This window comes from Ambystoma mexicanum, chromosome 6q (genome assembly GCF_040938575.1).
Source record: "Ambystoma mexicanum isolate Mex_15411 chromosome 6q, UKY_AmexF1_1, whole genome shotgun sequence".
NCBI lineage: Eukaryota > Metazoa > Chordata > Amphibia > Caudata > Ambystomatidae > Ambystoma > Ambystoma mexicanum.
This window is the reverse complement of record NC_090937.1, coordinates 1,408,831,959-1,408,976,137: the sequence shown is the minus strand read 5'-3', so window position 1 is coordinate 1,408,976,137 and position 144,179 is coordinate 1,408,831,959.

Genomic DNA, 144,179 nt, shown 5'->3' with positions numbered 1-144,179 from the left:
GTTTGATGTAATCAAGGCTCCACAGTTTCAGGTTATTCTTGGAATCCCTTGGTTAGAGACACATAATCCTCGAATTGATTGGCGAGCTAAGAGAATAACCTTCCCGGATTGTACACAAACCTGCTACCTAGAAAACCTGAAGATTAATCTAGCATCTGTAACCTCTGCCTCCATGCAACTACCTCTGGAATACCAAGACTTTCAGGACGTCTTCCAAAAGGAACAGGCCAACACGTTACCTCCTCACAGATCGTACGATTGCCAAATCGATCTGGTGCCTGGTGCACAACCCCCTTGTAGCAGGATTTATGCCCTTACCGAACCTGAGAACCTGCATTTGAGACAATATTTGGATCAATACCTAGCTAATGGTTTTATTCGCCCGTCAAAGTCCCCGGCATCCTCGGCTTTGTTCTTCGTGCCCAAAAAAGAAGGCGACCTTAGAACTTGTATGGATTACCGCGCATTGAACCAGATAACGGTTAAAAACCGTTATCCTCTGCCTCTGATCCCTGAACTCCTTGACCAGGTGAAGGACGCTTACATATACACCAAGTTAGATCTCTGGGGGGCTTATCATCTGGTACGAGTTAAAGAAGGCGACGAATGGAAAACTGCCTTCCGTACTAAATACGGATTATTCGAGTACCAGGTGATGCCTTTCGGATTGTGTAACGCGCCGGCTGCCTTCCAATACTTCATGAATGATGTCCTTCGGGAACTCATCGATGTTTGTGTAGTCGTATATATCGATGACATTCTGGTGTACTCCTCTTCGGAATCTGATCACAGAAAACACGTCAGGGTAGTACTTGAAAAACTGCGCCAACACAAACTATTTGCTAAATTGGAGAAATGTGTTTTCCATACCACAGAAGTGGAGTTTCTAGGTTTCATCCTGACACCCAAAGGAGTCCGAATGGACTCAAGAAAAGTGGATGCCATCCTCAAATGGCCATCACCTAGCTCTGTAAAAGGAGTTCAAAGCATGCTCGGCTTTGCCAATTTCTATCGTAGGTTTATCCCGGAATTTTCACGCGTGGTACAACCCATTACTGCACTCTTGAGGAAAAATAAACGTTTTGAATGGTCTGAAGAAGCCGAGCAGGCCTTTCAGGAGTTAAAAGCTAAGTTTACCTCCGTACCTATATTGAAACACCCGTGTCCAGATCTCCCTTATGTCGTCGAGACTGACGCATCCAGCCTAGCCATGGGAGCTGTCCTGTCCCAAAGAGATCCCGAAACCAACCAACTGCATCCCGTAGCATTTTGGTCCAGAAAATTCTCGGCACCCAAGGTTAATTATGCAATCACTGACAAAGAACTGTTAGCCATTAAGTCCGCTTTTAAAGCCTGGCGGCATTATCTGCTTGGCGCTCGACATACCATCACAGTGATCACTGATCACCGGAATTTACATTATTTGAAAACCGCCAAGGCTCAGTCATCACGGTATCTTCGATGGGCTTTGTTTTTCGCTGAATTTGATTTCGTGATTACCTATCGACCTGGCTGCAAGAATGGCAAAGCAGACGACTTATCCCGAATAGGAATGGGAGAATCTGATACAAACTCAGAACCAGTACCAATAATTCCCGAACAGAGGATTCTAGGCATGACTTCTTTACAGACGCTTGAAGACATTCAAGCCAGAGTGAAACAACTCCTGGACCCTGCAACCTTACAGGATTGGATACAAAAGGGATCAGACTTTACCATAGATAATGGTTTACCTTATTTCCAAGGACGCTTATTCCTGCCACATAAGGAATTACACGAACTAGTTATTTCTGGTTATCATGATACATTAATAGAGGGACACCCCGGTATTGCCAAGACAGAGGAAAAGGTGAAACGACAATTTTGGTAGCCCTCTTGGCGAAAAGATGTTAAATCTTTTGTGATGTCCTGTGGTGTTTGCGCCCAAAATAAAAGTCAAAAGAAAAGACCAGCCGGTCTCTTTCTACCTCTAGACATACCGCCAGCACCCTGGCACACCCTATCAATGGATTTTATTACAGACCTGCCTCATTTTTTGGGGTACAATACTATTCTGGTAATTGTGGATTTGTTTTCCAAAATGGCCCACTTTATTCCTTTGAAAGGTTTACCTTCAGCTTCTGTCCTAGCCAAAGAATTCCTCGAAAATATTGTTCGGCTACATGGATTCCCATCTATACTAATCTCTGACCGGGGAAGCCAATTCATTTCCCACTTCTGGCGCAAATGTTGTCAAATGGCGCAGATCGACGTAAGATTATCGACCAGTCACCACCCTCAGACCGATGGTCAGACCGAGAGGACAAATCAGACCCTTGAGCAGTACTTACGGTGTATGTTACAGCAATCTGAAAGCAACTTGAAAGACATTCTTTGGATAGCCGAATACGCATATAATAATTCGGTACACTCTGGAACTGGCCACAGTCCTTTTTATACTTTGTTTGGGCATCACCCTCGAACCTCAAACCTTGACTCACCTCAGAACCTTGGAATGTCTGCAGTAGAACATCTGCACTCTACAATTACCCAAGCCTTCAAAGAGGCAACTACGTCTTTACAACAAGCCAAGAGAAAATACAAGGAGAATGCTGATCTACATCGGAGTAAAGCACCTCTGTATCAGATTGGAGATGAAGTGTGGTTAGCTGCCAGACATTTACCACTCAAAGGGCCTCGAACTTTTAACCCAAAATATCTGGGACCTTATTCTATTACGGCAATAATTAACCCAGTGGCTGTTAAATTTGATTTACCAGCTAGTATGCAAATTCACCCTGTTTTTCATGTGTCACTTCTGAAACCAGTGGTACCCAGAACCCGGCTACTCAAACCTCCAGAACCTATTCTAATAGATGGGGAGCCCGAATTCGAAGTGAAGAACATTTTAGACTCAAAAATGTTTAGGTCAAAACTATTCTACCTAATTGATTGGAAGGGGTACGGACCTCAGGAGAGGTCGTGGGAACCCAGCGACCATGTGCATGCACCTCAATTAGTCAGGAAATTCCACCGACTCTTCCCAGACAAACCAAAACCCCCGGAGGGAACAACCTTGGGAGGGGCCTTGGGGGGAGTGCTGTCATGATGCCCGCTCCCGGGGAGCCGGTTCAAGCCCTGCGTCCCCGAAAGCAGACATCCAGTCCCCAAGGAAGGACCCAGCAACCCCATATAGGGGCCCTTTGGACAGTGTCCTGGCGCCTATGGCGCCAGGCTCATAAAAGACATCAGTCCTGGCGCCATAGGCGCCAGGATCATTATGGGAGTGCTTGGGTGCACTTACCTCATGCAGACCATGCTGCAGGATCCCGGCCTCCTTGAGGCCTGAAAGGAACTACTTTACCTGTGGGACTAATTTACCATCCGAGCGTGGTCGGGGAAGGATACATACCTGATTGGAGGAAGGATACATGCCTGGAACTTCTTCCAAGGCTATTTAAACCCCACCCGAACAGCCACACGTGCTTCGCGTTGTTCTGCATCTAGCAGCTGGACGCTCACCGTGTCTGCTCCTGCATCCTGACTTCTGCCACGCCTGCCAGCATCCTGGATCACCTGCAAAGGAAGAGAAGAAGAGAACAGAAGAAGGAAAAGTCCTTACCTGCTAAATCCGCATCCCGGAGACATCTTGCAGATAATCCTGAAAAGGAAGACTTTTATTTAAAAGCTCATCGCGTTGATCGCTGCAGCGCCGCATTCCACTAACCTTTTCAGGGCGCCTCCATGTTCAGCAGCGATCATCCGGATTCGCAGTCACGCCCCAGCGCCTAGGGAGAAAAAAGACAAGAACAAAAGGTGAGAGAGAGAAGGGAATAAGGAAAGCTAAATCTCCATGTTAAGACTTACCTGTTGATTCATTCCCTCTTCATTTCGGGTCCGCGCCGCATCCTGGCATTTCCGGACCCCGGCCCCTAAGAGGAAAAAGACATTAGCGTTGATGAGCGAGTGAAAGGACATTACCAAAAAAACGCTCATTAAAGACTTACCTGATTTCTACAAGGATTTCACCTCTCATCTCGGGTCGGTGCCTGTTCCCCGGCATTCCGTACCCCAGCGTCTATGGGGAAAAAGACACTAGCATTAGTACATTAATGCATGGACACAAGGGGAACCTCTTATCAAAAAAACTTACCTGGAACCCAAGCAAGTTTGGTTCTCACCAATCCGAAAATCCAGTGAAGTAACTGGATACCAACGCGCCCCTGCATCAGAAGCAGGATGGAGAGCTCGTCCTTCCAAATCCTAAGGTGAGACGCTACGGGGAATCACAGAAAGGTTTCGAGGAGGGTGAGAGGGGAAAGTGGGAGGCCGATTGCATTACCCCGCAGACAGTTAATCCCCTATTTTCGCCTACAGAAGGATACTTCTGCGTGCCAGACAAGCCAGATTTGGGGGCCCGGTCCAGTCCGTCTTCCGAACCCTGTGCATCACCTTAGAAGAGGTCACAGCAGCGCGAACCAGACCAGTGCCTCCGTGGGAGTCAGGTGAGCGTTACAAATCCTTCGCAAGGGGGGAGGTGATTTTGGGAGGAGATCTGAATCTGGCATGGGACCCACAACTCGACAGAGGTACTGGGAGTGTACACGGCCACAGGGCACCGTCAAAACGCCTCAAGCAACAAATGGACCAGCTATCCATAAATGATGTGTGGAGAGAACTCAAGGGGGAGCAGAGTGGGTTTACATACTTTTCACATGTGCACAACTCCATGTCAAGAATTGACTACTTTTGGGGATCAGTGGGGCTCATGGGCAAGATCCAGGGGTTGGAAAAGGGGGTAATCGCACTCTCTGACCATGCACCCCTGTGGCTCGATCTGAAACATCCGGGGAAATCTAATGGTCTATGGAGGTGGAGATTACCGGAGGACATAATCCAGGACCCAGTTACGGGGGAAACCGTAAGGGAAATGATAGAAGAATACTTCACGGAAAACGACACTGGGGAAGTATCTATGAGCACAGTCTGGGAGGCGTTTAAAGCGGTGATCCGTGGGAAGATTATGGCACTGAAAATCACGAGGGAGAAACAGAGGTATATGTGGGAAAAGGAACTGCAAAGGTCAATAACAGAGCTGCAAGGGAAAATCCTGGCACAACCTACTAGAGCTCTAAAGAGGACGCTTAGACACACTCAAGGCCAACTAAAGTTGCTACGCACAAAGGTAGCGGAAAGGAGCCTGTTGTACCGAAGACAAAGGTATTACATAAAAGCAAACAAAGCAGATAGGCTACTAGCGAGACAACTCCGAGAAAAACAGAAAGATATAACGATCAAAAGCATCATAGACACGAATGGGGAACATCTGACGCGCACGCAAGACATGGGGGAAATGTTCAGGGAATACTACCAGAAACTGTACTCCACTGACCACCCGGAGGCAGACGCACAGGACACATATCTGAAATCCCTCACCCTCCCGCAAATCTCACAAGCAGACAGGCAGGCCTTAGAGGATCCTATTTCAGAAGAGGAAGTTAGAAAAGCAATAAAAGAACTTCCATTAAATAAAGCCCCAGGTCCGGACGGCTACACAGCCCCATTTTATAAAAGATATGCGGATCTGCTGATCCCTGTCCTAACAAGACCCCTAAACTCATTTAAAGAATGTGGAAATGTGACCCCCACAGTGAATGAAGCGAAGGACCTAGTATTTCACAAACCTGGGAAGGACCCTTCATACCCGGCTTCATATAGACCAATCTCCCTAATAAATATTGATGCCAAAATATACACAAAGATATTAGCAGCAAAACTTTCCCCTCTTCTCCCTAAGTTAATTCATCTTGACCAATCGGGCTTTATCCCAGGAAGACAAACACACGACAACCTCAGAAGGATCATCCACTTGGTGGAAAAGATTGGCATAAAACAAACCCCGGCAATTCTACTCGCACTGGATGCAGAGAAAGCATTCGACCGGGTTGAATGGTCCATGCTATTTAAGACCCTGCAATTCATGGGATTTGGGGAGCACTTTATTGCAAGAATAAGAGCAAACTACAACGCCCCTACTTGCAGAGTGGCCATCAATGGGGAAGTTACTGAAAAGGTATGCATATTCCGAGGAACAAAACAGGGATGCCCGCTCTCCCCATTATTATACGCTATCTTTCTAGAACCCCTACTAATGAAATTAAGAGAAGCCACATATATTAAAGGGATAGACATGGCAGGCATGCAACACAAGGTAACACATACGCGGATGATATGTTGTTAACGCTAGAGGAGCCGGGCCGAACGTTGGCGGCAGTGGTTGGGGAGCTGTAAGTCTTCGGGGCCATATCCGGTCTAAAAACTAATAGGAACAAATCGGAAATCCTAATACTGGCGGGAGACAGGGGGGAGATAGAGAGAGAAGCAAAAGCACTCAATCTCAAGATAGCAGCGGAGGGCATTAAATACCTGGGAATAACACTAACATACAGTGTGGAACAGCTATATAGTAAAAACTATCCGCAGCTCCTTACGAGGGTCCGCAGAGATTTGGAAAGATGGATTCCCCTGGTGATATCCTGGTGGGGCAGGATTCAAGCGGTAAAGATGACCATCCTCCCAAGGCTACTATATTATTTCCAAGCCCTCCCGGTGGGGGTACCCCGTTCATTTTTTAAAACACTGTCGAAGGTAATATCAACCTTTGTGTGGAATGGGAAAACGCCAAGACTGGCCAGGGCTATCTTAACCACATTAACCAGGGAGGGTGGGATGGCGCTCCCTCACTTCCAGAAATACTACCAAGCGGCCCAGTTAAAAGTGTTTCGGGAGTGGCTGGGCGACGATCCACAACCGATCTGGGCTGCACAAGACAGAGCAGTGGCAAGAACCCCGCTAGTGGAACTACTATGGAAACAGAAACAACATAGACACCCCAACATAGGGATTAGCGAAATAATGAGAACAACGATGGAGGCGTGGGACATCCAAACACGAAAGGGTTTAATGACCACCACGCTAGGCCCTTTTACTCCCATTTGCAGGAATCCGCAGTTTCCACCGGGGATGGAGCAGGGGTCATATGATAGCTGGGAGGAGGCAGGAATAAAGAAAATTGGGGAAATGTTCATCAATGAGGAACTTAGATCATATGAATCCTGCCTCCCATTTCCTACACGCTCCACTAGGGATAAATATAGATATGAACAACTCAAACACTGGTTAAAATCCCCTGATATCGCGAAGGCAGCAACGAGAACCCTCACTTCATTCGAGAAATACGTTACAACCAACTCAGGGGGCAAAGAAATGGATATTGACTCTATATTCCTTTATAAATACACAGGATGAAGAAATTAAATGGTCATACATGATTAAATGGAGCAGAACTCTGGGAGAGGAACCGACAAGAAAACAGTGGGAGGGTCTATGGACTCTGATACCCAAAACGACCAGATCAGCACAAATAAGAGAAATGTGGATTAAAATTATGACACAGTGGCACTACACTCCTGAGAGACTCCACACAATGTTCCCAAAAACGTCAAACCTATGCTGGAGGGAATGCGGAGAGGTGGGGACGTGGAAACACATCTGGTGGGCCTGCAAGGGAATAGTGCCGTTTTGGGAAGAAGTTAAGGGAGAACTGGGCAAAATATTTCCAGAGGTGGGACAACTGGGTGAGGGCGTATGGTTGTGTGGAATAAGAGATGACACAGCAAGAAGATATAAAAAAGCACAATGGAGAAGCTTTATGGGGCTCCTCATCGCGGCATGGACAACAATAGCACAGAATTGGAAAAAGAAAGACACACCTCTGATTTTCACGTGGCTTCAAAAAGTCTGGGCGCAGATAGCAATGGAAAAAGTCACACACATAATCCAAGGAACGAGGGACAGGTTTGCGAAGGAATGGGGTGAGTATTGGAGTATCTCCAGTCAGACTTTATGGAACAGTGGTGCCCACACAATATTAAAGTCACGGACATTTTTAATGCATAATGTAATCCCCGAATAAAACCTCAAGTGTCCCCGGGGAGGAGGGAGGGGCGTTTGGGGGGGGAGTTGTTTCAATGTTTGATGAATGTTGATATCTGAAAATAATAAAGACAAATATAAAAAAATATATATCTTGGGATTTGTTTTTTAACGCAATTAAGACATCTGTTATCCATTCCTACTGCTGACTTCAACTTTTTCAACAAATTAGTCAATTTGTGCCTTGATGCACTCCACCATTTCTCAAACAATATCCTTTCACCTGATGTCTCTAGACTTTTGCAGATAACCATGGTCTCCGATATCAGAGCCTCTATATTTTATAATTTTGGTAGCGCTATATATAAATGCTAAATTATTATTATTTTTTTAAAACAATTTTTTATTGGTTTTTACAATTTATCAACAACAAAACACACCCGACAGTGCAAATTACAAGCTTCTGAGCATCATATACATTTACATGCATTTGTCACTGCCTCTACTAACCCTCCCCCCTTAACTTGAGCCTACTGCCCGGCCCCTTCAATTGTCATTCCTCCGGAGGCTCTCCTTCACTGCTCTCAGAGGTATTGTGCTCGCTTGGACTGGCCTGGGTGGACCCAGATAGTGTGGCCACTAGTTGTCTCCAGGCTACCAGTGATCCCGCTTCATCATCCTCCCCACTGTTGGCTGCTTCATACCATACTACTGTTTCCGCTTCAGCCCATTTTTGAAGATCGTGCCACCAGACCTCTGTCCTGGGTCTGTGGCATGCTTTCCAGCCCATAGCTATTCTGCGTTTGGCCAGACTGTAGGCCAGATCCTTAAGTTTGCTCACATGTTTCAGGTTACGCGGCCAGTGAATCCACCTATTTTGCATGCCCACACGGATCCCACATCTAGCTTGATTCCTTTCTTGGTTAAGCAATGTTTCACCTCACCCCAGAATTTCCTGACCTCCAGGCATGCCCAGAACATGTGTATCATCCCTGCATTCACTTCCCCACATTTAGGGCAGGTTTGTGTCCCTCTGCTCTTGAATCAGGCGATCCTCTGAGGGGTCATGTATGCCCTGTGGGTTACGTATAGCTGGATCTGTTGTAGTGTCGCGTTTCTGGAGACATTTTTGTGGTATCTCTGCTCTCTCCCATTGCCTGTCTTGCATGGGTTCCCTCGCATCCTCCTCCCACTGCTGTCTCACTTCCTTCCCCACCCTGGACATTACCAGTTCATAGATCCGGGATATCTCATGCCCCCTTCCGAGATATCATACATTGTTTCTATGGCCGTATCTGGTTGGTCTTCTAGTTCGATTTCGGACCAGGTCTTCCTTACTTGCCTTACCATTCTGGTGTAGGTGATATATTGCCCTGGGTGCACTCCGGTTTCTTCAACTAGCGTTTGGAATTCTAGTGCTTTCCCATCTCGCCACACACATCCCAGTGTTGCTATGCCCACCGGTTCCCAGTGTCTACGTATCATCTTTCTTAGTTTCCCATCCACTCTTCGCAATGCCACTAGCGGCACTTGTGGGGAGCACGGACTCGGGTTCTCCATAACCTGACACGCCTTGCGCCATGTCTTCCAAACCAGTTCCAGCAGCTTCGATTGCCCTTTTAACTCAGATTTGGGCAGCAATATTAGATCTTTCGGGGAAATCGGGGCGCATTCATCCTTCAACAGTCTGGATTCTGCTGTAGTGTCTTCCATTAGCCACTTAGCCGCGTACTGTAGCTGCCCGGCCAAATGGTATATCTCGAAGTTAGGCAATTTTACACCCCCTCTATCATACGCGTTTTGTAATTTCCATAGGGCAATCCTATTTCTGGCGTTATGCCAGATAAAGCCTCTACATAAGCTCTGAAGTTTTCCAAAGAATCGTCTGGGCAGCACATATGGGATATTTACGAACAAATGCAGCAACCTAGGCAATACAACCATCTTCAATAATGCTACCCTCCCCACCATGGCTAAGGTGAGTTTAGCCCAAAATCTCATGCTGTTTTCGATTTTTGCTATTGCCTTCTCTGTGTTATATTTGTGTTCATCTTCTAAATAAATATCGATCCCCAAGTATCTAAATGTTTTGGTCTCCCAGGGTATCTGTAAAACTGGTAGGTTTTCTTGTAGGATTCCTTTGTATCTCCCAAGGGGAAATATACACAACTTCTTAGGGTTCACCGCTATGCCGGAGAGTGACGCGAATCGATCCATTACTTCTAAGATATATTGCAGGTTTTCCTCTGGATACCTCAGGTACAGCAGCACATCGTCTGCGTACAATAATGTGAGATGTGGCCCTCCCTTAGTGTAGGCCCCTACCCCTTCATATTGTTGTCTTAGATAAATCGCTAGGGGTTCTAGCGTGAGGATGTACAGCATCATAGACCATGGCAGCCTTGTCTGGTTCCTCTGCTGAGTTGCCATTTATCCGAAATAGTCGCTCCCATTTTGACTCTGGCCAGTGGCGAGCTATACAATAGTTTCACCCGCCTTAAGTACCCTGGCCCCATACCATATTCTTTCAAAGCCGCCATTAACCAGGGCCATCTCACGGAATCAAAGGCTTTCACAGCGTCCAGCGAAACAATTGCTATTTCACCTGCGTCACCATCTGCTTGTTCTATGACGCGGTGGAGCCTCCTATGGTTGTCGGATATACTTCTGCTCGGAACATATACGGTCTGGTCAGGGTGTATGAGTTTGCATATAACCAGTTTAAGTCTCTTTGCCAGCACCGCCATGAGTATTTTGCTATCCTGGTTTAGCATGGATAGCAGTCTATACGGCCCACAGTCTGTGCTTGGGTTATTCGGTTTGAGGAGCGGGATGATTATTGCCTCCCTCAGGGATTCACTAGTCTCCCTGTCTGGAAAACCTCATTTAGCATAGCCAATAACGTAGTAATAATAGTATGCTTTGTAAAACTCGCTGGGGAGCATGTCCACCCCTGGGGCTTTGTTAGTGGGTGATTGTTTGACCACTGTTTCTAGCTCCTCTAGTGTAATTGGGGTATCCAGGTTCTCCCTTTCTTCTGCATTCAGTTTAGGTAACCCGATATTCTCTGGTGTCTCCCTTATCTCCTGCACATCTAACCCTCCGGTATCTTCGTATAGGTGTTGATAGAATTTAAGAAATCCCCCGTTTACGCTCTCTTGGGTGTCCCATATTTGCTTATCTTCTCCGCTTATCTCTCTTATCGCTGGTTTAGGCGTCTCGTTTTTATATAGCCATGCCAGCAGCCTCCCCGGCTTATCTCCTGCTGCATGCTGTCTCTATGTATTTCTTATAATTTAAATTGCATAGTCTCTCCCAGTGCCCACCACAGTCTTGTTGTAGTTGGCACATGGTCTCGGCGTCCTCCTGTGAGGTGTCTCCTTTACTTATGATGGCTTCTAGTTTCCTCTCTGCCTCTTGTAACTCATGTGTTATGCCCCCTTGGAGTCCCTTGGATTTAGATATAGCTGCCACCCTCACCACCATCTTAAATGCCTCCCACAGAGTACCCTCTGACGCTACACTGCCAGTGTTGTTCCCAAAATATTTTATTATTTCCTCCCTCAGGTCCTCTCTGAACACTGTGTCTTTCAGTGCTTCAGCTCCGAGCCTCCACGTTGGAATTTTAGCTCTGGGGTGCTGGTGTTGCCATGTTGGGACTAAGGGTGAATGGTCCGATAGTACCCTTGCTTTGTATTCCGACCTCACCATCTCCCTGGTGAGTTCTGGATTGGCGAACATATAATCTAGCCGTGTGTACAAGTTTTGTGGAGATGAGTAATGAGAGTAGTGTCTACCGCGTGGGTGGTGCTGCCTCTATATGTCTTCCAGCTGGAAGTCGCCCAGCAGGGTCTTCAGGGTTATGGCTGCAGGGTTGGGCTTATCTAATTTCGTATCTGATCTATCCGCTCTGGGGTCCAGCATGTAATTAAAATCCCCTCCCCAAATGACCGCGCCGCCCAAGTGTGAGCTGACTTTTCCATAAAGGGCCTTAAAATAGGCCACTGGAATCCTGATTCGGGGCGTATGTGCTAATGATGTATAACTCTGTTTTCCAGCATTCCTCGTATTACCACCATCCTCCCATCCGGCTCCACTGTGGATTGCAATAACTGAAAGGGAATGTGTGGCGCGACCCAAGTGATTACTCCCCTGGCATGCGTTGTTCCAATAGTGATCCCCTTCCACGTTCTTCCTATTGCCTCTTGTTTTTCTTACGTGAGGTGAGTTTCCTGTAATAAGGCTATGTCTATTTTTTGCGTCCTCAGGTACATCATGATCTTATTCCTCTTCAAGTAGCTGTAGAGTCCTCTGACGTTCCAGGTTGCTATTCTAAGGTCTCCCATCTTCATCCATATCCCGTCCCACCTCTGTCCTCCCTTGTCCTCTGCCTAATGTGCAGTGGCACGTGGGTATAAGTTTGCTCCCCAACAATTACCACTGAAAACTCCCCAATCCCCCATCCGCCCCCTACCCTCCCTGTCCCCAACCGTTGCACCCCTCCAAACTCCCCAACTCCCTCCCCACACTCCACCCTCTCTTTCCTCAACTGTTGCCCAGCTCCATCCTTCGATCTCAGGCTACCCCGCATCTAGTCCTTTCTCGGCTACACCGGTACTCAAATCCCAGCAGGGGGGACCACCCTATTGGTATCCCGTCTAAGAACTAACTATGGGGGATGATAATGAGTCCCATCTGTGTTCCTGCATTGATATTACATTTGTTGCACTTGTATTCAGTGAAATTTTGTATGCACCCACCCCAATTTAACTATATTCCAGTCCAAAGGTAATGTCCTTGCTATAAAAGCCCACCTCCCCCCCCCCCGTACTGCCCCGGGTACTTCTCTGAGGAGCCAAGTTCACTTGTCCGGTCTGCCTTCAGTCTGATCGTCTGTTCCTGCTGGGCAGTTACGTGCATCCAACCATTCTGTCGCTTCTTGTGGGGTTTCAAAAAAGTGCAACTTGATGTGTATCACTTTCAGCTTTGCAGGGTATAACAACATATATTTGTACCCCGCCTCCCGCATCCTCCTCTTGATGGCCACCTAGTTCAGCCGCTGCCTCTGTACTAAAAAGGTGTAATCCGGGTACGCTGTGAGTCTAGCGGATCCTCTGCTGATGGTCCCGCCCTTGCGGAAATGCTCGAGTATTTTCTCCCTATGTTTATAGTTTAGTATCTTGGCAATGTGAACTCTCTATTGCAATGGGGAGACTTCTTTAGCATTCGCAGTACAGGCCTCCCCGTTTAACTTCACGTCCTTTTCTAGCTCTCCCGTTCGCTCTGCTAGTTTCCGCACATCCTGTAGCAGAAGGTTAACGTCAACACTGACCTCATCAAATTTCAGTTCTAATGAGGCTTTCAGTTCTGCCATAGCCCTGTCAAGTTTGCTTTTCTATGATGTGTTTAACTCTGCTATGGTGTGCAGGATGGGTTGATCATTCCACACCGTGGGTTCTCCGTCTTGCCTTTCTTGCTTCTTAGGTCTCACCACTTCATCAGCTGTAGTTGGCGTGGCGAAATCCGCCATCGTCTGTTGCTTAACCTTCTGTTTGCTCATCTTGGATGTCATCACTGGCTACGTGTGTTTGTGTCCAGTCACTGGTGCTATGATCACCAGTCTGTTTCGCTTGGATGATATCCGAGCATCTGTTTTATGGCTGCCTGTGCCTTCAGCACCACCACACTCCCCAATACAGTTTCTGTCTCAGCGTACCTCCGCTTCACTTGCTGTTGTGCCTTGTTCCTAGCCACAGCTGGTATGGTCGTGGCTTGTGTGATCCGCCACCTATTGCACCAGTGCGCCTCCTGTGTGTTCCTGCTGATGTCAGTTGCAGTGGTGCTGTTGCCGTACCCTGTTGCTGCGCTGCTTCTTTTAAGATCTCAATTTAGTCTTAGGGGCAGTTTGTCAGTCTACCTTCACTGTTTATAGGCCTCTCAGTGGCGGTGCATATTCTCATCCACAGGTCTCATGGTAACGCGGTCTGCCCGCATATGTCACCTGCTTGCTGAGTTTTCTCCCAGTATTAGGCCCGTGCTTGTCTCCTGAATGCGCACTCGTCTGTGGCTTATGTAATGTTAATAATGTCGCGTCTAAAGTCCCTCCTCCCGTCTATGTTTTGAGCCCTCTGCTTTATTACTGCAGTGCCCTCGGCTCCTGTGTCACCCACGTTCTGATCTCGATGTTGCTGCAGATTTTTCGTTACTGTCACGTTCGTGGGTCAGCTTCACTGCTAGTTTCCTCTTGGGCGTGGGTCAACTTTGTTTGGTGGAGTGCTTCCTGGTATTATTGTGTTCACCAGTTCAATTTAGGTTGTCTGTGCAGGTGCAGCACGTCTGCAGCCCTACCAAAAAAATCTGGATTGAAAGTGGATTGCTACTGGATTTTCCCAAACATTTAAATCCTCTTTAAATCCTCTTTAACTCCAGAAACTCCCATTGTACTCAGAGGATTGCTTTTGGCTTCTTTTTGGCTTCATGCACCCTTAAATATGTTAATTAGCAATCCTCAGTGGAATGCAATCCCAAAACAATCCAAGCAATCCAATACCCAAACAATCCACTAAAAATCCCAAAACAATCCAATCCCCAAACAATCCACTAAAAATCCGAAAACAATCCAATCCCCAAACAATCCACTAAAAATCCAAAAACAATCCAATCCCCAAACAATCCACTAAAAATCCAAAAACAATCCAATCCACAAGCAATCCAATCCACTAAAAATCCACTCCCCAAACAATCCTATAAAAATCCAAAAGCAATCCAATCCCCAAACAATCCACTACAAATCCTAAATCGATCCAATCCCCAAACAATCCTATAAAAATCCAAAAGCAATCCAATCCTCAAACAATCCACTACAAATCACAAAACAATGCAATCCCCAAACAATCCTATAAAAATTCAAAAGCAATCCCTAAATAAATACAAAAGCAACGGATTACATCCGGTTTCCTTTTGGCTTAATGCACCCTCGTAGAGATCCAAAAGCAATGCAATGCAATCCCCAAATAAACCTTTTGAAATCCAAAAGCAATTAATGTAGTCACCAAATAATCAAAAAAACAAAGCAACCCCAAAAATATCCTTTTACAATATAGGCATTGTTTCGGTTTATGAGCTGGAAATAAATTTAGGAGTTTTACAAAAATAATTTTTACTATAATCCTGAAAAGAAACGCTTAAAAAACACATTCGGTGCACCTTGTTGAATTGGGCTTTAAAAGCCTCACTGTGGCTTAACTGCTGCCCATTTTAGAGAGTTGCATTTTGAATTGTTTAGAACTATAGTGATGACTTATTAGGTCAGTCATTTAGGTAAAATGGCCACGAAAGTCAGGACCATGTAATGGCATATTAACTATATTTAAAAAAAAGCAACATTTTTTTTCACTACTATATTTATTAAAAAGAGGCAGAGATTCAATCGGACACTGTGTACATAGCACAAAAACACGACTGTAGCAATCCAAAACATGGGTGCTTTACAATTAAAAAATGGGTGAGAGGACCCAGAACCAGTCCAGAAAGTCACACGAGTCCGGTGGGGGCCCAGCCCAGGGACCAAGCGAGTCCGGTGGGGGCCCAGCCCAGGGACCAAGCGAGTCCGGTGGGGGCCCAGCCCAGGGACCAAGCGAGTCCGGTGGGGGCCCAGCCCAGGGACCAAGCGAGTCCGGTGGGGGCCCAGCCCAGGGACCAAGCATTTCCAGCTCATAAACCGAAACAATGCCTATATTGTTAAAGGATATTTTTGGGGTTGCTTTGTTTTTTTGATTATTTGGTGACTACATTAATTGCTTTTGGATTTCAAAAGGTTTATTTGGGGATTGCATTGCATTGCTTTTGGATCTCTACGAGGGTGCATTAAGCCAAAAGGAAACCGGATGTAATCCGTTGCTTTTGTATTTATTTAGGGATTGCTTTTGAATTTTTATAGGATTGTTTGGGGATTGCATTGTTTTGTGTTTTGTAGTGGATTGTTTGAGGATTGGATTGCTTTTGGATTTTTATAGGATTGTTTGGGGATTGGATTGATTTAGGATTTGTAGTGGATTGTTTGGGGATTGGATTGCTTTTGGATTTTTATAGGATTGTTTGGGGAGTGGATTTTTAGTGGATTGGATTGCTTGTGGATTGGATTGTTTTTGGATTTTTAGTGGATTGTTTGGGGATTGGATTGTTTTTGGATTTTTAGTGGATTGTTTGGGGATTGGATTGTTTTCGGATTTTTAGTGGATTGTTTGGGGATTGGATTGTTTTGGGATTTTTAGTGGATTGTTTGGGGATTGGATTGCTTGGATTGTTTTGGGATTGCATTCCACTGAGGATTGCTAATTAACATATTTAAGGGTGCATGAAGCCAAAAAGAAGCCAAAAGCAATCCTCTGAGTACAATGGGAGTTTCTGGAGTTAAAGAGGATTTAAAGAGGATTTAAATGTTTGGGAAAATCCAGTAGCAATCCACTTTCAATCCAGATTTTTTTGGTAGGGTACCCCCCACAAAGCAAGTCCATGATATAGACAGAGAGGACAGACTGGGTTGGGGAAGGAATGCTGGGAAATGATAGACAGAGAGGAAAGACTGGGTAGGAAAAGCAAAGCAGGGACAGAATAGGCAGAAAGGAAAGACTTGATTGAAAGGAAACCAATGTAGCCCAAAAGTTTAGCCCATGTCGTTTTTTATAACTGTGCTTGGGAGAAAAAAATTTGTTGTTGAAATATACATACTTGTCAACATTCTGTGACCGAAAAGATGTAGGATTTTTCAAGTTTCAAAAACATTATTTAGCATAATGACATCACAGGAAATTACAAAACATATATTATTAGCACCACTGGAGCATTCGAAAATTCTAACCCATCAAACAGCACAACATGGAAAGATGCTCAAATGTTTAAAATGTATAATTGTGAATGGTAAATTAACACCAAATTCAATTACCTAACTTCACAGAAAATAATCACACTGAGCTGGTAGGCAATGTTTGACACTGCTCTGTAACAGCAGCCTGGGCAGTACATATTTATTCTAGCAGTGCAGGTTGAACAACATGGAGACTGATACCCTCCTCAGTCTGATAGGCAGATACTGTGTATGTTGGTACGCTCTGCCACTGAATTAAAATCTGGTGCTGTGTCCCCATGTGCACCCAGGCCCCCGCCTGCAGCCTTGCGCCCAATCCTTTCCCCTTCCCCTCCCTCCGCCCGCCTCCCGGCCCTCCCTCCACCCGTGATTGGCCACTCGGGCCTAGACTCTTGGAGGCATGCACTAAATTTTAGCTTGCGTCACACATAGCTCCCAACCTTTTTTGTCTCGTAGGCGGGTGAAAACACCCGATTTTCTTTTTGGCGGGTGAGATGCCCATAGAAGTGAATGGGCGCCTGAGGGACTGGGCGGGTGATTCATCTGCTTTCAAGGCGGGTGACACCCGCCAAAAGCGGGTGAGTTGAGAGCTATGGTCACATCTAGGCAGGATTATGAATGTTAGCATGTACCACACTTAGATGGAACTCTCAATTTCAGCTTGCGTCACATAACAGGATTGTTAATGTTAGCATGTACCACACTTAGATGGAATTCTTGACTCTAGTCTGCGCTGCACCTAGACAGGATTATGAATGCTAGCATGCGCCACACTTAGATGAAACTGTGAATGATGACAAGTGCAACACCCGAATGGAATCATGATCACTAGCCCTCCTCACATCTAGACAGAATTTTGAAATTAGCAAGCGCCACACACTCAGAAGGAATAGTGAATGATAGCAAGCATCACACCTAGACACAATTGCAAGGACAGAAAGGCCAACTAACCAATCCACTAACGATCTCATCTCTCTGCATACCGTAAAACACCCCAAGCCCAGCCAACGGACCCACCGGGCTGAGGCTGCCAACAGCAAATCACTGCTCTCTTGCACTTTTCCAGCTTATTCCCACTAACTCACCCCCACCTCTCCCTTTTTCAGAGCCGCCAGGGGACCACTCCGGTGGTGATAGTGCGCGGTATAAATATCCTTTAACATTAACATTAACTTGCCTCCACTGGTGGTTCACCTAAGGTCTGTCCCAGCAAGAGTGCAGGGCAGAGTCATGTAGCCATACATGCCAACCCTCCCGATTTAGGCGGGAGACTCCCGATTTTTTTCATTAAAAACAGTACAATTAGTAACTGTCTGCCGCCTAAAATAACAATATCCCCAATGCATTCCTTTGGGGAAAATCTGTGGACGGTAGGACTGTTTCAAAAACAGTAGCCTACTGCCTAAATCAATAGGGTTGGCAAGTATGAATATATTGTGCAAAACTAAGAAAAAAACGAGCCTATTAGTTTAACTGGCAAAGACAAACTTTAGCTGCAAACATGGACTGTAAATCTCTTTATGAAGTATGTACAGGCAGAGTGCAGGGCTGTGCGAAGATATTGTATTGTTTATTTATATAGCACCTATACACAGAAAAGTGTTTCCAAGCGCTCAAGGAGGGTGGGCACAAGGGGGAATACCAACAGTCAGCTAGGGCCCTTGCAATACTGAGGCGATAATAGTCTGCACAGGCAGAGCAAGAGACTAGAGGCAACCTGCAAGGAGTTTTCACATATCCATCCCCAATGCTGCCTATATTTTAGTTTACATGTTTTACTTGTTTACAGCTGCAACATACTTGCCGATAAAATGACATCTGGGAATCGAAAGAAACGTGGTCCATATGGAAAAGAACTGGTAGGCATATTATTTGTTTTCTGCTTGCTTTACTTACATCTGCTTAAGAAATGTTAATTATTTAAGAGTACCATCCATAGTATTTATTGTTTGGGGGTAGAGACAGTAGGCTATTCAGGCTGCCCTCGGCCACCTCCTCTCCATCTCTCATCACCTAACTGCCATTCAAGATTGGTGTGATCGTATCTCTCCAGTGGCTCCCAGTGGATACAAGGATTACATTCAAAACCCTTGACATTGTCCACAAGGCTTTCTGGGGCCTGTGTCCAAAATACTTTCAGCTATCCCTCCTCAAATACCTCCCCTCTCAGGCTCTTCGCTCCGCTACCTCTCTGTCCCTCAGGGACAGTCGGTTTTCAAAGAAACGAGCTGGGGATAGATCTCTGTCTTCGTCTGGTACCTCCCTCTGGAACATCCTCCCTGCCACTCTGAATAAATAAACGAAATAAATACAATTGTAAATGTGGGTACATATATAGGGAGTTTTTAAAAAAAATATTGGCAGAAGTGTGCTTCTTTTAAATAGTCACACACTCCTTTTCTTTTCACATGTATTGGTCATATCATTAAAGTTCAATTACATTTTCTTTCATATACAGAGAACAACATTCATAGATGTCAACCAAAGCACATCTTGCGCGAATGACTTTGAACCCAATTCAAAAAAGACCAGAATAACAGAATCAGCAACTACAGAAGAAAGCCATTCATGTAAAATACAGCCATCATCTTGCGAGGAAGCAATTGGGACTTTTAGTTCCTGTTCAGATTCTGAATCTTTTACTTCACAATTAAATAGTGATGATGGTGGCATATCATCAAATTATGAGGGACATTGCACACCAGAGGATTTTGTGGCTATTCCGGCCACAGGGATTGATGTTGACGATGAACTCTTTGAAAAAGTCCTTATGGAATCCAAGTTACGAAATTGTGATGTGCTTGTAGATGATTGTGAAGATGACAACTTATTTAGTGAGCAAGGAGAGATTTTGGATGATATTGATTTCCCTGAAGGAGAAACCACTGAAATTGATGGCGTCCCTCAGGTAATTCCTCCAGGGACTGAACACATTCACTCTGGTACAACCACATCACTCGGGGCTGCTGTTTTGATGATTTGTTGTCTACTAATTAAGTTTAAGTTACCAGATGAGGCAATTTCAGATATTCTAACAGTAATCGGGATGCTTCTTCCTCAAGGTCACTGCATGATCAAATCTTTGTACCACCTTAGACTTTTTTTTAAGGATTTGGCTAACAATCTGATACCAACAGTTCACTATTATTGTTCTTCATGTTATACCCCAGTTAAAAAGAGTACTCAACAATGTACTAGTCACGTTTGTGGGAAAAACCTGACCGAATCTGGTGCTATGTCCTATTTTGTTCAGCTATCAATTATTGCTGAGTTGCAAAGTCTGTGGAAAATAAATGATTTTTCAGATTATGTTAGAACACATCGATTTAAACATTACTCAGAAAACATAGGAAATATTAGCGATATTTATGACGGGCTGCTCTACAAAGAGATGTATAAAAAAGGTATTCTAAGTGACAAGAATAATTTGTCATTCTCAATGAATACAGACGGGGTACCAATTTTCAAGTCTTCAAATGTAAGCATGTGGCCTGTTTATATGTTAATAAATAAGCTGCCAATAGCCATGAGGAAAAAAAGACATAATATATTGCTCTATGGGATATGGATTTCCCCGGGCAAGCCTCCAATGTGGTCATTTCTGCAACCTTTGTATGAGGAACTTGTGTTGCTCGAAAAAGGTTATGAATTTCATGACGAAAATGGACCTTTTCTTTCAAGGTGTGCCCTGTTAACATGCACATGTGACTTGCCAGCAAGGGCTTTAGTTTATAACTGTGTACAGTTTAATGGGTACTACAGCTGTTGGCATTGTCTACAAAAAGGGAAGCGTTATAAGTTTCAGAATGGAGGCTCATCACACATATTTCCTTATGATGAAAATGATCCTAAAGGGAACCAAACAATGAGAACCAAAACAACTATGAGTATAGACATTGAGTCAGCTATTGGTAAAATACAAACTGGTGATGCAAATCACGTAGTAAGGGGCCACAAGGGTCCATTTTGGTTTTTGTACTTACAATATACAGACGCAAGAAATAGCTGTGTCATTGATTATATGCACGGAGTGTGTTTGGGTGTCATGAATCTCTTGCTGCGAAATTGGTTCTCAAAAGAGAACAAGGACAAATACTTTTCATTTTTTGATAAAAAAGAATATGTCAGCAATGCTCTAAAAAAGATTAAGCCAACACTGTTTGTCACACGGGTTCCACGTACAATCGAAGACCTTGTACATTGGAAAGCATCAGAGTTCAGAAACTTTCTATTGTACTGGGGTGTACCAATATTAAAAAAGGTACTAACCGAATCTTATTTTGTACATTTCTGTTTACTATCACGAGGTATTTATCAGCTGTCAAAAGAGAGCATTAGTGAGCAGGATTTATCTGATGCTGAAAGATGTTTAATCACATTTGTTGAACTCTACGAACAGTTGTATGGTGAAAGAGGAATGACTCTTAACCTTCACAATCTGATCCATCTGACAGACTGCGTACGTTTTACAGGCCCGCTGTATATCAATAATTGTTTTATTTTTGAAGATTTGAATGGCTTTCTGTTAAAAAATATTCATGCCAAACAAGGTGTTGACATGCACATTTTGCATGTAATTGGGCTTTGGAAGGTGACACCTTTGCTGTTTGAAGTGCACAAAAAACAACTATCAGATGAAGTGATAGACCTGTATCATAGTGCAATCAATTGTACTAGATTACCAGACAAAAGTAAAGAAATTGATATGGGCATATGTGCGCTGGGGAAAATTGTTTGGAAACAATTGCCGGAAGAGCATTACAAGCTACTGCAAAACATGTATGGTTTAAAGGAAACTACAGTGAAGTGCTTCCTAAGAGTAAATATGTACAAAAGGGGTTTTAATGTTTATGGATCAGAGTACTGCAGATTGAAAAAGAGACAGCAGAGTGCTGTATCCTATAGAAAGGGAAACCAGCTTGCATTGGGAATTGCAGTTTGCTTTTTACAGTTCGGAGTGGATTCAGCAATATATAATGTTGCCTTGATCGAGAATTTCAAAATGATTGGTAGCATTGGACAGTTGTGGACTGTAGAAAAGGGTGACCTGGTTGATGCTGTGCCAATGAGTGCCATAACTAATGCCTGCAACCTGGTGCAAGTAGAGAGTGAAACATATATCATTGCACCACCAAATCGATATGACCTAGATTAAGAAGCAGAAGATTCTTTTAATTGGCTAAGGAAATCGCGGTAGCAGTAATAGCGTTGCCGCCGCATGTAAGGGTTACCGCCAAACTCGTGATGAGGCAGAAAGTGTTGTCACCATTACTTCATTGTGTATTCTACTACTGACAGCTTTTTTACATGAAAGTGAGGAGTAAAAAAACTGCTTTAAGAAGAACTGTGCTATTAATGTATCTAAGTACCCAGGATGTTAAGTAAAAGAAATGTTTACATCTGCCAAATATGTTTTATGAAAAGAAAATTACAAATATTAAATAAAAAGAACTGTAACTGTTATATGAGATTTGTATGGTCTTATGTTTTAAATCAAAACATCCTTTCAAATTTAATGCATACCAATTTTAGTCTGACTACATACTATTTGATTATTATTGAATTTATTAAGTGCAGACCAAGCTTCGAGAAACAGCAGAGCGCTTTACAGGGGTGTACAACAATACAGATGCATAACAGAGCAGTTTTCAGAAATAACAGTAGAACAGATACGCAGCTGGGTGTGGTATATAGAGGGGCACAGAGGAGGAGTACAGCTGTACCGGGTGGCAGGCAGGAGATAGGCGGCCACCCGGTACAGCGAGCCAGGTGGCGCGATGGGAGGTATGGCCGAGGTGTTAGCCATTCCTTCTACCCATTGCTGCAAATTGGTATACCCTGAATGTTAGCGACTAGGCATTATCTACTGGAGAAATTAGTTAAGTGCAGTTGGACTTGTAATTTGCACCAATAAAATGCAAAATGAATAAAACCTAATCTCTGCGAAATGTTTAATCAGATTAAAATGCTAAATAACGGCTACCTGCGTCGAAACTAGTTTGACATTATGTTGCCAACATTTAAATGCAGTAAAAATGTGTCCCTATGTTACTGGATTGTTTTTACAGAGATACAAGTTGGAAAAAATCAACAATACATCTTACAATGTATACTTGCTTGTAAAATAATCCAAAACAAATGCAGTAAAAAATGTGTAGTGTTGCTGGATTGGTTTTATTGAGAAACAAGTTAAAAAAAAAAAAGAAAATCCACCACTTTAATAGCAAGCAATCCTTGCTTCAAAAAATCCAAAATAAATCCTGTAAAAATGCTGCCTGCCAATTTGTGTTAGTGGATTGTTTTTACTGAGAAACAAGTCAGTAAAACTCCTAAATAAATCCTGTAGAAATGCCTGCCTAGCCAATTAGTGTTAGTGGATTGTTTTAACTGAGAAACAAGTCAGTAAAACTCCAAAATAAATCCAATAGAAATGCCTTCCTGCCAATTAGTGTTAGTGGATTGTTTTTACTGAGAAACAAGTCAGTAAAACTCCAAAATAAATCCAGTAGAAATGCCTGCCTGCCAATTAGTGTTAGTGGATTGTTTTTACTGAGAAACAAGTCAATAAAAATCCAAAATAAATCCTCCAACCCAAGACAAATAAATCCTTGCTTGAAAAAATCCCCAAAAAATCCAAAATAACTCCCAAAAAAATCTGCAGCTTGAAAACAATCCAGAAGCAATCCCAAAACAATCCAAAAAGTGGATTTCTTTTTTACTAGGGAGTGGCACACACAGCCGCACTGCTTCTTTGTGCTCATTTCCTTTGGGTATGTTCGAGCTCCTCCTCATAAATGTCTGGCCTTCCTCATGTGAGCGCCAGTTATGATTCCTGTCTTGTTTCCATCCAGCGGATACCTTGTATCACATCCATCTGCCTATGTATAGCAGTGACGTCAGCTGGGGGCTCTCCCTTCTTCCCAGCTGGCCCGTCTATTTCAGATAGTGGCTCAGTCTGTCCTCCGGGCTCCGCTGCTTCTAATCCTTGTGGCTTGGGGCGCACCGCTTCTCATCGCTTTCACTGCCTCCTTACGCTCTGCAACGGGCCCTGATGCTTTCAAGCATTTGGCTTCGGTCTTTCCGCATTTTCGGTCCTGTGCTGGGACGCTTCGCATCAGTTTGTTCTTTTGCCTTCTGTGCTCCGAGTCTCGATGGGAATCTGCGTGACTCTGCACTATGGTGGCACGGGGCTGCCGTGCTTGCGTTTCATTTAGCTGCCCTTAGAGCCGGGGTCCTTGCAGTGTTCACAGCGTGCTAGTCCTTGGCCTGCAAAATTGTATCCTCTGCTGAGTGAGACTGCTCCGTCCTTTGTGCAGTGGGGCCCTCTTACAGCAAGATCGGAGCGCAGTCCAGTTTCATTTTCCTTTTCTGACCATCCGCCTCACGACAGGGTCCTTTGTCCCAGGGCGGCTGCCATTTTCTGTTGGTTCGAGTCGGGGCACTCCGTAATTGCAGATTGGCACAGTGGCATTTCTGGTGCTTCAATTCTCACGGGAGTGTGCTCATGTTGTTCACAGCATATTCCGACATCCATAGTTTCATTTTTGCAGCGCGCATGCCTCTGTATTACTAGCTTTGTGCTTCAGTATGTTTAAGGATCAGCAGAGACACTCTGGAACACGTCTTATCCCATGGCTCTTACGCCACGCCCCCCCTAAATGCTAAATTATTATAATATTTTGACCTCAGAGTTTGTTGTTTGGCCTGTTTGCTTCTCATGGGAAAAGGACTTTGGATGTGCTCTTGATCGTCTCTAGTGTACTCCAAAATCAGGAGCATATCTGTGTCAGCCAACATAACACAGGATTTGTATTTTTTTACTCATCTGGTGTTTATTACACCCGTGAAGCTATCGAAAACTAAGAAAGATGCTGTTTTTTAATTGTCCTTTTGTTTTTAAATTTTGGCAAGACATTTGGAAATATCTAAAAACTCCTCCTTATGGTTGATGTTCCACTATCTTTTTTTAATGTCTTTTTGGGTAGCCTGGTGATCAAGACCAGTGATATGCAAGCCTCTGCCAGGCTATATGATGTATTTATTGCCCTCGCCTTAAAGCTGATTACAGCTAATTGTTAGGACTTGAACATCCTTTCTGTTAGGGGCTGGTGGAACAACATTTGCCACATACAGAGAATGAAAATTTGTATGGCTACTTACCAAGACTCTATACCCAAGTATAATGCCAAATGGACTTTTGTAATTCGTTATTTAGACTGCTTTAATGCATCTTCGCATGGTACCTGAGCTTATGTACTTATATTTGATTACCCCTGGCTTCTTGTTGAATAACACTTGGATCCACTTATTTGTTTTACGTGGTGCTACCATTACCACATGTTTATAATATTGAATATCATACTGCTTTATGTACCTCCCCCTTCCCCTCCCTTTCTTTCCCTTTGTTCTCGTGTCTGTATTCTGTCCGTCCCCCATGTATGTCTCAGCAAATCCAATGTATTTTTCTCGCAGATTTCACTGTTAATGAATTTGCACTGTTTATCCATCAGACTACCAATTTGTCGGCCACATACCTACACCTGCTCTAAATTATACTCTGAGTACTTTTATGTTTTTCATGAATTTCTGCACTGATACCAAGTTGTATTAATTTCTCTACAATATTAATAAAAATTATTAAACAAGGAGGACTGTGATTTTGCCAACCAAGGGCAGACTCTGGAGGTAGATAATATGCAGGAAGGGTAGGAAGGAACCCTATATCATCCATCCTGTCCTACATCCTGAGTAAATACACTGTAACTGTCATCTTGGTAATTCAGCAGAGCTACACCTCAAAGAGAGAGCAAAGAAGCTGCCTAGCAACACGTGATGAAATACATTTAGAGGCACAGAATGCAGCAACTTAAATCTACCTAGCAACTTGTGACGGGAAAGTAGCTGGTTGGATCTGCCTAACAACAAGTGACATAACAATAACTGGGGGCACAGGCAATGCATGCAGCTAGTCTCTGTCCTTTAGTTGCATGCCAAAAAGAGAACCCGTTTGATTATCGATTGAACTTGAGAAGAGACTCAAAAGCCACATAAGAAGACATTTACTAATTTTTACAGATCAGATTAAGGGAACAGAATACTGAATCTAAGTCATTTATTCATGCTGATTGTCTAACAAAATACTTTTCACCTACAATCCACCCAAATTCATTGCAGATGATGGTGAATATACCAGATCCAGCATTTTATTTATCCCAACCTGTGGAACCATTAGTGAAATGGAGAGAATGGAAGGAAGACTTCCTAAAATTTGTTTTGGAAGTGTACAGAACAAATTACACAGCACAATGGAAGGATGCACTGCTGTATCACTGTCTTGGACATGCCAGACAAGCCATTTTTAAGAGACTCCCTGAACCACCTCAACCTCAATGTAATGCTTATTATGTATTCACTGTTGCTTATGTAAAGCGCATTGGCTTAAAGCGCTATATAAAATTTAATAAATACAAACCATCAGAAGCAAGCATGTGGAATGTCTTTGACATCAGTGATGACAAGTTGCAAAAACATTAAATAATGGAGACGAACAAGTTACTTACCCCTGGTAAGCGTTCCTTCGACTGGATGTTCCTCCCACATATTCCTCATCTTTGATATGCAAGTCTGCTTGCAGCTTGCTTTGAAATTTCTTTCATAGGGTCGAGTACCGTGCAGCATCGAATCTTGATCCTCGACGACCTCTGTAGCATCTTTCGGGACGTTGACGCTGATCTATACTGGCACGCGCGCTGACATGGTTCTTAGTTTTTTCCCCTCCTTAAGTAGCATGCTTTGTTCCAGGAGGAGATAGTCTTGACATTGCAAGAAAGGTGTAAGTCACAGAAATTCTGTGCACTCCCCATCCTGAGAGGGAGGCGTCTGTCAAAACTGTAGTCTCCAGCCATGGTTGCCAAAATTGTTTTCCTCTCACATTCTCTTGGGTGGCCCACCGCAGGGGATCCTGGGTGACCTTTGCCGTGACCTGGAGAAGGTCTGTCATTCCGCCAAAGAATTGAGAACACTGGGATCTGAGAGCCCAGTGAAGGGATCTCATTCTCAGACAAGCCTCTGCCACCAGAAAAATGCAGGATGCCATGAGGCCGAGCAACCTTAGGAAGACGCAGGCCGGAAGACGTTGGGCACTCTGACATTTTTGGACCATCTACAAAAGATGTTGAACCCTTAACTCGGGTGGCAAAGCTTTTCCTGAGGCTGAATCCGGGACTATGCCAATAAATTGAAGCTTCTGAGAGGGTGTCAAATGGGACTTCCTGAAGTTCAGGGAGAAGCCCAGCTTGTGGAGGAGGCAGCAGGTCCGACTGGGATGATCCAGGCACTGTTTGGAGAAACAGCTCTGATCAGCTAGTTGTCCAAGTATGGGTAGATATGAACCCCCCCCCCTCCTTAGACTTGCTGCCACCACTGCCATAAGCTTCGTGATTGGGTGGAGGTGCGCCCGAATGGCAGAACTCTAAACTGATATTGAGAACCGCCAATCGCGAACCTCAGGTACTTGCTGTACTTTTGATGTATGGGCACATGAAAGTAAGCACCCAGAAAATCCAATGACACCAACCAATCCTGGGGTAGAAGGGCCTGAAGGATCTGCGAAAGAGTTACCATCTTGAACTTGTCAGGAATGGCAGGCAATATCCATATGCTACTGTTTGAAGGACCCTTGCTTCCGAAGTTATGCTTTGCCAACTCTGAACATGGTAAGACAGTCTGCCCTCTACCACAGTTTTGTGGTTGAATGAGTCAGATAGTGGCTCAGTCTGTCCTCCGGGTGTAACTCTGCAGGTGCTGAACGTGGAGTCCGTCCTCCTCTACCTCTTCCACGATAGGGTCTTCCTTGACCTATCGCCGCCCCCAAAGATTTTGCTGTAGCTCTAGAAGCTTGTAGTTTTTCTAGACTGCTACTGGCCTACTCCCCAAAAAGAGAAGTACCGTCAAATGGCATGTCTAGCAGACGTGCCTGGGCGTCTGCCAAAAATCCTGATTTTTCTCAGCGAGGACATGCGTCTAAGTACTGTGCAGGCAGCCGTGGCTCTACTAGTCGAGTCCACTGATCTAAACTAGATTGCAGAGATTGCCTCATGGCATCCTTGCCATCTTGTATCGGGCTTAAACACTCTTCTTTCTCTTCTCCCGCTGGTATGTGTTCTGCTGCTAAAGCAACTACACTGCAAAGGGTATGAGTGGATTTCACTAATGCACTGGTATCATCGGCAGATTGTAATGCCATACTTCCTGCAATAAAAACTCTTTTGCCCAAAGAGTCAATTCGCCTATCGTCCTTATCTGCTGGAGCAGAAGGATAGGCTGCCTTTGAAGATGCTGTTGCTGCTTGAACTACTTAACTTTCAGGCGTTAGGTGTCTGTTCAGAAATGGAGGATCTACGGAAGCAGTCTTGTACTTCTTTGTCAATAACTTATTAATAGATGGAATATAATCTGGTTTCAACCAGTTCTCCATTACCCTTACTCTCAGGGCTGCATGGAATGGTAATACAGCCTAATTGCCCACTGTCCAGGATTTCAGTGAGATCATCGGTTTCTACAGTGGCTGCTGGTCTGGACCATCACAGATATTCAGCTACTTTACCAATAACCACTCTGTATGATGGATCAGTATAACCAGCTATCTCAGCATTACCAAATTATGTTTCTGGTGGGGTTTCACAACTACTGGTTTCCATTAATGTATCCACAAGATTCTGCATCTTCAACTCATCTGAGATTAAATCTTCTGCAACCTTTGGGGTTCCATATTCATATGCAAAAGGGGGCTGGTCCTCTTCCTCCTCATCATTTTCAAATATAGAACCCATCTGCCTAAAGAAATCAGGTCTTGGAATGCGTTGGAACAATTTAAGCTCAGAAATAGATTTTATAATCTTCAGGAGCAAAGAATGCTCTGATGAGGTTGAAGGCTTCAACACTTTTGATGGTTTCTTCGAAACTGTTGATGAATGCGTCGACACCTTATGTTGCTTCAAAGGCTCAATATGAATTATATGCCTTGAAGGTTCAGGTGACCAACATTTCAATTCCTTCGAAGAAGGCTTCGATGCCGATAGTAAATCTTTCATGGTAACAGACACCATCTTTTTCTTGTGCGTCGAAGAATATTCCTTTGATTTAGATTGAGGAACCTCTCTTCTCGGGCTATTAGGTGTTTGAAAAAGGGACACACAGGACTCTCTACCGGTCTCAATAGACGTCATGGGGTGGCAACTTTTCTCAGACTCCTTTAGAGGGACACACAGAGGAGCGTGTCTTTTAAAAATGCCTACCATTTTTTAGTGGAATTTTTCTAACTCGCTGGAGTCGAGTTCTTTTTTTGGGCAACTAACTCTTTCAGAAGAGGAAAATGACAACGATGAGGACCTGCAATGCCGTTTCTTCCCCTTTTTATAGGAAGAGGATGACGAGCGTCATGAACCGGATCTCGAACGCCTATGTTTTGAATGTTTTTTAACAGGAGAGACATCTCTTGAATCAGAGGAAGATTTCCTCTTCGAAGGGGTAAGGACTGGGGATTTGGGAGAGGGTTTACCTGTGTCGAGTTTCCACTTCCTTTCCCGCAAGGCATTAACAGTCATCGGCTGACACGAGCCACAGTCATCGACCTTGTGGCCCGATCACAAGCACCGCAGACAAACACGGTGCGGGTCTGTAATCGACATCTTGGCCCCACAGTCTGAACACTGCGTGAAGCCTGTCTTCAGTGTGGAAGCCATTTCTCGAAGTAAGACGTCGTTTTATCGCTGATGCGAGTAGCTCGAAGCACGCAGCAATGCAGAAAAAATGCAACTGAGGTAACGGTTAGTGCGCTTGTCAATATATTATCAGCACTGAGGTCACAAAGGAAGCTATGCAGGCCGTCGAGGACCAAGATTCAACGCTGCACGACGCTCGATGCTATGAAGAGAAATTCCAAAGCAAACTGCAAGCAGACTTAAATATCAAAGATGAGGAATACGTGGGAGGACACAATCCATTCGTACAAGATTTTAGCAAGATACCAGTTGAGTCTGTCAAATCAAAATGGGGTATACTACCAAAACCTAATGCCTGCTCTACATCTTGTACAAAAAGTGTGCAAAGGAGGATATGTATGCAAAGGAAAATCGGTGTTCAAAATATATTGAATAAGTGGCTCAGTCAGCTCTCCTCCTCACGTTAGACAGCACGGCGTAAGGCGGTTCCCATAGGCAGGATGACACACTCTGGCTCAGATTCATAACACAAAGGAAGTTCAAAACGTGGATCAAAGCCCGTCTGGCCTTCCACGTTAATGTCTCTTTCCAGCTTTTAAAATACAGTTCAACAAAAGGTTCACGCCGGTCCCCTTTTATCGGACTCAGACCTCTTAAAGCAAAAGTTCATTTTGGTCCCCCTCAGTCAGGCTCAGACCTTTTAAAGCAAAGAGTTCAACAATACAGGGGTTCCCTTCCCCAAGTTTAATTCACATCCTTTAGGGTCTCCCTCATTCGGGCTCAACCGTTTCCTGATGTCGAAGATTTTCAAATGTGCGTGGCTTTCACAATAGACCTCCGCAGGACCACTTCGACTTTCTCTACAAGCATTCACTCTTGTTTTAATTTGCCCCAATGCTTCTTGGTCTGGGCAGTCCATTTCATAAGCACCAAAGTTCAACGTTCACCTTTTTACTTGTCCCTTCTCTCAGGGTTAATTTTGATCACTTTGCTTTTACTGTTCATTCCTTTCACTGGTCCACTCCGTTACTCAGAATTACTGGTTCCACAGCTACTAGTACTTCAAAGCTACCAGTACTTCAAAGTTCATTCACAGGTCTGCCTTTCTTCGTACGAAAAAAGGGGGTTGGTCCCAACAGGAAAACCAGTGGAATGAATCACAGTAGGCTGTCTGATTGACTGTGAACATGGGGACACGCTATACAATGTGATTATGACTTGTACTTAGTGTGGTGTCCTGGTTTTAACTCTCACAACCGGAGAGATGGCACTCTGTATTAGTAGATAACACGTAGTGTTCTGTACTCTTATTAGCTCTCATACATGAAGGAGCTAAGACACATTGCACTTAGAATTTGGCATTTTTGTACATTTAACATATTTATAACCAAACACTCCATTAGTAATGGCAAATACTGGATATACAAATTATTAGGCAATAAACAAAAATTAAGGGCTTGAAGCCAGAGTCAGGAAGTTTAAAAGGGAAGAAATCAGAAAATTCAAGATAGTTTAAGCAAACATTCAGTATAAATTAGTAGCAAGAAAAAGAAATCGTACAGCTTAATTTGCAAAAAATGTTTCAACAGCATATTCTGACCAGGACCTAATCTATACACAGCATGAGGTCTTTCTTTCAGTCTATACAGGTTTACCACATGTAAGAAAGCGAGAGACTATCCTATTGGCTACAAAAATATAGTACAATAAGGAATCTGTATTATTAGTCAAAACAATTAAAAATGATGTTATTTAGTAGGTCTCAGTATCTTATTGAATCTACTTGGGGTCACTGACTTTTCTTCATGCCTAATACGGGTGCAGCCTTCAATTGTGAGATATAAGGTTGCAACTCCAATCTTTTCTTGACATACACCAGTCTTTCATGTCGCTTGCCAACTCATCGGCTGTGTGTGTTTCTTTCTTCTCTTTACAGTTTTGCAATTAAAGAGTCAAAGCTAGTACCACAGGCTTGGCCTCATCTCCCCAACTCTGCCATTCACCCGGCAGGGTCGCTGGCGTCCTTCAAACACAATGCAGCTTTCTTGTTTGGGAGTTGACCTTTTCCACATGTCTTTCACAGGCTGTTGGAGGCAACAACCTCCTGCAGGCAACTCCTGGGGTCCTTTACCCTTATCTATCGTGCCTTGGTCCATTGCTCTGCTCCAGTGGGTTCACCTTCGCCGTGGAGGTTCTGCTCTTAATCGTGTTCCACCTTGCTCAGACTGTGTCTCTATGTTCTGCCTTTTATCTGTGTATGGAGAGCTAATTGGTATCAGGTGTATGCACTTAAAGTTCCTGACTTTGCCTGACCCGATTAGCGGGACTTGTCCAGTGAGATATGTAAGAGTTAGCCTCTTTAATCTCAGTCGCCCTCTTCCTCTGCACAGTGTTTGTGTAGAAAGGTGGAGGAGTTGGGACATTGGAGAATCCTATGAAATAGAATGGGTCATGGGTACAGGAAAAGGGGGAATACCGCATCTTACCATCGGTCGCCTCACCCTCACTCCTTGAAGATACCTCACCCAGGTGATCCTCCCGCACTGGTCCACCCCCATGGTATGAATCCAAAGGCGATGGCTGTGCCCTGGCCAACTGAGAGAGAGATCCCCAGGGACTAGTAAGTGAGGCACCCTTTGGTTTCTCACACTGCCCTAAGAGAGCTAGCAACCAAATGTCAGTTCTGCCAACATTGCTACGATGAGCACATTCAAGATCAGTTTATGATCAAGTGCTCGGACAATAAAATAAGGGAAGAGTTGTGGAAGGAGAAGGACCCTAATCTTAATCGAACAGTTGAGATAGCTAAACAAGTTGAATACACTACACTGCATTAAAGAACTCAATCAAGAATGGAACAAAGATTTCTGGGAGAAGGATACTTCCAAGGTCAATGCAGTTACTGTTACCAGGTTGCAAAGTCAGAATGATAACAAGGGACAAGTTATTCACACATTCAAAAGTTACAACGGCAGGAAAGGAGAGAACAGCAGAAGAAAACAAGGAGCTTTGAGTGTCTAGGAGGAGAACAAAAAAGGACATGTTTGAGAGGCGGGAGCACACAGCACCTGCCGAATTCAAGAGAATGCACCGCTGTTTTATGTAGAATGCTGTTTGAGTGGAGTTAGAGGACATCTTGCCAGATGTTGCAGAATGTCTGACAAGTCTGGAAGCATTCAGGTGTGTGGTGCGAGTGATTCAGAACAGGAAGGTTTTGGTGATGAGAGTGATACAAATTGTGAATGCTGTGTCAGGAAAGAGGTTAAAGAAATCTAAGGAATGTGTCACAGTCAATGGGATTGAAATATTAATGTTAATAGACAGTGGAGCAGACTATAATCTCAATGGTAAAAAAAACTTGGATAACTACGTTCAAGCGATGTGTACTGAAGGAAGCCAAGATAATGGAGAAAATATAATACACATGATTGGAGAATTAGATGTTTAAAATTTCAAGAGAAGTGTGCAAGAGGAAAGGTGTATGTGACTAATATGGGAGGTGATTTGCTTTCTTGGGGCACTGGGCAGCCTTGGGAATGAAATTATATCCCAATGCCGATCAACCTGTTTACACATCACTGGTGGATTGTTCTGGAGTAGGAGAAAGAGAAAGTGGGATGAAAAGAAATGCTCTTGTAACCAGTTTAAATGAAGGAACGGTTTCCAAGGTGATTGGTGATGTAGCAACATGGGTGCCTCAGATCTGTGTTGACAAAGTGGGATGAATGAATGAGTTTACGCATAAGATCCGTCTTAGAAAGAGAGCAATACCACTTGTGCCGAAGGTGAGGACGGTGCCTCTTGCTCTCAGAAAAGAAATAGAGCTGGAACTTGAAAGACTGACAAAGGATGGTGTTATAGAGCCTGTGGAGGCATTGGAATGGGTCAGCCCAATTGTGGTGTTGTGAAAAGAAAAATGATCTGTGAGGTTGTATATTGACGAGTAATTTTAATAGGAATGTGATATCAGAGATATTTCTGTTTGCAAAAATTGATGAGCTAATTTTTGATCTTTCAAGAGCAAAGTTGTTTTCTCTTTTGGATCTTAAATCAGTGTACCATCAGATACCTTTGCACCTCAACACTAGACAGCATTTATAACGCACATAGGGATGGTCAGATGTGAAAGAATGCCCTTTAGTCTTGTATCTGCATCCAGCATTTTTCAAAGACTTATGCACATCATCCTAGGAGATTTCCAAGGTGTCAAATGCTATCAAGATTATATTTTAGTGTGGGGAGGAAATGCAGAAGAACATAAGAGACTTTGAGTGGTACTAGAAAGGTTAGGTGACTCAGGGCTAACATTGACACTTGTAAAGTGTTGTTAAAGACAAAATTAAGTTGAGTATCTACGGCATAATTTGTCGAGTGGTGGAGTTAAAAAGTCAGTACTGTCAAGGCTATTGTGGAGATGCCTGAGCCCAGGAACAAGATGGAAGTAGCATCTTTTCTGGGGTTGGTAGAGCATTATGCAAAGTTCATGAAGGGGTTGGTGAATTGTACCCCTGCTCTCAGAAAGCTCATGAGAAAGGGGTGACATTTGTGTGGGATTCAGAGTGTGTGAAAGAGTTTCAAGACATTAAAGAGTATCTGGTGAGTGCCCCAGTAGTGAGTGGTTTTAGGAGTGATCTGAAGACTGTTCTTTACACTGATTCCAGTGATTTAGGCTTAGGAGGAGTTTTGATGCAGGTAGATGATGAAGGGAGGTAGAGGACTATAGTGTTCTCGTCCAGGACACTAAAGGATGCTGAACGGTGCTATTGTGTCATTGATCAAGAAGCTCTTGCTGTGGTATGGGCCATAATGAAATTGAAAGTTTAATTGTTTGGGATGTCATTTGTTGTCGGGACTGATAATAAATCTTTAGTCAACATTTTTAACAGAGGCGGCTTAGACAGAGTGTCTAGACGGATTGTCAAGTGGGTAACTAAAGTTCAAGGAATGGATTTCATAATGGAGCACATAGAAGGGAAAAGAAATGTGGTAGCTCATGGGTTGTCATGCTGTTGAGGAAAAATAAGGTATTGATGAGGTTGAAGAATTTGACAAAGATGTTTTGGATATTTTGGATGTAGAGGAATGATCAGACGCGTTGGTCAGAAGAATGCAACCGTGATGAGTTGTATCAGTTGATGAAGAGGTTCACAGAAGAGTTCTGACGTAATGTGGACTTTGAGAAATGTGAAGAGACGTGTCCTGGGGTTTGCAGTTTCAAGAGAGTTAAGAATTAATTGCGTTATTTTGATGGATTGGTTTATAGAGGAGATAGTTTGTTAGTTCCTGAAGGGATGAGAGAGATTGTGATTAGTCTGCGTCACAAATCCCATATGGTGATATCGAGGACCAAGTCCATTATTAGGGCAGATTTCTGGTGCCCTCGATTGGATAATAACATTGAGCAATCAGTGGCTGAGTGTAGTATGTGCAAAGAAAGTGACATGGTTTTGAAGCCATCTGTGGCTCCCATGATGATACCGAGGTGGGTACAGTCCCCTGGGAGACCGTGGTTGTTGACCACTCCATTTTTTGGGAGCTAGAGGGTGCTATGTAATTGTATCAATAGATGTCATGTCCAAGTGGCCGGAGGTCGGATTATTGAAGGAGATAACATCAAGACATGTAATTGAATTCTTGGAAGGTGCATTTCTAAGGGAAGGATTTCCTACTTATGTTCTGAGTGACAATGGTCCTCAATTTGTGTCAGTTGAATTTGAGTATTGGCGAAGATCCTTAGGGATTCGGCACAAGAAAACCTCTGTATATAATCCCCAGACCAATGAGTGTGTAGAGAGGTTCAACAGGACGATCATGGAAGGTGGGAGAATGACAGTGGCTAATGATGGGGATTGGAAGAGTGACTTGTTGCAGAGAGTACTTCAGTACAGAGTGAGACCCTATGGTGTTACTGGTGTAACTCCTTTTGAACTGTTTAGAGGGAGGAAGCCAAATGCCTTTCTCACTCCAGGGTGGCTTGGTAAAACCAAGTTAGCGAGTGTGGATGGGAAGAGATAGGATTCTGAGAAATTGAGAAGTTGTGAAATGCAGGTATGACAGGGTGCGGAGTTGTAGAGTCACTGCATGTGCGTGTGGGGACAAAGTAAGAATTTGTTTGCCAAGGAAGGGGAAGAACTTTTCAGTGGTTAAAATTGTGGTTAAAATTGTGGATAAGGATCTTGGTAATGACGTGAGAATGATGGTGTCGTGTCACACTTTGCCTGAAATCTCACCTGTTTGTCTCTCGAAGTCTTGGACTGGTTCTTTTCGTTTTTCCGGACAGCTTGGGACTTGTAAAGACTCAGTCGCGTATCCTCTGTCGCCAGCGTGTAGGTAAGTCTAACCGAAGGAGTCTGCGTTCAATTCCAGGAAGGAGCACAAGTAACTAAGATCCCGGAAGGAAGGAAGCCAGGGGGAACCAGAAGAATCAAAGTAAGGAGCGAGTACTACGGGCGGAAGGCCCTCGACAAGGGGGAGCGCTGAAGAGGACTAGGAATGAGTAGCACTAAAAATCTGGACAGAGGGTAAGAGCACAGGAAAGTACGAGCACACTTGCCGAAGTTCGGAAGTCTAGCGTTGAGACGCGAAGCGCCGCGGGGGCGTGTCCTTTTTCAAGGGACTTGCAAACTCCTGAAAATGCTAGAGCGGTACTCGCGCACTAACGTCGGCCATGTTGAGTGTGCCTTAGAGGGAATGTAGCAATGTCTTATGGACCACGTAGTCAAGAAGGGGCTCAAACAGCGAATTATGACAGATGGGTGGTGAGGTGTGGAGCAAGGAGAGAGTTGAGAAGTATGGTTGAGTTTCTAAAGGTGTTGGGTCTCTGTTGGACCATCAGGTAGGAGGGGAGGTGCATTGTGACCCTGCTAAAGTTTATTGGGGCTTCATTAGCTATTTGTTATTTATTTCATATGTTTTCTCCTGTATATATAGTCTGTACATAGTTAGGTCATTATGGAACGTTTCACTTGTAAGGTTCTTTGTGGTATTGTTTGTGGTTGGTTTACATTCTGTCAGTTGATAGACTCTGGTGAGTCTTGAAACAGCCTGTAATGTATGTTTCTGAATAAAATATAATTCCTGCATGTTAGTGTCAGGATTCATTAGCACTGATCAACTTTACAACAGACGTCCACTCGCTTATTCAGAAATTCAGTTCACAGTTTGAAGTTGTAAGATGCCTGAAGGGTGCACCTATTTGTCTACATATCGATGAAACTGTTCAGCCCATTGTCCTGAAACATTGAAGTGTACCTTCTCGTCTGAGAAGGTAGAGGACGAGCAGGACAAGCTGTGGTACTGGCCATCTTAAAAGAATTTGAGGGCAGGATACCACCGGGTACATCACCACATTCACTACCCAGTACTAGACATTCATGAAGCCCCAGGTCCACAAATGTATCGGACGTTTTCTGGGCATGGCCACATATTGTGGCAGATTTATCAAGAATCTGGTGACCTTGTCAGAGCACTTCAGGAATACGATTAAGAAAAGAGTCTCTCTAGCAGTAGAGGAAGCAAGCAGCTTTTATAGAGATTAACGCTGCTCTTGCCTCAAATCCAACAATAGCATTTTTCAGTCTGGAAAATTGTTTGAAATTGTTGGTGGATGTGAGTCCTTTCAGCCTGGATCAGTTCTATTACACAATGCCCTGAAAGATGGCATGAGGTCGGCCACATACGTGAGCACAGCCCTCTCTGCCACAGAACTCACAGATTGAGTGGGCAACGTTGGCAGTTCTACGGGGGTGTCGCCATTACCATCTATATATCTACAGACGGGCCATTGCTGTGATTACAGATCATAAGCCACTGATCCCTATTATGTCAGTTTCATCCCTGCTTGAACTACAGGGCTATCATGTATAACTTTCCTATCGCCCAGGTGGCGACAACTCGCCAGACTACCCATCGAGACTTCCTTCACCTAGCAAGTCTAATAAACAAAGGGCAGAAATCGATTACTTGTGTATGATCACGCAAGGTGCTGTTGCCAAGTTGATGTCTGTAGATGAGATGGTCGAGACATTTAAACTGGATGAATGTTTTCAGATCATCAGACAAGCCCTTGTGAACATGGTTTATTAGCAGCTCTTGAAACTGACGACCAGGAGGAACAAGAAGCTAAGCACACATTGGAAAAGTTGTGGAAGGTGAATCATGGTTTAACTCCTACACCTAATGGGTTACTACGAATTGTAATTCCTACCAAGCTTATATCAAAAGTCATTGAAATAGCGCATCATGGCCACCAAGGGGAGGCAAAAACAAAGGCCCGACTTCGACAAAAGGTCATGTTTCTGAGGCTGGGAAATGGTGGACAGCTATGTGAAAGAGTGCCTATGTCGTCAGGCAGCTTCACTGGAGGTGAGGGCACCTCCAATTCAATCCATGCCAAGGAGCTGCAAGCCATGGAAAGAGCTAAGTATTGATTTTGGATCAACAAGTACTCAAAAACATTTACTGGTATTGATTGACCAGTGGTCGTGGTACCCTGAAGTTGAATTTGTACTATCTGCTTCTGCAATGGATGTGATCCTCGTTTTGGAAAAAGTACTGTTACCCACAGCTATCCTTCTGAGATATGTCTGGACAATAGCCATCCATTTCAAGGGGAAGTATTCCACCAGTTTCTGGAAGAACTAGAAATCTATTGGGCATGGCTAAGCAGCCATGCAGTAAGGACAAGGTTCCAGGAACTCCAATTGATCCGAAATGATCTGCGCCTGAAGTGCAGGCTACAGGGTGTGTAATTGCCTGAGAGTACAACATTAAGGAAGCAGGCACAGAGTGGTGCAAGTAATAAGGGGAAGCTGCACAGATCGTTGAGAACGAGCCAACTGAGGTCAGCAGGCTAGCGAGTGCCGAAAAAGTAAGATGGCGGACGCCATGAGGAGACGACCCATCAGTGTAGAGCACCGAAGCATTTTTAAGAGAGGCTGCAGCAACCGAGACCACGGAGGCCCAACAGGACCATGTGATAGGTCTGTGACTGTCAGGACTCGACTAATGGAACTCCGGTGAAGAGGGAGCAATAAGCTGCAGATGAACAGCTAAACTGAGGTGTATGGCGATATATGATATTTTATTTATATCGCGCTCAATACACAAGTGTTTCAGAGCGTGAACATTTCAGTGTAACCCGAAATTGTGGAGAGAGGTGCAGAAGGACACCAGAGGCAGCAGAGTAAATACCAGATAGTGGCCACACACATAACAGCGGGCCGGGGAATGATACCAGGACCCCCAGATGTAAGCTGCTCTGCGAAGAAAAAGCAGAAGTTCAGGGCAGTGCATGCACTATTGGGCAAATAAATAGAGTGCTGCCTGTGGGTATACCATCCCCCCCTTGGGGATGTAACTCACACACTGACTGGTCGTCAGAGCTGGTGAAGGCAGTTGCCTGCACAAGCCACAGAGGTCAGTGATAAGTGTGCATACACACTGCACTAGTCGCTGGGGGGCACATAGTACTGGAAAAGTGCTATACATATTCAAACAATCACGGCCCCAGAGCAAGGGCCCACACAGAAGATATGTGCGTTAGTACACAGAAGGTTAATACAACGCAACGAATAAGGCCGGACACATAACAGAAACAAAAGCGTATTGACTAGCGTACCATAAACGATGCAGTGAAGCTGCATTAATGGGTGTGGACCTGGGCATGAAAGGAGGCTTGAAATTACACCCGATTTGGTGGAACATAGTGTGAAAATATACTTACATATTTCGGCGGCTGGTTGCACTGTGCAGAGACGGATCTGTTATGTGTGCGCCCGTGCCTTGGGCCGCACCTCACTCACGCTTGCATACACGCAGGCACACAAGAAGACACGGGACGCCCTGTGTGCCCTTCCGCGTCCCGGCGGCAACTGTCCGCACGGGCGTGATTTATTCAAACATGCATGCGCGCAGCCCAAACGAGGCTCGCGCATGCGTCATTCGTGACTGGCACGTCACATCCCTTTTTTTCTTTAACGAAAAACACAGCATAACATTATGCTACAACAGTGCAAACTGCGAACACAAAACGATTAACCCAACCAGTTAGAAGTCTGCTGTGACCTCGGCTCAGTCTCCCGAGTCTAGGACGTAGTCCTTGAGGTGAGCAGGCGATCTGCGGTCTCTTCGCACTGGATACCTTGAGGTACTTGGCGTTGTTCCACTGGGACTGTCTCCAGATGGGACGGCAACCCTCGGGACGTCCTCGGCTGGACCCTCTGGGATTGCTTCTGGGTAGGGGCTCTCCCCCGGATCAAGAGTCTGCGAGGAAGTATCCACTTTTTTGAAAAAAGATCTGTTGCGGGTGACAGTGCCACGTTCACAGGCCGCCGTCACCATGGTCCCTTTCACGTGCGTGACCGTCCACGGGTGAGACTCATATGGCAAAGACAGTTTGCCTTCTGGGTGACGGTTCCGGACTAACACTGAATCACCTACACACACATCTTTGTCTTGTAGACCTCTTCTCTCACTCTCTCTCTGATTACGTATGGCGCACTCCTCTCTTACTTTCTCGATGTCGATGACCCCTGGTCCACGCCCGCCAGGATGGGCAGCAAAGGCATATGGTCGGTCACGACCACAACAGGCTTACCAGGATGTAGAGGCAAAATGGCGACAGCCCCATAGAATGGCCAGAGCCTCTCTTTCAATTTGCGAGTATCACTTCTCTGTGTCCGAAAGCGCCTTGATCTTAGCCGGATCGGGCGACACACCGTTGGCGTGAAAGATGAAACCAAAAAACCCAATCCTATCTTTGAAAAACTCACATTTTTCACGGTGTAGTGTAAGTCCCAAATCATCCAACCTCTTCAGTGCGCACTCCAGTCTCTTCATGTGCTCTGTCTCAGATTCGGCAAACACTAAAATGTCATCACTCATATTCAAAACGCCTTTGAGACCTGCCAGCACCCCCCTGATGGTGTTCTGGAAGACTTCGGCAGCAGATGAAATGCCGAAGCTCAGGCACTTGAACTGATAGAGGCCCTCATGCGTTGTGAAGGTCGTGATAAATCTTGAGTCTGGGTGGAGCTCAAGCTGATGATAGCCCGCCCATACATCTAACTTCGAGAAAACTCTTGCGCCCTGCAGTTCTCCTATGATATCATCAAGAGTGGGCGTAATGTGTATCTCCCTCTTAATGGCAGCATTGGGGAGGCGCATATCTACGCAGATGCGCACCTCTCCGGGCTGTTTTGGCTTTGGGGCGACCACGATGGGTGAAACCCAGGGCGTCGGGCCTTCCACCCTTTCAATAATGTCCATCTGAACAAGTGAGCGGAGCTCCTCCTCCACCTTCGGAGGTGAAACGGGATCCGCCGATGCTTGAGAGCCGTAGGCCTGATGGTGTCGTCAATGTGCAGACGCACCGGGGGAGCCTTCAACTTTCCCACTCCTTTAAAAATACCTGAGAACCTGTCCAGCAGCTGGTCGATGTCCACTTGGTAGACCTCCCACGCAAAATGCACTAGGTCCAGGGCCTCTGATGCCGCACAGCTGAGCAGAGAGTGAGTGCTCACGTCCGTGACGAAAAATCAGGCTTTTATGGTCTTGCCGCCCTTGGACACAGGCGCAACGAAAACGCCCTTGATGGGGAGTGGTGTATCTCCACCAAACGTGAAAATGTTCACCGTCGAAGCATGCAGCGCCGGTGGTCCCGGGATTGACTGTAATGATCGGAGGCAAGCACGCACACTGAGGCCCCCGTGTCTATCAGCACTTGTGTCGGCAGCCCCTGAATATCCACGACACATTTGGGATGTCTCTTTTTCCTCGCCCCTGTGGCTATGCTCGAAATGACGAACACTTCATCTTCTTCATCTTCCTCCTCCTCAGCCATTTTAAGCTTCTGCATTTCCTGTTCTAATGCCGCAATGCTCCTCTGCACCCTTGAACCACCACCACGTGCCCTGGCCGGGCCCCTCTGTACAGACACTGGAGCGGGAGCGCGACACATCCGGGCATCGTGTCCGGGTCCGTTGCATCTGCCACAGGATCTTGATTTGGCGGGACACTGTTCAGAGTGCCACAAGTCATATCCACAGTATTGACAAATAGATGCCGCCCCTTGCAGCGGACCAGCTTCCTGGCGTTTCTGGCCCCACTTGGCTTTCGACGTCAACTGTGTTCCAACTGCAAAGGCTTCTTCTGACTTTCCCGGACGCACCGCCGCGTCCATTTTAGCACCCCTCGATTCTGACAGTTCATAGGTCCTTCCACTGTCCAAGATCTGTTGCAGAGTCCAACCAGGCTCCCTCAACACTTGCCTACGTAGCTTGCCTGAGCCACAGCCTTGGATGACCTGATTTCTGATCATCGACTCATCGTTGTCCCATCGACAAGTTGTGGCCATTTGTCGCAGGTGAGCGCAGAACATGTCAAGTGACTCCTCTTCCCGCTGTTTTTCACCACAAAACAGAAATCTCTCGTAGTCTACGTTGGACAACGGAATGAAATGATTCTCTAAGGCAGTCTTGACAGCGTCATAGGTGACTACCTGCAGGTTAAGGGACTCATAAATGCGCAGAACATCCATGCCCGCAGAGTACAGGAGAGTGGCCCTCCTTTGCGTCGTCACCGGTTTCCCTAGTTGCAGTAAAGTACATGCCCAATTTTTTTATCCACAACAACCGTCTTGGGCCCAATTTCGAGGGGGGACCCGCCGTGTGCAAATTCTTGCATGGGTAACAAAGCCCCCTGTTGTCTCCTTACTACCACTCTCGCTGTTTCTGCTTCACCGTCACTTTCCGCCATGTTCACAGGTCGCACAGGCACCTCCTGGTGGTTCAGAGGCCGCAAGCCTGACTTGGATGGACAGTAGACGTACCTTGGGTCACTGCGCAACCGTGGAACCTTCCAGTTGTTGAGGGCCTTCCCCTATGCTTGTGTTTCCTTCCAGTCACCACTTGTGTGGTGGCCACTGGTTCAGGTGCAGTCCTCTTGGATGATGAAGACTGCTGAAGTTCCAAAAATTGTTTTAGTGTAGCTTCTTTCCGGTATGAGCAGCGCACAAGCACCTTTTCAGGCCGCTACTGCCTCATACCATGTGTGAAAACACATCCGCTCTGCTCGCGCCGGGTTCATGATACGCAACGGTGTAACATTACGAAGATTGACACGCAGCGTTGTGTCAATAAACGCTCCACATGCATCCCACCTCGTCGCCAGATGTTGTGTGCGCCCGTGCCTCGGGCCGCACCTCACTCACGCTTGCATACACGCAGGCACACACGCAGGCACACAAGAAGACACGGGAAGTGCTGTGTGCCCTTCCGCGTCCCGTCGGCAACTGTCCGCACGGGCGTGATTTATTCAAACACGCATGCGCGCAGCCCAAAGGAGGCTCGCGCATGCGTCATTCGTGACTGGCACGTCACAGGATCCACGCACTTCCCAAAGTTGCTATTTTAAAGGAGAGATTAAACATGTATGCCAGCCTCCACAAGCGCAGGAAGTGCTGGGTGTGATACTAGTAGGAAACATTAGCAAACAGTCACATATACATGAAGGCGCACACTGGAAGTCTCCGGCTTGTTCAAAGTTAAGCATATTGCACATTACAAAATGCACAGCATCAGTGATACGTGAGGCCACCTCCCATTGTGGCATACAGGCGCTAGCTGGGTGGGCAGAACTGGAGGGTGCATCCAACAACAGTGCAGGCAGGAGACAGCCAAGTATCGACACTACAGCCCTTTAACATAGTAAGCAGCCTTCACCAGTCAGGTGCTGGGGACCAGATATATAGGGCCTCATTACAAGTGTGCCAGTCCAGTAACAAGTGTTGGTAAGCCTACCGGCACCATTGCTACCGGACCAGCATACTACAGGTCACCAGCGGCCACGGTAAGCAGACCTACATGGAAGCGTTGGCACCATTATTAACGGTGCCAGTGCTTCTTTGTTCCCCATTCCCATAGAGTACTATGGGAATGGGGAATACCATTTTTTTGGCGCCTGACTTTCCGGACTGGCGGGGTTAGAATCCCCCACTGTTACTGGCAAGCCAGGCGCCGGAATAATTTGCAAATCTGGCGGCAGCATGTCAGTTTTACCGGCACGGATACCGCCGGACTTGTAATGAGGCCCATAGTCACTAAGCAAGGTTGGATCAACCGGCAACAGCAAGAGTCCAAAGGGTCAGACGTAGAACAAGCGCAGTCCAGAAAAGAAGATAGAACCAGCAAAGACTTAACCAATCATGGCGTACAAGCCCCACAAAAACAAGGCTAAGCAGCCCACAATAGATACGTTTGCTAAACCCACGAGTGCACCTGAGGGTGCTACGGTGGCGACACCAACGCCACGGGAGCAACAAACCTCAACAAAAGGGGACCAACAGGTCCTGGGGGCTATAGCAGCTTTGAAGATCACATTGGAATCTAAGATAGATGCTATCAGCCTAGATGTGAACCTCCTAAGACAAGATGTTAGGTCGCTAGCAGAGCGCACAGAAGCTCTTGAGGAGGTGGCAGAAAATGCAAACAACCGTAAAAACATTTCAAGAGAAGTAACACTACAGCAGCAACAAGTGCAGAACCTCAGGGGCAGAGTTGAGGATGCAGAGGGACGGGCCAGGCCAGGTGCAACAACATGAGTCATTGGGCTACCAGAAGGAGAGGAAGGGGTGAATCCTACTAACTAAATAGAAAATATGCTGCTACAGAAAATTGGCCCTTGTACCCTCACTCAAGGTTTCACTGTTGAGAGAGCGCATAGATCCCTGTCGAGGAGACCACCGCCGGGAGCCCCACCTCGACCCATAATAGCTCGAATATTAAATTGCAAAGATAGAGAAAAGATTCTTGAACACTTTCGCACAGGAGGAAAGATTCAGCGCTGCATAATTACGGACTACACCTTGCAGGTGCAAAAACAGAGGATGCACTTCACATCGGTCAAGAGAAGACTGTGAGAAGTGAATCTTAAATATATGCTGCTATCCCCGGCCAGACTGAAAATGATACACAAAGGTCAAGCTGTCTTCTTTGATACCCCTGACGAAGCGCATAAGTGGATGTACACAGAAAACTTGCCAAGGAGAGAGGAGAACCGGATGAGTGGAGGAGGTGACGAGTGCCAACGGATCGTGAAGACACTGAGAAACAGTCGAGTACAGCCAACGGACCATATGGGGATGCGTCCTTGGAACATATAAGGCATAGGCACTGAATCTTCGTGGCATGCAGGAGCAGGCAACGCAGTGCCCGTCCAGGTACTGTTAGGAAAACCCCTAGAACTCTTTGGAAACATTGGAAGATTCACCATCATCGGCGCACACAGTGGAATACAAGATGGCGTCTGTTGGATCACGTTTCTACTACCTAACGGAGCAGGTCTAGTTTCGCACTCAGTTCCACCTGATCACTCCTACTTAAACCCAGAATCACTAAAACACTCTGCGTTGCTACTCGCTCCCGTGTATGCATTGCTTTCCAGCTGTGTTTCCCTACCTTTCACCACTCGGCTTTTGCCGTGCTAGCTGCTCGCAGCACCTTTCTCATTATAGCGTCTGCCAATCTTGGCCGTTCGCTGTTTCTGTTTCCTCGATCGGCTTTTGCCGTACTAGCTGCTCGCAGCACCTTTTTCTCCGCTCAGCGGCTGCCAACCTTGACAGTTCGCTGTTTCTTTTTTCCACACGGCTTGCCGTGCTAGCTAATCCTAGCCCTGCTCGGCATCCTTTACTCCGCTTCGGCTGCTGCCGCTTCGGTACTCACCGTTTCTGTTTCACTTACTTCTCTCAGCCTCTTTCTTCCTTCCGCCGTCGGCCTCTCGCACCGCGGCTCCTCTCCTCCTGCTGTCACTTTGTGCTTCTCCTCGTCTTCCTCTGAGTCTCGTCTCTCGAGAGTCTGCTCTCCTTCTCCTGGTATTAACAGGGTTTCCCCGGCATCTTACCTTGGATTATTCGTGCTCCGCTTCCTGACGTCAAGTGTACAGCAAGTTATTTTTCTACGTCTTCATTAATCATACGAACTTCCGTTCCAATCAATCGGGACCTGTCTGGATCTGGGTTTTCTTCCCCTCGAGGGTTTCCCAGGGGGTGGCCCCCTGGGTGCACAGAGTACTACTCACGGTCTCTGGACTCCCGGGGGGACGTCTCTCTACTCTTCAAACATCCTGATAAAGCCCGAAGATTCGTGAGTACCATTCTTGGCTTATCAAAAAGTGTGGTGTTGAAACAGATTGTAAGAGATAGCAACGCCATGGAGCAACAGATACAGCAGCTGGTAGCAGCTGTACAAAATCTCAATACCGAGATGCAAACCCTGCGCAATGAAAACACCATGCTTCGTCAAGTAGTACACTCAAGAATCGAACTGCCTCCAGGTCCCCTCCCTATGGGGAAATATGATGGCAATCCCAAGAAACTAAAAGAATTCATTGACTCTTGTACGGTACAATTCACATTAAAACCGGCCTTTTTTCCTAACGACCGGTCCAAGGTCAGCTTCATGATATCCAACCTATCAGGGAGCGCTCTGGCTTGGGCCACACCCCTGGTGACCACTAACAATCAACTCTTAGATTCTCTTGCTGGATTCTCCAATAGCATACAAGCCATGTTTGGACGCAGAGAAATAGTGGTATCTGCACAAGAAAACCTCTTAGACCTGAAACAAGGAACAATGGAAATTCTGGCGTACATCACTCAGTTCAAACAACTGGCACATGAAACAGCCTGGGCAGATGACGCTCTCATTACTATTTTTAGGAGAAACGTAAACGAAGACTTGAAGGACGAACTGTCTCGAGTACCTCGCCCGCATAACCTTGCAGAGATGATTACGCTCGTTCTACAGATGGATTATAGAATCCAAGAAAGGAATTTAGAAAGGAAGAAGGGAAAAGCCAAAGGACCTCCTCCAAATGTACGAAGCGAATTTACCAAGACCTCACGAACCCATGAGGAAGAACCCATGCAAATAGGAATCACTAGAGGTCCTCTTACCTCAGAAGAGAGAAACAGAAGACGCTCTCTGGGTCTCTGTATGTACTGTGGTTCGGACAAACATGTTTTGAAGGACTGTAATCTAGTCCCTCCCCGGCGTTCGGGAAACGCCTTCACCCGTTCATAAAGGGAACCATGAACGGGCATGGAACTCCGAGTTCCCTCAACGGAGTGGCTAATTCTACTCAAATGGTGGTTTTACCAGTAACACTCCGATTTAATGATGTTTCACTCGAAAACGTTCCAGCTCTTGTAGATTGCGGAGCAGCGGGTCTTTTTATGGATACCGAATGGGCTTACAAGAACAAGATACCCCATATGGCTAAAGAACTACCAATCCCAGTCGAAGGAGTGGATGGAGAATCCTTATCCTCTGGACCCATACGAGCCAATACCTCCGTCCTCACAATGAGGATATCTACCCATGAAGAGGAAGTGATCTTTGATCTCATTAAGGCAGCTCACTACCCGATAATCCTGGGAATACCTTGGTTGGCTAAACACAATCCCTATATCAATTGGAAAGCTGGAACCATGTTTTTGGGATCAGAATACTGTACCTCCACATGCCAGCATAACGGTACAACTGGAATACACACCTCCCAGGCACCTGAGATCCCTCAGAACTCTAATGCAGTAGTGCTAAATCTGAAATTGTTACCGGAATGTTACCACAAGTACAGTAAAGTATTCTCTAATGAGGAATTCAAGGAACTGCCTCCTCACCGGAGAGACGATTGCAGTATAGATCTCCTGCCAGACGCCCAGATCCCATTTGGAAGGATGTACACCCTATCTAATCCCGAAAAGGAGGCCCTAAAGGAATATCTACAGACAAACCTACGCAACGGACTTATCACTGAATCAAAAAGTCCAGCTGGAGCATCCTTGTTTTTCATCCCGAAAAAAGACTGCAAAGAACTGAGACCGTGCATTGATTATAGGGGATTGAATAGGGTCACCTACAAGGATCGATATCCTTTGCCTTTGATTCAGGATATATTAGAAGCGGTAAGGGGTGCCTCCATTTTCACCAAATTGGACCTGAGAGGCGCTTATCATTTAATTCGGATCAAAAGCGGAGACGAGTGGAAGACGGCATTCCGCACCCCTTTTGGGCATTACGAATATCATGTTATGCCTTTCGGCCTGGCTAATGCTCCATCAGTATTCCAAAGATTCGTAGACCACTTGTTTTCGGATTTATTACTTCATTCACTGATCGTATATCTTGACGATATATTGATCTTTTCTACCAATCTACAGGAGCACATTTCTCATGTTTCAGAGGTACTACACCGCCTACAAGACAACCACCTTTTCGCCAAATTAGAGAAATGCTCGTTTTATCAAGAAAAGATTCCTTATTTGGGCTTTATTCTTTCCAAAGAAGGGGCTTCCATGGACCCCCACAAGGTACAAGCCATTTTGCATTGGAAAGCTCCACAAGGAGTCAAAGAAATCCAAAGGTTTGTTGGCTTTGCGAATTTCTACAGGAAATATATACCCAACTTCTCCAAAGTCATCAAACCAATGACTACACTTCTACAGAAAGGAAGGAAATATGTGTGGACTAAGGAAACACAACAAGCCTTCGACGAATGAAAGTCTGCATTTTCATCTGCTCCCATCCTTAGATTGCCGGACCAAACCAAACCATTCCTTCTAGAGACAGATGCTTCTCATTCTGCAATAGGAGCAGTCTTGAAACAGACTTCTCTTAGCGGCAAAGAGCATCCTATTGCCTATATGTCGAAAACCTTGACGTCCTCAGAACAAAACTACACGGTTCTGGAAAAGGAATTACTCGCCATTAAGAAGGCATGCCAAGAATGGAGACATCTTCTAGTAGGAGCAAGACATCCAGTAACTATCAGAACTGACCACAGGAACCTTAAAGTCCTTCAGAATTTCGAATGCCAGAACAGCCGTCAAGCCCGATGGGCATATTTCTTCTCTTCTTTTGACTTTCAAATTACTCACATTCCTGGCACCTGTAACCAAATGGCTGATGCCTTGTCTCGCAGTCTACAAACAGAAGACTGTACAATTAAGGAGAAGATATTTCCGCACACAACTTTTGTTTTTGTAGTCTCTTCATTTCTCCAAGATGTCCGCAGTCAAATAAAAGACATAAAAGATAGTGATATCCAGATCCACCAGCTCCAGAAAGAAGATGGTCTATATTACTATGGCACTAGTCTGTTTGTACCTACAGGAAACCTAAGACAGCAAGTATTACACATGTGCCACGATCACAAAGTAGCAGGTCACAGAGGAATAGCCAACACTCAAGAACTAATCAGCCGTCATTTTTGGTGGCCCACCTTATCTGCAGACGTTAAAGACTACGTTTCGTCGTGCGTCATATGTCTGCAAGAAAAGACACCAAGAAGGCTCCCAGTAGGAAAACTGGTCCAACCCGCTCTACCCGACCAACCTTGGGAAAAGATTTCTACAGATTTCATTGTAGATCTACCACCTTCAAATAATAATACCACTATAATGGTGACGGTGGATTCAATGACCAAGATGGCACACTTTATACCCATGAAAAAACTTCCAACAGCAGCTCAGATGACATCCTGTTTCTTAAGGACAATATTCCGATTGCATGGACTCCCCAAAAACATCATCTCCGATAGAGGACCACAATATATATCGACATTTTGGAAGAATTTATGCCAATCCTTAGGAATACAACGAGATCTGACCTCGGGATATCATCCACAATCTAACGGTCAGACAGAGAGGTTGAACCAATCTTTGGAACAATACCTTAGATGCTTCATTTCTGCTACCCAAGACAACTGGGACGACTTCCTACCCTATGCGGAAATAGCATACAATAATTCTCAACATTCTGCTACCAAAATGTCTCCTTTCTATTGTACCTACGGATATCATCCTGTAATAATCCCTACCACTCCTCCCAGAATTACCAACTCTCCTGCAGTAGAAGAATTGGTGGCCAACATTCAGTCTGGACATGCCCTGGCTCGAACAGCTCTCAAGGAAACTCAAGAAAAGACTAAAAAACAGGCGGACAAGCGAAGATCCCAAGAACCTACTTACCATCAAGGGGATTTGGTATGGTTGTCCTCTCGATACCTCCCAAAAAGACTGATACCTAATAAACTGTCCCCCAAATATTTTGGTCCATTTACAGTTTCCGGGGCAGTAGGGAAGGTGGCCTATCGCCTGCAGTTACCTCCTTCTTGGTCTAGGATACATAATGTTTTCCACGTCTCTCAACTAAAGGCGAATGTTTCAGACAGGTTCCAAAGACAAGAAAGAAACAAACCATTGCCTATTGACTCCTCTGAAGGACAAGAATATGAAGTATCGGCCATAGCGGACTCCAGATACCATCGGGGAAGTCTTCAATATCTTATAGATTGGAAAGGTTATGGACCATCTGACAGGACTTGGGAACCAGCGTCTGCAGTTCATGCACCTACACTGGTGCGCCGATTCCACAGGTCTCAACCGTGGAAACCCGGACCTTCCACCCCACGGGAAGGGCATACTGTTAGGAAAACCCCTAGAACTCTTTGGAAACATTGGAAGATTCACCATCATCGGCGCACACAGTGGAATACAAGATGGCGTCTGTTGGATCACGTTTCTACTACCTAACGGAGCAGGTCTAGTTTCGCACTCAGTTCCACCTGATCACTCCTACTTAAACCCAGAATCACTAAAACACTCTGCGTTGCTACTCGCTCCCGTGTATGCATTGCTTTCCAGCTGTGTTTCCCTACCTTTCACCACTCGGCTTTTGCCGTGCTAGCTGCTCGCAGCACCTTTCTCATTATAGCGTCTGCCAATCTTGGCCGTTCGCTGTTTCTGTTTCCTCGATCGGCTTTTGCCGTACTAGCTGCTCGCAGCACCTTTTTCTCCGCTCAGCGGCTGCCAACCTTGACAGTTCGCTGTTTCTTTTTTCCACACGGCTTGCCGTGCTAGCTAATCCTAGCCCTGCTCGGCATCCTTTACTCCGCTTCGGCTGCTGCCACTTCGGTACTCACCGTTTCTGTTTCACTTACTTCTCTCAGCCTCTTTCTTCCTTCCGCCGTCGGCCTCTCGCACCGCGGCTCCTCTCCTCCTGCTGTCACTTTGTGCTTCTCCTCGTCTTCCTCTGAGTCTCGTCTCTCGAGAGTCTGCTCTCCTTCTCCTGGTATTAACAGGGTTTCCCCGGCATCTTACCTTGGATTATTCGTGCTCCGCTTCCTGACGTCAAGTGTACAGCAAGTTATTTTTCTACGTCTTCATTAATCATACGAACTTCCGTTCCAATCAATCGGGACCTGTCTGGATCTGGGTTTTCTTCCCCTCGAGGGTTTCCCAGGGGGTGGCCTCCTGGGTGCACAGAGTACTACTCACGGTCTCTGGACTCCCGGGGGGACGTCTCTCTACTCTTCAAACATCCTGATAAAGCCCGAAGATTCGTGAGTACCATTCTTGGCTTATCAAAAAGTGTGGTGTTGAAACAGATTGTAAGAGGTACGCACTGTGAGAGATCGTCCTTCACCTAAGACTAGAATTGTTTTTCGGATACTAGCGGTTACGTATCCGCCTGCTGCACTCCCGGCGCCACAGCAAGTAACTGGGGCGGGAGTGAGAAGTGGGGATGCCTGAGCACAAGGTAATGAGCTGGGCAATTGTTGTTGAGAGGCAGGTAGGGGAGTTGGGGTAGTTAGTTGGGAGTTAGCCTACAGATCCACAGAGGGTATGTATAATACGCGCAGCAGACTGTCGGAGCATGTCGGAAACTTCATGGGAGATGGGGAAACTTAAAATAATGTCCTGGGATGTCAGGGGTCTGAACAGTGGAGAAGCAAATGGTCCTGGCCAGAAAATGGAGTGGCGCAACACTAAGCTCGTCATACTCAGCATATGCTAGAGGGGTATTGATATGGGTGGCGCTGTCTGTCCCATTCAGAGCCCTCAAGACCTTCAAAGATAAAGATGGTAGCAATTGTAGCGATTGAGATTCATCTTAATAGTAAAATTAGACAGTTGGCAAGTCAGATGAAATCAATCCTACATAAATACTGCAAATTCACTTTGGCTCCTCCTGTTGAAATTTTATCAAGGCAAAGTAGTCCCAGTCCTAAAATATGGGATGGAACTGGAATCCTTCACGACAATAATTAACTCGACTCGACTGGAAGGTGGATTGTGGAAAAAAGTTCTAAACCTGCCACCCTCCTTATGATGATGTGGTTGTGGTTGTGGTATGAGCTGGGCATTCAATCGCTAGCTTCTCAAGCAGAATGGAAAAGAACGGCCCTATATAGGCTCATCATAATTCCAATGAAAAACTCTTTATATGTCAGACTTCGGCTCCACCTCCCCCTTCTCCTCACCTGAATCTTCTGATACTGAGTCCTTTACAGTAGTCCGGATTCGGGGACGTTCCTTCTTCTTGGTAGAGATAAGATCCTTAGGTGTTCTAACCTTCTTATCGTGCAAGTAAGGTCTGGCCCCTCCGGAGGCCACCTTGGCAGTAGTGGAAACCTGCCGTGGAGGGCCTCCAGTGGGCCAGCCTCGGTGCCCAAGGGAAAAAGCCGGAACGGCAGAAAAAACCCTTGAATGAAGATCTGCAGGCAAGGTGAGGAGTGGTTCCTAAGGCAAGGTATAAGGCAGGTTCTCCCAGGCTTAAAGATGAAGATTCAGGAATGATGGATTGAAAAGCGAGGGCTTTCTCCAAAGTCAGGACACTGTACAATGTCTGGAGTGCCAGATGCCTCGGACACAGAAGCTGATAGGAGCCGCAAGCGGTATAAGGTACAGGAAGGTAACAACGAGGAGCAGAATGAGAAGGGTTTCGCAAGCGGAGAAAAAGTAAACAGGAAGGTAAGCAAGAAGCTGAACGCGATAGGGATCGCGGGCGGAGAAAAAGGAATCAGGAAGGCAGAGCGAGGAGCAGAGTGCGAAGGGTTTCCAAGCGGAGAAAAAGTAAACAGGAAGGTAAGCAAGAAGCTGAACGCGATAGGGATCGCGGCCGGAGAAAAAGGAATCAGGAAGGCAGAGCGAGGAGCAGAGTGCGAAGGGTTTCGCAAGCGGAGAAAAAGTAAACAGGAAGGTAAGCAAGAAGCTGAACGCGATAGGGATCGCGGCCGGAGAAAAAGGAATCAGGAAGGCAGAGCGAGGAGCAGAGTGCGAAGGGTTTCGCAAGCGGAGAAAAAGTAAACAGAATGGTAAGCAAGAAGCGGAGCGTGAAAGGGGTCGCGACCGAGAAAAGCTGAACACAGATAGTCGGTTAAGAAAACCACGTAGAACAAAAAACACAAAGCGGACAGAAAGGGGAGAGGGAAAAAAACACAAGCTCACGCCGAAAACGAGAGCGAGAAGGTAAACTCGGAAAGAAAGTTACGAGCAACTCTGAGCGCTGGTAGAAGTGTAGGCAATACACAGATACAACGCGCCGAGCTGGAGGCGGGGCCTAGATTTATAGTGGAGGCAGCCATGATGGGTGAGGACTAGAGCGTCCATCGATCCCACAGTTTCCACCCTCGATTCCTGACATTATATGACGACATTAAGCGTCTTTTGGAATTAAACACAAACGACTACTTAAATGATCTAAAAAGAGATGTTATCCAACAGCATACACTTTGTAAATCAACAGAAAGGGAGTTTATTGAAAATCCAGTAAAAGTGAAGAAAAAGATTGCAGAGACTGATTGGATTGTAACAAGATCTGTTTGTGGAGAAGAAAAGTTTTGATGACATGTTACCTCTGGACACACATTAGGTGAGTTACTGAAGTATTTGTTAAAATTTTCGAATAATTAGTGTAGATCCAACGTTCAGAATAAACCTGGTGGTAACTAGAGAGACCCTTAGGATAAGAAACAAAGCTGTCGAGAATGATGGTGTATGTGACCTGTGTGACTCGGGGCTAAAATAAAGATAGAACTCCCAAAAATGGACGCAGAAGCAGCAGACAGGTTAGAGGCCCTGATAACCATCGAGGAATTGGAACACACTATAAGAGGGTTACCGACCAGCAAAGCCCCTGGGGCAGACGGATTACCCAGGAAATTTTATTAAGAATGTATGGCAGATGTTACCCGCTCCCCCGCTGCTAGCCATGTTTAATGAAGCGTTCTGTGGGATATTTTGACCCACTCAGCTGCGCTATGTTAAATCACGTTACTGCACTCGTGCAAGAAACAGCAGAAAATGGCCACGCTGACCCCTGTGTGCGCCAAGATCTCAAAACTGCGTTTGGTCACAACCAGAAAATGGCTGCACTACCCCACCAACCTCATTTCAGGCTCTGCAACGTTTTACATGAAACAAAGTAAAGAAGCAGCATTACTTGGCTGTAAACCCAAAATGCCTCTTTAAAATGTCATATTTTCAACCTCCAAAGTGCTGTTTGGCGCTAAATTCATCAATTCCCCCCGCACCACTATGATCAAGAGGCCTGCAGTGCCCAAGATCATTCTTTTTTTTTCACTTTCGTATTTATTGGCATTTCAAGATAGAAAAATAAATCAGAAACAACAAAGAACAGGAACACGACCAAAACCCCATCCCACCCCTCCCCCCATCCCCCAACTCGAGAAGACCAGAGCGAAAACGCCACCCCGTCCAAGAAGCACCCCCCCCTACTCTTATTGGATTCAGGAACTGGGATAGCCCCAGCAAGTAGGTCCTTCAATAGTCCGCTTCATCAGGCCCTTCTGCAATTATCCCCAAGTGTCTCATGCGTCGGGGGCACCAACGCTGTCTTAGCCCGTCCATCAAATACCTCAGCAGGGAAGCCCAGTCCCTTCTGAATATTAAATGCTCTCCCTGAATAGAGTACGTGAGCCACTCCATTGCCAGCAGATTCCAAAGTTTTGCCACCCATTCGTGGTCCTGCGGGGGATCCTTTGCCTTCCAACGGCGAGCTAACACCATAGCCCCAGCCATCATCATTATTACATACAGTTTGCGGCCTGCCTTAGGTTTAATGGAGTCCAGTGCACCCCCCAGTCCCAATATCTCAAGACCCTTGGTACTCCTCAGGCCCAAGCCCAGAACTTGATTTATCACTAAGCCAATACCAGCCCAGTAACTCTCAATCCGCGGGCACTCCCACCATATATGCGCCCACGTGCCCACTGCTCCACACTGCCTCCAACAAAGAGGGGAGGCTCTGGGGAACATTCTATGAAGTCTGGCAGGAGTTAAGTGCCAATGGGTAAGCAATTTAAGCCACATCTCCCTTAATTGAAGGGATTTTCTTAACATAGGAATCTGCTTCCACAGCCACGCCCAATCAGTTTCTCCAATTGGAGACCCAGAAGCCAACTCCCAATTTTTCATGTATGATCGGAGTGCGGGGTCCTCTCCAGCCTTCATATGCCTGTATAATGCTGAAATCAAGTGCTTCTCCCCGGTTTCCCTCCCGAGAAATAATTCAAAAGGGGTCAACCGTCGGATTGCCGCATGCTTAATGGAGGGGTGACTAAGCCAATGCTGAAGCTGACAATAACGGAACCTCTCTTTTTCACCCACACCAAACTCTGACTTGCACTGCTCAAATTGCTTTAGCTGTCCCCCTCCAAACATATCCCGTAACATTCTACAACCCCCCTGATGCCATGCTTGGAAGGCAGTAGAAACAAGACCCGGAGTAAACTGCGGATTGGTGAGTAGTGGAGTGTAGGGGGATGGGTGAGTCGTTAAGTGGGCCTACTGCACAGCCTCATCCCAGGTGCGGGCCACCAAGGCCAGGATTTCGCTGCAGTACATTTGATGCGGCCTGTCCTGCCTCGGCTTCCACAAGACCCCTTCAAGATCCTCCCCTACAACCGCCCTATCCATAGCCCTCTATACCTTCCACTGATCATCTTTTTGCCAGTCCCGAAGGACCCTCAGCGGGGCCGCCCTAAAATATACTCGAAAGTCCGGTAGGCCCAACCCACCCCTCTCCGTGGGGGTTCTCATCACCTTGGCTGCTACTCTAGGGGACCCGTTAGCCCATACAAATCTACTGGCATACTTATTTAAGGACCTGAAAAAAGCCGGGGGGACATACGTCGGAAGGGCAGAAAAGAAATACAGGAGCTTGGGAAGGACAGGAATTTTTAGGGTATTAATACGTCCTAGCCAGGAAACTGCCAGCGGACCCCAATCTATCATTTTACCTTTTAGTTCCTCCAGGAGAGGGGGATAGTTCACCTGGAACAATTGTTCCAGCTTTGTGGTCAGTTTTATTCCCAAATAAGTGATTGAGTGGGTTACCCACCTATAGGGAGAGGACTAGAGACGGAACTGTGAGATCGAGAATATCCGTTTTGGATGGATTTATTTTCAAGCCCGCCACGCTACCAAACTGCGCCAACTCAACCTCCACAGCTGGGCTGGCCATACTCGGGCAAGTCAAGGACAAAATCAGATCATCAGCAAATGCTGCGATCTTGTGCTCTTCGCCGGCAAAGGGGATCCCTGTTATAAGGGGGTTGGAGTGCACCGCTTCGAGGAACGGTTCTAATTGGAGGGCATACAGTATTGGGGACAGAGGGCACCCCTGTTTGCTGCCACGTTCCACCTGTACCGGATCTGAGAGCTGCCCATTATTTGCCAATCCAAGGATCGGATGCCTATAGTTGGCTCTGATCCTACCCATAAACTTGGGCCCAAAACCCATCCTGAGCATCGTAGCAAAGAGAAAACCCCACTCCACCCGATTGAACGCCTTTTCTGCGTCAATTGCCATTAGGAGGGCAGGGACCTCCCTCTTGTGAGCTTTTTCTCTATTAAGTGGACCAGCCTCCTAACATTATCGGTGGTCTGCCTCCCTCTGACAAACCCTGATTGGTCCGGGTGAATCAGAGCAGGGACAAGGTGTTTTAGTGTGCTAGCTAAAATCTTGGAGTACATTTTCAAGTCCACGTTAATTAGCGCAATAGGGCGATAGACGCGCTCAGATGGATCCTTTCCTTTTTTGTGGATCAGAACCACCTTTGCCTCCTCCATAGTCCCTGTGATTGCACTATCCTAACCCATCTGGTTAAAAAGCGTGGTTAGAATAGGAGCTAGAAAATCCTTATGGCGTTTGTAAACCTCTGCGACGTACCCATCCGGACCCGGCGATTTAAGATTAGGGAGCGCTCTAATTGCATCCCTGACCTCATCTACTGATATGGCTGCTTCCAATGCATCCCGCTCTTCCTGCGAAATACAAGGAAGAGTAACCTCGTCTAAGTATCGAGATTGGAGCAACTCGCAGGGGTGTCGTACGCGTACAGGGCAGAGAAAAAACAGGCAAAATCCCCCAAAATGTCCTCATTGTTGGTGCTAGTTGATCCGTCCCCCTTTTTAATTCGTAATATCATCTTCTCCTTCTGCTCCCGTCTCAGCATTCTCACGAGCAAACGATCAGCCTTATTGGCTTTAATATAGAATTTCTGCCTGAGCTGCAATAACCCCCGCTCCGCCGCTCGTGACTGAATTAGTTCCAGCTGGGCCCGGACCGCCCTATATTCCCTTTTAGTAGCCTGGGTCTGATGTGTCCCCATTTTAGCCAATATTCCCTTAAGAGCCTCTTCTAGACGCGCCTCCTCTATTCTCAGTTCCCTTTGTATTTGTATTTGTTTTATTTGTATAGCGCAAACCAGGCCCGGAGGCTACCGGGCGCATATCTTAACAGAAGTGGTTACAAAGTACAACGACATATCAAGTAATAATTAAATTGACATAGTAATCAGCAGCATTGATATTTTATACATATATACATAGGTGAGCAAGTATTCACAGTGCAGCATGGCCCTCAGATGTGACTAGCCAATGTTTGACTTTGTATTTGAAGAGATTCAGAGACGGAAGGTTTCTGATGGTGAGGGGGACAGAGTTCCATAATTTGGCTGCGAGAACTGGGAAGCTGGAACCACCGGCTGTTTGGAGCTTGTGTTTAGGGATCATTAGGTTCTGGTTGATGGAGGATCTTAGCGATCGAGATGGTGTATAGTGCGTGAACCTTCAGGACAGGTAGATGGGGGCCAGGCTGTTCAAGCATTTGTAGGTTAGGGCAAGTGATTTTAGAGAGATCCTTTGGGTGACTGATAGCCAGCGAAGGTTCTTCCTCATTTCCGAGATGTGGGTCGATCTCGGGATATTCAGGGCTGCTCTAATGGCGTTATTTTGTATGACCTGCAGTTTGTCTAAGTTGCCTTGATTAGTGCCTAGGTACAGTGCATTGCAGTAGTCCAATTTAGACATGACCAGAGTTCTAGCAAGGATTGTGCAGTTATGAGTGGACAGGAAAGGGCGGCATGCTGTGATCAGCTTGCAGGTATATGCAGCGGCGGCCGCAACTGCATTTGTTTGTCTGTGGAGGGAGAGCATGGAATCGAGGTAGATTCCGAGGGTTTTGGTATCTTTGGAGACTTTTATGGGGTTACCATCGATGTTGAAGGAGCTGAACAATGGGTTCAGCTTGTTAAGTCTTTGCTGTGTGCCTAGGATGAGGAGCTCTGTCTTGTCGTCATTGAGACAGAGCTCGTGTTGTGCCATCCAAGTTTGGATGACGAGGTATATATCATTTAAGGCTTTCGAGTCTACCGTGTAATCGCCCGTGATGGGGATGAGTATCTGGGTGTCATTGGCATAGTTGGTGTAGGTGACACCCAGATAGTCAAGCACATCAAACAATGGTTTAGTGAAAACATTGTAGAGAGTAGGGGACACACAAGATCCTTTGGGGACTCCGCAAGGGACTGGTGCGGGGTTGGCGGCGGCGGTGGGCGAGAATACCCTCATCTGTCTGTTATCTAAGAAGGATTGAATCCAGTTGGTGGCCTTGTCAGAGAAATGGGCGGCCGTTTTCAGGTGGTGACAGAGGATTTGGTGGTTGACCAAATCGAAGGCTGCTGATAAGTCTAATAGTAATAGTAGGGCTAGTTTGCCTTTGTCTTTATAATCCTCAATTTGGGTTTCCCTTCTCGCTTTTATCGCTATTATGGCGCCTCTAATGGTTGCTTTGAATGCGTCCCACCTAACCTGAAGGGGAGTATCTCCCGCTGGGTTCTCAGCAAAAAAATAACCCATTTCCTCCTCTAACTCGTGAACCAATGCTTCATCCATAAATAGGGCAGTGGGGTAACAGCATTTCCACAGCCCCGAGGATCTACCTATGGTTTTCAGGGATAAGGTTCATGGAGCATGGTCAGACAAAGTAGTGACACCCATCGAGATATCCACAGCCCTCCCTAGCAAAGTAGTTGACAGCCACACATAATCAATTCTGGAGTGGGACCGATGAGCATGAGAATAGAAGGTAAACCCCCCTACCTCTCCCTGTAGTTCTCGCCACACATCCACCAACGCCAAATCGCTAAATTTCTTCTTCAAGTCGTGCAAAGGTCCCCCCCAAAGAACCCACCCCTCCCGCCGATCTGTCGTTCACTGGATCCCAAGCAATGTTAAAGTCACCCGTAAGGATAATGGGAGACTTGGTGAACTTCTCTAGCATCCCCAGTGAGGCTTGTAGGAAACTCTCTTGCGCCGCATTCGGGGCATATACCGTAGCTACAGTGATTGGCAGCTCCTCCCCCGCCAGAGACACCACCAAAAACCTCCCTTGGTCGTCTACCATCTCCCCCGTGATAAATAGATCCAGCCCATCTCTAAGGGCCAACTAGACCCCCGCTCTCTTTTCGGGTTGAGTAGATTGTAGTAATCTGGAGTAGCCCCAAAACTAATCCTACCCCGATCCGCGTTGCGGATATGTGTCTCTTGGAACGTGATGATGTCCGGTCGTTGAAGCCTAATGCAGCGCTCGACTTACTTGCGTTTTATTGGGGAATTAAGGCCATTCACATTGAGGGAGAAAATCCTCAGTACCTGTTGACTCGACATATTATCCTGACAGAATGAGCCAGCTCTCCCACTCAGCCTGGTTGGCTTCCCGAAGAGCCCCACCGAATCTCCCTTTAAGGAGGCGCTGCAAAGGACTGCTACTAGCTACTGAAGCTCTGGTCTCCTCCCACCTCCCCACTGCCCCCCCTTACCTTTGACAATATGGGATGACTGGCCTCAGCACCCCTCAAATCTGAACCTCGAGAGTCGCCCCATGCATTGTCCCCCAATTGTTCCAACGCGGGATCACCCAATCCCATTCCAAGACGTGAGACCCAAACCTTCCCCCCTTAGCTGATACAAACAATGCTAATGACCAAGGACTTAACAAGACATACTTTTTGCTTCTATGCCCTCCCCAGGCTCCAATGAAGGCACCATCAGGCAAGACCCCTGCCGGACCCCGCACCTGCGTGTACCCAATCAACTCTGCAGATGATGCTGGTCCCCTGTCGATGGTCTCCCCAGTCACGATCTGTTACCATTTTTATCACTTTCTTAGAGCAGGCCGTGGACCATTACCACACTCTCCGGATGGGGGCCTGGGAAGAGGGAGGATTCAACGAAGTCGGCGTGTCCTCTTGAACCATCAGCAGGGCAAGACCCTGCTCACAGGTGGTGACCTTCTGCAACTTCCCCTCCCAGTCGAACGCCAAGTCAAAGGGATGCACCCACCTATATCGGATGCCTTGAGCTCTCAAATGAGACAGCACCAGAGCCATTTGTCGTCGTTTGAGCGCCATGTCCTGATCCAGCGCTATCTCCGTCCCATTGTATGTCAAGCGACCGGCTTTTTGCGCTGCAGCAAGAATTCACTCCTTCTCAGTGTAGCTATGGAGGGCCACAAGGACATCCCTGGGTCTCGCTCCTGGATCTGCACATTTGGGGCCCACTCTATGTATCCTATCAAAGGCGACCTCTCCGGAACCAGATTCGTCCAGTAGGACCGCAAATATGCCCTTCACAGTTTTAGAAAGGTCCAGCTCCTGAGAGCGCTCCGGGAGGGATTTAATGCGGATATTTGAGCGCCTGGACCTATTTTCCAAGTCCTCCACCTGGAGCTCCAGGTTCTGCGTCGCCATGGCGAATGTTTCCAGGAGGGAGTCCGTCTTCCTTGCATCTTCCGCTAGGTCCTGGAGCGCCCTCTCATTAGTATCCACCCTCTCTTCTATCTTACTATTGTCCCTTTTAATCTTCTGGAGGCCCTCTGCCAGGTCTTCCCTAAGACCGTCCATTTGCTTCTGACCAGCCGCGGTAATCTTCTCGAGCATGTCTGAAGGGACTGCGAGTCCTTAAGCTTATTTTTTGACATGGTGCCCGGAGGGGAGGGCGACGAGTGTGAGAGACTGAGGTCCCCGATCCCCTACACCACGGGAGCGCGATACTGTCCAAATCGCACCAATGCACTTCAATGAGGGCAGAGTGGGCTCTGTACAGAGGCTATGATGTACACTATCGCTGCGCCCGCTACAAAGCAGGGCCAAGTGAAGAGCAGGTCTCACGGAGAATGACGGCCACCAGACCAGGAGCTTATAGGCCCCTCACAACTCCCCCGCAGTGCAAGACACCAAATAAACCATCCAAGAGCCACCAGGAATGCGGAGCCCAGCTATGCAACTGGGGACCCAGGGTTGAAAGTCAGCAGGTCCGGTGCCTACACTGCGCAGATAACAAGAGTGCTTCACAGCTTGAGTATTACAGTCAGATCCGCCCCGAAATCCTATGCAACGTCATTGATAAGTCTGGGACCACTAGGTTGGCTCAGCCAATGGTATTGTGGGGGTTCTCCTCTCGCCAGTCTTGCGGTCCTCCGCTGAGGAGAACCAGCTGAAATGTCCTCCCCCGCCTCGTGCTCCTACGGTCCACAATCTGTTGGGGGGCACACAAGCAATTGGGGGCGCACAGACCCTGACGAGGCACTGTCCCTCTGCACCCCAGGCGCGCCCCCGCTGGCCGCCGGCACCAGCCACCACAGCCCACCAATGGCGCAGGGCTCCAGCCCGCGGGTCCGCCTTGCCGCACCGACTCGGCAACAGCAGATAAGGAGTGACGCCCAGGAGCAGGGGCGCACCGCTACGCAGCCTCCACTCACCACCCAAGGCACAGTCTGATGAATGACCTGGCTTCCGACGCCTCCACTGCACGTCGGGCGGCAAGGACCGCAACAGCCGAGCTCCCAGCAACAGCGATCTGGCTCCTCCAACGATCCTGAGGCCGCAGATCCCCAATTCCGCTCCGCCCTTACCACACCGCTGAGGGCTCACTGCGTTGCCGCTGAGGGCTCACAGCTGCTCCCGAGCCTTAGCCCCTCAAGAAGTCACCACCTGGGGAGGGCGAATTCGGCCTGGATACACTAAACAAAGCCCTCGGGACGGGAGCTCGGTGGCCGCGGTGTTCACCGCATCGCGGCCATCTTGGAACTCCCCCAAGATCATTGTTGAGTCTGAGAGGAACCGGGCCGCATTTGAATGACAGCCCCTATCAAAAGTATCTTTGGAAAAGCAAACCAGGGACTGTGTTTTCATTTTCCACGGGAAACGCAGCTATTTCTTTGCAAAAAGTATCAAGAATCAGCTGTCCAGAGAAAGACTATAAACAAATGCATGATACATGTATACATGCTGCAAACGTCAGCACTCAAGAAATAGAGCTACCCAAAGTGTGTATTTGCTGCAGAGGAAAACCAAATTTAAAGAAATAAGTTAAATGTGCTTTTGCGTGAATGAAGAGCAAAATCGCCTATTTCTAAAGTATATTATTGTGTAAAGGCTTGATTATTTAAGAAATATAAAAGGATTTGCTACTGTTAAAAATCCACCTATAAACTGTTTTAATTCCATAGGTTTAAAGTAAAGATTTAAAAGGAAATCAAAGCTAAAACCCAGGCTGAGTTGGCAAACTATATAAAAAAAAACCTGGTCTGCAAGTTGCTAGCCCTGAGAAAGGGTTACACCTCAAACTGCTGGCACAGAAAGGCTAACTGTTAACTTGGAGGCTTTGAATACCCAAGACAATGGGACTTCCCAGTCGGCATCAGACATTCGTCTCACCTTTCAAGTGGGAGGGGCAGGAAGCTTCAGTCAAGGGAGAGGCCCCTCATTCTGCTTCAAAGGGATTGACATTTGCTTACACTTGGAAAAGAAAAAAACTGATCAAGTGACATTTGGCTTTAAAAGGCCTATTTTGCAACTGAAATTTCAAGACATTTAACTTTGCCACAAGAATGAGGAAAAATCTGAAAGTTGGTAGTTTTAAATCTAATTTTATGCATTCATTTGAAGACTTGGTAGGACTCAGTACTGCATAAGAACAGAAGTTATAAAGAATGACCGATTGTGCGGAAAGTATTAATGTTGCATACATAACATTGTGTACACATATCCCAGGGGTAATTGGGCATCTATGTACAAAATCGGGAAATGTTAGGCCAAATCTTTCATGGTTAAAATTGCCAAAAGGGAGCAGGAAGGCAAAACCAGGTCCCACCGACTTGAGATTTGGATTGAAATGTGACCCACAAAATATGTAACCTGTGCACCTGATTTTCTTAGAGGTCATAACTACATAAATATGTATTTGTGGGAAAAGTAGATTTTGGTTCTAGGGGCTAGGGGAGGTTTCTAGGCATTGTAAAAGTAACACCATAAACATGACATCCTTTTCTGTGATCCAATCAGCGAAAAGCAAGGCAGAAACTGTGCTCCTGCCAAATCCTAGCATTAGGGGTGTGGACTTTAAGCCTGCCCCTGCCCTATACTTTAGTGATGTCATTTGGCATGATAAATAAGGGAACCTGACACCACACAAACACACTGATTCCTGACTTTCTTCCTGATTTCCTGCGTGACGTCCTTTTCCTGATTCTTCATCCTGTTTGATCCTGATTCCAGATTTTCATTGCAAAGCCAAGGCCTATGCATTGCTGAACCCCTTTTTCAGCTAGGCCTCAAACTCTAAAAATCCCCAAAACCTAAGGGAAGCATTCTGATCCAGTCTGGCTTGCTACTAAATGCATGCCTGCTGCAAACTCGCCATCCGACTGATCTCCAGTCTCCAGTAACCATAAGTGCAGTCCGGTGACCAGATTTTCCCAGCTGACCCTATTCCGCCAGATATGCTCTGCTGTCCATGGTTAGACCCGATCCGTGTAATGACCAGAATCCTTGACGGTCCAAAATCCTAAATCAAAGTGGACTGTAAGTATTAATAGGAAGCATAGAAAATCATTGCATACATTGCCTTGTTTTGTTCTATCCCAATCTCTAAACCATCCTATCCTTACCTTAAGAACTTGTAACATTGTTAGAATCCTTATTGCCACCCTACCTTTGATTCCTTGCGCTAATGATAACTTATTTAAATAATTTTGTCTTGTGAAATCCTAAACCCTTAATCCTCCTTCAGGTAATTGGACTGGGTCCGCCAGGGCAGGCGCAGAGGTGCTGGGGTTGGTTCCGCGGATCAACTCTAGAGCATACTGTGTTTCAATCTGGTAACCTAACCTGAATGCCCTAGTGTAGAGCATAACTAACCTTGTAAACATTCATTACTGTTTTCTTTTTTTGCACCATTATTTTCCAAAAACACCTCTCATTCAACATTGCATAACTCACTCAATTTAATAGCTCGAGACTTCATTTCAACTCTGGATTATACCTAAAACCTGTAGCTACATCCTAACCTAAAAACCGCACTCAAAATCAAATCAAAATCAATATTCCACCTGTTTTTCTTAAAAACCATTTGGTTAAATTTAGGACGGGAATATGCATTTTTGTTTTACACGTGTGATTTTTGTTTTAAATTATTTTCAACCTTCCATTAATATTTAAAGTGTTTCCCTTTGCTAAAACTATAGCTTAGGGTTGTTAGCATCTTTCCAATGTTGCTCCCATACAGATTTGTATTGATTTAAGGATTTTTGCATACATTCATTGTTTTATACAGCCATTTTCGAATGTCATTTTAAAGTGCAAGATTGCAAACCCGTTTTTCTCTCTTGTTTGGGGAAGGGAGGTTGTATTCAAATTCTGTTTACTGTTCTTTATTCCAGAATACCTGCTGCTTCCTTATATCTGACCAGAATTGCTTACTTGTGGGTTGAGGAATATTGCAGGGGGAAATCCTAACTTAAATGCTATTTTTCCAAACAAGCCAAAAGTGCTCTTTTCTCTGGTGTTTTCATTCTGTGTGCTAAAGAGTGAATTTTAGTGCCTTACATACCTTTTTATTTGGTATTGTTACCACATTGGTGATTGCTGCTCCCTATTCAAAAGTATATGTTTAATTTGAATTTTAAATAAATAAATAAATATTACCTTTACCAACCAGCCTGATACCTGGTCCATTGTGACCTGGGGTATTTTGAGAAGGGGTGTGATATGAGTGGTACATCACTCATAATACTGAACCTATAGACATAATAATATAAGTATTTCAGCTGCGCGCTGCATACTAGGCTGAGAACAGGATTCAAATACTTAACAGTGAGACACGGGCACTTTGCCGATGTCATTGAGAGAGTCAATTATTATCCCACTACTGAAGCCCAATAAGCCTGATACCGACTGCGTATCGTACAGACCCCTTTCATTGCTTAATCAAGATGGGAAAATTCTCACAGCTTTAATAGACTTAATCCAGCAATATCCAAGCTCATACATACAGATCAGTCAGGGTACGTTCCGGACAGAAATATAACATGTAACCTTAGGAGGCTACACCCCCATCATAGACCACACCCAAGATAGCACACGCTTTAGCTGTGGCCTCGCTAGACGCAGTCAAGGCATTTGATTCGGTCAGATGGCCATGGCTGATGGGGGTTTTGGAAAGCTTTGGTATAGGGCCCACATATATTAAATGGGTACGGCTACTATATAGCAATCCAGTAGCGAGAGTCAAGACAGGAGCCCTCATCTCAGAACAATGGCAGCTAAGCAAAGAGACACAGCAGGGCTGCCCATGGTCTCCCATGTTATTCATTCTAGCCTTGGAACCATTAGCGTTGTATACTTACAACACACAGAGACAAACCTACTGTATATCCTGGATGTGTACGAGCGTTATGTGGACCTATCTGGTATCACGATCAATGCGCAGAAGTCATTTCCCCTAGTGGGGTATATAGGGAAACTTGGAAATACATTGCTGGTGCTAGCTAGTAAATGGGAGGTGAGCATGTTCAAATACCTGGGAGTAGACATTTTTCATGATCCTAAAACAGAAAACATGCAAAATACATTAAAAGAAGTTGACCGAATTAAGAAATCCATGACCTCCTGGGCCAAATTGCCGATCTCATTAATGGGGAGAGCTGCCCTATTGAAGATGGTGTTGCTCCCATTGCTCCTTCATTACTTCACTAATGTCCCGTATGACATAACTAAAGCCTTTTTTAGGAAACGAGATATTATATGTAGGGAATTTCTATGGCATAACTCGAGAAACAGGTCAGCACAAACAAAATTGCAGAGTTGGTACCATCAAGGACGTATAAAAACGCCAAATTTCAAAGAATATTTTGTGGCAAGCCAACTCCAATTCGTCACGCACTGGCTGTCTGATGAACAGACCTAGGAAACCCAACTGCTACAGGCAGCATGTGCTCCATACTTTCTAAAAGAGGTGATATGGACAGCAGCGCCGCGGGACCCACAACCTCCGTTGCTGCTGAAGTTGGGCAGGACAACATGGCATAGAGCTTGTCGTTTTTAGGAAAAGGAACACCCTATTCCCCCCAGATTCCATTGGTGGCACTGAAGCCAGAGGATACGTAACTTAGATGGAACGTGAGGAAGTATTGGGAGCCCAAGGGGGTGGTGATGGTCGAAGACATGCTAAGGGAAGGGAGACCGATTGATTATAGTGCACTTACCCTAGAAACAGGCATACAGGTAGGCCAACACCTAATTTACACTACACTTCTAATGCGACAAGCAGAAATGGCTGGGTGCAGTTAGGGTACTGCAGGAGGATGAAACAATAGAAACGTTTCATGATATTTCAGAGGGAGGGCACGCAGTATTAAGAATATATGAGGTATTAAAGTCGAGACCGGGGATATGTTGGTGCAGATCAGGCGTAATTGGGAAGCAGATTTGCAGGAGCAATTGACCGATGAAAGCTGGGGCAGAGCGATGGCCTATCATAAGAAAGTGTCCAGAAATGCTAAGCTTCAGCTAATCCAATTGTACAAAACTCATGGTGCATATCGGACCCCGAAGAAAATAGCTACATTCAGTAAGGCAAGGGAACAACACTGCCTGAAATGTAGACTAATTAATGCTGATCTGGTGCACACGCCTTGGGCTTGTACGAAGATCAGACAATACTGGGAAGAGATAGCCCCGGCCTTGGCCAATGCAGGTATAACATTAGACACTAGATCTCCCACTGCCTGTTTGCTCAGTAGCATTGCGAGACCAAAGCAAACAAGACATGTTAGTAAATTGAAGGATCTGCCCAGTATCCTGACGAAACGAAGGGTAGCTATGGTTGGAAAGCACACAAAGGCGCAGAGGTGCGTCAGTGGTGAACAGACCTCCTGAAATGGATGCTGGCAGAAACCACAGTGTGGCAAGAGGTGGCCTGTTGAGGCCAGTGTGAACAAAATAAAAATGTAGGCTCCTGGAAACAAATGTTGCAGTAACTGTCATCCTCTGCACACAACGGTATCAATGGGGATGGGCAAGCACAGGGATAACCGTTGGACTAGCGACTAATTGATAAAATTAGCACAGTCTGTTACATGTTTAATTGTTTATGGGAGTGGAATAGGCGGGGTAGAGGGTGGGGGAAGTTGGAGGTGTAAGGAAATGAACAGACACAATCAGTCAGGTAGGGTCATGTGAAAAGATAGGAGTCTGCACATTGCACTGTTGTTAAGAAACCAATAAAACACTTTTTTTAAAAAACTAGAAATCGAAATCTGTCAACAGAAGGTAACTCTTGTATGGCCAAAGGAGCATGGCGACACTGAGCGTTTTATGTACACATGGAACAAAGCTTTCAGCATTACTAATGGTCAGAGCGCAAGTCTGTTTAGAGTGTTATAACAGTTCCTTTAGGCACATCGTCTCATGGCACATTCGTCTACAGGGGTCGGCCCAGCTCACGATTTGCTTGGAAGGTGTCCAAAGGGGCTAATTCCCCATCATGCTTCTGGCAAGCCTGTGTGGATTGATGATAATGCCTTGCAAAGTGAAAGATTACCAATTGAATGACCAAGAGAGCAGACGCCACAGAATGGTGGACCAGGGACTGCGGCCTGTGCTGGTACAGATACCCAGAATGCGTAGTTGGTTTAGCCTAACGTGACCCTTGTCCCTTTCATCTGGTAGACATCAAGGGGTCGATTGTTCCAGTGACAAGACATTTTGTGTGATAGCTAGTGAGCAGAAAGACATTGCAAGATATGCAGGTGACAGTGAGGAAGCATGACTCACCGCTAACGACACTCAGGAGGGAATGGCCCCTGAAGGTCTGAATAGCAGTGGAGAATGGAACACCCCTTTACAAGTGATCCAGATGCTGGGTCACCGATTGGGAAGGGCCTAATATCCTGATAGGCCCTGATATCCCCAGTGAATATCCATTAGAAGGCTCGGGGTACCTGGGTGGACTCCTAATGTGACAATTGGGCAAAAGGACTTTGAGGTGCTGATGTTGTTTTCTATGTTTGGGAGATGGTTTATTGTTAGAATCTGTGGGCATGTTTCTGTTTGGGTATGATAACGGAGGAGTGGTATAATGTGTGTCCCTTTAAAGCAGTGGTACACACCATGAAGCTCGTGGACCAAATGCAGCCCTTTGGGACATTATTTATGGCCCTCCAAGTCACATGAATTTAATTAGGTACTGCCTGGGCTAAAGTCAGTCAGTTACTAAGTCTGTAATATTAGGTTTATGAAGCCTCCGTGGAACAGTTTTTGTCTTTACATCATGATATGGGCAATTTTAAAAGGATATAGATATAATGTCTAATAGTAAAAAACAATAAATACAATATAAATCTTTAAAACATGTTTTTCAACTCAAGTTTGTGAACCGAGGTCTGGCCGCCCACCACACATTCACATTTATAATTCAGTGCACTGTATGGAACTTTGTGGTACATTCGGCCCTCAAATGAAACAAGTTGTGCACCCCTACTTTAAGGGAATGTCCATATACGTCATGGTGTTCACTAAATAAACGAGCGTCACATAACGTGTGCTGGGCAGAACCTTGCCTGTACATACCAGGAAAAGGCAGAAGTGTTGGCGGAATCATTCGCCCCCAACCAAGCCAGCAAGATATCACAGGACATACAACAAAATGTCGCCAACTGCTACAAAGATCACCTGCCAGGAACCGAAGCAGAACATGTGAAGAAATGGACACTCCTACTAGCTCAGGGTCTGAAAAATGGCAACGCACCAGGAATTGATAGAATCCCAAACCAAGCCATCAAGATGCTTCTGCCTAAAGCTGTGAAGTACCTGGTTGAAATCTTCAATGCCTGCCTGCACCTGCAACACTTCCTAGCAAAGTGGAAATAAGCGACAACCATAGTGTTTCCTAAGATTATACTTGCGCGCCTAAATGAACATGCCATAAGAGAAACCATCCTCACAAATGAGCAATTTGGATTTAGAATGGAACATTCAACAAACCACAACTATTGAGAGTGATTGACTTAATCAGCCACAGCTTCAACATGTCAACTGATATTGCCTTTCTAGATGTTTCCAAAGCCTTCGACAAAGTCTGGCACACAGGACTTCTCCGTAAGATTATCAACCAGACGTATCCAAACTACCTGGTTAACCTAGGCGAAAGTGTGCAATAGAGGCTGAATCAACATGTGCAGCAATGGGTCTTTAGCTATATGGTTTGTTTTAGGTTTTGCTATTTGGATTCGCAGCAATTTCATTGGAGGGATAGGTGTTGCTCACACCTCTTGTATTAGCATGAAAGGGTTTGACCACATAATGCTTGCACTGATAATAAGGAAGATGAAGCCTTGAGAAAGACCCTGATGGGTTGAAACACATGTTGGCTGACATACTTAAATCACTAATTAAATCCTGCATATGAAAAACTAGAAAAACATAATCTTCCTTCAGCAGGTGGTACCTGTGCTGTCTGGGCCATCTGTTGTGGGTCACTATAAGCAGCATACAAGCAGAGTCATAGCCTGCTTTTGTGGGATGGCGGGCTTCGTTCTGCTGGCAGGTCTGGCAGCCTTCATGGAGATCATTTTCGAGCGATGGCACAACCTTACGGCTCACCAAGTGTATATCAAAACCTCCTCATACCCGCAATTTACCATTTAAATTACCGGTCTGCAAGCACTCACTGGAACGCTACTGTGCAAGCCTGTGTGTGGGAGCATTGAGTCTGGTCATATAAACGTGGTGTAAGGTGGATTAGAAGGTATTAATAGAAGATCCTGACGATCTGGTGTTCTGCTCACTATCGCATGCTGGATACATTGGGAACAGCGTAAACAGAGTGCTGGGCCCTGTTAAAAAGGTGCGCAGTTGTGTGAGGCTTGGGTAAAGCCTGCTGAAGGCCAAATTGGCTGCGCCATTGGTGTCAAATAACGGACAGGCTTTTGGATGATCATCTGGAGGTGGGGGTGCAGCAAGATGCGCAAAGGGGATAAAAACCAAAGCGCTCCATCCTTTGAAGGGTAGTCGGCTGGGAAAAAGGCCAGGACTCTGGAGGAATCCTGTACCCTATCTAGGCGGCCCAAAGAGGTGGCGGAGTCGCTAGAGGATGCAGATCTGGACATGAGGGAAATCCTGCTTGATCTCAAGGAGGGATTGGGAAATTGGACTCTAAATTGGGCGCCCTTGATACTAAGGGGGACCTTATACAGTTCAGGCTCGACAAACATGATGCCAGACTTCATGAGACGGGGAAACATAATTTCAGGGCTTGAAGATGCAGCAGCGATGAAACCAACCAGGCTGGGGCATTGGAGACGACGGTCAAAGTGATCACTGCTACAAATTAGAACTTGGAGAGTTGAGCATGGCGCAATAATAAACGCCTGGTTGGTATCAGAGAACAAGAGTTGGGCCACATCGGAGACTTTGTTGAAAAAATCTGCATGACACTCTTTGGCAGGGATAGCATGTCCCCATGTTCATTGTGGAAAGGCGTAGAGAGTCCCAGCACTGCGCCCTATAATTGGAAAAATGTTACATTACAGAGACCGGGATACGATCCTTTGGTTGTCCAGAGACAAAGGGACTCCCTCATATGATGGGGACCAGCATGGGAGTGAAGCAGAGGCTCTGAGATCTTGACATTAGTTATGCCAGATTGTTCCCAGCCAAAATCTGTGTTCAACATGCTGGAAGAGTGCATTTTTTTATTTCTTCGGAGGAGGCTACTGTTTTTCTGGATGGACGCCCCCAAAAGAAGACTCAGAGGGAGCTGCCGCCTCTGCATCTAGACGGGGAAAAGCACTGTAACTTTGCAGAACAATACTGACAGTGATCAGGTCCTGTTTGGTCCGCTGGTGCGCAGATATACTGATGTAATGTGTGTGGCCTGTGGGGAGGACTGATGCTCTCATGAAGGGTGCTGTTATTGTCCATATCTCAGGGTGTAGAGGGTGTTATGTGCTGGGATTCTACATTGATCAACTGGTAGGATCAGGCTGGGGGGAGTGCCCCATGTGTATTCCACCAATTGTTGCTCTGGGGCTGGGGAGTGGAGATGGGGGTAATGTGGGCGGATTGGGGTTGTTCGGATGGGAGAGTGGTTTTGGGGCGGGGGTAGCGTTTGATTGTTATTCAGTTTCCTTTATCTTGCAACCCCCAATACAGGTCAGTGGGGGAGAGCAGGCCTTTTCCATACTGGGAGCATCCTGGTTTTTGAATACCCATCAAGTGTCCTTCACTATGCAACCTCTGATACATTTCTTTGTGGGCTGCTTGGCCTTGTCCTGATTCCTGATGGGGCAAATCTTTTTTTTTTGTCAAAATCTTTTTATTGAAACATTGATAAACATTGAATTCATCCAAAAAGCAAATCAGTAGCACTGTGCAAAGACACTTTATCCCAGGAGTGATCAACTTCTGGAGACCTTATAACCTTTTAAACCATGCATCAACAATTCATTCAGGGATCATTACAATTCATTCTGGGATCTTTTCAATTTCTCTAATAAGTTCATTCCTCTAGCAACCCTTGGGAATACAGTATTGGGGTTTTATAATCAGTAGCTTTCTTACTATGCAAATTACTTAGTCCCAATAGCACCCAGCTTCTGAAGTTCATAAGTTCAAAATTCAACATTTATCATTGTGCTTAAAACTCCAAACAACCTTTTAACAATGTATCAACATTTCATTTTAACATTTTTGTAATTTCTCTTCCGAATCCATTTATAAACAATCCTTGGGGTATGTTATTGCTTTGTGCTCCGTAGCGTTCTTAGAAAGGAAAAGCAAGAGAAAAAAAAAGAAATCTCACCAGAATCATCACTAGTTCATAGCTTTGCCCTCCAGGGCCCTGGAGCATCCCCCTCTTTGATTTTATATAGGTGGGTACTTCCTCTATTTCAAAGACTTTTCAAGGCTGGAGGAAGTATTTGATCAGTCTAGGCTGGAAGAACATGTGTTCTTTCTCTGCTATGTGGTCCAGGAAAGGACTCCAGATGTTTTGGAATTTAGCTGTCCGGTTTTCCATTGCAGCCGTCAGTTTCTCCACTCCAAAAAGTTCCCAGACCTTGACCCACCAGTATGCAATGTGAGGGCCCTCTCGCTCTTTCCAAAATCTAGCTCGCGTAAGGCGGCTGCCATAAGTAGTTGTGTGATTAGCCTCGCTCTGGGCCCGGATTGAGGGTAGGACCCGTCATCTGGAGTGTCCCCCAATAGCATCACTAGTGGGTCCATGGGGAGGAGGGTTCCGCAAATGTCTTTAATTTTGGACCTGATCTCCAGTCAGAAGGATTGAATAGTCGGACAATGCCACCATAGGTGCCCCAAGTCTCCCTTTTGCAACACAGCCATGACAACATACATCAGGGTATTCTACATCCATTGCGTGCAGCCTCTGCGGCAAGAGGTACCATCGGTAACATATCTAAATTGCGCATTTCCTGACTGTAGTGCCTCTAGAGGCCTTATGTGCCCTGTCCCAGATTCTCTGTCATGACTCCGGGGGTACCTCCCTCCCCAACTCCCTTTCCCATGCCTGCATGTAAGGGAGTATCTCCCCCTCAGGAACGTTTACCAGAAGGCGATAACTCGTTGCCACTCTGTGTGAGTGTTGCCCTTCCGAGGCCATTAGCTCCAAACCTGTGGGGAGCCTAATGGCCGCCTTTTTCACAGTCGGATTAGTGGTCCAGTGCCTATGTTGGATGTATCTAAATCTCTCTGTCTCCGGGAGGTCAAACTTCTCCTTACACTGAGTGAAGGTCAGAGGGCTGTTATCAGCATAAAGCTCTTGTAATCTTAAGGTCCCCGTTCTTGACCAGTTGTGATATGAGCTGGGTTGAAGCCCCGGAGTGAAGGCTGGGTTTTGCGTGATTGGGGTCAAGGGCCTAACCCCAGGGTGATCCTTCTTACCGTATAGTGTTTGTCCCAGCAGCGGAGCGTAGAACTTGTAGTTGGGAGAAGGGGCCTCTGAGAGGCGCGTACTTCTAGCGGTAGAAAGGGGAGATGAGAGAGAGGGGCCCCTGCGAACAGTTGTTCAATGTCCTGCCATTTGGGAGGGGGTCTGGTTGGATGGCCGAGCCCAAGATGGGAGCAATTTGGGACGCACAATAGTATGTCAAGATAGAGGGAAGGCCCAGGACCCCTAGCTGTTTGCTTCTCATGAGGATCTTACGTTGAATTCTGGGCATTTTATGCTGCCAAATGAAGCAGTATATTTCTTTCTGTAAGACATGTAGGTCTTGCTCTAAAATTTGGACCGGAAGGGCTTGGAAAGTGTAAAGAAGCCGCAGTAACAGTCATTTTAACGGCGCTTATGCGTCCCAACCATGATATTTCTTGGAGGGCCCATTTTTGTAGGGACTCTTTTGTGTCTTTTATCAGCGGGGGAATATTGGCTTTCACCATGCCAAGGTAAGTGATTTTTGAGTTTTCCCAGCTAAGTGCAAAGGTATTCTGTAGGGTGTTTAGGACCTGCGGTGATTCAGACAAGTTCAGGCCCTTTGATTTGGCCAAGTTTATTGTGAAACCTGAGATCTGCGCAAAACGATCAAGCAGGCTCATAAGCGGGGTAACTGAGGATCGAGCCTCCCTTAAGAAGCAGAGCACATTATCAGCATAGAGTGCTACTTTGTGACTCTGATCTTTTACCTCGAACCCTTGAATTTCGGGATGAGGCGGATGTGTTGGGCTAATGGTTCCATTGCTAAGGCAAAGACTAATGGCGATAGGGGACACCCATGCCTTGTCCCCCTGCCGAGGGGTATCTGTGGTGTCTGTGGTGTCCAGTGTGCTTTAACTCGTATAAGGGTGGAGGGAATCTGAAAATTGCCCAGAACCAGCTTAGAGAATTGTGGGCCAAAGCCAAAACCCTCCAGGACCAATTGCAGATAGTCCCACGACATGCTATCGAAAAAGCCCGATGGGCTTCTAGGGAAAGTAGTGAAAGGGGGCTTGATAGGGCGGGGGCTAGAGCTATTAAGTATATTGCTCTCCGAATGTTGTCATTGGCTGTCCGGCCCTGGATAAAGCCTGTCTGCTCCCTGTCTATTAGTGTGGGTAGCACTTCCCCCAATCGCTGCGCTATAATTTTGCTTAACAGCTTAGCATCCGTGTTGAGCAAGGCTATAGGTCGATAGGATGCACAATTTGCCGGTTCTTTCCCTGGTTTTAAGAGTAGGGTGGTGTTTTATTCCGCCATCGATTGAGATACGGACCCCGATTCCCATAGGACGTTAAATAGTTTTGTGAGGCGCGGTATCAGCAAAAGTTTTGTAAAACTTATTTGTGAATCCGTCTGAGCCCGGAGCCTTGCCAGATGGCGCATTCAACTTCTTCCACCGATATTGGGGCTTCTAAGGGTTCTAATAAGGACTGTGGCAGCTGAGGCACGCCCGTCTTAGTTATAAACTCTTTGGCGGACTGCGAGTCCCCCTTATGCGGGGTCGCATGTTCCCTAAAAAATTCTTCTAAGATGCAGCATTTACCCTCCTCAGCGTAGGTGCTTTTGCCTGATGAGTCCCGCAGAGAGTCTATTCTGTTTTGCTCAGTCTGTTTACCCAGTTTGGCTGCTAATAGTTTGTTAGCCTTATTTCCTTTTGTGTAAAAGAATTGCTTGGTACGCATCATGCCATAGGCCGCCCTCCCCATGTGATGTGCTTCGAGCTCTTTTTTCGCCATCATCCGGTCTCGCAATGCCCGCCGAGAGGGTTTCTTCTTATGCGCTTCCTCTAGTCTCCGGGCTTCCCCCTCTAACTGGTCCCGCACCAATCCCTTGGTTTCCCTCTTTGTGATGCCTCTTCTATTAAATGGCCCCTAAGCACTGCTTTGCTCGCGTCCCAGATCGTGCCCCAATTCACATCTCCGGTCTCATTCTCTATATAGTACCGCTCTATCGTATCTCTAATGTGGGCGGAAATCGCTGGGTCATCCAGTAGGAAATCATTCAGTCTCCAGGGGGGTTTTATCTGGGGGCTCGGCCGGGGGAGGTCATGGACAGTAAAACCGGGGAGTGGTCTGCGAGCGCTTCCGGGAGAATATCCACCTCCAGCACATTCTGGATGAGCGTGTCTGAGATCAAAAACATGTCTAGCCTCGAGAACCCCCCATGAACTGCTGAGAAATATGTGTAATTCCTTTCTTCTTGGTGGCAGTATCTCCATACTTCAATCAGGGAATGATCTTTCAATAGTGCAGTAAGAGCCCTAAAGTTGTTCCTGTTATTGGATGTTGGTGGCAATGTTTTATCGACCAAAGGGTTGATCGCTGCATTAAACTACCCCCCTATAATCACCTCCCTTTCAGCGTGATCAAATATGGCTTTCGAAAGTTTCATGAAAAATTGATCTTGGTTAGTGTTTGGGGCATAAATGGAAACCAGTGTTACCCTCCGGCCATCTAGTGTGGCATTCACCAGTAGAAACCTTCCCTCTTCATCTCTGACCATTCCCAAGGTCTTATCTGTGATCCCCTTGCGCACCAAGATGGCAACCCCTCATTTTTTCAGCCCACTGGAGGCTAAGAATTTAGTTGGATACCATCTTTCATTTAGACGGAATTCATCAGCCGGTTGTAAATGGGTCTCTTGGAGAAACAGGAAGGATGCGTTTAGGGCCTTCAGCCTATGGAAGAGTGATTTAAGTTTCAGATGGGAATTCAAGCCCTGTACATTAAGCAAAATTAAGTTGTAACTAAGGGTTGCCATGGTGTGGTCGCTTGGGTTTTCGCTTCCAACCAGCCCTCTGGATCAGATAAACCTTAGGATCCCTCATTAGATCAGTCTCTGCGGTCCAACATAAATGAGGATTGTGGTGATAAAACCAAAATGTCTCCCTCCTGGCTCCCAGGTAGGGATGTACACAGTAAATATAAAACAAAAACGAGGGTAAAAACAGAAAAAAGCAAGTAAGTTTGCTACTATCAACCAACATTGCATATTTCTTAGACCCCGTAGTAATTTACCCAGATTCAAATTCTGTCGGGCGTCATCCACTCCGGCGCCCAAGTCGGCTAATACCAGAATTTCCTAGTAACCTAAATCGAGCTAAATAAGAATTTAAGATGAGCAGGGATTACCCTAATTTCTCACAGACTTCCCTTAAGCCGAAGTAGTCCCCTTCCGCCCCTTCAGGTTAATAAAGAATGTACTTCTCGTCCTCAGGCCGCTCAGGTCGCCGCGCAACTTTCTCCCTCCATCGATGCCGGGAGGAGGCCTCCTCCACAGCCTTGGATATTTTCCTAGTGTCATCATCTAGGCATTGGTTTCCTGCGGTTTGTAGCCGTCGACGGAATCTCCCTGCCCAGTTCTCGACGGAAGGCACACAATAGAACCATTCGTCTCTTGAGATTGAGGATTGAGATCCCTCTCCTCGGGTGATTCAGCCATCAAGCCTTTCGCTTCCTCCTCTGAGGAAATTACATATTGTTGATTGTGGATCTCGAAAATCAGCTTGCAGGGGAATCCCCAGCGTTAGCGGATCTTTCGGGCCCTCAACCAGGACGTTACTTTGTGTAGACGCCTTCTGCATGCCAGTGTGTAGGGGGCCAGGTCTTGGAATAGTTGGACCTTTGCACCTTGGGATGTTATGGGGTCTGTATCCCTGGCTGCGGCCATGATGTCTTCTTTCTGATGATAAAAATGGACCCGGGTGAGCACGTCTGGGAGTAGATTGAGCTGAAGAGTACACCCGATGAGTTCTGTCTAATTTTAACTCTTCACTCGGTGGAAGGTCCAGGAGAGCCCTAAACAGTGTCTCCACATATTCTGCCAAGTCCCGGTCGGCTATCTGCCAAGGAATCCCACAAAAGCGCACGTTGTTTCGTCTCGACCTGTTTTCCAGGTCGGCCTGTTTTGCCCAAAGGTCCTCAATGTGCTCTTCGATGGCCTTTACCCTCCCTGCCAGGGCTTCGTTGTCATGTTATTGAACAGAGGTTACATTCTCAAGATCATTAACTCTAGACTCTAGACCCCCAAGCTGGGACGTAAGGTCTGCAAGTGACTGCGCCAAGGAGCCCTTGAAAGTCTTCATTTCTTTTTTAATTTCTTGGGTGATGTCTTGTTTAAAGGCCTTCAGCATTCCTTCCAAGTCTTCCCTGGATATTGCCATATCTGAGGCCGGCTTCGGGCAGGGGCCGGGTGGATTTCAGCCGTGGTAGTGTAAGTGAAGGGTGGGTCCCCAGACTGCGGTGTTTAGTAGGCCTGAATGCCGTGAGTTTTCTTTTTTGCCACTGTTTTGGGCATCCCCTGTTGAAATTGCAAATGTCGCCCACTTGATTTTGCAGGGTTCCGGGAGCGCCCAATGGGTGAGGCATGCAGGGGCTCGTTGTGTGCAGGCGCTGTGGGGTATGGGAAGCCTCTGTAGTTTCGTGCGGTTATTATTATGGGCCCATTCCCCGCTCTAAAGTTCTTCTACAATTCACCTGGCTCCTCTGTGAACTGCACCACCCCTGTTTCACGTTCCCGGGGTCAGGCACTCACCGGGGCTCTGCGTATGTGTCCTCCGGGTCCTCCACGCCTCCTTCAGTACCTGCTTTCAGGGTGCCTGCTCCTCCCAAGGACCAGCTCCTTCGGAAGATCGCTGGCTCAGCCCGTTGCTGCCCTTTGCCTACGGCCGACGGAGCAGCAAGGGCCACCGCTCCTCCCACCTGGCGGGCACCAGCGCTCCTTCCAAGCCGCCCGTAGGGAGCCCACTCTTCGATGCTCCTGGTGGGTTCCTCCGCTCAGCTTGCCCTTCGCTGCCCTCGGCCTCAGGCGGTCCAGGCGGGCCACCCGGCCGATCTCAGGTCCGACGGAGCAGCAAGGGCCACCGCTCCTCCCACCCGGCGGGCAGCAGCACTCCTTCCAAGTCGCACGTAGGGATCCCACTCTTCAATGCTCCTGGTGGCTTCCTCCGCTCAGCTTGCCGCCCCCACCTTGCTCTGCCCGCCGCCGCTCACGCCACCCCGAGCAAAGCTCCCAGGGGCCAGCGCCGCATCATGCCTGGATGGCATAGCAGGGACCAGCGGTGGGAACGAACCGTTCCGTCTCTGGGGATCTGCCGAAGAGACCGTGGGTCCACCGACCGCCGCTCCGACCACCCGGCTGGTCACCTTCCCATCACTGCGTTACAGATTCCTGCCCCTTCGGGCCGGTCCGAACCCTCTCTCAAGGATCCGTGCACGCAGTCCGAGCCTCTGCTCTCCCGTCTTTCCGCCGCTGAAAACATCCGACGGGTTGCAGCACCAGCGCGGCTCAGTCATCGGTCCTCTTCTCAGCGGTGGCTCCAAAAGACGCACACTGCCATTTTGTGGTTGTCACCGGCAGCTCCACGGCCAAAAAAGTGCTCATATAAGGGGCTGTAAGCCATCCAGCCCATCAAAATCAGCGGCTTCATTTCTTCTATTACTCAGAGGCAAAATTGGGCGAAAATTCCTTACTTAAAGGGGGGAAATTGCATGACATGCGCGTTACGGAGTGGAGCTCAAGGGAAACACGTCCGCATGGCGTGTTACCTAGCCACGCCCCCCGCAAATCTTTTTTTAACTACCCTTTAGTAGTTATTGCCCCAACCTCTATTGATAGACAGATGACCATGTCACCTACCGTTCTTGCCCCTTCCCATGTCTAATATTGTAAAGGTGAGAAACATTACTCCCTGAGGCAGCCAGATCACCCATATTTTAAGCAGGTGCAGCAAATGATAAATATAACGTGAGCTAAAGATGGCGAGAAGGACCAGACATATGATAGAAACATACATATGCACTCACCATGAAGAAACACAGGAACTACATCAAAGATACATTCATACATGAAGAACATAACGTAAGCAATGTATACGCTGAATGCAACACTAACTGCATGCAAGTACAGCTCACTAACAGAGATGTAACAGTAAAAGGCAGCCATCTTTTCTAAAATGGAAGTTGCAGTAATCCTTTTAATAAGCAAAAGCCTCAAGACTCAAAGACAGGCACAGAATGCTTACTCCACAGACATAACAGATCCATGCAGAGTCCAGATGTAAACTCGAAGCTCAAAGCCAAGGTTGAAAAACAAGGGAAGAATGCTCCCATGGGAGAGTGGGTGGGGGTGGGGGGCATTGCCCACAACACCAGGTGCAGACTTTGGCAGTAAAATATAGTGTATAATGGAATTAAATTGTAGAAAATACAGATTTCAGCAGTGCCTCATAGAAGTTTTTTTATAACTAAATTTGGCACAAAGCAAAGGAAGAGATATGGAGAGATAGAAAAGCCAATCAGCGTGCAGGGAAATTACCTATTTCAGTCGGCCTTGAAGAGCTGCACTGCCTTGCTCGATCTTTAAGCAACATAGGATCCAGTCTAACCTGTATTTTGCAGCTAATCTGCCGATCAAGAACATGCTGATGTAATATGGGGAGGGAGATTTCAAGGTATCATGTCAGAAAGGGGTTGTAAGTAATGCGTTTATTATAATTCTGTGGTTCATTATTGCCAAAATGGCTCTGTGAAGGCGGAGCTGAGAACCTTTTTAGTCAGCCCAGAGCAGGATGGCTTCCAAATTGCTTCGACCAGGTGTAAGTGAGGATCCATAACTCCTGCACAATGTATCTATGTTTGGAGCATGGCTGAATATGTGACAGTCTTTACATGTGGCGAGCCAGCGGCAGGAGACTCAGTCCTTTGCAGAGTGCAGTGACAGAATCACCAAACTCTTCGGATGCGTAGCACGGGGGGCGCGGAGGGCGCTACGGAATTCGATAAGGCGCAAAGGAAAAGGCTTGCAGTCTGGACCTATTTATCAATCGCTGCCTGAGGCGGTACAGCCACTCCGTGCCCTGAAGTGGAATGCAGGCTTTTAATGGGGAGGCAGACAGCTTCATAAATTATGCGTGTGCATTGTGCAGGGAGATGGAGTTGGTTCATTTATAAATGGAAATCTAGCATTGGCCTGGCAAAAAAGGAGGGGATTTTTTGTATATTGGGGAATTGTGAGATGATAAAGAATTGATTTATGATGGAATACCTATGACAAGTGTTATAGAAAGAAATGCACTAAAACTTGTGATGAAAGATTAATAATGGTGAGATTGCCCGGAACAAGGTTATGGAAGAGTACATTTTAAACCCCCTTTTGGGGTATGATGAAAAGATAAGGGTACCTCATTAAGATAATGGGAAGACGATTGCATTTATTTGTGTATTAATTGCTGGGCCAGATTTGTGTTGTTAAAATGATTATTCAGCAAATATATATGGGAAGTTTGTATTGCCATTTTTGTTGTTCTATAAAATAGGACATTCGAGGTGTTTTTATTATTTACAGTTTTAGTTTGGAAATAAAGGATTTTGTGTGTGGTGTGGGTTAGTGAGGATAGAATGATAGGATAGGTTTAGAACTAGGACGAACTGGTGTTTGTGTGTATTGGTTTGTAGGTGAGTTGGTTGTGTGTATTGGCATGTTGTATTCATATGAGTAAGGCCCAATGTTTTGGTTGTTGTATGTGAAGTTCTTATGTGTGGTTGGGTGTAGTTTAGCTAGCCCATAGAGCATGTGTATAGTATTTGGGAGGTGTGTTAGATAGAGGGAAGCAGGAGTGGGATGTTTAGCATATTGGGTATGTATTTTTAAAGTTTTATAGTTCTTATAATTGTATTTAAATGTGACACATGGCTAAATTTCACAAATCTATTTAATGTGATGCATGGCTAATATTCACGGTTATGTTAACGTTTAACATGTATTGTATTGTTTATTTATATAGCACCTATACACATGAAAGTGTTTCAAACTGCTCTAGGAGGACGGGAACAAGGGATAAAACGGTCGCTCAGAGCCCTTGAAATTCTGAGATGATAACAGTCTGCGCAGGCAAAGTAAGTGCGTAAAATACATTGAACAGTTGAGATACAGCAAATAGGCCTGACATCAATTCAGCAGTTTTTACCAGTGCAATTAAGGGGAGAAGACGAGGGAGAACAGACAGACAATCCTCAGGCAAGTTGCATTTGGGTTGCGCAAGTGCATAGAAGGTCACAGAGAGGGGGAGGTCCAAGTGCATCCATCAGTGGAGTTTGGGTAAGTGCAGAGAGTGCCACTCTCTTGGGTTATTCTAAGTGCAGTGAAGGAGGGAGGGGATAGGGCCCGGAAACAAGTGAGAGAGCCCTTGAAATTCTGAGATGATAACAGTCTGCGCAGGCAAAGTAAGTGCGTAAAATACATTGAACAGTTGAGATACAGCAAATAGGCCTGACCTCAATTCAGCAGTTTTTACCAGTGCAATTAAGGGGAGAAGACGAGGGAGAACAGACAGACAATCCTCAGGCAAGTTGCATTTGGGTTGCGCAAGTGCATAGAAGGTCACAGAGAGGGGGAGGTCCAAGTGCATCCATCAGTGGAGTTTGGGTAAGTGCAGAGAGTGCCACTCTCTTGGGTTATTCTAAGTGCAGTGAAGGAGGGAGGGGATAGGGCCCGAAAACAAGTGAGAGAGTGGACTGGTGTGGGTCCCGGGACCGGTGAGTCTCTGAGGTACACCAGGCGGCCCGTCAGCAAGCTGTAAGGAGGAGGGGGAGAGATGGAGAGTGGAGATGGGAGGTTAGCTGGGTAGAAGGGCGTAGGAAGAGGAGAAGAGGAAGGTCTTGAGGAGTTTCCGGAACTTAAGAAGGTCAGGCTCAAGGCGAGGGTGGCAGGGAGGCTACTCCAGAGGTGGGCACCTGCTGAGGATAAGGATCTCCCTCCAAATCTCTGCTTGGAGATCCGGCTAACTCGCAGAAGGTTGAAGGTAGATGAGCGGAGGGCTCGTGAGGGACAGTATGTAGGTAGGCAGCATTGCAGGTAGGTAGGTCCCAGGCCCCAGAAAGCCTTGATGACAATGCAGAGGTACTTGAACTTGATACTTGCAGCCAGGGGAGCCAGTGAAGAGATTTCAGTGCGGCAGAGATGCAGTCCCTAGGCTTAAGGCCAAGGATAAGTCTTGCGGTTCTGTTCTAGATGAGTTGCAGAGGGCGCAGGGCAGAAAAAGGGAGTTTGAGGAAGAGGCTGTTGCAATAGTGCAGCCTAGAGAGAACCAAGGCTCTGGAGACAGTGAGCCACTGGGGGAAAGTGAGAAAAGGAAGAGTACCTCTGAGGAGGTGTAGCTGACTTTTTAGAGATGTCACAAATGTGAGAGGAGAGGGAGAGACTAGAGCCGAAGATGACCCTGTGGTTTTTTGCCTCGCAAGTGGGTTTGGACGCAGGGCCAAGGGAGGCCGGCCATTGCGAAAGTGGGAAAGCGGGAACAAGGGTCCCAATGCAAACGATCTCAGTCTTACTGGCGTTGAGGCAGAGGTTGTTTGCAGCACACCAAGGCTGAATAGCGGACAGTCCGATATGAGCGAGGAGTAGGAGGCGGCTGAGGGTAGCCTGAAAGATAGTTGTGTGTCATCCGCATAACACTGGAAATTAGAGGTGAAAGTGGCAATCACACGTGACAAGGCAGCCGTGTGTTGCATAAGCTACAATGAGAAGGTTTTGTGTGGAAAGATATAGTGTCTTGTTGCACGTTAAAAAAGCCTCATTGTAAAATCTGCAGCTTTGTTCGTGTCTGAAAGGGAGGGTTTGGGCTGGCTGTCTCTGGTAGCTCACAGAGACCCATTCTTGGGTGGACAGAGGAGGAGGAAGGGTGGTCGGAGGAATGTGCAGTGCTCCGGTAGTTTTGTGGGTAAAGACATCAGTAGCCGAGTTCGCCACATTGGTGGAGCAATATGTATTTTGAGGTAGAATAACATAGCATTTTCTGGCCATTTTAAAACAAGTGTGAAATAATTAGAGTATGTTTAGTTTGGTTGTATTAGCAAATGAATAAGTAGGGTAATGCTTGTTATGTTAAAACATTTATAACGCGCACATGGTACCCGTAGGCTGATGGGTGCAGACTAACATACAGCAAACAAAAAATTAAACAGAGAATATAACAAACTCAGACTAAAGAAGGGCATGAGCAAATGAGGCTACAACAGCTATCTATGTAAAGAGCAAGGTCTTGAGCTACTTCTTAAACAGTTCTGTTGAGGCTATTGTTCTAAGGGTGGGTAATAAAGCGTTCCAAGCGGTAGGAGCTGCTACTTCAAATGAGCCCTGTCTTGCCCTGTTGGAATTGCTATGAGGGACTTTAAGAATATTGGTGTTATCAGATCTTACTGTCCTAGCATTGTCTTTCAAGACGATGGCTTCATTCAAATACAAAGGCATTTGACCCATGATGCATTTGTGAGTAATAAGAAGAAGCCTAAACAAAACTCTTGCCCCAATAGGTAGCCAGTGGAGGCTCCTTCTAGCTTCAGAGACGTGATCCCTTTTTCCTAGGCCCTTCACCACTCTCACGGCCCCATTCTAGATCACTTGGAGGCGTTGAATCTGTGCCTGTGGGATGTCCACCAATAGGGTACAACCATAATCCAATTTAGAACCAATAATGGCCCTTGCCAGTGTTTCTGCATTTTTCTCAGAGATCAGCGGACGAAGGTGGCGGAAGAGTTTAATAAAGTATGAGGATGAAGAGACGAGATTATTCACCAGGACCTTCATATTCATGTGTTTATCCAGGTACACGCCTAGAGTCTTAACCTTATGCAGGATCTCAATAACACAGTTATCCAAAATGAAGCTCTTAAAATTAGCCCTGAGTTTTTCCAATTTACTGGGGGTGGGGGCAAGGAATACATATTTTAATCAGGCTGGACAAGTGACTTGTTTTGTATAGTTGCACATTTATGTTTGGATGGTTTTTACCTTTCCAAGTAGGGAGTAAGTGAGGTATTTTTTATATGTGCCTGTGTGTATTTGATGTGTAAAGCTCACCTTGTTAGAGTGCTTTCAAGAAGTAGGAGGGAGGTTTAATTAAAGAGAAGGGCTTTGACAAGTTCTGGAAAGGTTTTAGTTAGGGAATTTGGAGGGCAGAAGAGCCTTGGTTGGACAGATTTCCTTAGAAAGACTAGTATGGTTGGGGTGATTTCAGTTGAATATTTGTAGACGGCTTTGGAAAAAAATGATGGAAACACTGTTAGGAGTGGTAGTAACTTATAGAACTGTGATGTTTGTTTAATTTTGGTTTGTTTTTAAATATTTTGAAATATCACACGAGAGAAAGCAAGTATGCTTACAAACCCAGTCAGTGTTCTAACAAGGAGCAGGGGTCTTTGAGAAGCCACACACATGGACACACAGTGACACATAGGGAGAGGTTTTTCTATGGGAGTGGCAATTTTGATAGGGTAATAACAATAATAATGTATGCAAATATGTGATATGTAAAGCACTTTTTATTAAAGCACTAGATAAATATCAAATTATATATATTGAGGCATGGTGAAATGTAATGTGAAGGAGATGCATTTTGTTTTGGGTAGCAAATATTGGATGTTAACTCAGATGTAGAGACATGAGAAGGATTGACATTGGATTAAGGGATGATGATCCCTTGTTCTTTTTGTTATTTGGTGTGATCTTAGGCGCAAGTAGTGCCTATGGAAGAGATTGATTTGGGAAGCACACACTGAATAGTTAAAAGTATATAAGGGAGTGGCTGTAGGTTGTGAAAGTAAGATGGCAGGTTTAGAGGAGTAGTGTGGAAGGGACAGTGACGCAAAGGTGGGGCGTTGGAAAGGATTGCATTTTATAGTGGATTTTTTAACAAGATAGAGAGAAGCTGGCATAGCTGTATTTGTTTATAAGGTGTATGTTGTGGATGCAGAAGAGAAGAGGACTATGGAAAAGGTTAATTCAAAGGGATAGATCACTTTTCAGTGGTGTGATCTTGGGCACAAAAAGTGCGCAGGTGAAAAATTGATTGGGGAAACATGGGATATTGGAGTAGTGAATAATGAAATGATTTAGTTTAGGTTTGTTATATATATTTGATGCCTGACAATTCAAAATTAATTTTTGAAAAAAACAACCACTGGTCACCAACTGAATATTGCAAACCAACTGACTCGCCTGGCTCTTAACAAAACTCAAAACCAGCTCTAACACCACTACTAAAGGGAACCCTACTCCATTGCTTCCTAAATTTGACTTTCAATACTGCACTGAATCAGAAGTTCATAACATTATCATGAACCTTAGGTCCACTACATGCGCAGGGGACCAATGCCCAACTAACATCTTAAAAAGACTTGCTGGATTTTGAGAAACCTGAAGGTGTCTCCCTAACTAGTCCCCAGGGATCTGTAATTCAAGTGGCCCAGCCACGGCCATCGCTATTGGATCCAGTTCCTGGGGGTGGACAAGTGAGGGAGGATCACCTGGGTGGGGGATCCTCAGGAAGTGGGACACCGATGGGTGAGACGCGGTATCCCCCTTCTTCCAACACCCATTCCCCATCCTACCACGTAGGACATTCAGAAACACTGCTCCCCCTTTTTCCAAACATTTCGCAAATCACAAAAGACAACGGACTAAAACTAGAGCCGTTTACCTTAATGACCCAACACATGGATCAGGCAAAGTCAGGCAATTGACCAGAATCACACACACCCGACAGCCCTTTCCCTTCCCCACAGGGATAAAGGGTGGGGCATGAGAGCACAGGACGAGCAAGATAGACCGCACAATGAGAGCACTAAGTCAGCATAGCAGTTCAAGAGGAGGAGAAAGACTGTGCAAACCGAGAGGGTGACAAGGAGAGAAGCGACCTTGTCCATTCGAGCCAGGCCCGTGAAACCTCCACAGAAGGAATCGTAAGACCATGAACAATAGCCAGCATGTGTTGCAGCAGATGTAAACGGTACACGGAGCCTTCCTCTGCCGATAACCAAGTTGAGGGGAGGCGCTTGCCACCATGGTACCGGCCTTGACCCCAGAGACAAGAAAAGTCAATCGGTTCATCAAAGCCGGTGAGTCGAAGGGAGAGCTGATAAGAAACCTAACTGTGTTTGAACAAAAGTAGCAAACGGCTAATTGAAGAAAAGTACAAAGAACTGTTAGTACGAAAGGGGAAAACCAGCTGCAGAGGAGTCCGGATCCACGTGGATGCTCACTAGAGAAACTCTGGACAAATACCGTAGTGTTGAAACTACCGTTACCAGAAGGCCTTGGGAACAGGGTGAGAAAGTGGTCATACAGGGGTCTGGCAAAATCCTCTGTACTGTCAAAAATCTTTGACCGTCAGAAGTCTAAAAGCTAACGGAAGTGTATCCCAACTCGTGACTCGCGAGAAAGTAGAGCAAATTGAGTAATTGATAAAGGTTGCAAGAGTGAACCCGACAGAGGGATGACGATAAGGAGGGACGAAACCTAAAGTCCAGCAGGAACAGTGTGCTGGCAAGAGTGAACCTGACAGAGGGAGGTCAAAAGTGAACTGTTTAAAAAAACAATGGGGTCATTAAGAGGTTGGAGGTAGCCATGGCGCTTTTAGCGCCATGACTACCCCTATAACGCATACCGGGTCCGGATTCCCTGAATGGGGAAATACCGGGCCATTCCAACCTTGGAGGATCTGGTATTTCCTCATTCAAGGAACCCATCCCCATTCCCATTCACGCCTCCATAGGGCTCAATGGGAATGAGGACCATGCTAAAAATGTTATCAACGGGCCTGTTGTTAGCATGCTGGTCCTTTAGCGGGTCCCGCTAAGGGCGCCTGGTAAAGCCAGGCGCCCTTAACAGGACCCGCTAAAGGACGTTGTAATGCGGTGGTAAGGGGATAATGTCGCCGGCACCTTTACCAGCACTGTTAACCCCTTACCGCCGCACTTGTAATGAGGCCAATGTCATTTTAAACCATGCTTCACAAATCTTAATAAGACATTAAGAATCCTAAATGTAACAAGAGAAGTTGATTTGAGAAAAGCCGTAGTGAACCAGGTGGAGGGAAGCAGATATTTAAGAAAGGCTCTGAGCCCTGAAGAGGGGGAGCCAGGGGTGAGAAGCCATCACCCATACAACACGTGAATGCAAGCAAGAACACATCTTTGAATACAAGGTAGAGTGAGCCAGATGGGAGAGAAGCTGATATTCGAGAAGGGTGGAGCCCAGAAGAGGGGGGCCCAGGGGTGAAGAATCATCACCTCAAGTGCAAATCCAAAAGGAACTTTTATTTTGAATCTATCAGATCATCAGAAGTAAAAGAACCAACCACCGAAGGTCGCGTTATCATTGAGAACTTTGTGTAGATCTGAGCCTGGAAGAGGGGGATCCAGGGGTGAAAAGGCATCACCCAACGTGCAAGCAGAAAGGAACTATTATTATTTTGGAATACATCAGATCCTCACAGACAAGAGACTTTTTGTAGAAAAGAGACTTAACCACCGATGGTCCAAATACCTGAGAGCAGAACTGCAGTCTCATGGTGGGAAAGCTTGAGCATGTGCTGTGCTCCGGAGTCCCGCCTAGTCCTGTGCTCAAAACATGTGGAAGTTAGACCCTGACTACTGCATCCTGACTCATTATTTATGAACACTTCTTTCTTTCCTGTGAACCCTATCCCACACTCTTTGTTTGGGTATCTAGTCAATCCATTGACAACCATTCCATCGAATGCTATACCATCGAATTATAAGCATCGAAAAGCATTTCCATCGACTATAATTCAATGGTATATTCGAAACTGGGGTTAGGGGTTAGATTAGGGTTAGGGCTAGGGTTAGATTAAGGGTTAGATTAGGGTTGGGGCTAGGGTTGAATTAAGGGTTCAATTAGGGTTACGGTTGGGGCTCGGGTTAGATTAAGGGTTAGATTAGGGTTAGGGCTAGGGTTAGATTAAGGGTTAGATTGGAGTTAGGGGGAGTGTGGGGCTTGGGGAGACTAGGGGGTGAACCCCCTCAAAATACAAAAAAACATAAAAATGTTACAAGGAGTTGGCCAGTGCCGAAATATATGCACTGGTCAGCTCCATGTAACGTTTTAAAGTTACAAAAAAATGCATTGAAATGCTGTCTTTTACATGTAAAAGTGCATTTCCATTGAAACCAGTCCATTTATATTTTCGATGGACTGGTTTCAATGGAAATGCACTTTTGCATGTAAAAGATAGCCTGTCGATGCTTTGGTAAAAATGCTTTTTTTTCGATGGTGTGGCATTTCGATGCTTTTTTTCCGTTGAAATGACTAGGGATCTTTGTCTGTATTTAGTGAAAGTATTGGCAATAGGTTTTTCTTAGTATAGGCCTTTTTACTTCTCAAGACACCACTAGGACTGCCTATTATTATTTGAGGGTCATAGCTTGCTCCCATCTTAAATTTAGGTTAGATGTTTTTCCAACCCGCATATACAGTTTACTAAACACCCTTGAACTGTGATCACTTGCGTCCGTCTTTACTGTTGCCATCATGAGTTCCTTACAGTGTCCTCATGCATTACTGGGCGGATCAGCTTGTCCTTCAGGGACAGTATGGCACAAGCCTCAATGAAGGATGTCTGGGTTAACTCCTCTTTTAAAGAAGAACACACTAGACCCAGCCGTAACTAAAGATTACCGGCCAATAACTAATGTGCCATATCTCTTAAAAATCATTGACAGAGCAGCATATTTGCAACTAGAAAGATTTGTAGAGGACAATATAATCTTGGACACCCTTGAATCTGGATTCAGAGCACGGCACAGGAATGAGGCAGCACTTCTAGACCTTAAATCAAACATCTCAGGCATTGTAGAAAAATGCCACCCAGCATTATTAATGCTGGTGGACCTCTCTGCAGCGTCTAATCTTATCAATCACAAATTGGTACAGGAAAGGCTGAGAAACATTTAAATTGCTCAGAGAAAGCAGCTCTTTGGATTTCATATTTTCTGGGCCCAATAACATCAGGAGTGGCTGTTCTCCTCCACGTGCGTTATCTCCTACCCTATTTAAAATTTTCATGAGAACACTACTCTATCTTCTCGATGGAATGGGAGTCTAATATGCTAATTATGTATATGACACCCAGGTCCTATTAGAGCTGATTGGCACTTACTCTACTGGTGTTAAGATTGGGAATAATGTCTACACTGAAATTCAAACCTGGATGGCCTGCAACTCGCTTGCATTAAACAATAAGAAGATAGAGCTTCTCATTATTGCATCTGCTCCTTGTTTAAATAAAATTGATTCTATGTACTCCCCCTTCTCGGTCATGGGCAATCAGATCTCTGTCAGTTAATCCATGAAAACCTTAGGCGTCATCTTGAACTCTGAGTTGTCGATGAAACAGCATGTCTCAAGAATTTGCTCCTCCTGCGGTTATGTAATAAAACTACTCCATCAGATTAGGCCCTATCTCACCATAAAAAACAGATCCCTTCTGACCAACACATTAGTCAACTCCAGGTTGGGCTATTCTACCAGCTTGTTCACCAGCCCATGGCAATTCCTCTGCAGACTACGCAGAATGGTGCCGTCAGAGCAATTTACGGATTGTCCATGCACAACCATGTTTTGGATTTTAGAAAAGGTCTACACTGGCTTCCAATCAAACATAAAATCAGGCATACAATTCTATCCCTTACTTACAAATGTCAGAACTCTGTGGCCCCACAGTGCTTGACAAAAAGGCTTTCTGCCAAACATCCACTATTGTGCCCCAATGACATCCATACATTGCATCAAACTCGTTTTCGTCTGAAAACGTTTGGCAGAACAAGCTTCGAAATTCATGCACCTAAAGAATGGAATGCCCTCCCATCGGGCCTGAGAGCCCCCTCTTCCATGGCAGTTTTCAAGAAGACCATTAAAACCCTCCTTCAATTCAGCAGATTGTCTTCTTCCTCCTTACTTGACCCTTCTGCTTTCCCCCATGAACTGCTGGATCTTTGCTGAACGTCTGTCTTTTATTTGTGTGTTCTTAGGACCATTGGTGTGTAGTGCTTTATAATAATTTAAAATAAATATATTTGGCTAGTATAGGTTTTTGGAATTAATAGGTTAAATAATTAAAAAAAAATATATAGAAGTTTTAGGCAAAACTTCTATTTGAGCAGAGTGTTTTTAAATTGACAGGACTAGTAGAGAAAGCAGGACACATTGAAGAACTGATCACCAAAGCAGATCAGGTACATTTATCAGAAAGGCATATTACAGTGTGCATATAATATTCACACCAATAGAGGGAGAGGTGCCTGATCAAGGAAGGGAAACCATTTTTGGAGTTTAGGCACATTGCTGGACAATGGGGAGGTGCCTTGCCAAATGTTTTTCAACACACAAGGACACAGTAATGACTGCAGGAGCTCTTGGATGTGCCAGCACATTATTATAATAGTAAGCAAGGGCCTTGCTGACTACATAGAGGTATGAACCGGAATACAGATGTATATAGTTCATTTTTTATAGAATTGTAAAAAGAAAACATTGCAGTGAAAGGGGCAGTTAGGAACAGTATGAGCAAGGATACCAACAGATTGGACCAATGGGCTATGATACAGGGAGCCGAGTACAGGTATTATCCCAAATGGAGGGGGAGCTATCAAAGAGGTTGGGGAAATGGATTTGGGCGCATATATATGTGGAGAAGGTGTTGACGGAAGGAGACAAAGATTAGGTGGAGATAATGTTGAAAAGAGAGGGCATCATGCACAAATATGCAGAAGTAGAGGGGTACCACTGTATGGTTTCACCTTATGGCCACAGAGGGGGGCCAGCACACACTGTACATATGCATCCCCCCACAATATCAGACAATATTCCTACAATACAAGCATATCAATAAATTAAGCAACAGTAACCTAATGCCTTTCAGGCACAACATACAGGAACAACATAACGGCACACGTAGAGTGAGCACATGTCACATATATATAGTGCACTTGAAGTATTTCAAAATTATAGAGGAGGGGCTACAATAAATAAAATGCCATACAATATAACGTGCAATTGCCAGAGACAGAAAGGAGGAGCTGTAAGAGAAGGCACAGTATATTGGATGAGAGCTTATCTGCCAGCACAAGGAGCGACATATGAGTGTAAGTAATAAAAGAAATACATAAATAGAAATATTGATTTGTGTTAAGGATTGTTGTTTTGAATGTAAAAGGAATTTTTATATGGCCTTATCAGTGCATAGCTTATTAATGTAGTTGGAAGGAACATCACAAGAAAAGTTAAGTACTTGTAGAGATGAAGGGGCGGTGACAAGAGATAAAAGGTAGGTATCCATGGACATCAAGGGAGTGTGCACGTTCTTCTATTGATCTTTGTTGAAGGAAAGAAGTCACAGGTGAGTACAAGTATAAGGTAGTGAGGGGCATAGTGGTTTTAAATGAATAGTATTTTTAGCATGATGTAGCAGATACAGGTAGAGTATGTTACATATATATAAGCTTGGCCATATGACATTGTAGAGGAATGCTTGTGATTATATAAAGAAAATAAAGGAGACCCCTGAACAGGAAAGGCATGATAACCTTATCTAGGATTATGTTTGTGTTGAGTATTAAAAATGAATATATGCTTAATCAATGAAAAACGTATTGTGTGGTTGTGTGTTAGCAAAAGGACAGAAAATGGTTGTATTATAGAGATAAGCCATGGGTAAACCTATATATACACACACACTGCACACTTGCATGCATGCACACATATGTGCTTGCTTCAGCTTCAGTTGTAGGTGTATCAGAGCAGTGTGATGATTCCTGCAGAGTAATCACCAAACCCAAGCCTAAAGTCTCCTCCCATGTGGCCAGGGGAACAGAGCCACTACCTGATCCTAACCCTGTGGGTGATATCAGGGGGAAGGATCACATGGGAGGAGACAGCTATCAAGGGGAAGTGGTGATTCCACTAGGAGGGACACAGTATTTACTTCTTCTGAGGATGAAGATGAAATAATTCCCAGATATTTAATGCCATACTATCAATGTGCAAATCCCTCTAATATCAATATGCAAAGAACCGGTTATAAAAAGTCAGTTAAACAGAACAGAGTTGGTGCCCCAGAGACTCAGGAATTAAAAATGAAAACATTAAATTGTCATAATTCTGTCTTAACAGGAAGTCCTCCCTCTAATGTGAAGTTGCAGACTCTTTCCCCAAGCTCCCCTTACTATAATAACTCTGTTTTTAGAACAATCTGACTTAATTGAAAATAACATGTAACAACTTAATGTTACAAATTCTTCTTTGGACTTGATTTTCCATAATGCTAAATGTATTGGGACGAAGAAGAGCAGCTTAGAGGCAATGAGGACTGAGAATGGTGTATATTCAAAAGGTGCGGTCTAGTCGTTGCCAATTGAATCACCCGAGTGGGATAGTTAAAACCTAAGATGAGACCCAGCTGTGTTATGAAGATGAAGGTGAAGCAGAGGAAGAAGGCAGAGGAGCAGTTAATGGCCGTGCGGGAGGTGTAGCTGAGGAAGCTACCATTATACGAGGTGCCGAGGCAGCCAGGGAGAGAATCCCACTTGCAGGAGTCACCCAGAGGGGTGAAAACAAGATGAACTGCAGAGTACGTGAAGCAGAAGGCAGCGTATGATGAAGAAGGCCAGCTGAGAAGGACACAGGCTTTCAGAGCAGCATGTGGCAGACTGGTACAGCCGCGGAAGATTAACAGAGCTGGCGTCGCACCCGGAGATTGCTGCGCAATTTACCCGCGGCTCACAGAGGCGGGAAAGAAGGCCGACTGAACACAGAAGCACCGCCGCAAAGCCTGACAACTAGCAGGAGCTGCCGCCGAGAAACAATGAGTTGGCAGAGAGTGAATGATGACCCCGGGGTGCTTCGTGCATGACCGCTGTAACAAACGATGATTTTGAATACTGAACTATTGATAAATCAAAGAAGAACATATTTACTGAGTACAAAATAGTTAAAGAAAACTAAGCTAAGTGGCAAAGAGGAAAGTTCCCTCATAAGAGACTCCAAGAGAGGAAAGTTTATAAACAACACTATCCACAGCCAAGAGGCTGTAAAGAGACTTGAAGCAAAATACCAGTGGTGAAAGCCTCTAACCAATACTACCCACAGCCAAGAGGTTACGAAACGTCGATATTAAGGCAACCACTGAGAAAAGCTCACAACCAGCATTACCATCAGCCGAGAAGTTGTGGGAAAAGCTTAAGTAAGAAACTGAAGCATAAATCCCCCTTTCAGAGATATAGTTTTTGGAATGCGTATGTCTCACCTTGCCAACAGTGATTGTGAAACGAGATTAGAGCGATAAGGGCTCAACTCTTTCTTTTGGGGATTTCAATTGGAGGAATCTTGTAACCCAAACTATCAGTTAGAAGGCTGTTGAGGTCATCAAAATACCTTTTGAGAATAATTGTTGTACATTTAGTGTCAGTTTAAGGAAAACAGGAACACAAGATGTGAAGAGTCCAGAGACTGTAAGAAGAGGCAGTTGTTGGGTAACCCTCCTCCCAAGAGAGATTGGTGTGGAGAGTCTTGGAATCAATATTGCAATCAAGTTTGAAAATAGTGGTAGGAGTTTTCTTCCTGGCAGGGGAGTATACCAGGAAATGGCTTATAGTGGTTAGTACTGGCAGGCGAGTGGGCCAGGAAAGAAGAGAGATATGTGAAAATAACTTTTGTTGAATGAAGAGAATTCATGTAGTTTATTATTTGTTGACAAGCGGTAGCATCACTGAGACAAGTTGCTTTTTGCTATCCTGTTCTATTTCAAGAAGAAGTATTGAGAAAGAGTGATATGCTATCTTGACAAAAAGTAGTTTCTTTTGAAGAAAGTATTACATAACAGAACAACTGCATTTGGTTTATGGAATTTGTGTCTTGGGGAAAAAATCAATCATCCTTGCAAGAGGGATATTGTGGAAGACATTGATTTGTTTTTAACTATCAACCAAGTGTGGGGAAAAGGACATTTGTTGTTTCTCCAAGAAGGACACTGTGGTTGGAAAAGACTTTTCTATTTTCTTTGAACAGAACTTTGTTGAAACAGAACTGTATCCTAGTATTCCTGAATTGATCCAGGGGAAGGGAATACAACCCTGGTTGCAAGGAGTGCTTTCAAGAACATTTGAGTTTGTATTACTAAACTGTTTAGTTGAACAAAAAGTCAGCCATATATTCTTGTATAATTCGATTGTATGCATTAATGTGAGGGCTGGCGGTATTTTGGACACTACGTCATTTTTCTTTAGTTTTAGCTTGTTAGTTAGGGACCTCTCTGTTAGGTGTTGGGAGTTTATCAGAACCCCTTTTCACTTTGAATAAATAGAAAACTTTACCTTTGTGTCTGTCTCACATTTGACACACTAGGGTTATGTTGGGGAAATAACAGAAAGTGTTAGTTGTATCTTGCCAGGACAAACCCAGCGGGAACAGCAAAGGTCGCGATCCAACGTCATCTGAAGGGCTACAAAAAGAAGACACAGAGAAGGCGTTCATCAAAATATCAAAGCAGGCCTGCCATTGCATCCAAAGGACAGTTCAGCTTCACAAGGATGTTACATCACAGCCACCACTGTAGGGAAATGGACTGATGTTCTACCCAGCCATGGACACAAGTACAGATCTTAACAGCCCTGTCACTTGAAAGAAATACCCTGCAACAAGGCCAGCAACTTTCATGCAGAAGAGGAAAGGAAAGCCTTCTAATTGGGGAGTAAAGGCCAAATTGTTCTTTTACCATGACTTTTTGCCCTCATGTGGTCTTTACAGGAAAATAGCACATAGTCGTCCATGGAAGTTCCACGAAGAGACGGTTGGAGGGGTGCAAAAGAAGATTTGTTTCTTTATATTGTCATTTTGTTTTTTGTTATTCTCTTTTGTTAAAAAAGAAAGGGGACAGTTTATCCCCAGCAAGATTACCAGTATAACATTTCATAATGAGTTTGTGACAGAGAAAAGAAGAGAGGGTTTTAAGGTGTGCTTTGCTGGGAGATGGCATTCAGGGTCGGCACAGTGCTGAGTAAGGAATAGTGGGGTGTGACGATGGTGCGGTAAGAGAGGGCAAAACGACAAATGTGGGGTGTGCTCTCATCTCACATATAGCAGAAACACAAAAGCACATTGCAGATGAAAAAAATAAACATTGTATTGCCACAATGAATACAAAGGCTGTAGAGACAGATTGAAGGGTCAACGATTAGAATACAGACTAGATGAAAGGGGTCATTAAATGAAAAGAGGAAATTGTAGTAGTAGTTGTTAAAAGGAGTTAGTAATGTTTATAAGCAAGGAAAATATTGAGGTAATGTTCGGGTCCTACCTGTGGAGTGGTTCTCACAGCTGTTCCTGTCTGGACTTATCTTTTTCGCTGTTGCTGATATGATCTGTCACAAGTACACCACTTCCTTCTGGCAGTATTGTAACGTGCCTTTGTCCACCTTGTACTATTTGTCTGCTAGTGTTGTGAGGAGCTGTACCGTGTCTTTTCTACACTGTTCTTCTGTGGTGCTGCATACTAGTAAGTCATCTACGTACTGTAGAATTGCACTGTCCATATTAATATTCCCATGTCCATCTGGAGGACCCTGTTAAAGACACTGGGGATTCACAATAACCCAGGGGCAAATTAGTTTGTTGGAATCTCTTTCTGCGATCTGATAAAGCTGTCAAGTATTGTGAGTCTGGGTATAATGGTATGGTAAAGAAAGCATTTTTGAGATCTACTACAGAAATGTAGACTGCATTGGTGGGTATGTTGCACAATATTGATGCAGGGTTTGGCCCTAGCGGGTATTCTGCTTCCACTATATTGTTTAGGGGGTGGGGACTCTAAATGAATCTCCATGATGCCCCCTTTGCTTTCTTCAATGGGTATATAGATTTGTTGCAAGGCAAGTCTGATGGCACTATGATGCTTTGGTCAAGCAATGCTTTGATTGTGTCATAAATTCCTTCATCTGCTTTTTTGGACAGTGGGTATTGCTTTACTGTAGGGATATTGGCACCGGGTTTGAGTTTGATTTTAACTGCTCCTATACTGGTTAATCGCCCTATGTCATGTGGGTTGCTCGTCCACAGTCGACCTTGTGTAACTGTTTAGGTGGTTTTGTGGCTGCCATTATTGTCTGTGGGACTTCCCTATGTTGTATTACCAGATGACAGGGTATACTGATTTTGAAGACTACTTGCCCATCTGTGTTCAAATTTGCGAATAGCTGTTTGTCTGTCCAATAATCAAAACGTGGGGATGGGAGACCCCCGGCTAACACATCCTGACTTATCATTTGTGATCACTTCTTTCTTTCTTGTGAACCTTAACCCACACTCTTTTTGTATTTAGCGTAAGGATTGGCAATAGGTTTTTCTGAGTATAGGCCCTTTTTATTTTGGCAAGACGCCACTAGGACTGCCTTATTTTTATTTGATGGTCATAGCTTGCTCCCATCTTAGATTTAGGTTTACATTAGGCGTTTTTCCAACCCGCATGTACAGTTTAATAAACACCCTTGAATTGTGAACACTTGTGTCTGCCTATTCCTGATAGCATGCCTTCCTTACAGGGGTCTGTGCATGGCACACTTCTCCACTCCATCCCTTTCTCATGTGTGCCTGTTACAATGATTGTGTCTTTACTCATGATTTCTGCCTCAATGTGTAAGGTAAAAATTGGTCCTGGGGCTTCCTCATGTGGCATAGCTGGTCTAAATAAGAATTCTGCTGGCAAGCGAAATATCACGCTCTGCATTCCTGGTAACCAACCAATCAGAATGGTGACCACATATGCAAATAGTGCCTCATGTAGTGGTAATGCTCGAACTGTGTTGGTGCTGCCAAGTGCCTGTGCTATTTTGTTATAATGCATGCCTGGTGTTGAACACACGATTACCTTGTCAGTGAATGAAATGGTCATGTTAAGGTTCTTCGGGAGATCCCTCCCTAATAAATTTGATGGTGTATCTGTACTGTAACTGTACAGTAATGGTGCATCTATCACTTGAGTCCCTATAGTGAGGGGTAAATCTTCTGTGAAAGGAACCCTTACAATTGCCCCAGAAAAACCTTGAGTAGCCATGCTGTTGTCTGTTAATGGGAACCGTCCTTCCCTTATACAAGATCGGGTGGCTCCTGTGCCTACCATGGAAGTAAACATTATGTTCTCTATCTTCACCCCTACTTTGGGCTCCTTATCTGCATTGGGAGTGATCGAGAAAACTGGGCACGTCAAGGCTTGCTGTGGGCTATCCTATTGTGTATAGGTGTTGGATCCTGTAAGAGGGAAAGTATTGTTGCTCCAGTGTAGTGTGTGTAGGATTTTCTGTGGTAGTGTGATTGCCTGTGTATGGTACCGGCAAGACCTGCTGTGCGACATTCTGAATTGTATTTGGTGTGGGATACTGTATGGGTTGTCCCTGTGTGGGGGGGCTATCATTTGGATTTGTCCTACATTCTGGGGTTGTGCAGACCCAGGCCATGCATTGGCATGGGAGCTGCAGCCTGCTGTGAGGCATAAAATCCCTGCAGTGTCACAGGGGTCAGGGGTGCTCCTGGGTGATATTACATGGGGATGGTCGGTTGCGACAATTCTTAGACATGTGTCCCATCTTTCGGCATGTCCAACACGTTCCCCCAAATCGTGGCTTTAATCCTCCAAATCTGCCCCCTTGTCCCCTCTTTGAGTTGCCCATTACCCCTAGGACTGCTCCCCTATCTTACCTGTTGTTGTCGACATTTTAATTTCCCCAGTCTTGTGATGGTCCTGACTGCTGTTGCATGTCTGTGGGGTTTGTTACTACTGCTCCCTCCATACTGACTTGCTAGCTTCTTCTGCACTAGTTTCTTCTGTTCGCTGTGCTTTCTCTTTGGCTGCTCTTTCGTCCTTACGCTTGCAAAAATGCACTATATGCGCCTGTATTTCTCACCATCACTTCGCTTCCATAACTACAATCCTGTCCAGTTCTACTTGCGCTTCAGTGGGTACACCCTTTCTTAACATGTGGTGAAAAAATGGTATGTTATGTTCCCACGTTTCTCCTCTCTTCTTGAATAGACTGAATATACAATGCAGGGTCTTCATCATGCTAAATGGTGCCTGCCATTATAGCACCTACTTCAGGTCTATCAGGGTCCGCCCCTCTCAATGCATCCCATAGACAGGCACAGCAGTTATTAAATGGAGCACCGTCATGTGCGTCGCTCTCTAGTCGGACCCCTGGGTACCCTGCTCGCTCCCATATTGTGTTTGTCGGATTTCCAATTATGCTCACTAATAAGCTTTTCATGTAAAATTGCTGGGGTAGCCCGTGCGGTATGCTCCTCTATTGCACTGATCCATTTATCTTCCCCCCACACCCCAGCAAGTCCCTTTTGTATCAATAAAAGTAATCAAACAAGCCTAAAAATGGGGTGCACAAGAGAAACAAAAGCATTTATCGTACTGCCAGGGCAGGGAAACATCTAAAAGACATTCAAATTCAAGTAGAGAAAATGCATGGTTATATAGCCATTACAAAAGGAAAAGACAAATGTTACAAACTTCTTCATAGGTCATTGGCTGGTGTGATCTACAATATAGGCGCTTCCATACGTTTTCATCATCACTGTATTTGTATTTATTTCATACAGACTTTTACAAACGTTTACAAAGCTTCAAATTCATTTAAGACCTAATCATGTATAGCAAAAGATACATATATAAAACAAGATAAAACAGTAAACCAGATAAAAAGCAGCCATACTCACTAATCTAGGACAAGCTTCCTTAGTTCAAGGTCATTAACCACATCAAGGCTAGGTACAATATGACACCACAGCCGATAAAGTGCTAAATGGATACATTGAGCATCTGTGTTTAAGCAATAACACCAAAATTTGCTAGATTTGATATTGTCATAGTTATACACATACGAACCCAGAACAATCACATATAGGGTATCCAGCACTGAATATGCATTGAATAGATGCTTGACTGTTTCTAGGATTAGGAGAATTTTACACAGCTGACAATATCTTTGCGAAACATGGATATTCAATTGTGGGCAAATTATTGCCAGCCTTGGTACCTGATTCACGCGGATACGGATTACTAAATCACGCACCGGCGACAAAGGATACTTTAGTAGATATTTCTGGGTTTGCAAGAATCGGTGCATAATGTTAACATATGCATCGTTTTTTTAATGTAGATAAACATTGATAGTTGTTTAGCTAATCCCAGTAGTTGGTCTTTTTCTTGAGGAATTCACGCAATGCCTTGTATTCCATACTGGTATTTATCACTAAATCCCAATCTACCATGAAAGTAAATTACAACAAATGTTTCACACTTCTTCATAGTTCATTGGCTGGTGTGATGTACAATATAGGCGCTTCCATACATTTTACAACTTGATTGGCCTATTCTAACCACGTGATAAAGGTGACATGCTTGCTAGTTAGCTCATGTGTAATGAAATCATTTCCATTATCACACATTTCCATTAGACAGAGATTACTAAAAGATGTATCAGTCAGAATTAGTTTACAATTGGCTAATCCAGGAGGAGTAGATGTGGAGTAATTACAGAAATCTCGACCAATCATTATGTGAAATGTGACAGTGGGACACATAAAATATAACATTTAAAAACTCTTCCTATTTACCTCAGCGGTCCGCATCATTGTACTGTTCCCATCATTACTGACTGCTTACCATCAGTCCATTTTGCAACTCTATTGTTGCAAAGAATACTTGCATTCCCTTCCTGTTTCTCATGATTTCATCTGTCTTGCCTCTGACCTTATGCGCTGGGGGCTTAGCTGCTTGCGAACTTCGTTCTTTCATAATGACGCAAATGTGGATGTGTTTGTGTAGTGTACGTGGTCATAAAATTGTCTTTATTTACTATTTCATTCATACAGTGTGAATTAGGTGGGATATTGTTCTGATCATTGGTTCCACCTTAATTCTATTGTATGGGCAATGGTGCTCGTGCAAGGTGTGGTTTCATGAGTTGTCCCTATCACTGTTGCATTCATGCGTTGTGAGTTATGTGCACACTTCTGTATTGTTCACTAATTCCTAATTAAGGCTACATTGTGGATAACAGTGTTTTGCATAACTGTTTCTTTAATATGGAGAGCTCTGAAAATGCAATTCTACCCTTTAGGGGGCAGTGTTGTGATATGATTAGTCTATTTCTACACTCAAGCGTCTTTATGTCTTGCTGCTCAACTCCTGCCAACGTGTGACTTTCATTAACTTACGTTTGGTCGTTCTGCCTAGGGACATACATTGTTATAAGTATCTTAAACATAGCCATGGGAAATTGGCAGAGCCGATGTGTTTTGACTAATCAATGTACAGTGTCTGGTCCTTAAACTCCGGAGTCTGGTATCTTTCTGTTACTATTTTATGACTTCACACCTGCAGATTAATCCCTGGGAAAGCATTTGCCACCCCTGCTTTGTCCAATCGCTGTGCGGCATTCAGCCCTTGGCTGTGCGAGTGTTGCGGAATATGTGTGCCTTTCAGCAAGGGTCTGGCTATTGTTCCCTAATGTGGGGTGTTAGGGATTTTTTCATGCTTCAGGGTAGCCTAATTACATATTGGCCCTAATTTATTGTGTTTAGCTAATATAAAACAATGGTGATCATTTAATCATCATTATAAACTCTTATTTCCTACCTAAAGCTAAATGATGCTAAATCTGGCTACCCAGTTTTGTCCACCTATTAGGTGTATGGGTTATACCTTAACCTTAGTTCGGCCTACACAGGATGGCTTTACTAAAATGGGGCTGCTTGCTTTGTTGCAGTGTGCTTTTTATAGTGACTTTTGCAGCTTGTCTTTTTGTCCACGTTGGAAAGTTGTATATATTCGCCCATGTTCTCATACTTCCCTTTATATGACTTAAAAGGGACAATGGGGAGGGGGCAAGCTTCCTAGATAGTTTCATGTACTTTTGAATTAGGAATGATTTTACAGCTTTTCCCCTGCATTTCCACAGGAGCCACCCACCTTTCCATTAATACACGGTTTGTAGGCTCTTGCCACATTGACCCCTTCTCTGCTCATGACCGGACTGTTGCCCTCTGGTATTCTGCATTATTGGTTCTTTGTTCGTACTGTCTATCAAGCACTCTGAGGCCTGCAGTTGGCGCTTTATAAAAATACATTAGAATTGAATACATGAAATTATAGAAGCACACAGCAAGGGAAGATTGGTGTCCCAGATCTATAAGAAGATGACGTGCACTACCACAAGGGGGGGGGGCAAATTGAAACAGAGGTGGAAGAGGGCGCTAGAATTGGAAATAGAGGATGAGGCGTGGACATACATTGGGGCCAAAACTCGCAGTGTTTCACTTAACGCTAGGTAAAAACAAATTAACTTCAGTAACCTACACCGGACCTTTTATACACAATCAAAATTGCATGAATATTATCCGGTAGTGACTGGGGAATGCTTACGCTGTAAAGCTACTGATGCAGATTTTGTACATCTTTCATGGAGGTGCCCCATCACACAATTCTGGGGGGAATGTGTTCGAGACAATGTCTTCTATAGTCAGGGAGCAAGTGGTAATGGATACCCTGATCGGTGTCTCCTGGTCTGATCATGGGATTATCTAAACTGGTCAGGTGACTAGCTGGCCTATTATTGACACTAGCTCGACAGAGAACAGCCAAGGCATGGTGGAAGAAGCCGGCACCAGGGAAATCTCACTGGTTGGAGGACATTGCTTATGGTCAGTACTTTGAAGGGGCCTATATCCACACCATACAAATACATACCCGTCCCCTGGATGTGTGGGGAACATATGTTCATTTTCTGCTGGCCAAGTGTATAGTATCTGTCTTGCTGGACCGATAATGTATGGAACTGGAGAGCATATTAAAATGGATTGGGGGTGGGGGGTGCGTGGATATTTTATTATGTTCATTTTAATGACACTGAATTAATGTGTTTTGTTAGTGTAGGTTGATTAAAAAAAATCAATGCATACAGTTATAAACACTAAAACCTCTATCTTCTGCTATAGAAATAGCTACTGGTAATATCTGAACTTGTTTCGTTGTCTAGGTATAGAAAAGTCTCTTGTTAGTGTGTCAATTAAACAGCCAAAATTGGGAGAAAAAATAATTATATCCCAAAATGTGCTCTTTATTCAGACGATGTAGCAGTGATTTCATAGTCTTTCAGCGAAAAGGAAGTTGCACAAAATTGCAGGCATCCCCTGACAAGCTGGTCCCCTGACTGGAATCTAGACTGGCAGATGGCTCTCAACTGAAGTAAAACTACAGCAACTCTATTTACCAGGAAAAAGGTGAAAGACCACCCAGCAATCTATCTTAATGGAGAGCAAATCACTTGGGAAGAAGCAGCTCATAAAGAGTATGGACGCAAAAACAGTGGACGCAAAACTAAACTGGAAATGCCATACCAAAACAATCCAGCAAAAAGCTATTGGCAAACTAGTGGCACTGCACCCACTCTTGAGGAGTAGATCCATGCCAATGCAAGAGCAAGATAAAAGTAATCAAAGCCATAATCAGGCCTACCTTGACCTATGCCTCTCCAGTCTGGAGTGGCTGCAAAGAGCGACACTGCAGCATTCTCCGAAGAGTCCAAAACAAGTCACTATAAATTCCAACGGGTGCTCCACCCTGGAGCAAGGACAGCCGATCTTCATCGTGACCTGGGTAAGGAAACGCTAGACAATCATCTCCTAAAACTGAACAACAAAATATATGTAGAATTGAATGAGAAAGAAAACCCCCAATAAGGAAACTTGCTGGTATAATCAGAAACCCATTTGACTGCTACCCGCCGCCAACTGCAGCATTGAACTTGTGAACTACTGCATCCCCCACTGCGTAATGATGTAACGCAGACCAAGATATATTCCAACACACAACTCAAAACTTCAACCAGCTACATTGGAGGAATGATGCACAAGCCTCGGCATCCAAAAAACACACTTCCAGAATATCTCAGGCAGCGAGAAAGAAGAAAGCAGTGTGCTGGGCAATAGCACGAGTGGATGTGCACTACAGTCTCCTGTAGGCGGGTAGCAGTCGACTGCTACCAGCCGCCAACTGCAGCATTGAACTTGTGAACTACTGCATCCCCCACTGCGTAAGGATGTAACGCAGACCAAGATACATTCCAAAACACAACTCAAAACTTCAACCAGCTACATTGGAGGAATGATGCACAAGCCTCGGCATCCAAAAAACACACTTCCAGAATATCTCAGTCAGCGAGAAAGAAGAAAGCAGTGTGCTGGGCAATAGCACGAGTGGATGTGCACTACAGTCTCCTGTCAAAATGTTATTACAGTGTGTTAAATCCAGTGACGGAAGCTGGGGTTGTCATTACCAAACCTACCACACCCTCATAACATCCGGGATGGGGGTTCTATTGTGGAAGAAAGTATGGTGGGTTTATAGGCTGAGTGCGGGACTGCGGTTGGACATAGTTCCACTAACCTTTTGGGTACACTTCGACCCCTGACCTCCGCTTGATGAAGCTTGGATCTCCAGATCTAGAGCCATTTGTTGCTCAGTTTCCAAACTCCAGAATGTTGCAGTACAGGAAGAGATAATGTCACGACCCACATCCTTGGCTCGGGTCCCCAATAAACTTAGGTATCCATTGCCTGGGCCCTTTTGGGGCCGATCCTGGCGCCTTTGGCGCCAGGCTCATACTTAATAAAGACTTGTGTTTAGGGAACTACTTTATTTCAAGTGTCAGCCAACATGGAGACATCAACATAGCTTGGTTGCTTGGAACCACTTTACCTGGAATACTTTCTTGAAGCTATTTAAACCACACCCGACTTGGATAACACGCTTTGCGTGACTTTGCAATCCTGCAACGTGACGCTCATCGTGTTCAGCTGTACCCGTGAACCTCGGAAGAACAGCATCTGTAAGGAGACAAAAGGACATCATTAGCAGCAGCAGCTTACCTGTAATTTTCATCGTTAGCTGCCCACACCGCCTGCGAACAGCTTCCTAGGATCAGCGCATCTCCCGGACCGACGGATCTGCAAAAAAGGAAGAAACAAGATATTAGAAACTTTACAACTTAACGAACTGTGCTGAAAAGCTTACCTCGCAAGTCGCCCCTCAGCCAGCATCGCCTCGGGATTCCACACACCGGGTGAGCGCCGCGACCTATGGGAAAGAAAAGACAACAGGTTAGCAAAGGCAAGGCATCATAGCGCTGCGCATAGCGCCTACTTACTGCATCATAGCACTCTTTACACGCCATCATTTACCAGCGAGCCCAAATTCAGCCAATGCATCACACTGGACTTCCGCACACCTAAGGAAGAGAAAGAGATATTTATTAAACCAAGAAAGGCATGCAAGAATATCAACAATATACAACAGCAATAAGACCTACCTGGAAGACTCAAACCGGGCCGGCATCAGTGAAGTAACTAGATCACATTCGCCCACAAAGGACAATGCGCCCCCGCCAAGAAGGCAGGACGGAGAGCACACCTGAATTAACAACAAGTTGAGGAGAGGCCCAAAGGGCTGCGGGCATACGTGGTGGTGGGGGGCTGTCTACCCCAGTTGGCCAGTCTTGAACATTTGCCCACCTGTATTGCAGGCAGAACTCCCCCGCTGGTCACACCTGGGAACCGCAGAGAAGGATACCAGAGTCCCCACGGCTGGGTGGCGTCCCCGTGGATACCAGGTGAGCAATACAGAACGTGAAGACTGCCAAACCAATCCACCTCGGCACCATGGAGACATCAGAATTAGACCAATTAGCCCAATTTTTAGGAGAACTTCGTGCCGAGGTTCATTCTGCTCGACAAGAGACTAACGCTCTCCGGAGAGACTTATTAGTGACCAAAGAGTGCACTGAAGAAATTAGCAGGCAATACTTGCAATCACAAGCAGGACAGACGCCTCTACCTGGAAATAACCCAACGATGCAAAATCCTACCATGCCATCCACTACCTCTTCTCCGGTACAAATCATGTTACCGGGAACAGTTCTTTTGGCACCACCGGAGAGGTTTGCAGGTGATCCACAGAAGTACGCAGCTTTCATGAATCGGTGTCGCCGTCACTTTCTTTGCAGGCCTGGAGCATTCCCAAATGACCACGCCCGGGTAGCCTTTGTTTTATCATTCCTGAGCGGTAGCGCAGCCGATTGGTTGGTACCATTGGTGACCCATGATGATCCTTTATCACATGACTTTGGGGGATTTCAGAGGGAAATGGAAAAACTTTTTGCTCGCCATACCCGAGAGAAAGCAGTGGACAATGAACTCCTTTCCCTCTGACAGGGGAACCAGGACTTGTTAACATACATTGCTACTTTCAACAGATTGGTTGCTGAAGCTAGGTGGCCTGAAAACAAAAGAACCATGTTGTTTCATCAGGGCTTACGAGGCGAATTAAAAGACGTTCTAGCTCAAGTGGTTGATCCTCCCAGAGACTGTTCTGAATTCATAGATTTGATTGTACAACTGGACCACCGGTTTCAAGACCGAAAAGCAGACCGTTCCAAAATGGACCCTCGGGCTGTGTACGTTCGACCTAGAGACAATGCAACTCGAGTGCAAGAAAATACTGTGGAGCCCATGCAAATCGGAGGGGTATGACCTCCACTTACAAAACAAGAGCGAGATAAAAGGAGACAACAACTATGTCTGTATTGCGGAAAACCAGGACATTTCCTGAAGGACTGCCCAGTGAAACCTTTAAGGAAGATCGTCGGGGCCACGGAACAAGATGAAGAGAAGGAATCAAAATCGGAAAACTACCCAGCTCGGCAAACGTAGAGGTCAGTTTGTTGAGTGAGAGAAAAGAGCCACCGACCTCACACTTTGCAATACCGGTGATCTTAATTAACAACCAACGGTTGTCAAGAACGCATGCTGTTGAAGCATACATCGACAGCGGAGCAGTTGGGAATTATATAGATCAAGACCTGGCTGCAGAGATGGGGCTTCCCCTATGTTCCAAGCCAACTACGGACAAGGTAACTATGGTGGATGGGACAGAAATCACTTCCGGACCCGTAACCCAATGCACAGCCGAGATAACTTTGCTGTGCCAGGATGGACATCGGGAACTTATTTCGTTCGATCTCATCAAGGCACCTCAATTCGGGGTCATACTAGGGATGCCATGGTTAGTTGCTCACAACCCTTTGATTGACTGGCGGGCACGGAAATTAACCTTCCCCAGCGACTGCTTCCCAGCCTGTTATTATCAAGAACAGAAACCTGCATTCAGTATCTCTACTACTACCGGAGCTACAGCATGAACACTGGGAGTAACTAATACCTTGCCTGAGGAATACCACGATTTCCAGGATGTATTCCAGAAGGACCAAGCAAACACGCTGCCGCCGCACAGGCCCTATGACTGTCAGATCGACCTTGTCCGAGGTGCTCAAGTCCCTTGCGGTAGAATCTATGCTCTTACGGAACCTGAAAACCTTCATCTGAAGTCTTATTTAGACCAGTACCTTGCAAACGGATTCATCCGTCCATCAAAGTCCCCTGCAGCCAGTCCTTTGTTCTTTGTACTGAAAAAAGAAGGGTACTTAAGAACCTGTATTGACTACCGCGCATTAAACCAGATCACCGTGAAGAACCGTTACCCCTTGCCACTTATCCCTGAAATGCTGGACCAGGTCAAAGATGCCCAAATTTACACCAAATTGGACCTTCGAGGAGCATACCACCTGGTCCAGGTCAGAAGCGGAGACAAATGGAAAACTGCTTTCCGTACTAAATACGGTTTGTACGAGCATCAAGTCATGCCATTTGGGTTATGCAACACCCCCGCAGCATTTCAATATTTCATGAATGACGTCTTGAGAGAGTTAATTGATGTCTGTGCCCTAGTGTACATAGATGATATCCTAGTGTACTCAACCTCGAAACAGGATCATATCAAGCGCGTCCGTTCAGTCTTCACCAAGCACCGTGAACATTGTTTATATGCAAAGCTTGAAAAGTATTTTTTTCACGTCACTGAAGTTGAGTTTCTGGGTTTCATTCTTACTCCAGGAGGCATTAGGATGGACGTGCATAAAGTAGACACCGTTTTGAAATGGCCATCACCAACGTCAGTGAAAGGGGTACAAAGCATGTTGGGCTTTGCAAACTTCTATCGCTGGTTCATACCAGACTTCTCTCAGGTTGTACACCCGATTACCGTATTGCTACGAAAAAACAACAAAAAATTTGCCTGGGCCGAAGCAGAAAAAGCTTTTGAGGAACTTAAGAAAAAGTTCACCTCCGTGCCAATCCTGCGACATCCTTGCCCAGATCTTCCTTATATCGTGGAAACGGACGCTTCCAGTATAGCAATGGGAGCTGTCCTCTCACAGAGGGATCCAGAAACCAGCCAGCTACATCCAGTGGCCTTCTGGTCGAAAAAATTCTCACCTCCGGAGATTAATGACGCCATCACGAACAAAGAACTCTTGCGGATCAAATCCGTCTTTAAAGCCTGGTGGCACTGCCTTCTGGGGGCCAGACACACCATTACAGTTATCACGGACCACCGAAACCTCCAATATCTTAAAACAGCTAAAGCCCAGTCTTCACGCCAATTACGGTGGGCCCTCTTCTTCACCGAATATGATTGTCATCACATTTCGACCAGGGGTCAAGAATGGAAAAGCTGATGCACTCTCTCGTACAGGCACAGATGACATAGTATATAAGACCCCAGACCCAGTCCCCATCATACCTGAAGACAAACTCTTGGGCCTCACTACGGCCTTAACCCAAGTAGAGCTGAGAAACGAGATTCAACGAACCATGAATCCTGATACTTTCCTTGCATGGCAAGCGCAGGGGGAACAATATTCCATCAAAGATCACTTACCCTTTTTTAAGGATCGTCTGTACGTACCCACCAAGCACTTACAACAACAAATCATTTCAGGTTATCACGATTCTCTGATCGAAGGGCACCCTGGAATCACCAAGACTCTAGCCAAGGTAAAACAGAACTTCTGGTGGCCTGCTTGGCGTAAAGACGTCATCCAATATATTCAGTCCTGCGGAGTCTGCGCACAAAATAAGTCGCAAAAACTGCAACCTTTGGACATTCCTCCCACTCCATGGCACACTCTTTCCCTCGACTTCATCACTGACCTACCTCCCAGTCAAGGGTTTAACACCATTCTTGTAGTCGTGGTTTTATTCTCAAAGATGGCACACTTTATTCCGCTCAAAGGCCTCCCTGACGCATCCACTTTAGCCAAAGTGTTCCTGGATGGTATTGTTAAACTACATGGCTTCCCATCAGTCCTGATCTCCGATCAAGGTAGCCAGTTCGTCTCCAACTTCTGGAGAAAGTGTTGTGCAATGGCGCAGATTGATGTCTGGCTATCTACTAGCCATCACCCCCAAACGGACGGTCAGACCGAGAGAACCAATCAGACTCTCAAGCAATATCTACCATGCATATTGCACCATGAACTAAGAGACTGGAAAGACTTACTATGAATAGCTGAGTACGCATATAACAATTCCTTGCATTCCAGTACAGGACAAACACCCTTTTATACCCTTTATGGTAGACACCCACGTACCTCAGAACTGGATCTCCCAACCAGTTTGGAAATGCCAGCAGTGAAAACCCTTCACACCAACATCACCCAGGCTTTCAAAAAGGCCAAAGAACATCTTATTCTCGCCAAGGAAAAGCAAAAGCAATTTGCCGATCAACACCGCAAAAAGGCCCCTGACTATCGGGTAGGAGACAAGGTTTGGCTGGCCGCCAGATTCGTACCCATCAAGGAAACCCGGACCTTTCAACCCAGGTACTTAGGGCCTTACACCACCAAGGCAATTATTAATCCAGCAGCCGTCAAACTAGAATTACCACCTAACCTACAAATCCACCCGGTATTTCATGTGTCCCTTTTAAAACCAATGCAGCCCAGCACACGGATTGGGACACCACCACAGCCCATACTTATTGATGGAGAGCCAGAATTCGAAGTCAGAGGCATCCTGGATTCCAAGTATTCTAGGGGCAAGCTATACTATCTAGTCAATTGGAAAGGATTTGGGCCGCAAGATAGATCCTGGGAACCCTGTGAGAATATTCATGCACCATGTCTGATCAAAAAATATCATCAAAGCTTTCCAAGTAAACCTGGGCCGGACAGAAGGAACACCATGAGAGGGGCCTTGGCGGGGGGGGGGGGGTGATGTCATGACCCACATCCAGAAACCCCTCTGGCAAGCGCATGGGCCAGGAGGGCTCATGACTCGGGTCTCCAATAAACTTAGCCATCCATTGCCTAGGCCCTTTTGGGGCGGTCCTGGCACCTTTGGCGCCAGGCTCATACTTAATAAAGACTTGTGTTTAGGGAACTACTTTATTTCAAGTGTCAGCCAACATGGAGGCATCCACATAGCTTGGTATGCTATGCGGTATAGTGTTTTGGGTGTGGTAGCCTAGGAACTATTTTACCTGGACTACTTTCTTGAAGCTATTTAAACCACACCCGACTTGGATAACACGCTTCGCGTTACTTTGCAATCCTGCAACATGACGCTCAACGTGTTCAGCTGTAACCGGTAACCTCGGAAGAACAGCATCTGTAAGGAGACAAAAGGACATCATTAGCAGCAGCAGCTTATCTGTAATTTTCATCGTTAGCTGCCCAAAGCTCCTGCGAACAGCTTCCTAGGATCAGCGCATCTCCCGGACCGACGGATCTGCAAAAAAGGAAGAAACAAGATATTACAACTTAACAAACTGTGCCGAAAAGCTTACCGCACAAGTCGCCCCACAGCCAGCATCGCCTCGGGATTCCACACACCAGGTGAGCACTGCGACCTATGGGAAAGAAAAGACAACAGGCTAGCAAAGGCAAGGCATCATAGCACTGCGCATAGCGCCTACTTACCGCATCGTAGTGCTCTTTACATGCCATCATTTACCGGCGAGACCAAATTCAGCCAATGCATCACACTGGACTTCCTCACACCTAAGGAAGAGAAAGAGACATTTATTAAACCAAGAAAGGCATGCAAGAATAACAACAATATACAACAGCAATAAGACCTACCTGAAAGACTCAAAAGGGGCCGGCATCAGTGAAGTAACTAGATCGCGTTTGCCCACAAAGGACAACGCACCCCTGCCAAGAAGGCAGGACGGAGAGCACACCTGAATTAACAACAAGGTCAGGAGAGGCCCAGAAGGGCTGAGGGCATACGGGTGGTGGGGGGCTGTCTACCCAAGTTGGCCAGTCTTGAACATTTGCCCACCTGTATTCCAGGCAGAACTCCCCCGCTGGTCACACCTGTGAACCGCAGAGAAGGATACCAGAGTCCCCATGGCTGAGTGGCGTCCCCGTGGATACCAGGTGAGCGTAACAGATAACTATGTGATGAAATCAATGACATGCTTGGGCGGCACCAGGCTGGGGATTTGAGGCAGCAGGCATCAATTTGCTCTGACACCCAGGCCGGGCTCAAACGGCAAGAAGCTGTCACATTTCTCACCTCAGAGAGCAGTGTATTTACTTACTTTTAAATGCACTTTTAAACTTTAAAATTAAGTAAATGCACCACTCTCTGAGGTGAGAAAACAGTTGTTAATGTGACTGCTTCCAAAGAAAACGTGCAGAGGACAAAAGCCTGCCCTGGGATGATATCAATAGACCCCCTACGTGGAAGCTAAAAGCTCAACTGATGGGCTTCACTTTTATTTGGCCCATGCCTCAAATGATTAGCCATGCCTTGATTAACTAAATAGCATGTGAGATGCAGAGGTATATTTATTGATTTATTTGCATTTTTAAAGCACTCACACAGCCCAGGGGCATCTAAGCACTGTTACAGGAATATGTCTTAGTTGCGTATTTATAACGCGCTTAATACCCAGAGGTTTCTAAGCGCGGACCCAGGGATCGAACCCGGGTTGCTTTATGTCGTCTTGTTTCCAAGGCGAGCCCGTTGCTGATGAGCTATCCTCCCGGGACAAGGTAAGGCATAGACAGGGTAAGGCCAAAAGGAAAATGGGTAAGAAAAAAAATGCGGTTCTATTTGTATGTATGCGAGGATTGTACGCTGGTATGAATGTATGCGCGCATGCATGTTTGCACGCAAGTGGTTGTCTAAGTGCATGCATATGAATGAATGCATGCAGTGTGAATGGCGTACATGGGTGCAAGTGCGTGTGTAAATGAGCGTGCACGTGTAAATGTTCTGGGTGCTTGTGTGAATGACAGAAGCTGCATGGATGCGTGTGTATCTATATGCTGTATCTCTGTGCAAGTGTATCTGTGAGCCAGGGGGCAGGGAGGGGCATTACAACATGAACATGTTTTGCCAGGAACACAGCATGTTTTACTGGCATTTTTGGGCAATGGAAAGCCATCTTGAGTGTTACTATGCAGAGAAGAGGTTGGGGTGGGGGTACTACAATGGGGCTGTCTGGGTCCTACAGTGGCATTACATTTGTTTACTCAGATTACAGCCAAAGCCGACATGATGAGTGTTCTTACATGGGGGAGGGCATGTTTCCTTACTATGGTATGGTATTGTTTTACAGGTGTTAAGGTCAAAGGCAACATAAGTGTTCTTACATAGGCGGGTGGTGGAAGGACGGGCATTTGGGCCGCCCGCAAGGCAATGTTTCCTTACTGTGGCATGAAATGTTTTACTGGCGTTAGAGGGCAAAAGCAACACAAGTGTTACATGGGGGGGATTTGTGTGACGATTATGATTTGTTATTTTTTATATCTTTTTCGCCAAAGCACTGTACAGACAACATATTTATATAAAATGATCACCCAACCAAATTTGGTACTCATTTATCGACCTCAGAAGGATGAAAGGCTCAAAAACGTTCTACCGCCTTTGTGTGGGGAGGGAGAGCAGTCAGGCTCAATTGGCCAAAGATGTGTGAAAGATACGAAACGGGCGGCCTGATGGCCCCTGATTATTTACTATATTATTACACAGCACAGGCCCACTTTGCTCGATACTGGGCTGCCACAGCCGAACCACATGCCCATGTACGTCCCGAACAGTTTGCAGCAGCCCCCATCAATATTCAGGCGATGCCGTTTAATACAATTAAAGGGTACATCACAGATATAGATCCCGTGGCCACTACGGTACGAGCCTGGTCGTCCCTAGTCACCAAAGTGGGATGCGAAACTCCATATTGGCCATTTCCCTCCCTGTGGCATTACCCTGGTTTCGAACCCACGTTCGATACCGCACTTCAAAAAAGGCGGGACCCCAATAAGGAGATGAGATTGGGAGATCTATACCCTGAGGGTAGGTTTGCCTCACTGCAGTTAGTGCATGATAAACTGGGTGCCGGTCTCATCATAACCCTACAATACTTCTGCATAAAAGCGGCATGCAACGCCGCTGAAGTACCTGCCGGGCGACATTGGCACGGCACCAATTAAGATCTGTCGGTTTGTAGTTATCGTATGGGCGGTGGCCAAGAGGAACATACCGCAGGCCTGGAAAGCTAAAACAGCCCCAAACCACAAGTCATGGTTGAAAGACTTAATATATGTACAAGAAAATGAAGAACAATACGTTCGATCCGTGACGGCGGTGTGCAGACCTAAGGACATTTGGGCTCCAATGCGTGCATACCTATCGAACACTCAAGACAGTGAAGACGAGTCCAACTGCTGAACACTCCAATAGTCTGGCTGATGCGCTTGACTAAATAACACACATTGTAAATTTAAAGACTATACTTAATTGTGCCGTCCAACTCGGTGCTCTAGAATTATATATACGAAAAATGCGAGTCAATGTGCATGTTATACAACTCAGTTCGGGGGGGAAGGGGGCCTTGTTGTTTTTTATTGACAATTAGTAGTCTATAATGTTAAGTGACATAAATTATAATGAAACCAACCAAAGGGGGTGTGCGGATGGTCCATGAGTGGAGACCATAAGAGGACAATAATTACTGTACGTTGGAGCGTTTCATACCCAGCCGGCGAACGTATATTAAGATTTTTTGTCACATCTATGTACATACATGTGTTTTTCATTGTAGTCTTGTGTTATTTTAACCTATAATGTCAATAAAAAGATGTTTAAAAAAAAAGAAGGATGAAAGGCTGAGTGGCCTTGCCAGGATTGTAACCTGTGAACTGCAGATCACACTCAGATTGCAGCAGCGAGAGCTCAACCCACTGAGCTATCGTACCAGCTAGCCTGCAGGGGCATGTCTTCTTACTCTGGCATGGCATTTTTTTAACTGGCATTAAGGCAACAGGAGCATGTTCTTTCATGGGGATACGGCATATTTTGGCAGTGCCAGCATGAAAATGTTTTGTTGTATTATCATTACTAGCACCATTGGCAAAGCAAACATGAGTATTTTCTGATGTGAGAATACTGGCATATAGGGCATATACAGGTGCACCAGAATGGACTTGTTTAGACACAATGAGTATGATTTTTTTTTTTTTGTATTTTATTTTTTACAATTGCAGATAACTGACTTACAGTGAGCAAAGACATTGTGAAAATATGTTTGAAAAATGGTCCTGTGCATTGTTGATGATTTGGCATCTAATGGACTTTTTTCATGTCTTACCCTACAAAACCGATTGTAAACTGAGTGTCTTTTTGCCTAATGTAACACAAAGTGTTCTGTAAAATTCACTATTTTAACCCCTTTTTTATAAATGTTTCCCCTCCAAACCGACCTTAGTTGGTTTGTTCACTCTCGCTAAGCTCGGTAGCTCCTACGGATTCAGCAGGTGGCAGAAAACGCCCAGTTCCCTCTTTGGTCTCCCCTTAGTGAGCCCTACTACATTGGTTCCCAGCCCCACTTGTTACACAATCCTGGATGCGCCACTGGTGAGTTGGGGGTGAAAGGTGCATCTAATGGGCCCAAGGAAGGCATAATATGAAAATATGTGACCAAAGAATTTGAGTCGATTTTCTAAATTCACTTTTAGCTACATTTACTGTCAGGTTAGCGTGGTCCACCGCCATGCACACTCGTCGCAGCGTGTCATCATGCGCCTCCTGTGTAGCCCCAAATACTAAAATGTCACCACTGTAATTGGGTCACTGTGGTATGTGCTTTATTATTTGATGAATATTGTTTTAAAAAATGTCAGCCTCTGATGAGACCCCAAAGCTGAGTCTTTTATATCTGAATAACTCCAGATGAGTTGTGAAGGTGGTGATATAGCGAGATTTAGGGTTTGACTCTAACTGGTGGCATCCTTTATTTAATTCCAATTTGAAGAATACCTGCAAGCCATGCTGTAGATACATCATGTCCATCATTCTTGGGGACAGGTGTCTCTCTTTCAATGGCTAAATTGGGTGCCCACATGTACACACATGTTCGAATTTTGCCTCCGTTTTCTATTTTGGATACGGGTACAATGGGAGAGATCCATGGCGTGGGCCCTGTTGCATGTTCAATGATGTCTTGATTTAATAATGCTTGTATTTGCATGTCCCTTGACTGCTGGAAATATCTGATGTTCTTGCACACGGATTGAAAATGGTTCTCACCTCCACAGGCGTCGCATGAGCGGCAATCGCCGGACATGAACCAGCATGGAGGAAGTTGTATTCGCACCAGCAACATTTGCGTTGTTTGTTTATTTATATAGCACTCCAAACCTGTAGGTATCTAGGCGTGTTACACATTGCATAGATATTTTTAAAACCTTTTATATTACATAAACAAATACAACATTGCAAGGCCCACATACATGAGGAAATTACTAAAAATGAGAGTCAAAGAATTTACAGTATTTGTATAGCTATGCAGGATCAGCAGGTGAGAGTCAAACACAGCAAAGTAGTCATCTAAGATAGTTAACAATACCCATCTAGGAGCCAGTTTTTCGTTTCAGTTCTGAAGCTGAGGAATGAAGGATATGATGTTAAGGCTAGGGCATAGAGTTCCATAGCGGTGCTGCCATGACCGGAAAACTGCTTCCTTCTGCTTTTAAGGTTATATCTGAGGACCTTCAGGCAATGTGCGTACATTTTCCTGGTCGGTCGTGCCAATACGTTTTTTGTGAATGTATCCACCAAGTATTTTAGAACTACATTGGCCAGACAATTATGGGTGAGGGTTAGAGCTTTAAGTAGAATTCTGCTGTTAACTGCTAGCCGCTTAGTGTTACACCTGGTCATTGAGATATGTTGAGCTCTCTGATGCTTAATGCAGTTCTTAAGGCGTTATTTTGAAGAATTTGTAATTTACTGATATTTTGCTTACTGGAACCAAGATATAATGTGTTACAATAGTCTAGTTTAGAAAGAACTAGAGCTCTGGCAAGTGTAATACAGCCAGCTGTAGACGAGAACGGTTTGCAGGCGTGGATAAGCTTGCAGGTGTATCCTGTCGCAGAGGTGGTAGCATTGACCTTACTTTGTAGATTAAGAGCTGAGTCTAGGTGGAAGCCCAACGTTTTTACATCTTTGGCAACCTTAATGTCTATGCCATCGATGTTGAAGGATTGGAACTGGTTACTTAGTTTGTTGAGTTTAGCTGTTTCTCCGATGACCAGAGATCGGTCTTTTCATCATTCAGACAGAGACCCTACGAGGCCATCCATGTCTGGATGAAGAGAAAGATTTTGTTCAGCAGTGCAGAGTCAACTTCATAATCGCCAGACATGGGGATGATAATCTGGGCGTCATCTGCGTAGTTTGTGTAGGTAACACCCAGATTGTTTAGGTCATCAAACAGAGGCTTAGTAAAGATATTGTACATAGTGGGCGATACGCATGAGCCTTGCGGAACTCCACAAGTTATTGGTGTTTGCTCCGCAGATGACGGAGAGAAGGCTCTTATCAAGCGATTGGATCGAAGCCGTCGCCTCCGGAGAGAAATGTGCCGCTGTAGAGAGATGCTTACATAGCACTAAATGAAACGTGGCAGAGAGGTCTAATAAAAGGAGGAGGGCTAGATTTGTCCGACGATAGCACCTGGCAAATAGGTGCTGCAAACACTGTTTGTGTGATTTTTATGTTGCTCAGAGACTCCATCTGCATGGAAAGCGCCTTGTCAGCCCTTGCGAGCATTGAAAACTCTTCCTGGGATCTGGTCTTTTGTAGCAGTTTATTGTGAAATTCAGCGGATTCGCAACCAGCAATTACTTGTGACTTTAATGCTTCTTCCATTGAATAATGGTCGAAGTTGCAGTATTTGACCCTCTTGCATAGTCTCATGACAAATGTGTGGAGTCTTACCCTTTTCTTGATTTGAGGTGTGAAAAACGTCTTTCGTAATCAACATTACTCAGTATAGCAAAGTATGGGTTTAATGAGTAAATGATTCCTGTCAATGTGTCCATGGTACCCTCAGGCATCACAAATACAATGCCTTGTACTACTGGTACTAGCAAATGCAGGAGTATTCCTCTCAAGCATCATTCTTCCCTTACTCCGGAGGTATCTATGTAGATGTATAGCTCTTTTAACCATTGATTCCAACATGGCGCCACACAACTGGTGTCTGAGATGTTGAATGGCGGGACTGCCTGTAGCTGTAATGACTTGTGCTCACCCTCTGCCCTGCTTGGTAAACCAGGGGAAAATGTAGACAGGGTGGCTTGATACTCAGATCTTCATTCTCAGACATGGTGACTGTGCTTTTTGATCTACTCGCAGTGAGCTGATATATGAATTCATGCGGATGCCTTCAGGGATTATGGCGATCACTGGCTGGCCGCTAGGCCTGTTAGGCACTTGTTTTGATGTGAATGTTAATTGTATTGAAGGGGCCCCTGAGGGACCCTCGAATGTGGAAACAAGGCAAAGTCACCACACATGAATAGATACACCAAACATGAGGTTCCGTTCTCAAAATCTAGGGTTTATTGCAAATACAAAATAGTCCCAATTGGCTGAGTGGTCTCACACCCCACGACGTGTGTCTAAACAGACCTCAGGGGACGCAAGCAACGAATGACGTACATCAGTTACATATGTACAAACGGAGCACCTTACAATCAGCAATGACACAGTATGACACATTTGATACCGCCCCCAATTAATTTCCCTTTGAATTAGAGGCGATGATTGAGCAGTGTGACAAATATGACATCTTAGATCACCATATTTAGTAACATAATGCAATCTCCGGTTTTACAGACATCATTCTTTTTTTGCGAGAACACAGCGTTTCTGTTTCTCATAGGCAAGCTGTGCGTAGGAGACTGGCGCATACCAGGCCTCCCAATCTCTAAGTTTTGATTCTCGCTCTGGAGGTCAGCCTGCTCTCCAGGCCTCACTGGGCTCAGAAAGTGGGGCCGTAAAGAAGAACATAATTCAACTCTTCAAATGCTAGTTTCGTACATTGCTATTCTTTCAAGAGACTTGCTGGCATTTATGTACTGATTAAATGCCTTACCCCCTGTCTTCAAGGATATATGAAGGAGGGAATCGGGCATTTCTGTCTGGCTCTCCAGTGTAATGTTTCAACATGTTTTCGTAGCCTTGGACTATTGAAGCGAAATAATATCTACAGCAAAGCAGTTTTACATGAAGCAAAGAGGCAACATTAAAGAGAACAGAGAGAAAACAAAATGGCGATTCTAGTCATCTTAAAATGGCCGCACTCTAGCTGGGCCAATAGCTACGTAATAACTAATGAGCATGTATTTGTAACACTTTAAATGAGGCGATTGGTCTTCGGCCAACCAATTACCCTACACCTGCTTCCACTCAAGGGGTGTCCAGTTTTCCTGGACTGACAAACCCTCCTCTTGGCCGTATGCCAAACGCCTCACCCATACATTGCATCCTCCTCCGGCCAAGTACCTAGATCAGATTCGGAATCTGATTTGAATTCTGACTCATATATGCTTGTTGTCTCCTCCTTATTATTATCAATGTCGATTGCCATGAACTCTTTGATCGTTCTAGATTCATCACCTGTGTGGGTGTCTGGCCTGATTATATTCTTGTGTGTTACCATCTGCACACATTCTTCACTGATTGCAGACACTATGGGAAGACAGTGTATGCAACAACAGCATGTCACGAATATTCCCAATATTGCTACTAAGATTACAAACAGTTTCCATCCCCAGGACCGCAACACTCCCCAGAACCAGAAGCTTATGTTCAATTCCCAGCCTCCTTCAGGGGGGAGGAGATCCGAACTTAACACATGCAATTTTCTTATTGCCTCGAAAATCGTGGGGGAGGAATCACTTACGAATACGCAACATGCTGATCCCACAATTTTGCAAACACTGCCGCGATCAACTAAGATTATATCAAGGGCCATTCTATTTTGTAATGTCATTAATCTAATTCCTTTTTCTTCAAGAGTCATATTATATAATATATCAGTAGTTCCATTTATTGTTTCTTCTAGTATCCTTGACAGTCATCTTATGTTATAAGAGTTTATCGCCTGGCCCCAAAACGATATGAATGATTTTGCTATGTCCTCTACAATCAACCCGTCTTCAATATTACGGCGAGGTTGTAACCTAGTCAGTTTGGTTATGTCTGATGTTTTTAAAAGAAACACCCCAGGGAACAGAAATCCCAAATAACACGTACCTCCCCAGTTCCTAGGTAACCAAGGATATGCTTTTTCTCCACATATGAAATGCACAGGATCTCCCGCATATATTGGTTCCACTTCTTTATCAAGGAATGCTATATTCCTGCATCTGGTAAATGTTCCTACCTGGAAAGAACCCTTTTTCTTTAGACAGAATGGGACAGAATGAGGGTTTTAATTCACTGTATATGAAGGGGGTTCCGCATCCTTATTCCCATGTGGGTTCATGTGGAACGTAATCACAGAAGTTTTATAAGGTACAGACAATCTATCCTGTGGCATTATTGCTGGTGTAATTAATCATCTTTTTTGGAACACGGAGCAACCCACCGGTTTCAGAATTACTTCCTCGAATTCATTCATATTTGTTTTATCTAGTTGACCAGTTTCACTTTCGTTCGATTTCCCGTAATATAGGGGACTCAGAGAAGCATAACATGCAGAAGTTAAGGGCAGGAGCTGTACATACCATCCTATTCCCTGACCACCATGCTGCGGTAGGTGGGCACAAACCCAACAATTATTTTTTTCAGGATTGAGTGTGTCATATTCATTATTAGCAGCAATGTGTTGTTCCCATATCCTTCCCTACGTTTCTCTTCCATTGGGGACAAGGTATAGGAAATCACATGGACTGGGCTTTCTGTTGTCTAAATGTTCATAATTGGCAAAAGTACTTCAAGAGGGTGCATTTCCTCTAGATACCATAACACAGATATGGTCAACACTGGGGCTATTATACTCATTATGCACATTACTATAGTTTGACCCAGCATACAATTTGTTTTACCATGTCCTTTTTTGCTCTCTTATGCACTACGTTTAACTCTCCATCAGTATCGGTGCAGGAGGGGGCATTCGCTGATTTCGACATTCTTCTCTTGTCCTTCTTCTTCCTTCGTGCTCGTTGTGAATATTGTTTGCTCTTGTGCTCCTCCGGATGTTGAAATAGTTCAATCAATGTCTACAATCGTTTTATGCCAGTTATTCTGTCTGCCTGCATTGCCTATTCATCTAGCAAGGCCTCTGGGCATTTTGCACATTGCTCTAGAATTTCAGAGCAGCTTCCTTTGTACCACGTGCGCCCCGCTTGTTCACTCGGGTTCCTGACACGTGGATTTAGCACTGAGGAGTTGCGTTTCGTGAGCTGTCTAACTTGCACAACTCCTACTCCACCCTCCTCTAGGCCTCCGGTTCCCACTTCATCTGAAAATAGGAAACAGAGGCAGGAAATTCACAAAGAGATGAAAATGTGATCATGCCTTCTTTCTGCTCCGCAGGTTGTACCGATTTGCTCCTGGTACCGGGTGATCAACAAAATAGTGCGGATGCACTTCCAGTTTCAAGCTCTGAGTCAACCTGGGGCACAATGGCAGATGATGATGAGTGCCCAGCTGTGGCACAACAGGAGATGGTGGGTGCCACAGATGTATGCGCTCGATGTTCGCAAGCAGTGATGCACAATCTGCTGGATAACGTTGAGGCACTCTTTGTCCTTCCACTCTTATGGCAATCTCATCAGGCTCTGTGCTTCGATCGGGCAGCTTTCGTGGCACAGGACTGGCAATGGCATTTTTTCATTTTTTGAACCGTTGCGTCTCTTTCTTGTCTTTGTCTCGATGAGTTGACGTGCCGAATGGCGCTGGCACTTTATTGGCGCCTTGCGTCCATCCACGCGTAGTGCTGTCTGCGTGGTCAAGAGAACTTCGTAGGGCCCACGCCACCTAGCTTTAATGCATGTCCTGGGCCAATATCACATCGGTAATGCCTCCTGCACCTGCTGATGAATCAAACGTAGTTTTTCTTTTACTAACAAATTACAATAAATGCTGAGTACAAGGTCTTTAACCTTTGTCTTTCCCCTTGACTGAGGTGCGTACCACACATTCATTTGTTTCCCCACTTTTTTTTAATGAGTGGAAGAGACCCAGTTCTGGCCCATACTAACATTCACATGCCCTACCCCAACCTAATTTTCTAAATGCACTTCCCGCTGGAGTGACTAATCCTTTTCCCATATTGTGCTGTATTAACAATATCCTGTTCACCCAACTACTTGATTCTGCATAGCCCTTGGCCCATCCCTGTATTTCGTCGGGAGTGCCCCCACCTGTATTTCTTTAACCATCATAATTCTATTATTTATTATGCAGGGCACTTCCTCCGATCGTACTGTCAACATTTCTGTATTTAGATCAGTGGCAGCCTGTTTCGCAATACTGTCTGCAAATGCGTTTCCTTTACCCACGTTACATGTCACTTTTATATGTGCCTCACATTTCATTATTGACACGTGTTTTGGACACGTAAATGCAGACAGTAATCGCACAATCAAAGGGCCATGTTGTATTCTAGCCCCATGCGATGTTCAGAAACCTCTCTCGGCCCATAATCGGCCAAGTTATGGACTACGCCAAAGGCATACTGGCTATCAGTATAAATATTTACACTTAAGGTCTCTGAACTTTCACAAGCTCTTGTTAGCGCAATTATCTCTGCTGCTTGGGCGGAGTTGTAAGGAATACTATTACTCTCCACAACGCTTTTTAATGTGGTGACAGCAGTTGATGTGCCGTCAGGTAATTTAAAACAGAAGCCGTCACAAAACAGTTCCCCTTCTGGTTCTTTTAGGAGTGTATTACTTAAATCAGTTCTCCCCTTAGGTTCTTCCTCTGTAACCATTAAACAATCGTGGGGAGGTATTTCAGTCCCATAAATGTTTCCTCCGGGTATGGGCATTAGTTCTGCTGGATTCAAAACGCTACACCTCATAATTTTGATGTGGGGCGCGAACAATATGATTTCATGTCTTGTCAAGCTAGCAGAGGTGAGGTGTTGCGCCTGCGTTCTATTGAGTAGAACATCTATGGCATGTGGCACCATCAAAATTAAGGTGTGCCCCAATACCATCCCTTCTGTTTGTTTCACTGATGCAGCAGCCGCTGCAACAGCTCGCAAACATCGTGGTAGTGCGCGCGCTACAGGGTCCAGCGCAGAAGAAAAATAGCCGCACAGCCTATTTCTTCCACCTTGTTCCTGTGTTAAAACAGATAACGCGCATCCTTCATTTCTCATGCATTAATAGCTTAAAAACACTTCCATCATTCGGTGCGCTCAAAACTAGAGCAGAACTCAAAATGGTTTTTAGCGAATTAAATGCTTTCTGACATTCTTCATTCCACTACTAAATCACCACTGCATCCTTCTTAGAACATCTCACCATCGCATCCATAGCTAAAACGAAAGTCACAATTCACTTATCAACAATATAAAGTCATGCTTCTCATAGCTCTCACATCTTTCTGTATCATTGGAATAGGCATACCAGAAATGCTTTTTATTTTGTCAATACACGTGATTTCTTTACACTTACTTTATGGCCCTCGGCAGCAGCTAGATGAGTTAATAATAAAATAATACCTTTCGTCTGCCAACATTTTGTACTGCTCAATTCGCGGTAACATTATTCCTCTTCTTTTGTATTATTTGTTTTCAAGCATTTCGCATCAATAATATTCACGGCCCAAATATAAGTTGGCATTGTACTCAATTCTACTTTTCTTTTTACATGTTTTTAATCCTAATATATTCTCTCTACAATACTCTGTTAACGGAAATAGATAATGTTCAGTAAAAGACCCTATTCTGCTATATTGAAATAAACCCCTCGTTCCGACCCCTATTCTGGGCTGCTCTACTGGGGTTACATCATCCGATGTGTAATCACCACTGTTATTGCAGTATGCACCTGTCTGAGTATCAACAATGTTCCCCCTTCCTTCTCTGTTTCCCATTCGTGCAACCCTTCTCATTTTCACTCCAAGTAGTTATATTGAACGCCTGGCCTCCATTTTGTGCTCCATTCCCTTGATCATTCTGATGCTGCTGCATACAATTTCTGTTGTGTCCATTTGTTCCCCCGTGCCCTCTGCGAGACCTTCTCTGACTATCTCTGCCTCTATTTTGAAAGTGCAGACATTGTGCTTGCCAATGTCCTTCCTCCCTGCAATATGCACATTGGTTTAATCCCAAAGGCGCCCTATACGTACTTGAATTTCCCCTGTTCCTGTCTTGTCCTGCTACCTGCTGAAGTAACACCCCTACTATCGTTTGCAGGGCTTCTATTCTCATCTGCAAAGGATACTCATTACATATCTCATTTATTTCCCCTACCGAAGTGTTAGGGCTTGACATCCATCTCATTGTTTTGTGCACACACCTCTGCAATCTTTGTCTATCTCCTATCTGTCCCGGGGGCGGCAACGATCTCTGCTATTATCATCCTGCCGCTTTCTTTCTGCCTCCCTCAATATTCCTTCTCTTATTCTCGGTCTGACAAATACTTCAGAATATTCTTCATCAAGCTGGTTCTTTATTTCAAACAGTCTATCTACATGTTCTTTTATTTCCTCATCGCTCCCTCTACCACGGGCTAATGCATTTAAATCCAACAATCGTTGCGGTGGTCGCTTTCCAAACAACCTTTTCCATTCTCCCAATAAATATTCCCCCATGTATTCCAACAATACCTGACTTTCATTGTTCCCTCTGAAGTCGTGCAGCGATGCTAGCGTAGACGCCTCATCATTGTCGTGTATATACATTTCCGCCTGCATTTGTAGCCAACGCTTTCTTTCCTTGCCAATCGCGCTGCGAGTTATTCTCTTACATTCATCTTGTTTAATTCCACTCATGGGAGGGGCAGTTGGAACAGTGACACTCTCTGGATCAGGAGGTGCGAAGGGATACGCCCGCTGAGGCTGTGATAATCGCGAAACACTCGGAGCTTGCTGGCTAGTAGGTAGTGCAGTGTCTGATGCAACCTGCGGTTGTGCTGGCGTTGGGAGGGGCTGAGCAACGGGAGGGGGTTGAGCAACAGCTACTGACGTGCTCTGTTTGGTTCCACCCCTCGGACCCCGTTTTGTTTCAGTCAAAACTTTGTCCGTTAATTCGTCTGATGTGCGTAGCTCTCTTTTCGAATCTATTTTCTCTCTGTTTAATTCATTGCGTCGTTCTGCCTTTTGCAAACTATTTCTCAACTCCTCCTCCTCATTTTCCTCAGCCTGCTCTGTTTTTGAGTCATGCCTGCGCGCATATTCCTCTCCACTTCTAAATCTGAGTATCTCTTCCCTCCTCCAGTCCCTAAGGATGTCAAGTGCCTCGGGCGTGCTCTTCTACTTATCAACACCTTTTCCAGGTTATCTATATGTCCCATCTCAAAACTCCCATGGCTCAGCCACTGAAGGTCTGCCTGTTTTCTGGTTTGCGTATGCCAAGTTTCACACAACATTATTGCTCTCATACCATACTTTAGGTACATCTCATAAGCCGGCGTTCCTCCCGGGGGTGCTTCCTGGCCAGTTTTCAAAGATTGTTCACAGCAGCGGAAAAATCCCACTAAAGTGGACAATACACCAGACATCTTTTAACCTTACCCTTGGCTAATCAAACTTACTCTGGGTGTTTGATTTTGCAAAATCAACACTCAACCAATATTAGGATTACTTACGAATCGGGGCACGACTCACCTGATCAATCAATTTGTCTTCTTCAAGACACAATTTGTCCGTATACTGACGCAACCAATGACGTTGTGTCTGCGTATCTCGGCTCTGCCTCGTTTCGGGACCCTCGCCCCCTTGTCCGCTGGCCAGGGACGTCGATCAGGGATCAGCGGTGCGCAGATCTGCAAAAGGAGTCTCATCGCTTTCACAGGGGCCCCCGTGCACCTCTCGATCCCGGCCCGATCACTCCAGTCCTCGCCGTTCTTCCGCCTTCCTTATGTCACAACGTACACAATGGAACAAGTGGGAGAGGGTCCCTATTTGGGCACCATCTTGAAGGGGCCCTGAGGGACCCTCGAATGTGGAAACAAGGCAAACTCACCACACACGAATAGATACGCCAAACACGAGGTTTCGGTCCCAAAATCTAGGGTTTATTGCAAATACAAAATAGTCCCAATTGGCCAGGTGGTCTCACGCCCCGCGACGTGTGTCTAAACAGACGCCAGGGGACGCAAGCAACGAACGACGTACATATATACAAAAGGAGCACCTTACAATCAGCAATGACATAGTATGACACATTTAATACCGCCCCCAATTCATTTCCCTCTGAATAAGAGGCGATGATTGAGCAGTGTGACAAATATGACACCTTTGTTTGCGAGAACACAGCATTTCTATTTCTCATAGGCAAGCTGTGCGTAGGAGACTGGCGCATACCAGGTCTTTATTACACTTCAGGCTTCCCCGCGGGCCTCCTTGCAGAATACGACTTCTTTACAAGCTCCTCTATGGACTAGGTACAGGCTACCATGGCGTCTGTACAAACGTCGACGGACTCCGGGTCACCTGACACGTCTTGTACGTGGAAGACGTACGGCAAGCCACGCCCCTCTTACGACTATAAAACCACCGTCTTCCAAGGGGCTCGTTGCTGCTAATTAGCGTTACAAGCTACACGCGGTTTCGTCCGTTTCCTCTTCTTGTCTTCCTACACGATTCCTCATGTGAACTCCTGGTTTTGACCTTTGCCTGACTTCTGGATTGCCTCGTCTCCTCCTTTATTCTTGTCGTGCTCGTCTGGTTGTTTGACTTGGAACGTTACTGGATCCTTCTGTCTTTTGCGGTACTTATTCCTGGTTGCCGCTCTGCACTCAGAACCAAATTGCTGTCTACTATCCGGATCATTTATACAGCTACTCAGCTATACTTGTGTACTCAGGTACATACTTAATTGGCTATCCCCATCTCTGCTATTGGTTACCTCCACGACTTGTTTGGATATATGTCTTCTGTTGGATTCTGGGACATTGAGTGACTTTCCTGTGAGATTGCCCATAAGTGCATATAAACGTTTTCCTGAAACTGCACCAACCCGGCACTAGTGCGTCCCTCGTGCCGTCCGGGGCTACTTCCCTATACTAACATCCCTGTTTGTTATTTTCTCCTGTCGTTGTCTTCAGTTTCCTGGACTCCTTTCCTCAATATATCCTTACTCAGATCAGTTGTTATCAATTCTATATCTATAGTTGGAACTGATATTGAATTAGACCATTTCCGCTCATTTTATGTAGATCACCCTGGGGAATTTCCACTCCAATATTTATCTAGGTAGTTGCCCATTTACTTCAACTGTTCTAATCACTTGCATAAACCTCAACACTGTCTAATATCTTTGTATTCCTTTGCAGCATTGGTATTGGCGGTGTGTGTTCTCCCCGCTCTTTTATTCAATTGACACCTCTGTCTGTCCCAACTGAAACAGCAGAGAGGTACATTGTGGAAAAGAGCCCCTCTTTGAGGAAGCCTGAGTCTTGTACTCAGGGGAGCTGGGATGGAAGACTGAATATCGATTCTTATACCACCATCATCTCCAAGGTCACTTCTCTGCATCTTCGGCCTATTTCGGAGTGGTGAGTAACAGCCTCCCAATCTCTAAGTTTCGATTCTCGCTATGGAGGTCAGCCCGCTCTCCAGGCCTCACTGGGCTCAGAAAGGGGGGCTGTAAAGAAGAACATAATTCAACTCTTCAAATGCTAGTTTCATACATTGCTATTCTTTAAAGAGACTCGCTGGCATTTATGTACTGATTAAATGCCTTACCCCCTGTCTTCAAGGATATATGAAGGAGGGAATCGGGCATTTCTGTCTGGCTCTCCAGTGTAATGTTTCAACATGTTTTCGTAGCCTTGGACTATTGAAGCAAATAATATCTACAGCAAAGCAGTTTTACATGAAGCAAAGAGGCAACGTTAAAGAGAACAGGGATAAAACAAAATGGCGATTCTAGTCATCTTAAAATGGCCGCACTCTAGCTGGGCCAATAGCTACGTAATAACTAATGAGCATGTATTTTTAACACTTTAAATGAGGCGATTGGTCTTCGGCCAACCAATTATCCTACATCTCCTTCCAATCAAGGGGTGTCCAGTTTTCGTGGACTGACAGTATTGCTTTTCAACTTTCACAGGTGACGTGGTGAGAAGAGACACTGCCTGGTGAATAAGGCACGTGTACTGAATCAGCACGAATGATCTGGTCTGCTGCCCTACAGAATGTGCTGTACTACGAGTAGCTGTAATTAAGTTTATGCCCATCACAAGGAGCTTAATCAGACGATGTAGGGAGCGCTGCGCCCACGCTTCTCCTCTGGTGAACTGAAGGAGAATTACATCGCTCACGTGAAGCTGGTGGAGCGGGGCAGGACCACTGTGGGGAACGAGGCCTGCTCTGCAATCCTGCTGGACCCGGCTGGTGCAGCATGATCCTGCGCTCTGTGCTGCACCACCGCACACGTGGAGCCGCTCGTTGCCAGTGTTAGAGCGGGTGGGTGCCAGCTCTCACTATAATAACACTGCGCAGTTCAATAAATCAAACGGACACAGAGTGTGTGTCTAGCGAACTGCTTTATTCAAAGGTTACCCTTCTCCTGATTAACACCGCCCACACACGTGACATGCCTCGTTTCACAAGGCTGGAAACATACACATGGGACAGGGGGAAGGTTAGAGGTCAGAGAAACAGGACACTACACTATTCAGCCTCCTGGGCTCAGATCACAGGGCAATAGGTTTAATGGCCCCACTTGGCAGTACCAGCTTTCAAACCTGACATCCAGCCCTCCCAACATTTTGTGGCTGGCTCCACACCTGATCACATGCAACGACACATGATGGAAAACGTGGACTAAAAGGAAATGTCTATTTCGCATACGAACTGCAAATATCACCAAATATTGCAAACACTGAATTCTATGTCAAGACCGGAAGCTCGGATTATGCTTGTTTTACTCCAAATAAATCGAGTAGCAATATAACATCAACAAATATATTAAAAATGTAACACAAAGAACTACATTTCCCAAGAAATTCTGCTTTTTTGTAGTCCATTTTGATATGTTAATTTGATACATGTGATATGTCCAGCCAATCCTCTCGCTGCCACTCCCATAACCTTTCCTTCATCTCTTTGTCCTTCCTCTTTCTTTGTTGCTCGGGCAGCAGTTAAGTACTCATTTGAATTTGCTTATGTGAGACTGTATGAGAGAAATGGATTTGCATTTAATATGAATTTGTGATAAGTCATTATTTTAGTCAATCTAGGGACAAAAGGCATGACGGGCCGGGAGAAGGTCTGGCTCCACAATACTTAATTGGAAGGGGTAATCTCACATGGAAGAGGGCTAGGTGCGGTGGGATTGTAATTCCGATGCCGGCCTGAGGTCATTTCCGTATGAGGGCACCCGAGAGAGAAAAGTACACCGAAAGAGCTCCATGAGGGAATCTTTTCCTCACGGGTGAAATAAACCCAGAGAAAGAACAGAGCACGGAAGGTGTGCCGGAAGCCCTGCGTCAGAGCAGGGAAAAGAAAGTCAACACTCAAAAGGGAGGATAGCTCTGTGATATCCACGCAGGTTTTGGAAGCAAGACCACACTGAGCAAACACGGGTTAGAAACCCGGACCCGTGTTGGGGGGGGGAGGATGTTTAAATACCCTACCCTTCCACAGTGAAACTAGCGCCTGGATACCTAGGGGTTATGTGCGCTGTAAATGCAAAAAATAAAGAAATAAATAAAAAGTGAAAACGAGTTTGTAGTGAGGTGAGCAACTGACACCTGGTGGCGAATAATATCTCATTCCCAGAACATTATTTACAATATTAAACAGAGAAAAGGCAGCTTAAAGCAAAAGTGCGCAGCACAGCAGACGGGCCCAGACCCAAGCCAAACTGAACATAAAAGGTAAACTCCAGACCCACATTGAGCTGCATTGACGGGAGCAGGCCTAAGAACTCTGAAACGCACAGCTCCAGTGAGGAATCTGAGCAACCCCATACCAGCAGAAAATGGGCTGAGCCAGGCAGGGGACAAGCAGTACAAAGGGTACTGAGCGCAGGCCTAGGTCCATTGGCCCAAAGCAGGAGCCTGGTGGACGACTTAATATTCTCCCAGGGGATGCAATTCCTGAGAGGAGAGGCCCTAGGCAGATATTATGAGGGGGCAAGAGAGAAGAAAGAAATCCCAAAAGGGGCGCAGCAGCCACCCCCCCCACTCTCCCCAGGCACACCACGCAGAAAGAGGAGTGGTGAAAAAAGTGTGAGGTCGTGGGAGAAGGAGGGGCTGAGGTTACACAGATGAGTCCAGTTCTGAGGAAATGGCCGAGGAAGAGTGGGACGAATCATCCAAAGAAAACTCTGAGGAGCGAGAGTCCTCATAACCGAGCCCCACTAGAAAACAGAAAGCTGCCAAGAAAAGAAAAATGCAAAGGATGAGGAAGATACGTGCAAGGTGTTCGACCCGGATTCTCTCATCCACCCCAGGTCAGCGCCAAAATTGCCAACTATATTAAGAGGAAGATTAGAAAACCTCTAACAAATGGAGGCCAGGAGTAAACTCTGGGCAGAATGCCCAAGACCACAGGTGCCCGACGGTGCGGCAGAGACCTCAGAGATCAACAAATATATGTTATCTTTCATGGGAAGTGTGAGAAACCTGAAGATGTCTTCCTGCCTAAACCTTGAGGATCTGTCATTCAGGTGGCCAGGACACGGCCATCACTATTCGATCCAGTACGAGCAAGGCGATTACAGCTGACAGCACGACGGGACGGCTAACACGCAGCAGTTCAAACGAAGGAGAAAGGCGGCGGGAATCCATAGGGTGGCGTAGAGAGAAGTGACCTTGCCCTTTTCGTCCCTGGCCAGCGGAATCTTCGTAGAGGAAAGCCTAAAACAGCGAACAATAGCACAAGTGTTCTGCAGCAGATGCCAACCGGGGCAAACTTATGCCAATGAGCAGGAACGAGGGAGGCTTGCGCGCCCGTGGTACCGGCCTTAACTTCAGAGAAGCCCAAAAGCCAAGCAGTTCATCACAGCCTGAGAGTTGAGGGGAGGGAAACGATAAGAACCGGGCTGTGTTGAGTGACAATCGGAGCAGTGGCAAGCTTCCAAAACAAAGCTATAGAACTTGGAGTGAACTGTATAAAGTGTAAAGGGGAGACCAGTTACAGAGGGAAAGTAGCACCACATGGGTGCTAACTCGAGAGACTCTGGTCGATCCCCATTTTAGAGAAACTTCAAAACCAGAAGGCCGTAGGAAGGCCAGCGAAATGGGTCAGAGTGGTCATATAGAGGGTCAAGCATAATCCCTGCACAATCAAAAGACTTTGATCTACAAGCACTGTGAAAGAAAGGGAAATTAATCCCGAAAACATTGAACTGTATAAAAGATAAAGAAAGTGGCCCTTATTTTGACACAACGCCACTAGGACTGCCATTATTTTTCATTTGATGGTTGACCTTTGCTCCCATCTTAGAAATAGGTTTAGATTAGGTGTTTTTCCAACCTGCATACCGCATTTCATTGTTTAATAAACACCCTTGAACTGTGATCACTTGTGCCTGTCTTACTTGTTGTCACCATGAGTTCCTCACAGAAGGTACAGCAGAGACATTAAGAAAGGCATTGATAGGTCCTGGCGTGCATGCCAAGACAAGGTATTAGATATTCTGGGCCTTATAACAAAAATATGGCAGATGGCTGAAGAAGCAAAACAGCCGGAGAAGAAGGTAGATCCGGCACAGAGGGCAATATGCCTATTAGCCAATGCCAACAACGCCTTAACAACAGAACGACACAGGTCTATTTTGGTCAAAATCGACCCTATAACGAGTGAACTGGCCATTGCAAAATAATCAGTAGACGGCAAAGGCAAGCTCTTCGGAGATGCATTCATTAAGGGCATGGTGAAATTTGCCAATGCCATAGACAAAGCACTGGCATCTCTGAAAAGAATGTTTGGACAGAAGGTTTTTGGAAGGGCTAGCAGAGGAAGGGGCCGCACGGCCATTCGCTGCACATCATAAAGGTCTAACTTCAATAACAGGGGCAATTGGAGAGACCAGGAAGAGCGCAAACCCAACCCCTTCTTTCAGTCGAGAGGAAGGGGTAGAGGCAGAGGCTGGAGAGGAAGCGGCAGAGGCCAGATTGTCCATCGAAATCAGAGATCACAGTAATAGGGGTGATGGCTCCACTATTCTTAGAACAGTGGAGACAGTTATTAGGAGATGCCTGGGTAGAACAGACGGTACAGGGATTCCAATTCGAATTCTAACAAGAGCCTGTGGAAACAGTCTACCCTAGACCTTCAAGGCTCAGCGAAGAGGACAAAGACCTATTAAACAAAGAAATGTTAGAATTAGAAAGGGAGGAAGCCATCACACAGGCAACAGAATCAGTGAAAGGGGTCATAAGCAACATGTTTTTGGTAAAGGGGAAAAAAGAAACAGACCGTTGATAAACCTCAGAGGCTTCAACGCATTCATCATATACAGACATTTCAAGATGGAGGGAATCCATCTTTTGAGAGACATATTACAAGCAGGGGATTGGCTAGTGAGGATAGACCTCAAGATTGCCTACTTAATGATACCAGTTGCGAGGGAACATCAGAAGTTCCTTCAATTTTGGTGGGGGGGGTCAAAAGTGGCAATTCACATGCCTCCATTCGGGTAAGCGTCAGCACCCTGGGCCTTTACTGACGAGAACAGTTGTCAGTCACCTGAGAGAGCAGGGCATCAGGTTGATAGTGTACTTAGACGACTTTGGTCTGATGGGGCAAGACAAAGTAAGACTGGAACAACAAACCGAAGTTACTATCCTACTATTACAGAGCTTGGGGTTTTTAATCAAGTGGGAGAAATCTGAATTCAATCCAACTCAACGATAGAGTTGCTGGGATTCGTGATAGAAATGAGAACAGCCACACTTGGGTTACCAACAGCGAAAGTGAACCTGATCAAGAAGTAGATCGGATGATACTAGCGAATGAAGAGTTATCATTAAGAGAACTGGCCACACTGGTAGGGAGATTAGCGTCATCCACTCGGGCAATTTTCCCAGGGTCCCTACACTACAGGGCACTGCAGTGCCTAAACATTCAGCACCTGTGGAGAGGGTTATCGTATAAACAGAAAGTACTGATATCTGCGGAGACGAGGACGGGACTACGATGGTGGTTCAGTCACATGGAGGCTTGGAACAGAAGAGCGATATTTGGCTCATCCCCATCCCCAGAACCCATTATATAGTCGGGTGCCAGCCGTTGGGGCTGGGGAGTCCATTGCAGAGAAATGACAGCGGGAGGCAGATGGTCAGAGAAGGAGCTAGAACTCCACATAAATTATTTAGAACTGATGGCTGGGTCCTTCGGAGGTGTGGGACCAAGGACAGACTGTTGTGTCCTACTAAAAATGGACATCATCTATGCAGTATGTTATATAAACGGGGACAAAGTCCAGGATGCTATTGGAACAGGCAAAAGATTTCTGGCAAATGTGCCTACAGAACAAAGTCAGCGTGACAGCGGAGTATATCCCAGCTGGATACCGGACCGAGCGGCAGAGCGACAAACATATTTTTACAGAAATGGGGTCCAGAGAGAGAGTACACTTTCCCTGCGTTCGCAATGATTGTGAGAATGGTAGCGCAGGTCAGGAGACAACAGACAACCTTAATTCTGGTGATGCCGGACTGGAAGAGTCCGGTCTGGTTCCCGGACATTCTGGAATTATCAACAGATGAACCGTTAGTACTCCCGCAATTCAGAGAGTTAATTCGGGATACAGCAGGGAGATTCATCCTCTGATTCAGGATGGCTACCTGAGATGGATCGCATGGGCGATTTCCAGAGAACCTGGCAGAAGCCAGGACTTTAGGGAGACGCTGAAAAATTCATCGAGGCGATCTGGGCACCAGGAAGGCCTACAGGTCGGCTTGGGCACAGTGGAACAGCTAGTGTCGAACAGCACATACATCTCACTCGGGCAAATATAATACACATAGTGAATTTTCTAGCGGCTTTGGCAGCACAGGGCAAAGCATAAAGGACAGTGAATACTTGTAGATCACCCATATCAGTTGGGCACCCCAAGATTGAGAATTAATGCATCAGTGGGTGAACACCCATTAGTATGCAAACTTCTCAGAGTAGTAAGGCTGTTGAAACCACCGATGTCCAGACATAAATCCCCACACTTGGAATGTTAATACAGTATTGAATGTATTTACTAACTGGCCGGATAACGACCAGCTGTCTAGGAAGGCATCAGCAAAGCTCACTACACTGCTTTGCCTCAAATCTTTTAAGACAGTGTCGGATGTTAAGGCACTTAAATAGACCGGAAGTCTTTTGGCCATCAGGGGTCACATTCTATACTAACAAAAAGACAAAGACTGATATCAGGACTGTCGCCTACGCAGCATTTCCATTCCAACCCAGACTATGTCCAGTCCGTTGTATGAAGGCTTACAACGACAAACAACAAGTTTAAGATCGCCAGGGGTAACACAATTGTTCATCGCAATTAGGAAGCCATTCAATGCTATGTTGGCGGCAATTCTAGCTAGATGGGTCAGATGGTGCATGCTACAAGCAGGTATTGCTATTGAGTCTTATGGGGCCCATTCAATCAGAGGAGCTATGGCATCTAAAGCATTTAATGCAGGAGCCACATTAGAAGACATTTTGAAGAAAGCAGACTGGTCTAGAGAGTCTATATTTAAAGAATTTTACTTTAAAGCAGTAGATCAATGGGCCTCATTCCGACCCTGGCGTTAACCAAGGCGCTATTAGCGCCTTGGTTGACGCCGGTATTTTTCCGACTCCGCCATGGTGAATGGCGTAAATTACCGCCCCATTCCAAGGTTGGCGGGGGCGGTAATTCCCCATTCACCATGGGCCCTTCCCCATTCCCATTTTTGCCCCATAGGGCTTAATGGGAATGGGGAAGTACGGCACCGTAAATTACGGTGCCGTAATTAGCTCCTAGGTCCCTTTGCGGGTTGGTTTTTTAACGCCTGCAAAAAGCAGGCGTTAAGTACCAACCCGCAAAGGGAACTCGGAATAGGGCGGTAAGGGTTTAACGGCACCAATCTCATTACCGGTGACCGTTAACCCTTACCGCCCTACTCGAAATGACCCCCAATGTCTACGTTGTTGGTGAGTAAGCTTTGAACTAGCATAATCCGAGCCTTCCGTCTGGACATAGAACACTGATTTTCCATTTTATGTCATGAACTACAGAACACGCCCCTTTTGGACTTCCTGGTCCTTGTCTCAACGGGGCTTACACTCCCTTGTACTCCCAACATGGCCGTCCACTGTGAAACCCCTTCCTTGCTCTACATCTTGGATGTAGCGTGTTCTATTAATAGACCACGCCTCCCGCGGCTCCGCGCGTCTCAATGCTATTGCGAAGTAGCGACCTGATGTGTGCTCCATAGCTCACGGTATTGTTTTCCTTGCTTCTTTCCAACCAACCCCATTCCTAGTCCCTTTCCTTCCTTTCTTGATTCCTGGACTCGTGTGCTAGTAGCGCACTCTGTAAATTTCCCGGATTCCTGGATCTTTGCATCCCGGAACTTTGAACACACGCTGGAGTCGGAAGAGACTTGTGCAGCCTTATTCAAGACTCGATCCGTCCGCAAGAAGGCATCGATCAAGAAATCCAGCAATAATCGAACTCAGGTGAGAAGGGGGGAACTCCTTGACAGTTTGAGACGCCACCCAACCGAACTCGATATGGACATGGAAGCGGCCGTCCAGGACCTGATGCGTGGCATGCAAGAGCTATCAACCGAGGTGCAGAATCTAAAGGCGGAAAATGCCGCTCTCAAACATTTAGTTATATCCCGTGATTCTGCCACAAAAGAAAGTGTGTTGCTGGGCGGCATAGTGGACAAATACGATGGGACGGCAAAAACCCTTCGCGGATTCCTGGATTCATGTTTGGTCCACTTTACTTTTAAGCCCTACTACTTTTCAACTCCCAGGGCTAAGGTGGGTTCATAATTTCCCACCTTTCAGGAAACGCCTTAACCTGGGCTACACCCCTTGTTAATTCCGGCGATGCTCTCTTAGATGACTATGATGGCTTCATACAAGCCCTTAAGATCATGTTTGACCGTCCAGAGCAGGTCTATAGTGCCCAGGAACGCCTGTTAGACTTTCAGCAAGGATCCCAGGATATGCTCACCTATGTTACCCGATTCAAGTAATTAGTCAAGGAAGCTGATTGGTCCCCTGAGGCGAGTTTTACCCTTTTCAGGAGAGGACTGAATGAGGAGATTAAGGATGAGTTGGCCAGAGTGGCTCGCCCAAACTCATTCCAGGCACTAATGGACCTTGACATGCAAATAAATATCCGTATCCAGAAAAGGAAGGCAGAGAAGAAGAAATCCAGAGTTAATCCTCCGAAGCTGTCCTTTAAGAGTACCACCAAGACGGCCACAAACCCAGGCTCAGTCTCTGAACCAGAAACCATGCAGATAGGAGCCTTCCGTGGACCTATATCGCCGCAAGAAAGGATGAGAAGGATTCATACGGGGTTGTGCATGTATTGTGCCTCAGACAAACACTTGGTTAGGGAGTGTCCTCTAGCCCCTCCTCGGCGTTCGGGGAACGCCAGCTCCCGATCCTAGATGGAGCAGAGCTTCGTGAGAGAGATGTCTGCTCCACATCAATTCCATCCTTGAACTCTCCTGGACAAAACAATTTGATGATACTACAGGCCTTCCTGTCGCCCTCCAAGAATAAGACCTATCCCATTCTGGCCTTGGTAGACTGCGGAGCTATGGGAATTTTTATTGATCAAGACTGGGTTGTTAGTCATCATATTCCGTACGAGACACGAAGCACCATGCAGCCGGTTGAAGCAATCGACGGAAGACCCCTCACTTCAGGACCCATAAGCCTGCAGACAAAAGAGATACAGCTTTCCATAAACCATCACCAAGAGCGGATTACATTTGACATCATTAAGTCAGCTCATTACCCCATGGTATTGGGTATGCCCTGGTTACAGAAATACAATCCGTATATTAATTGGACAGCAGGATCACTATTCCTAGGCTCAGAGTTTTGTATGTCCCACTGTCTATTCCTGGATCCCTCCTCGACAACCCCTAAAGAACCACTAAGAGACCAGCAAACACCACTCATGGTTTCCAATATCATACAAGTCCCAGAGGCCTATCAGGGATATGTTGATGTATTTTCAACCGCCATAGTCCAGGCCTTACCCCCTCACAGACCTGAAGACTGTGCCATAGATACAGATCCCTCAGCAGTGATTTCCTTCGGCAGAATGTTCATCCTATCCAAACCAGAGAAAAAGGCCCTCCGAGAATACCTGGATAACAACCTTGATAATGGCACCATAAGACCCTCAAAATCTCGAGCGGGTGCTTTGTTGTTCTTTGTTCCCAAGAAGGACACCAAGGAACTCAGACCTTGCCTCGACTATCGTGGCTGAAATCAATGCACCCTCAAAGATCGGTACCCACTGCCCCTGATCTCAGATATCCTGGAAGCTGTGAGAGGCGCCGTAATATTCACGAAGTTGGATCTCCGGGGTGCCTATCATTTGATCCGTGCCCGGGAAGGAGACGAATAGAAAACAGCCTTTAGAACACCCTTTGGTCACTATGAATATCTAGTCATGCCCTTTGGACTAGCTAATGCCCCCGCAGTTTTTCCACGTTTTATGGATAGGGTGTTTTCTGACATGTTATTTCTCTTCGTCATTGTCTATCTGGATGACATATTGATCTTTTCCAAGGATCCTCTAAAGCATGAAGAACATGTAAAGGCAGTATTACAAGGACTCTGTGAACACAAACTTTTAGCTAAACCTGAATAATACTTGTTTCACGTTACTTCTGTTCACTACCTAGGCCCAGAAGGAATTGGTATGGACCCATCAAAGGTAAAGGCCATACTGGCATGGCCCGCTCCCACGTCTGTGAAACAAGTTCAATCCTTCCTGGGCTTGCCAACTTCTACCGGAAGTTCATTTCTACCTTTTCCGAGATCGTTCAACCGATCGTTGCCCTCTTGAAGAAAGACACCCCCTTTATCTGGTCTACACAGCAAGATAAGGCATTCTAACGTTTAAAGACAGAGTTCACGCAAGCCCCCATCTTGGCCCAACCCGACATAAATCGGCCATTCCTAGTGGAAACTGATGCCTCTAACTACGCCATAGGAGCGGTCTTCAAGCAGGAACTTGAGGATAAACTGGAACACCCCATTGCTTACCTCTCACGAACCCTGACTCCCAGTGAGGCACATTACTCCGTCCTGGAAAAGGAACTGTTAGCCATCCGCCAAGCCTTTACTGAATGGCGACATCTACTTCTGGGTGCTAGATATCCAGTTCAGGTCCGCACGGACCATCGGAATATTCAAATTCTACAGTCGTTGGAGTGAAGGAATAGCCGTCAGGCGCGTTGGGCCTACTTCTTTGGCCAGTACCAAATCCCAAATCACTCATGTTCCCGGATCACAAAACCTGATTGCTGACGCCTTATCTCGACGTCCTGACTATGTAACTACTGAAGACAGGGCCTGTCCTAAGATGTTTCCTCACACAATCTTTTTAGCTCAAGCAGTCAACCTCCTGGAAGTTCGAGTGCAAACCCAATCCTCTGACCTCTGGAAGGATATTTCAAGGAAGAATCCATGGAACCTAAGAGTTAAGGAAGGATATTTATTCAAGCACAATGCACTGGTAATTCCTACACAGAAATGACAACAAAGAATAATAAACCTCTGTCATGATACCCTTCACTCCGGACATCGTGGCATAACGAACACGCTCCGTCTCATACAAAGACAATTTTGGTGGCCTGGAATAAAGACCAACGTACAGCAGTACATCAAAGCTTGTACTATCTGCAGTCAAAATAAACATAACAAGAGACCAGGGGGTCTTCTACTGCAACCTACACTGCCATCAAGGCCATGGGAATTCCTTGCTACAGACTTCATTGTGGAATTACCACCTTCCCGAGGATACACGACCATCATGGTTACCATAGACTTGTTCACTCATATGGCTCATTTTACACCCCTGTCTAAGCTACCATCCTCGTCTGAGCTTGCTGGAATCTTCCTGGAACACATATTCCGTTTACATGGACTTCCTTCCAAGATCATATCTGATCGAGGACCTCAATACGTGTCATGATCTCTGCTTCCAAAAGATCAGGACTTGCCCGACTCCCTTGGAAGCAGACCCATAACCCCGGTTCCGAGTGCCAGCCAGTCCCAATTGGGACCTTTTGGACCCTATCCTGGCGCCAGTGGCACCAGGCTCATAAAGATGCCCAGTGCCAGCGCTGGAAGCGCCAGGCTCATAAAGCTTGGGTGGACTTACCTGCAGCAGACCATGCTGCTTACTTACCTGCCAGTTGAACCCCTGATCCGCTTCTGTTTGGGACTACTTTTCCTGTTGGGTGGGGCAGGAGCCACTCCCTAGGGTCAGAACACTGGAACTCTTCTGGAAAGCAGGAACTCTTTTCTTACCTAGGCGTGGCTGTGGAAGGAGACACCGAAGCACTACAGGAGGCTATGTAAACCACACCCGATGGATGAATCTTGCTTTGTGTTATTCTGCATTCTCTGCAGCAGACATGCTCATCGGGTCTTCTGCTTCTGATCCTGGGCCTAAGGGAACAAAGGCTTACCATCCTGGAATCCAGTCTTCAGCAGCACCTGTAAAGACAAAGAAAGAACAGGTTAGCACTACGGTCTTCAGTGGCAGCGCATCTCTTACCTGGTCCATCGGCTGTCACCAACGCCTCGCGCTGCATTCCGGCATCTGAAAGACAAAGGCTTACCTACTCTTCGCATGCTCCGGAGGTCTTCGCACTGCATTCCGGCATCTGAAAGACAAAAGCTTACCAGCTCTTCGCACGCTCCGGAGGCCTTCGGCGCTGCATCCCGCATCTGAAAGACAAAAGAAGGTGCGTTTAAAGACATTGGGCAACTTTATTACTCACGTGCCATTACTCCTTCCCACGCCGAATCCAGTGGGTATTCCAGCACCCTTCAGCTTCTCTAAAGCTCCGAACTTGTACCTGCAAGATAAAAGGGACAGTTAGTGCGCATCGTGAAGCAGGCTACAAGCGCTTACTTACGTGCTTCCAGGCGCTTCTACTCCTCACGCGGGTTCGATCCTCAACTCTCATCAGCCCGCCATCCGCCATCGCCAGAACCCTGCAATACAAGAGATATCATTACAAAAGACTCTTAAGACATTTGAAGTGCCCAGAACTTACCGTTCGTGCAGTTAACAACGGACAGCAGTCCTCTGAGGTCAAGAGGCCTGCACCCTTATCCAGTGAAGAAACTGGTTACGGCACCCTGCCCCGAGGCTGATGGAGAGCTCGGCGTTCACTTACCTAAGGTGAGAGCGTTAACCTTTGGGATTCTACAGGAGAAGAGAAAGGGAAGAGGAGAGAGGCACCCAATAACCCCAGTTCATTAATCCCATATTTTCTATCTGCAGACATCTTACTCTTCGAGTCAGACATACAGTGCACAGAGGTCCAGCCCAAAGAGCCAACCGTGTGTTACACATCACCTTTGAAGATACGGCATTCACCCAGTCAAGACCGGCGCCTCTGCGGGAATCAGGTGAGCGTTACAGAACACAAAGCCTACCACAAAACTCCCACCCAGGCGCTATGGAAACCTCGGATACCGACCAGCTAGCCCAGTTACTTGGGGAACTAAGAGCAGAAGTGCATGCAGCCCGTCAGGAAACGAATGCTCTAAGAAGGGAACTGATTATTTCCAAGGAGCGAACAGACGATCTCGCTAGACAATTGCTACAGTCACAAGCCGGACAAACTCCGTTACCCGCATCAGGGGCAAATCTTCCTTCAACATCCTCTACGAACCCAGTGCAAATCAACCTACCTGGGAATGTACCTCTGGCTCCGCCCGAACGATTTTCTGGTGACCCAAAGAGGTTTGCAGTATTTATTAATCAGTGCCGGTTGCACTTCTTATGCCGGCCAGCAGCCTTTCCAACTGATCAAGCTAAGGTAGCTTTCGTGCTTTCGTACCTTAGTGGCAATGCGGCCGACTGGTCGATCCCTCTAGTTAATCAAGATGATCCGGTTCTCCATGATTTTCAAGCTTTTCAGCTCAGTATGGAAAAACTGTTTGCAAGACATTCACAGGGGCAGGCCTTGGACAATGAGCTCCTTTCATTGCGACAGGGTAATCAAGACCTTTTGGCTTATATTGCGTCTTTCAACAGACTGATAGTGGAAACTCGATGGCCTGAGGACAAAAGGATTACGCTGTTTTATAGAGGTCCATGTGGAGAGCTCAAAGATGTGTTAGCCCAAGTAGTGAATCCCCCGCAAGACTGTTCGGACTATATTGACTTAGTCGTTCAAATTGACCACAGACTGCAGAACAGGAAGGCCGATCGTTCCAAGTTTGATGCTCAAGTATTTTCCAAACCACCAACTTCTACCAAAGGAGTAGACTCCGGGGAACCCATGCAAATAGGGGGCCTGAAAGGACCACTAACACAAAAGGAGCGGGAAAGGAGAAAACAGCTGCAATTATGCCTCTATTGCGGAAACTCGGGGCACTTTCTTCGAGACTGTCCGGTGAAACCAGCCAAGAAGGCAGTAGGAGCTGCAGTTACCAGGGTCACAAACTCTGAGCAGGGAAACGACCTCGCCCGACAAGAATAGAGGTCCTCTTGCCGAGCGTTAAAACCAGTTCCGTGACCTCACATTTCGTGATACCTATGGTCCTCATTAGCCCTGAACATCTGGATCGATTACATGCGATTGAAGCTTATGTCGACAGCGGTGCCATCGGCAATTATGTGGATCATGAAATGGTTTTGAGGATGAATCTGACTCTTTGTCCAAAGGCTGTAAAGGACGTCATTACTACGGTGGATGGTACGGAGATAGCCTCCGGACCAGTAACGCATACCACCCAAGAAGTGACTCTCGTAAGTCAAGATGGACACCATGAGAAGATCGTGTTCGATGTGATCAAGGCCCCTCAGTTCCAGATTATTCTAGGAATTCCTTGGTTAGAGAAGCACAATCCTCAGATCGATTGGCGAGCAAGAACGGTTCAGTTTCCAGAATGTGTCTCTACTTGTCACCCTCGACCTGGTGTTGCACTGGCAGCAATTTCCTCGGAGGCTCCCCAGTTACCTCCTGAATACCTAGAATTCCAAGATGTTTTCCGGAAGGATCAGGCTAATTCTCTACCTCCTCATAGGTCTTATGACTGCCAGATAGACCTGATACCTGGATCTACTCCTCCTTGTAGTAGAATTTATGCCCTCACCGAGCCTGAGAATCTTCACCTCCAACAATACCTGGATCAATACCTAGCCAATGGGTTTATTCGTCCTTCCAAGTCCCCTGCTTCCTCAGCTTTGTTCTTCGTTCCAAAAAAAGAAGGGGACCTTAGAACTTGTATAGATTATCGCGCCCTGAACCAGATCACCGTTAAGAATAGATATCCGTTACCTTTGATCCCTGAACTCCTGGACCAAGTCAGAAAAGCATGCATATATACAAAGCTGGATCTTAGAGGAGCCTACTACTTGGTACGAGTAAAAGAGGGCGATGAATGGAAGACGGCCTTCCGCACCAAGTATGGGCTATTTGAATATCAGGTCATGCCCTTCGGACTTTGCAATGCCCCGGCCGCCTTTCAATATTTTATGAACGATGTCCTCAGAGAGCTCATAGATGTGTGTGTTGTTGCTTACATTGACGACATCCTCGTTTATTCTTCATCGGAAACTGAACATCGGAAACACGTGAAAATGGTCCTCGAGAGATTGCGTCAACACAAACTTTTTGCTAAGTTGGAAAAATGTGTTTTCAACGTGACTGAAGTTGAATTCTTGGGATTCATATTATCACCTAGCGGAGTGCGTATGGATTCAAAGAAGGTCGATGCAATTCTCAAATGGCCATCGCCATCCTCCGTAAAAGGTGTTCAAAGCATGTTAGGCTTCGCTAACTTTTACCGCAGGTTTATCCCCGAATTCTCTCGAATAGTCCAGCCCATCACCGCCTTGTTAAAGAAAAACAAACGTTTTGAATGGTCTACCGAGGCGGAACAAGCTTTCCAGAATTTGAAGACTAGATTTATCTCTGCACCGATCTTAAAACATCCTCGCCCAGAACTCCCCTACATCGTTGAAACTGATGCTTCGAGCCTTGCCATGGGGGCAGTTCTATCACAAAAGGACCCAGTAACCAATCAGTTGCATCCCGTGGCATTTTGGTCCCGCAAATTCTCGCCTCCTGAAATCAATTACACTATTACTGATAAGGAACTTCTAGCTATCAAGTCCGCCTTTAAGGCTTGGCGGCATTATCTTCTGGGGGCCCGACACACCGTTACTGTGATTACAGATCACCGAAACCTGCAATATTTGAAAACCGCAAAAGCTCAATCCTCTAGGCAACTCCGTTGGGCACTATTCTTTGCCGAGTTTGACTTCATAATTACCTATCGACCTGGTACAAAAAACGGTAAAGCTGATGCCCTTTCTCGGATGGGAGTGGAAGAACATTTGATCAATCCTAAACCTGTACCTATCATTCCCGAACAAAGAATTCTAGGTGTAATCGCCACACAATCCATAGAGGAAGTTAAGGATAAAGCCAGGCTACTGGTAACTCCAGCAGACATACAGAATTGGCATCTGCAGGGAAAGGACTTTACGGTGAAGGACAACCTATTATATTTCCAAGAACGGTTATACCTGCCCAGCACAGATTTACAGAAAAAGGTAATCTCTTGTTATCACGATTCTTTAATGGAAGGACATCCCGGTATGACCAAGACCTCGGAAAAGATCAAGCGCTACTTCTGGTGGCCGTCTTGGAAAAAAGATATCAGAGACTTTATAATGTCCTGTGGAGTATGCACCCAAAACAAGAGTCAAAAGGAAAAACCAGCCGGCCTCTTACGCCCTATTGACATCCCTCCTCGCCCTTGGCATACGCTTTCTATGGACTTCATCACCGATCTACCTCCATGCTCCGGATACAATACGATCCTAGTAATCGTAGACCTATTCTCCAAGATGGCGCATTTCATTTCACTCAAAGGCTTACCAACAGCAGCAACTCTGGCCCGAGAATTTCTCGAAAACATCGTCCGACTGCACGGTTTTCCTTCAGTTCTAATTTCGGATCGAGGTAGTCAATTTATTTCTCATTTTTGGCGAAGTTGCTGTCGGTCGGCTCAAATTCATGTGAGACTTTCGACCAGCCACCACCCTCAAACAGACGGACAAACCGAGAGGACCAATCAAACTCTGGAACAGTATTTGCGCTGCATGCTAGAACAAACTGAAAAAACTTGGAAAGATATCCTTTGGATAGCCGAATATGCCTACAATAACTCTGTCCACTCGGGAACTGGGAAGACCCCGTTTTTTCTTTTATACGGTAGTCACCCTCGAACCTCGGAGTTGGATCCACTCCAAGATCTTGGAACACCAGCAGTAGACCACCTGCATTCTACAATCACCCAAGCCTTTAAGGAAGCCGTTTCTCACCTTCAAAGGGCTAAAGAACAATACAAGAAAGGAGCAGACCAACATCGGAAGGAAGCCCCCCAATATCAAGTAGGAGATCAAGTCTGGTTATCCACCAAATATCTACCTCTAAAAGGACCACGCACATTCAACCCAAGATACCTTGGTCCCTATTCCATCACTACCATAGTAAATCCAGTAGCGGTCAAGTTGGACTTGCCCCCTCACATGAAGATGCATCCGGTCTTCCACGTCTCTCTATTAAAACCCGTGCAACCTCAAACCCGACTAACTACATCTCCAAAACCTATTCTAGTTGATGGAGAACTCGAGTTTGAAGTCAAAAGCATCCTGGATTCCAAGATCTCCAAATCTAAACTATTTTACCTGATTGACTGGAAAGGCTACGGTCCCCAAGAAAGATCCTGGGATTCCCAGGGACGTCATTTGGGGGTCGCCAGAGGTCGCAACTGTGACCTCTGAGGTCTCCCTTGCGACCTCTGTGGTCACCCTTGCGACCTCTAGAAAAAAATGGAAAAAAAAAGATTTTTTTGAATTTTTTTTTTGAATTTATTTTTGTTGTAATGCAAGCTCATGGGCTGTGACCAGCACCATGTGGCACTGTACTTCTGGAGTGGCTGGCTTTCTTGTTAAAGCCCCTTAAAAAAAGAAGAAAAGGAGTGACACAAGTCTAACACTTTCAGCACTGACCCTAAATAAGAAAGATTAGGAATACCAAATAAAGTGTCTTTCTGGAATTCTATACAATAATTGATACTAATTAAAGGTTTATTTCAGGCACACTTCAGGAGGTGAGTCACTGATTTAGTCTGTTCTTAAATGCCTCAAATCAGCCTTTCATCCTTCTGAGGTCGATACATGAGTACCAACACAGGTTGGGTGATATTCGGTGTATATTTTTTCTATATAAAGCGCTTAAGCGTAAGTGCTATATAACAACACATCATCATTTGGTCATGGTGCTTGCATTCACAGTAATTTGGTAATATGGACCTATACACACTGATCTTAACGATACATATGGCGATCCATTCTTGTATGAAATGTACATCACATTATAGTGATAGCGTAACCATATTTTTTGTAGTGTACAATGCTATGCGATAGCACTTCCTGTTTGGTCAACGGGTGAAAGGTCGCGTTCCATCGCATCCCGCAATATCACTTTGGGGTGGGATCAAATGACATCACGTCCTGTGATGTCACCAAGGGGTCAAGGGTCATGTGATGTCACTTCCGCTACCCCTGGCATTTTGGTGAAATGACGTCCCTGCCTGGGAACCTGCAGAATATGTCCACGCGCCTCGTCTAATCAAAAGATTTCATCGAACATTTCCTAACAAGCCCAAACCCCCGGAGAAGCCCGGTTTGGGAGGGGCCTTGAGGGGGGGTGCTGTCATGATCTCTGCTTCCAAAAGATCAGGACTTGCCCGACTCCCTTGGAAGCAGACCCATAACCCCGGTTCCGAGTGCCAG